This window comes from Athene noctua, chromosome 6 (genome assembly GCF_965140245.1).
Source record: "Athene noctua chromosome 6, bAthNoc1.hap1.1, whole genome shotgun sequence".
NCBI lineage: Eukaryota > Metazoa > Chordata > Aves > Strigiformes > Strigidae > Athene > Athene noctua.
Genome location: NC_134042.1, coordinates 14,284,416 through 14,427,892, shown reverse-complemented (window position 1 = coordinate 14,427,892; position 143,477 = coordinate 14,284,416). Strand labels below are relative to the sequence as shown.

The window sequence follows — 143,477 nt, the reverse complement described above, 5'->3', positions numbered from 1 at the left end:
CCATGCTAATTTTAAAGCACTCTTAATGCATATAATAAATATTTAGAAGCAAGTTTCTAAGTATTTTGTCCATGCCTGTCATCTCTTCATTCCCCATTCACTAGGAAAATGCTAAAAACACATCATACATTTATCAGGTGGCATCATACGTACACTAATATTGTCCCTAATCCCCAATCTCCTGCAAGACGTGCAACTGAGAAGCCCCATCCCAGGAGGTGGTGGTGTGGGTCATGTCAGAGGGACTGGGGCATTGGGAGAAGTGGGAGAGACTCAGGGGAGAGAAGTGGGAAGGTAATTCAGCTGAGATGCACAAAGGTGTTGCTAAGAGTTGGACTTTAACCTCAGGCCTCTGTCACCTGTCCTGGGTCACACTCCCAAACTTCAATGCCCTGGCCTGCCACAGGGGTCAGTCTCTGAAATCAGCAGCTTTGAGAGCTCTGCTGCTCATAAGCGTGTGGTCACCGTTTTGTGCTGTCAGCTGATGCGTTTGTGGTGGTGGCTCCTGTTCTCATGGGTACCTATCTACAGAGGACATCACCTAAGAATAATTTGAGTAAACTGTGTGACTTATGCGGAGCCCTTCACATTTAGTAACATAAGATATATATATATGAGGTGCTGTAGGAAGAACCCTTAAACACAAAGAAAAAAGAATAATCAATAAACTAAACCAAATACTAAATGGGTTAGCAAGTAAACAACACGAGGATAATTGCGACATACTCCAATACTCCCAGCAGACTGGCCCAATTCCCATCATTCCCAAAGCCTCCCAATACAAAATGAGTGATCTTGCTAATAAGGTCAAGCATAGCTTATTCTTCTAACTGCTCTGCATTTTTCAGTACTGGTATTTCTAAGCCTAGCACTGTGATGAGAACAGTCAAATGACTGTGCAACTCCATAAAGGAAGGCAGCAGCCCACTGAGAGATATTTCCAGACTGATCCTCATGAGCAAACCATCCTTAATTGAAAACCAATGGACTAAGAATCAAATGAAATCTGGATACTGGAGTCAGTGGGTAGTTGACAGGAGATGCAATCAGAGAAGCAAACAGAGGCATGGTCAATGAGTAATTTCATAAATCTATATTGATACAGATATTTTCACTTTAGAGGAAACACGTCCATTTTCTTTCTGTTCAGTCAGTGTAGATTTGGTTAGTATAAATTATGAGAATAATGAGGGCAAGAAAAGCCTGGTTTCACATTAAGTCTTCATATGCTGCACCTGATCTCGGCATGAGAACATCCTAGAGAGATGCTAAGTCTGTTATCCACTGCAGATTGGGCAGGTTTGCAGACAGGCTCTTGGAAAGTCTGTCCCATATGCCCACATACTTCACTGGTATATGCGCAGACCTCTGAATTTAAGCAACAGGGACTTTGCAAGTCCATCTTTTGTAGAAGGGATGTCTTACTGACTTTATCTGGACCAGATCAAGCCCCTACAACTTTTTATCCCTGTTCAGAAAATGAGTTTTCTCCTTAACCACGTTTCTCCACTGTGCCCATCTCATAAGTTTGGTTACTCATTTGGGAAGAGCATCTCCTTTATTTTATTTGTAGAGATCCACACCTTTGGAGTCTCGACTACAATCCACCTCTGGTACAATCTGGAAAACAATCAATGCATGTCACTTCACAGATTTGTCTGAAGAAAACAGTGAGTCAGGGCTCAGACAAATTCTGCTTGCTATTCCTGTCACAGGGATTACTAAAAAAAGGCTGGCCATTAAAAAAATTAATTTAGTATTAACTTTTCTTCTCCAGGAAACAGTTTTCTGGATAGCAAATGCTACCTGTAGGGTGATGACAGATAAAAGGGTTTTACACAGTTTGTCTGTTTTTGCTTCAACACAGATTTTTCACTAGCACCGACATTTAGCTTTGCTTCCTCACTCCTGTGCTGCTGTGGCTTCTGTGTGTCCCTGCTCTACAAATCCTGATTAGTACAGATGTTCCAGCCACCAGCTTATCTTTCAAGAAGCTTCACAAGCTCCATCTTCAGACATCCATTGCTTTCTCACTGAAGTGCAAAGATACTGGTTTTATTGTAGTGTTTTCCATTTTCTTCCTCATCCACAACATGCTTTTGGTTCATCTTTTTCTCTTTCAAATCTGTCTTTGTTCTCTCATATTTTTACTACCTCTGATTTCAAAGTTCCTGTTCATCTCCTTCTCTGGAGCACCCATCTGATGCTCTCTAGGCCACTGATTCTCCATTTTCAAATCTCCGATAGAAATATATTTTCCCCTTTTCCTAGCTAGTATTTATCTGCTATCTGCCTTGAAACCACGCAGTATTTTACAGAAACATTGGATTGGAATAAAAAATTACTTCCAGCTCCACATCCAACATTAATCAGGACTATATCTCTGCTTTTAGTAAATACTATATATTGTATATACTAAAGTTTTAAAATAAGACATTATGAAGCAGGAAACACATTACTGATGTATCAAGACAGAAAGCTCACAGCTGCCATCCAAGACAAAGGAATTTCCAGCTTTAGATGCTCAAAGCACCAATTTCCCATATTACTCTGACAACATGTGTTATATTTTTCAATGTTTCAGACTCTGATCCTCTAAGGCAAGTGCAGGGTAGGGAAAGAGGATCATGAATATAGCTTGCAATGGCTCTCGTTTTAAGAACTTTGGAAATACTGCATTGAAACTACCTTTTTTCAGCTGATGTATTCTGATGAAATGTATTTTATATTGCCCTAACAGTCATATACAAAGTATTTCAAACTTCGTATCATTTAACCTTATATTACCTGAGGGACACAACTTGTACAAGATACTTTCTTCAGACCAAAACTGACCTATGTCACAGCTTGTCCACATTTTAGATGGCCTAATTTAGAAATAGCCCAAATAGAGCTGCATGAGAGTAATGCTGAAAGTGATACTTTATAATGGCAACCGTTTATTTTAAGAATCAGTGCCTTTGGATTGTATTCCCATTGTTGCTGATTTAGCTAAGGACTCTTATTCCTGTGTGTATAAGTACACGTACACATACACGTATGCAGGACATGCATTTTTGCATTCACCAATTTCATCAAAAGCCTTCACATACTACCTGTCAGTGATATTTGGGAGCCAAGCCACGAGGCCAAGGAACATTTCACTGTCACACAAAATGCAGATGTGAATTAGGAAATCATAGAAAAGGCACAGGAAATGTCCAAGGCAGGTGGCAACAAGGAAAAAAAATCTCAAAACATTAGACAAAACCCAAATGCCAAGACAGCAGCCAAAATCTCCTCAACACCAGGAAGCCTTCCTTTCCTCAGCTGCCAGGACACTCCTGCTCAGGGCTAAGAAATTACTGCGACAGCTGTGCGCAGGCAAGTAGGGCCATAAAGACTGTTCTTTGGACTCAAGCTGTGCACAACAGCTTACGGCGAAAGAAATACCTTTTTAAAGAGTATAACAATGCGACAACAGTGTGTTGCAGGAACCACTAAATAAATTTTCTGCAGTGAAATCCTCTGTGAGCTTCGATCAAATAGAGATAGTGCTCATCTCTACATGTCCACACTTGGGACCTCACATTTGCAATATCACGTGGCCCCTCTAAATGAGTTTGAAAGGCTTTCATAGATCAAGGTCCATTAGAATTTCTTTTCTCTTTGCAGAATGAAGCAATGATGTTTCCTCACTTAAGGTTCACTTAAGCTCCCGGTATGCACAGTTATACTAATACCACACTGTACTGGCCACCTTCCATCACTGCAGTGTCCTGGGAGATGAGGTCTGGCCTGGAAAGCTGCCTAGATAGGGAACAGAACCATTTTTGCAACAAAAGAAGGAAGCCGAGAACCTCACATGTGAACTGCAGGCCTGATGCTACTAGGATCACTCATGGAAGGTAAGCCTGTGACCATGCTGCCTGGGGCTTTATGCTCACCAGACCTCACAAATTTGTTTCTAGCAAATCTGAGATTGCTTGTCCTCAGGAAAACTCCACATGTTGCAGGATGATGAATATGTGGGATGCAGCAAGCATTCCTTTCAGAGCTTTTTTCCCTTTTACTGCTTTCTTTGTGAACAGATCACCCATATATGTGGTAAATGACCTTAAAGATCTCCAGTTTCCACTGCAGCTTTCACTCAAGTGGTTTCACTCAAGCACTTCTTAAGATACAAGAATCTCTATCCTCAAAAATGGATCTGTCTCTTGGATGAAGTGAGCCATCTGCTTAGCTATGCACTGCAGCACCCTCAGCCTGTTAGGAGAGAGAGAAAAGCAAGCAGAATAACTATATCCAACTGGAAAAGCAAGTGCAAATGCATTTACACTGAAATTTGACCCAGGCCCTGCAGCTTACACTTCAAACTCAATAACAGCACAAGCGTATTAAAGGTCAGGAGCATAAAACACCTTCATCTCACCTCTCTTCCAAAGATAGCATTGCTAACTGAGCTGCAGGGCCTGTCAGTCTGCCGACAGAGTGGCTAAGTACTCTCTTAGGGGAGAGTACCATTTATTGCATCATCAGCCACACTTCCTGAAATAGCCTGTTTCTCCTTGGAGGCCACTCATCTCATCACCATCTACAACTTATGGGGACTTCTGAGACCAGACTTGAAAACAGTAGAAACTTACCCTTTGACATCAGCCTGGTCAAGTACGTCTGGCACAGCAAGAGCCTTCCCAGAGGCCAGGGTTTTGTACCCGTCTGGCACAACAAAGTTGACAGGCACCGAATCTTCACCTTAGCAAAGATTGACCCATGACATAAAACAATAAAAACAGATGCCACATGTGAGACAATTCATGTAAGCCTTGGTTTTCAAAGACCTCGCCAAACTAGGAACTTTCCAGCCAACTCTGCTTGTTGTGAGAAGTTAACTCATTCACACATCACTGGAACAGATATTAAAAAGGCAGCCGCTTCTCTAGCAGGTCTGCTTGCTCGGTAAAATTAGTGCTCACAGTTTTCCTCTTGCAGTTCAGCTGTAAGAAGGGTTGGGAATAGCTGTGCCTCACACTATCTGGCTGTCGCACAAAGCAAGCAATTAGAAGCACAAGCATTCCCATTTGCTCCCACGCTTCATTTTTAATCTCATAAACAGAGATTGAGCCTCAAAACTGAGAGACACCGTTTTTTCAAGCTGAGGGGTAGTTAGATACACATTTGATGTGTCTGTATGTCACCGTGCAAGCATTCAGCTGAATGACAGTTACAGCCATATGTGTGAGTTCAACCCGGGGGTGCTGGTGTTAATTATGTAGGTAATGGGCAAGTAATGATAAATATGCACTTATCCTGGAGTGCAGTTGCAGTCACTGCTTGATCCTGAAGGTGTAAGCATGACATAAAGACTAGGTAACAGTCCTAATGTGGACACAAAACCTGAGCAGGCTTTACTGCTGGTGGTCACTGGATGGCGTTTCTCTTCCGAGTGCCAGCAGTTCACGATATATGGGGAGTCAGTGCATTTTAGGATTATTTTTATGTTGTTCAGTAATTCAGTTTCCAGTTACACTTACGTACTGTCCGTTACACTGAATCCCAAGTGACTTAGTCCACACTCCGGTAGAGACCTGAACGCCAAGTGTCACCTGGTCCACCTCTTGGACTTAAATGATCTTTACTAACCATGAAGTACTTGCCCTTTACCTGGGCCGTAAGAGGATGCCAGACACAAGCAGCCCTGCAGTAGCTCCTTCTGTGCAGTCTTTCCCCACCAATGATGCGCAATATGAAGTCTTTCAGCGTTACAGGAATGAGTGTCTTCACCATCCTGAAGGATCAGAGCAGGCACCCTGCCAGTCGTGGTGAAGCAGCTGATGCACAGCAACTCGAGCCCATACTGCTATGGCATAGCATTAAGCAGTTCTGCAGGTCTCCCTGGGGCAGTAGTAACTAGGACGATGGAGCGAGGGTCTGCTTCCTCAGGGTCTCAGTAAAAGCATTGTTCTCAAGTCAGATCTAGGTCACTGCTAACTCAAAAACCTCACACCATGCTCCTTTGCCTGGCGTAGATCTGCCTTCAGAATTAGGACAGCCTTGGATGCTGGTAGATAAGATAGAGGAAAAACGAGGGCTGAAAGATACACGAGTGTCTACTTTGCCATTCTCAATATCCACCTGATAAAATAGATGTGAGTGGGATTTTTTTCCAAATCTACTCTTTTTGCACACAACAGGGGAATCAACCTCGCTGCTCATCAGTTCAGCCCGAGTAAAGTGCAAGAGCCTTCCCAGAACATGGGTTCACTTGAGAGATTATAGCTGCAGTTTGCAGACAGGCTGGCAACAACTGAATTTAAGAGATTAAAAGTGTTTCTCAAACTTTGTTGGCAGCATTCCCTTCCTGTGCAACCATTCCGCAAATCAGAGGACTGCTTCTACTTTATAATTAAAGTGCAAAAAGAAACACTGGGAAAGATGATGACGAATGGGTTTGATTTGCACCCATCCTGGGTCCTTTAGCCTCCATGGCTAAGCCTCTTAGTTAACAATTGGTTATCGTCTTTCAGAAAAAGATTCCAGTATGTTAAAACCAGAATTTGGAACAGTCATTTTACTTCTCAACAGCTCTTCTGATTAACCATCTACCTCTCAATATTCTTTATCAACAAACATTTCTGCAGCAAAGATGCTGCTCATATACATGCCCAAGGAATGGCTTGTCACAGAGAAACTCTTATTTGCCAGCAGATATTTCTATTGACTATTCTTCCTTGATTGTATACTATTCCTAGGAAATTCTTTGTAGTCCTGATATGAACCATTCTCAACCAGGCAATCAGCAGGCATCAAGCAGCCCCGCAGGATCACCTGACCGATCGCACAGCCCAGACCAAGGAAGAAAACACCTGCACAATGCTCTCTAAGTGAAGTGGGTTGCATTTGGTGAACACTTGTAAACACAGGATCTCTTGTGCAAAAAGGAACTGTTGACTGCAACAAATGATATGGAGAGATCAAAGGAATTTGTACCAAGGTGGAACCTTTTGTTGCATGTGACTTTATTTCTCTTCCTTGGATATAACTACATAAGACAATCTCCCGAGCAAAGGATTTCAGAGGCTTCTCTGCTTTTGTTTTCCTAGGTCTTTCAGAAGCTTCGTCTCTTCTTTTTCCTGTACATGGACGAAAGGCTATGATGCAGAGCTTTATGTATAATTTGGAAATAAATAATGGATGATTGTCTAAGCTGGTGACAGACTGTAGCAGCAGGAGCTGTGTGTGATGGAAGCTCACTGCAGCTTGGGAATTCTGCAGCTGAACGGAGGCACTGAGTGACCTCTTCTCCCGTTCACAAGGGCTTGACACCATTTTCATCACAATCTTGTTTTGGCCTGTTCAGATAGGGGTGAGGCTTGTGCTTTGCCCCTATAAGTGTTCATGAAGGACTTGATGAAACAATTCTAACACGGCTAACAGTGCCATCAATGCCAATGAATGCACAAGGAGAACTGGACTGAGGCATTACAGACTATGCTGTTTTCCAAATTGGTATCTGGTTTTGAATGTGTATAGACATGGGTCCTCATAGCAGCCCTTAAAGTTTCGATTTATAAAAATCTCACCAGTGCTACAGAGAATTCGCATCTGGCTAGAAAAATGCATCACCAGAGCCCAGGTGCCCAGCCTCCTTAGCTCTCCTCAGAAGCCTTTCCAGTTTCCTTCTAGCACTCTCCTGAAATGGGAGGAATCTGTCCCAGACCTGCCTGTCAATTAATGATCTTATTGGGCAGACAGAAACAATCGCAGCTAGAGGAGGGTCTCAAGATCTCACAGATACGCGTCCAGTATCTTTCCAATATTTACAGTTTCACCTAAGAACACATCTCCCATCCATGATCAGGACTCCACAAAGACAACTTTCTTCAGGTTAAGCTGTGAGCACGTAACTATGGTTTAGTGAGTCACAGATCCCAAAATATCCCTACGAAGCATGTGACCACTGCATAATAATAATAACAATAATAATTGAGCAATGCAAGTGTACGTTTTTAGAATGTACTAAGGAAATCTCAGCGTGGAGGAGGAAAGACAGGCACACCCAGGCAGTTTTAGATGCTCATGGCACCTAGGGGCATCCAGACAGACAGGCACACCCCGTCTATTACAGAATGAGACAGATAAGCACGTTCTGCTTCTACGGACAAAAAAACCTCACCCTTAGACAAAAGACAGGCGTGACAGCTAATACTGACCATGACCTCATCACACGGCATACAGATACTGACTGCAAACTGGCTTCATTTTATCTGAATGTATGCCTTATTTCACAGTCCAGTGTATCTATGTAATATATAAGCCTACCCTTTCTGGGGCTTTCAGTTTCCCATCAGGTTTTCAAGCTGGATATCATCAGAGGTGTTGATCATCTGCAAGGCTGTACAGGGTGTCTAATGGGCCCCAGGCAGCCAAAATCTACATCTGGACATCATGTCATATGTTAAATGTGAGCTATCTCTCAAGCAGAAATCTTGTCTGACTTGGATAAACAACAGCTTCTCATGTTTTCCAAGCACCACATTCCCCTTGAAAAAGAAACAAACAAAAGCGGTTCTTTACAGGAACGGTCAATGTGGTGACCCTGTGACTGACGTTTTGATGTTTCCTAAATATTTTAGCGCAGCCAACAGACTACTTAGCTCCTCTCTAGGAGGAAGGAGCTGATGGGCTAAACTGATCTTTGCCAGTCATCCTGCACAAATCTTATGGCAACTTTAAATTCTCTGGCTGAGAGATCCAGCTCTCAGTTGAGGGATACTGTTCAGTACCAACACAGAGGCTAAGCTGGCCAACAGCAGCAATCATTCAGACACTTCTGTTATCATCTGTTTTGGGATTTACACAGTTGTGACATTCCTTTTCATATTCACCAGCAATCTGTCAGGAAGAGAGCGTGGACATTTCTGGAAGAACTACAAGATGGAAAACTCATTTAGGCAACGTTTGGGACTAAGCCACAGTTTGGTACATTCAGTATAATTCATAATGCGAGGAGCACCCAGTTTTATCAATATTTAGTGACCTTTTCTGACCACATCTGCACCTGTATTGGCAGTGACCGCTGCCAGACTCTTCTGTAAGAAAACTTCAGCTTTGCATAGCTTGTTTCAGGCATCCACTGTTGACCAGTAACCAAAGGAAGAAATCTCAGAGATCACCTTAAGGCTAGTACATGGAGGAGAGAGAAGGAAAGTCCTCTCTGTCTCAGTGCCCTCTATACCACCTATGCCAATGGGCTCAAGCAAACCCCGAGAGAGGGAAGCAACATCAACTCCCAATGTCACTTTGTTGCACCACCCTCCAACAAAGCAGTCGCTTCCTCGATTGCTTCTGCAGCTGCTCAGATCTGAGGAATTAAACCCCCATGGCAACCTCCCTTCCCCTGGCAAAGTCAGCGTTCCAGCACAAGACACATACATTGTCCTTGTGAATTCTCCTGAACAGCAATCAATAATGGTACCGTGAAACCTCTGAAGTTACTTAAACTCACTTCCTGCGATATGACTAGCAGACAGATTAAAAAATGACCCAGCAGAAATTTTTCTTCCTTAGGTTCCGCACATCAGTTCCACTCTAGCTACCATGACTAATACCCCCCCACCCCCCCACCCCCAGGATTTCCTGATTCTAGATCACACATACTTTGAGCAAGATTTTTAAGTAACTTACCTTACTCTTGGCTTGAGGTACCTGAAAATGTTGAACATCCATTTTCATCAACTAAGGATTTGTGAAGATGTGTCTGGTAGGATGCCTGGAAATCAAAGCACTTGAAATCATGTCATCATTGCTGAATACCTCAGCTCTCATTTCTCTCATGCAAGTATTTTCAAAATTATACTTTTTCATAAGTATGATGCGATTTGCTTCTCCTTGAGGCTCTGGCTCTTGGATTCAAGTGGGTAGATGTATGTCTGTACCACGCTGTGGCCGCAACTTCAGCAAGGTCCAGAAACCTAGCAGCAGCGGGCTCACATTACCAGTGCGTAAGTCCAACTTATTAGCCCTGCTAACAAGGAGTTACCCGGGCACTAGTTCCAGACCTGCATTCGTACCTTGACACAGAGCTGTGCTGCACAGCTATCCCAGTTTGCCCAGCACTGCACCACCACATGCCATCACACTAGGCTGGACATACATCTCAAAGAGAAGCTCAGGTCTCTGTTTTAAAATGTCCTCCTGGTTGCAGAGGGAAGCTCGAACACATTGTACCACAGCTGCAGCTTTACCACCTAAAAGCTAGATGGGTAATGAAAAGACGTCTCCCGATATATTATTGAGAAAAAAAAAATCTCACTACACTTTCATCCATCCTCTCATTTTGAAGCACACAGTATGACCTACAAAATACCTTGGCACAACAATGCACCCAAAATACATCAAACTGCTCTGATACACAATGCAGGCAGGGTGTTTGGCCTAACAAAGCCAAGCCTGGTGCCAAGAGCGGTTCTTCCGCCGTTTGTCCGCACGAGGAGAGCCACTCCCCACTGACACCCCCAGCCCGGGCAGCGCTCCCGGCATCGGTGAGCGTCGGCCCATTTCTCAGGAGCACACGGGAAAAACGGATTCGGGAAAATCCAAGTCCCCGCGAGGCCGGTGCCAGGGCAGCGGCGGGCCCGCGCTGTGGCTGCCCCGATGCAGAGGCCGCAGCGGGCTCGTTCCCCGGGCGCTTCTTTGCCCGGCGGTCTGGAGCACGCACCCCAAAACACCGCGAGGGGCGGTGGGCGGGTGTAGGCGGTGGGGGGCCACTGGTGGGATCCGGGAGAGGCGAGGGAGGGGGGGAATCGGGGTGCGGAGCAGGTGGGATCCCGGGACACGAGACCCCGCGGCGCAGGAGGGCAAGGCCCGGGGCGGGGACGGGGCCGCCGGGGGGCGGCCGGAGGGAGCCCAGGCTGAGGGAGCGCGGCGGGGGCGGGCGGTCCGGGGGGGTGGCCGCTCTGGGGAGCAGCGGCGCCGGGCACGCACTCGCCCCTCGCCGGGGAGCGGGGAGCGGCGCCGGGGCTCCCCCCGGCCTCGGCCTCGGCGCCCCGCGCTGCGCGGCGGCGGGCGGGGGTCGCGGCGGTGCCCGCGGCGGGCGGCGGGGGCGGGCGGGGGCGGGCGGCCCGCGGGCTGCGGGGCGGGGGGAGGAGGAGCGGCGGCCGCCGGAGGATGGGAGCGGGCGGCGGAGCCGGGGAGCGGCGCGGGGGCAAGGCCGGCAGCGCGGCGGCGGGCGCCGCGGCATCGCCCGCGTAGGGCGGCGCGGGAGCCGGGCGGCGCCGCGGCCATGGAGAGGGCCAGCCCGGCGGCGGGGAAGCTGAACGCCGGCGGCCGCGGGGCGGGCGACGGGCACGGCCCGGCGGGGGGAGCCCAGCCGCGGGCGGCGGCGGCGGCGGCGGCGGGGGGCAGCGCGGAGCCGGGCGAGCTCATCGGGCGGGCGCTGGATTTCAAGAGCGAAGGGGCGCAGTGCTACAAGGACAAGAAATTCCGGGAGGCCATCGGCAAGTACCACCGCGCCTTGCTGGAGCTGAAGGCGCTGCTGCTGCTGCTGAGCCAGGAGCCGGCCGGGCAGCGCCCTCCCGCCGCCGCCGCCGCCGCCGGGCTCAGCGAGGAGCAGCGGCAGGCGGTGGAGGCCATCGAGGTTGACTGCTACAACAGCCTGGCAGGTCAGTGGGGCGGCGGGGTCCCCCACCTCGGCCGCGCGCACCTCCATTCCCCTCCGCAAAATAGCGCTGCCTCGCTTCTCGGCTCGTTTCATCTCCTTTCCTTCCGTCGGCTTCCATCTTTATTCCTGCCCGCACGTTTGGCAGCGGAGCGCGGCCGGTGCGGGGCTCGGGGCCCGGCTGCCGCGGGCAGCGCTGGGGAGGGGGCGCACGGCCCGGCCGCGGCCCCCCCCCGCCCCTCCCGGGGATGCTCCCGCCGCCGGGTCACCCCCGTGGCCTCTCCCCCCGCCAGGCAGGTGACACGGCAGCGGCGCGGCCGTGGGGCGCTCGGACTCGGGGAAACGGGGGCTCGTGAGCCGGCCGAGCTGGCGGGCTGGGCTTCGCCCTCAGCCCGGGGTGTCCTTCAGTCCAGCGCCGGCTCCGGTGCCTGTAATAACGGCACTACAGGGAGGCAGAGACTCCTTCTACCACATTTGGTGGAAGGAAGGGGAAGGCTTTGGGCGCCACTGCAGTAGCTCCGAGTAGTACTCGATATAAAAAGAATTTTTTGGCCTCCGGGCAATGAAAGTTGAAAGCAAATACAGTCCGGGCTCTTCACTGGCTGCCAGTCCTCGCTGTGGTCAGTAGACATTTGATCGTCACTCCCTCTGCTCCCTGCAATCTGCTCAGAAGTGCTGCAGGAAGATGGAGGGGGGGGGTGGGGGGGTTTAAATACTTTGTAGTCTGATTCTGAAGTCCTTATAGAGACAGAACTCCTGTTGACTTCAGCGAGCTTTACCCACGGAAGAACTGCAGGATCTGAGGTTATTTTTGGTCCTTAGCAGCATAGGGATTTTTTCTTGCCGAGCCTGGAAGCCGCTCTAAAACAAAAACTTGTGCCTAGGTACATACAGGGACGAGAGTGTTCATAACCTGGACGGGGTGCACGAAATGACAACATGAATGAAGCTCTGCTGTTTTCCAGAAAGATGAAGGGTCACTCACTACCCTTTATATCCTTGGGGGGAAAAATGGCAAAAATCGGGACATCAGTGTGTCAGCAGTCACCATCACTTGGCTTTTGGCTTTGTAGCCTGAGTTGGTTAGCTTTGTTTCCTGTTACCTAGTGCTAAAATAGACGCAGAATAAAACGAACGGTGTGAAACAGCAAGCCAGCATCTTCTCCAGTCTTAATCCATGCCAACCTGTTATACTTGACATGCCTTTTGGGATGTAATGGGGGGCACAACTTAGCACCCTTTTATCATGTTTTCAGATACTTTTCCTTCAAAACCAAAGGGAGAAGCAGGTGAGATTCCAGAGCCATACCATAATTGCACAGCTGTAATTGTGTTTCTCTCCAAATTTCCGTTCACAGGTTTGTTAAAATCCATTGTATTTGGCAAGGATCATTTAGATTGGCAGGGCTGTACAAAGAGCCCGTAATACTCTGAACAATATAGCTTGGCGAGTTCCTGGGCTTGAAAAAGTGCTCACAGGCAGTATCTGCTAGATACAAATGAGACGTGGTAGGTAGAAGGTAAATGAAGTGGGAGGGAGGGATGGGATTTGTTTCTGTGGCACTTTCTGCTGAGTACACGTTTCACTTGGTGGAAATGTGTCCGCTCCCGCTGATGGAGTTGTCCCGTTTAATGGTCATTGTCCAGCTCATTTATTTACCGTTTTGGGTTTGTGCGGGGAATTTTTTTCACCGTTGGTTGTGTTTAATCTTGTCAACAGTAGCAATCAGACACTGTGAGAAGCGTGCTCCATCTTTAACCTAGATTCGAACAGATTTTTTCCTAAATTTAACCAGTGTGAACACAGGAGGAGATGAGTATAATTAACCCTGGAGTTGCAAGCAGTGCTTTTCCTGGGATAACCTCACAGCAGGTCAAGCTGTCATTTTGCACAGACGGTTGTCACATGTTTTCAGTAGATGGCACGCACAGCGCAGAGAACAGCGTTTGTCTCGGAAATGCCTAGCTTCGTCTGTGTCTGCTGGGCTGTCTGCAAACAATTTTAAAGAAATGCCCTGCACGTTGGAGAGGGGAGTGTGCAGTTTAACTGGAATTGCAGTGTTGCTACTCCTAGCCCAGTCCCAGAGTTCCCATTCTAGCAAGGATCTCTGAATTCATGTCTGAGGGGAAGGGAAAAGGAGGGAGGGAGTTTCCCCAGAACTCTCATCATAATTAGTATACCCATCTCATAGCAACTTCAAGAGGTGCAGCAGTGGGACTTTATTTTCTAAGTGTGGTGCAGCAGAAACCATCAGTTTCTTTACACAGTGAGCTCTAGCAGAGGCACCAGCACGTACTGTTAAGAGTTGAAGTCAGTGTTACTTGACAGGGGGGGGAGATGCAAGGAGTTCTGCTTCTGAGCACTGAAGGGGTGCCTAGAGTTTTTAAAATAAATAAAACTCCATAGCGCAGGGAGCATAACAGCAGTACGTGCTAATTCTAGAGAAAGCTGTTTTTCACTTAGCTCTGCTGTATACCCAGTAGCATTAGCAGCTGTCATCTGAGTGTCCTTATTTTCAAGTTCTTTTAGCACCTCCGCTTACTCTCCAAGCTTAGCATTTAAGAAGCCCACCTTGCTTCTGCACTGTCATTTTTCATGTGGCCACCACACATCCACCTGTCAGAGATGTTTTGCATCACAAATATAGATGCACACATGCACAATTACTTGTTTAGATGCAGCATACCAGTCAGAGGAGAGGATCAGCACAGATATGCACTTAGCCAAATAAGTAAGTGAGAAATATACACCCAAAGGGGATTTGGGGCAATCTCATGGGTGAAGGATGGGGTTGGTTGGTTGGGGTTTTTTAATATGACTGATTACATGAGTAAGAACATGTAGGCAAACACTAAACTGTTGTCAGTGCCTGTATTGCCTTGCAGAATGTACATTTAGGCGCAAACGTGCACACAGATTTGTGTTTAGCTCCACTTCTTTTGTAGAGCACCTTCAGGCAATTCTCTGAGGTGGGGTGGCCAGCTCTTGTATTTAATCAGAGCCCCACAAAATTTGGTGTGTTTTCTACAGTCCCATTGTGGAGCCGTGTGGCACCCCTACAACCTAAACTATTTAGCCTGTTTCAAAGGATCCCAAATCTGGTTTATAATTTCATGTGATTTTTTTTTTTTTTTTTAAATATTCTAAATTGGCCTAGGATTTTCACCACTTGCCGTTGGCAGTGCTGCTGGCATTTCTTTCACTAAGCTACTATCTGGGCTTCAGTTCAAGCTCCAAGAGTTTTGACTTAAAGGGACTCCCCCTCACATCTGCAAAATCCAGTGCTGCCATGTTCTTTACACAGACCTGCCGATACCCCTTCATTTTACCACAGGTCTCTGATAAATGTCACCAGAGGCAAGAGCAGCAGCATGGTCAAGGCTCCCAGAAATTGCTAGGGTAGGCAAAGAAAAAGCCTACCAGCAGCATAGAGCCCTGCGGAATGAATGCAGGGCTGTAAGGCAAACAGTCCGTCCTTTATGACTCACAGACGGTCTCTGACCTTGAGGAAGTCACTTGACCTCTTTTTGCCTCTCTCAGCCCTACTGAAAAATAAAGGACATTGACCGCAATCTCATCCTGGTGGTGCATTCAAGTGAGTTTCCCCCAAGTCGGTGGTTTGTCTTCTTTTAAAAAAATAGGAATGCATGAAGAATGCCTGCGGAAAAGCAAACTGGCCAAATATCCCTCCGATCATGGTCTTCTTTCCACTCCTACAGCATCTTTGATCTAGAAGAAGCTTAAACACTTCATGTACTGCATGCAGGTAGGGATCATTTACCTACTACAAATGCAACCATTACCCTCATTAAGCACAATTATTATTTTATTCCAGCGTTACTGCCTAAAAGTTTACAGGATCAAAAGGACTTATGTCTGCTCTGCAGAAAGAAACAAGTCCTAGTTGTTCCAAAGTGCCAAAATGTTAAGAGTAAGCATAGTTTTAAGCTTTTCTGGTGAGGGAATGTTGCAGTGTGATAAGCAAACCTTTGCTGGTTTTCCTAAGCATGCAGAAATGCTAGAGCTAATCCTGGCAGGAGAAACAAAACCAGGGAGAGAACGGGGGACAAGGAGTGGTGCTGGGGGACCTGGGTTTCTAATTCTCACTCACTGTGCTAACCAGCTGTATTATCTTCACCAAATCTTTCCATTCTTTGAACCTCAGTTTATCCATCTGCATTTATGAGCTCTTGGGAGTACTGTAAATCCTTGTTAATTGCGTGAATGTAAATTAAATGTTGTGTGTTTATATCCCCATTCAGGTAGGTTTGCAGTGGGAGCCATGGCAGGAAGGCACACATACCTGCACAGAGTATTACAACACGTAGCCATCCAAGATAAATCTCAGCCTGCATAATGAGGTTTGGCCCCCTACACTGCCAGAAACATGCACTGGTACCATTCGTGACTATGCAAAGGTCATAGTGACAGTCCCACAAAACATGGCACTTCCAGTGGCATAGGAACCTCCTAGCACCTTCGGGCTCTAGGCCAGGGTGTAGGTTACTACTCCCAGCCATCACCAGTTGCACAGACTTTGGTAAGTAGTCCTACTGAGAAATCCAAGTAGAAAGACTTAATCCAAGTAAAAATATAACTAAACGTGAGAAAAGCTGGTAAAACTTGTCTCCACTGACCACCCACTAGGACTCCTCACAAGGAGTCTCTGCTAAAATCCCATCCCGGTATATAGCCGTTAACAAGTACAGACTCTACCAGGACACATGGTGCTGTGGGTGTTACAGCAGTCTTGGATTGTTGGTTGATGCAAAGTTTTTTTTAGTGTGCTGCATCAACAAAACCCACCCTCTGTAAGGATGCCATGAGCAGCAAACAGAGCAGGATGTCGTCTGCACTTTCACTGATTGAGGGGGGAGTTTCCCGACACACTTGGTTTAGATACATCTGCCCAGCCAGAGCGCAGGGGAATACCGCGTTTACAGGCCTGATGTAATTACTGCTTCAGGCAGGTGCAACTGCAGCAGAGAATAAATACACATGACTCTATGTGGGTTTTTTAGTGATAGGCCCAAACCCTGACATGTATCTAAGGAAGAAGTGGGATTTGAAGCCATTGTCATAAATTACTCTTTAGAACTACTCAGTATTTACCAATTCCCTTTTATTTCTGAAAATAAAATTCTCCCTGTTCAGGGAGTTTCTTGTGCATTGAGAAGATGGGATAGAAATATATCCAGATGCCAGTGGGGTGGGAGGGAGGAAGAGAAAGGATGGCAAGCTGCCACCAAACTTGGTTTAAGTGATACATGTCTGACAGCATCTCTTGCTGAGGCAGGAGATGCATTTTCCTCTATATATGTCACTATTCTTCCCAAGCCTTTTCAAAACTTGTGGCTCCGGTGGGTTTTTTTTTGCAGCCACTTCTACAACATGTTTAATTCCCCTTCCATGAGGAGAAACCTGTCCCAGCTGACCTTGTCACCATTTGCCTGAAACCAAGTACTGAGTACCAAGAAGGTAAGATCCCCTGGCCAGACTGCCCAGAGGAGCTGCAGTCTTGGTGAGCTGAGATTTGTCCAAGTCTAGCTACAGCTTACCATGGGAGATGAAGCAGGAGTTATCAAAAGTCACAAAGCTTCTTCAAGAGCAGAGCAGTGCTTAATTTCTTAGAGAGTACTGGTTGTTCTCCACCTTGAGAACACTGGTATGTTTTCTGAGAGTTCAGTAGTAGCACGTCCTGCCAGCGTTACTCCATCCTCTTCTGAAATGCTGTCCTAGAGTTTCCTTCAGCAAAAAGTCCCACAATGAGTCACAGCCTCTTACACCTCCACAGGTTTCCATCAGTGCTGTGCACTGAAGGTGGTTCAGCTGGTTCAGTAAAACTTCAGTCAAAATCAAAGCTGGTTCTCAGTTTATTCCTAAATACACCCAGGAGTTCCATGGTTAACTCATTTTCTGGGAGCTGGGCCACCGCTGCATGGTTCAGCATCCTTCTCCCTGTTCACTTGGGCTCAGATGCAGAAGTTTCTAACCCAACTCCAGACCTGTTTCTCCAGCCTTTGTCCTAGAACTGCTTAACAGTTCAGCAACACAACCCCGGTTCCTTATCAGTGTCCTCTGAGCAGTGTAACTGATGCTCCAAGAATCGAGGGTCATCAGAAGTTTTCACATCAGGTTTTAGGATGAGATCTAATGCACACCTGATAAAGGAGCTGCTGTGAGGAAAGAAGCAGTAAAAGTAAACAACATGAATAAAAGGGGAGGTGTAAACATTGCCAGATCCCACTTTCTCCTTGACATTGTGCCATCTCACAGAAAACAACATACAAAGGACTATGAAACTGAGGAAATGAAGAAAGAGAGAAAATACATAATGATGAGAAAGTTTACTGGCTATTTATTTTCTTTGTTCTCTCACTTAATGGATGAGAAATTGATACAGAAGACAACTGTTTCATAATCTTGTTTTCAGTTTACTCAGGCGACCATACCAGTGACTAATACTGAGGGTTAAAAATGCTTTGAAAGAGAGTCAATCTTAACTATCATTAACTAAAAAGTTGTTACTAATGACTACTAAGAAATCTGCTTCCTTTTGTTCGTTCCTGGACTGCATCTTGGATGGGAAACAGTAAGCTTAGGACATTGATGGATGAATGCAGGTAAATAATCTTGTGCTGGCATAGAGCATTACTATTCTGTTCTCTTTAACAAAGGTTGTAGAGTCAGTGCGGTTTCTGGAAGCTTTGCTGGAATTGGTGAAGGGAACTTCAGCTGGGGCACACTTACTTGTGTGAGGCTGGGAGGTGGTAGTAGGGTACTATAGCTTGCCCTGTTCTTACACACTTGCCTAGGCAGCTGTGAATGGCAACCGCTGAAGGTGGGGTTGGATGGACAGTCGTTTCAGTATAGCTGTTTGGAGCTTAGGACACTGCTAGAAATAATGTTAAGACAATTTGTGGAAATGAATTAGGCACAGTCACGTTTTCTCTGTGATAATCCATGGAGGAAGCAACAGCTGGAAGCAATGATCTTTAGCTGTCAGCTTGTCGTGCCAGAGCTCATCTGTTAATATCCATAGGCAATGGCTAATATGATCTTTACTTCAAAATCCACTCCATTCTCCCTGCTCTCCAAAACTGGTCACATGCCGTTGCCCTAAGGCTCATAGGCTGGATAGCACCGTCTGCTTCCCCTTTGCTTTGTCCTGCGTACCCAGTTCTCCCATCAAGTTTCTCAGCTCAGGAGTTGGGGCTGCTTACGCAGTCTGTGCCTTTACCCTTTGAATTCTTCTACTCTCTCCCAGTTACAATGCAGCAGTGTCAGACATTTTGACCTACCGGACAGTTTTGTGTCTTCCCAGGCTTTCTCTGTCTCTGTTCTGCCAGCGGGGTCATCTCATCCCCTTTGTTCTCATGCACTGTCCTACAGCACCTTGTTGCACCTGATCCCTTTGAGCTGATTTTGCCCGCAGTATATTAGTACAGGTTGTACCTTCTCTCCCTTTGTGGCTCTCCCCAAGGCCCATCTCTGCTGTGACACCTGCAGGAAGCCAGTCAGTTGTTGCTGGTAACCCATTGATGTACAACAAGGAGGAGCGCCTTTCTACAGCATGTGCAAGCATGTGACTGTATTCCACATCTTCACACCCTTTGTCATTCACCTTGATAGAAGTACCAGCTATTCCATTCAAACATGAATTTTAACACATGCTTGTCCTGCATAGCCACTATCACAACTTTGCCCATCACAACAGCACAAACTCATCTTGGAAAGCCTTAGGCTGTGTAAGACACCACTGTGAATGGTTCTGCCACGGCTTCCTAACAGGAGTCAGGGAAAAAAGCAATCTCGTGCTGTTTGCACCTCTAGCAGTTGTGGATCTGTTTGCCAAAGAACCCAGAACTTCCTGACAAATCCTGTGTCCCAAGCTCCTGACTGTCGTGACATCTCAGTCCTGTTCACTCATATGTACCATCAACAAGGCAGGAACTGCAGCTCTGTACGTGTCCCTGGGTGGAGAGAACAACCATCCTTACATTGCTGCATAGGCTTTTCAGGACACGGGACACTGATTGTTGGTTGCAAGGCTAAAGCATTTTTCCTTCTCCAACACATCCATGTTTGACAGGTCAGATCTCTGCTGGAGATTTAGAAACTATTCTACTAAAGTGAACACTTTTCTAGCCACTGCTCAGTATTCCCTTTCTTTCTTTAGTAGGAGCACTGCCCATTGCATTTACCATTGCTGCCAGTTTAGGGGGTTGTCATGTAGATTGTTCTGCATCGATGGCAACAGCAACTCCTTTAATATCAGAGTGGCAGGCAGCAAAACTCTGCTAATCTAGCCGTCAGTCTAGTTGCTTGGGAGCTGCTGAAAAGAAGCAGCTGGGTCAGCCAGCAAGGAGCCACCAAACTAGTGTTCCTCAAATTTTGATTCCAAAGTTCCTGTGATGCCCTGACTACAACTGTCAGTTTTCATGCCTCTGGTGTTTCTCCAGCTTGGCCACATCAGGGACACATAAACAGCTCATTTCCTACTTGAGGAAACTTAATTACCTTGCTATAAATCACCTTATTCTGTAAAGCAAGAGGGTTCGGGGCCCTCTTGGTAGACCCTAATCAGGCAGTGGTGGAAATTTGCTACTTGTCTGATGCGTCTGTAAGGCTTAGCCTAACATGCAAAGACTGATTTCAGATCAGCCCAGTTGGATGCTGCTTATCTTAGTTTTTTTCCAACTTGAAAGTCTTGACTCCAGGCAGCAGAGCTGTTTACTGCTACCTGAAGCAGATGGAGAGGAGAATGCAAAACAAGCAGTGGTGTATCTTTGCCCTGCACATCCCCCAGTGCAGTGTGTGGGAGAGGAAATTTACTTCTGGAAGCAAATTAAAAGCAGAGGAAGTGTCTGGGACTTGAAAATTTATGTCAGACCTTTAGTGCTTCCTTTGGCTATTCCTGGGCTGCTGTGACTAACAACTGTCTACCTCCGGTGTGCTGTGCTGTCCCTACAGTCACCATTCAATCCACAAATGCACCCTGATATGAAAAACATCTTTATGATACAAAGAATGATCTTTCAACCGACTGCACAGAAGAAGCTGTGAGAATTCACATTCCTTAGCCCCACTCCTGCTCCTGGAGAAGGAGAGGGCAGAAAGATTATGTTTTGTCCATACTTTCATAGAATAAATCCATGGAATGGCCATAGTCTCTCCCAAACAGGACCTGCCCAGGGAGTTTCATCATCCCACCCAGTTGCAGAAGCAGAACAGTGAGGGAAGGAGTCTTGTTATGATGCTCTGGAAAGCCATCATAAGTCAATCCTAGCCATTGTTCTGCAAAGGCACCTTTTTTCTTGTCTAGTGGTTCAGAAAGAATCACATCAAAATCTCTGCCCTGTGCCTGTAGCAATGATTCTCTCATCAAACAGTGTGGTGCAAAGTTAAGCCTCAACTCCTTTAGTCATTGTATTTTTTTTAATACTAGCGTAATTCAAATCCTAGATTACTATCCTCTTAAATGCTTTGCAGTGATTAATTGCTTAACACACAGTAGCGTGTTTATATTGCAGGGAAACCAGAGCAGCATAAGAGCCTCACCTATATTGGAAGTACAAAAAGAAGTATTCATTTTCTTTTATACATTCTCTAACTACTGTGATGGAGCTCAAACTGAGGCAGCTCAGGAGCTTTGCTCAGGGGGATGTGTCTGGGTAAATTAAATTAATAGATTAATACAAATAATTTGTAAAACCCAGGGCTGATTAATTTAGAGTACAGTGTGAGAAGATATCATAGAGTTAAAGAACCTAATAAGGTTATAAAAGAAGGCTTAGACACATAACTAATCAGAACATTCACTGCTGTATTACATAGAATGAGAACTGTAAAACAAAGATTACATTTTTATGCGTGAGAATAACTGCTAACTCGTTTGGATTTATGCGTAAACTTCTCTGAGATTTATTTCCGTGTCCACGGCCATGTCACATAAATGACTCAGTCATCCTGTGATCATCTAGCACATTCACATCCTTTTCCTCTTTGGTTGTTTCCAGCTCATGAGCTCACAAACTGTAGCAAAAATTCTTATTAGTCCCAAAGAGCATGGTCTTAAATTTAGTATTACCAACTTCCGCCCCAAATAAATTTACTGCTGTGTACCAGGTCATGTAGTTCTTTTTATATCACGTTGCGGTCCTCATCCCTTTTGACAGTATCTTCCAATTTCAGAGTCAGTATGGCACTCCTACTTTTACACAGGGTTATTAACAAAACACTAAACAAGCTCAATTCTGAAATTCCTGAGGTATTCTACTATAGTGTAAATACAGACCAATAAGCTTGTCAGCAGAACCTGTTTCAGCTTCTTTAGCCACCACATAATTCTTATACTATATCTTCACCTTCCCTAGCATAGTCAAGACAGAGAATTGTATTATTGGCTTGATTCAGTACAGTGATTCTGGTGTTCCTGGTGCCTGAAAACAAGCTCTTTTATTGGGATGAAAGTTACCCTCTACATACTCCAAACTAGACACGTACTTCTACCTCGTTCTTCCACTGCCAGCAGTGCATTGCACAGACATGGTTTATGAAGGGTTTGGGAAGATCCGAGATCTTTACCTGAAGCACTTTGCCACAGCTTACATTAAAGGGAAGACGTCTTATTAGAGGACTGGCTTATGCTCCTGCACAGTTCAAACCTGTCGATGCGGAAGTTCTGGACACAACTTATGCGATCAATGTGATCAAGTTAACACTGCTTTATTAAAAGATACACAGCAATTTATAAACTACCATAAAGCACACACGCAGCTCCTTGATTGCTAATAAGCTAAAACTACTTGTCCACGTGCCCTTTTTCCCTCTGTGATTGGTCCCGTTGTAGTGTCCATGCGCCGTTCTTCTGTTAGGCAAACATCTTGTTTTCCACAGTCTAACTTTCTTATCTTTTTGCAACGCACGCGGTTTCTCAGCCTCTTGGCCTTGCAGGTGTTCTTCACAACAGCTACAGCCTGTTGTTACAGTGGGGCTGCTCAGTCTGGATCGCTCATAACATGCCTGTTGTTTTCCAGCCATTCCACACAAACCCAGACTTTTTCAAGCAAATATACTGAATCATTGCTCTGGTCTTTCATTTATTCATTTTCAACCTGATTTCCAAAGGAAATGATTCATAAACACGTATGTTTTCAGTGGTCTGCCTGTCAGTCCCCTCTCAATAACTTTCAGAGCGGTTTGGCCAACTAGATCTCAGACGCCTCAGTGGTACTAAGTTTATATGGTATAAATGGAAGGCAGGGAAGAGGTGAGGACACTAGCAGCCCAACTATGCAAAAAGGTGATGCTTAAACTCACTTTATGTCATCTGTCAGCCAGGCGACACAGCCAGACATAGCCTGGGTTAGTTAGCTCTGTTGCTGAAAAAACACTTTTCTTTCTTTGGTGCATTTTAAGGAAGGTAAGTTTGGAAGCTTTGTTTTATACCACTCTCTCTTCAATTAGTTAGAAAACAGTTGACTTGGGCATCTTCTGCCTCTTTGATTCTGTCAGTTGTTGTCCTCTCTATCCCTCCCACAGAGGCCATAAAGGTTTCTCTCTGTTTCAAAACATTATTAAAATGGAAAGGCTTTGGGCTACACTGGACCCGGATAAAACACATGAATGGGTTATTATTTTAATGAAGGAAATGTTCCTCCCCATTTGACCTCTCCATCTTGCCAGATGAGTCTTTTCAGCTAGAGAGAGTTCAAGGAAAAACCAAAACCATTTCAGTCCCTATCAATTATACATGGTATGAATACACAAGGAGGTGGCCCCAGAGACAGCCTCCTCTCCACCCCTTAGCAGAGTCCACAATTGACAGCTCTTTCACATGTCCTAGGAGGTGAACTGTGAGCCACCACAGGGCACAGCACACAGATGTTACGCAGCCACATCATCCTGCCTTGTTTGTGGTACAGGATAAAGTGCTAGCTTTCATCCCAAATTGAACATCGCAGTAAGGCAGGCTTGAGGCCATTGTGGCATGCACAACTATCAGTGACTTCATTTGAGAGCCTTCAAGCTGTTTCAGCTGCATTTCACAGTACTGCTGTCAGTTGGCTGAACCACTGTGAGCAAAGTATGCTTTACACTTCAGTAGAGAAGGCAGCTTGAAATCCATCGCTTCCTCCAAAATGTCTCACTATTTACAGAAATCCCGTCCTTGTCTTAAATGAGTTTAAAAAAACCCCCATCATTCCATTAAGACCTTAATTTCACTGTGTAATATACTCTGGTAAGAATCATAAAATATTTCCTAACACTTGTTAGAGTTGGACTGCTGTTGAACTCCAAGCAATTATTATATGGTTGTCACCATCTGATGTTGCTGATCTCTGATACAATTCTATGTACTTTTCCCTTGTGAAAACAACTCAAGGGTCCGGATTCCTCCAGTAGGTGTCAATAGCAACAAGAGGCCAGAGGAGAAAGAGGCACGATGTAGAGCAGGTGCCACAGTGAAAGAGTAAAGCAACAAGGTGAACAAAAGCAAACAGAAGGAAAAGGCAGTGGAATAAATAGCAACTAAAACAGTAGATCTGAAGGCCAAACGTATCTAAAGTCATATTGACTGGACTCGATGAGTACTAATTTTAAAAGATAAAGACAGGTCACAGATTACTAGATGAATATAAAGTCACAGAGGAGGAAACCTCCAGGGGATTTAACCTGGCAGATCAACGAGGACAGCCTTGGCAAAAACAAACAGAAGGGACTTCCATCTCCTCTAACATGGCTGCAGGAGGAGCTAGTATTTATGGATAGTATAGAATCAAAGGGATCTAGTAGTTAAAAGCTGACTGAAACTCTTGATCTACCAGTGCTTTGCTAGGACTTTGCTCCTACCTCTCCTGACTGGGAAAATCAAAGGTGTGGAGATCAGAAGATGCAATATGAAGATCATCTCCACCTTAAGCTCTTTATTTTGGTAGAAGAAAGATTTGCTGATACACAGCTGGGGACAGATCTTGGCTTCAAAAAACAATTCTTGTTTGCTTGACATCTAGGTTTTAACTACCACTTTAATATTACCATATCTAAGAATTTTCAGTAAGCCTCTGGTTTTGATTTGAAGGACCAGTAACTACAGGAGCTAGTGGGCCAAAATACTCTTTCAGTACAGAAGTTATGAGGATCAAATGAAAAGGTTGCTGAGATTCCTTGCTTCTCAAAGTTTTGGCCCTTTGAAGGAAAACTCCAGTATCGTATAACTGGGTTTGTGACAGAAAAGCATCATAAATCACCACAAACCTGTCAAAGTAGCTTAAGAATCGTTTAGAAATAATGAACGCTTCTGAAGAACGTTCTTGAAAATTAGAAAAGTCTGAAATACGGGAACATAAACACACAGCAAAGGCAGAAATCATTCATGCCTGCTTTACTTCAGTGCTTACATATTCACGTCTGGCTAGGATGTTGCTCTGACATCCTCCAGCAGGACCTTCCGATAGGAATTAGCACTGAATGGCAACCATCATGGAGAACTGAAGACTGTTCATGCTCTGAGTGTTACAGGACAGTCAATACAGGACTGCAGAGCTGAACAGCAATTCGAGAGCCTTCTATCCATACCTATGTGTGGTACAAGGGTACAGATAAGACATATCCCAGGCAACATTTGCTTAAGTTGTTCTTACACACTTGCAAAGCTACAATCCTTCACAGCTTCACCAAGCAGTCTCTTTCAATGCTTTGCTTTCTTCACTGCTAGAAAGTTCTTTCTATCTGAGATGTAAGCCCTCTTCTTACTTCCCGAGTAAAAGATGACCAGATTGTATCCTGCTTATACTCTTCTTTGCATTACATGGTTTGTTGGGGGTTTTGGTTGGTTGGTTGGGTTGGTTTGTTGTTTTTTTTTTTTTTTTTTCTTTTTGCATGTACGAACACTGTTATCCTGTCTTCCCTCACTGTGAACCTGTCTTCCCTCACTGTTGTCTTGAGGGCTTATATTCTGTCTTCTCTGGACCACTTGTTATTGTCCGGGTCCTCCTGTGGATTATATCCACATTTTCTTTCAAGATTGGCATCCAGAATGAGACACAGTACTGTCACATGTCTTGCAAACTGCTTCTTCTTATACATGCTGGCGTGCGTGTCTTCATTAACAGTATAGCCCGTTGACTTTAGCTGGTGATCCACTCCACTTCCCAGATCCTCTACAGCAGAAGCTCTCCAGCTAACTGTTCCCCTGCTATACTCACACAGTGGGTATTTCTGCTGCGTAATTGTAGGACTTTTAACTTGCCCCTGTCAAATTGCACCCTGTTTTTATCAGGACACTACCAGTTTCTGGGCAGCCTTTGGAATTCTACCCCCGTCTTCCAATATAAGCCAGCTCCTCACATCTTGGTGTGATCTGCAAATTGATGAGGCAGTCTGCAGTCTGTCATTTAGGGCTTTATTGACAATACCAAATACCATGGGGCCTAGAACAGATCAGTGCAGAACCCTACTTCGTATTGTCTTTCACTTTGTTAACAGAGTTAAGTCTATTCATTTATACTGTGCTCCTTCAATTTGCTTAAGAAAACGTCACTAAAATTTGTCATTTAACGAGCGTAAAAGCCAAGATACATAACATCTACTGTTTCTCTCTTATCTTCAAGATTGATAACCCTGTTGCAGACTGAAGTTAAACTGATTTGTTCTGACAGCTCACATTAGCTGTTACTTATCTCCTTGTTACCAGCCCTGTGCACTCCAAGGGATGGCAATAGGGACAGTCCTAGGGTGGGCTGCCAGCCACAAAAAGCATGACATGCAGGCTCTGCAGCTCCTTTGAGAACTAGATACCTCTTAATATGCATGATGGTGGAAGCATCAACATACTTAAGTCACTACTTCTTTCTCCCTCCCTCCTGGAAAAACTATTTGAAACAGTGAAGTCAGGGTCTTTCTCCTAGAAGAGGTATGAAGGACTCAGGAGCAGCAGAGAACAGAAGGAGACCATGCTATGTATTGGAAGGAAAGCATGGCCAAAAAGGCAGGATAGGGAGGAACATTTGGTATATGTCTACAAATTGAGAGGCAGGCTGAGAAGAAAGGGAGAGTGGCTTGGAAGAGGTGGCTCTCTGGGCTCTCCAAACATTTGTGGATCCACACCTCATTTAGCATTAATCCCTCCCTATGGAGAGAGACAACCTGTCATACAGTTTGGATTTTAATTTTCCACACATTTCCCCGCAAGCAGAAACATACGGGCATGTTTAGGCCTTTTTGGTACCTGGAGAGGAATAAATAAGAGCCACTGGCTGGAAAGTTGTACTGTCATTCTGATATTCCCTTTTCATCCCATTAAGCTTGTCTGAGAACTAGGAGTCAGCTGATCAGATTATTGCCAGACATTATCAAGCTGTCTATAATTAGCTTTTTATTGGTGAAAAGCCAGAAAACCCTCTTTGTTAGCAAGCTTGGACTACAGAGAAAGAAGAGAAATATTTCATGGAAGAGATTGTTTGGAAACTGCAGATCCTAATTAGTGTCTCAGCCCAGTAGTGAAGGTCTTAATCAAATGTCTGAATAAAATCCTGAAGCAGTTATATCAAATCATCAATCATATGCTCTCCAAAGTAGAACCAGAGCAAGAATATGCACCATCTTCCTGAAATTTAAACAGATTTTAAACAAGCTGCTGGCTGCTGTGCTTAGGACAAGATAATATCATAAAGCAAAGTATTTTGCAGAATTTAATAGTGGTTATTTCTGGGAACGACACTGTCAGTTTGTGAAATATACGTTCAGTTTGTGTGGTTGGAGTACCTAGCACTTATTAAGGAGTAGTAATCCGCATAACCTGTTAAACTCCAGTGGTAGTCAAGAATAAGTACAGTAAAGAGGGAATGTCCACTTCAGGTTTAAGCAGTAATGGGTTTTATCTACTCCTCTCTGCTGTGCAACCAAACAGATCAATACAGGCCATTTTTTCCATCTAAGGGGTGGAAAACAAAGATCGTTTGGATTCAGATCCTTTTGCATGTGTATATGAGAGTGGCTCAGCCACATGACTTGCTATTAGCTCTTGCATAGGGCACCTGCTTCAGTCTCCAGGGAATATTTGCAAGGCCTAGCTTTCAACACTGCAGGTTGGTATCCCTTCGTGAGTATACCCAGCAGAGAAGATGATTCAGAGAGGAATGTGATTGTGGTTAAGTGATCTGCTACAGGAGCTGATACACACCTAGGGAGACTAGTTTCCTCTGCGTGGATTTCACTGCTATAAATGCTCCTCTGGGTCCCCAGGCTGGCTGCACAGTGTCTCTGTGTCCTTAGCACCTTGTCCTAACCCCTTCACTCCACTTCTGCCCTCAGACTTTGCCTCCTCAATAGACCTCAACTCCCTGCTCATACACCCTTTTCACCACCCCAGCAGTTCTGTGCCTCTGCCCCATGCAGTTCTCTGCCCCGGTCTCCTCCTCTTGCAAGCATCTGTCTCCCTGTCTTTCTGTCATAACTGAGACAACCCCTCTCAGCTCAGTTTCCACTTTCTGCTCTTGCCAGTAAGAGAATTTTTTTGCTAAGTTTAAAAATCCTGCTTTTTCCTAGATGGGATTGTGCCCTGGGTGGACTGAATATTCAATAGATTTGGGTACCACATTCTAAAGCATCTCTACAGAGCACTATATGCAGTACTATACTGGTTTTATTTTCAGAAGGTTATCAGTTGGGCAGCTATAGATTACCCCAGGCATAACAGAAGGCACCTGCTTGACACAGATGATATCTGCCAGATTTCAGTTTGCAAAGCCAAACAGTGAGGGCATGAGACAAATTCAAAGAGACACTCACCAGAAATCTTTAACAAGGGAAATATAAGAGATGGTTCCCTAGCCTGTTTTTCAAAAATACCTCAACAGTCTTGGCTGACATTTTCCAAAAGCAGACATCAAAGGCAGACATTGCACATGGAATATTATAGTCCAAAATCTTAAAAGACCAACGAAGTTATAAGCAGCTGACTCTCCAACAGTGGAAAGCACAAGTCAATCTTAAAAATAGGTAGTGCTACCATCTTACCTAGGATGATAGTGAACTGCAGACAAGACAGGAGTTTATGAAATAGGAACTTGCAGCCCAAGATATTCCTGTAGGGCAAGGGCATTTTCATCTCCCAGAACAACAGCAAAGGGAATTCCTCTTATGACTAACACAGTATGCTGAGCCCAAGGAACATGCCACGGGGTAGGGATATGCTAACATTGTTTGCACAGTAATTTGGCTCACTCTTAAGTGTTCTGTAACACAGATAGGTCTTGAGCCTTGCCTACAGTGGGAATTTAGCCACTGGTATAAACTGTGTCTGGAGGATTGTTCTGGCATGCAGATTTACCCTTTGGTGAAAATTGCCAGATAGGCAAGGCTCGTGATACTGTTGTTCAAAATCTCCACGTTAAAACCCGTACATCCTACTTCCAGATTTAGTTCTTAGTTTAGCCAAGATTAGAAGCCAAAAGTTTGGGCAAACTGAGCTATCTGCATAAGCTTCAGAGGTATTCACACAGAAGAGGTTTTTCTGGTAAGATGCTGGCAGCACTTTCAGTTGAACTTCATTTTGAGGGCTCAGAGGACAGCTATAAAAGTGAGAAAAGCTGAAAAATAGTGGGTTTTAGTAAGAGACTGCAGACATTCTTTTATGCAGGCTATTAAAGGGAAGATGGAGCGACTTGATCAGAGCCACAGAGTACCAATGCAACAAGGAAACACAAGCTTTTCAGGGTAGCAAAGGTGTGACTAGTGATTGCACCAGTGGCTAGTAATTGCAGCTAAACAAAAAAGTCAGCATAGAAACATAGTGACATTTTGTAAACAATGCAAGTAATTAACATTTGGGAGAAAAGGGCTGTCGTGGATCCTTTCTGACTGCCACCTGTAAACCCTAGTTATCTTACTAAAAAATACTCTGGAATTCAAAATTAATTCAGTGTGCAATAAAGTAGAATCCAAAACCCTCAACTGCCAGGATTTTAGTTACAACTTCCCACCATCACTAGCCACAGCTACTGGTAAAGGTGAAATGTGTAGGTGTATTTTGGCTCTACAGGTGCTTTAATCTTTGTTTTGCCTAACCTTGCGCTGAGCAGGGCCACACAAAACAGCTCTAACAGTACAGTTATCTAGTGGTACCAGATCTATACTGCACTTGAGGGAACTGGCTGGCATAGATTGAATCCACAAATTAAAACTTAGAAATCTAGGCTTAACACTCCTTTTATGAGGAAGAACACCAAAACATCCTTGTTTAAACATCAAGAGTCAGTTGGGAAGCATAATGGACAGGGCCCCTCCACTGGAACTAATAGCATTAACCTTTTCCCCCTTCCCTAAAGCACATTTCACCCAGTAGTTTCAATACGGCATATTTTACAGCAGACTCCCCTCAGACAGAGGACTCTTCATCACCATGTGACATACATGGTTTTAAAAATTAGGAGTTACTTATTGCTTAAACTGACACAGTAAATCAGCTGCCAGATTGAGAATGATAACCAAGTATGATGGATAGCCATCACACACGGCAGGGAAGCAGGACACCCTACATTCTGAGCTGGAGAGATGTAGCCACTGGATGCCGTATTACGACGACAACAAGACCTGGAAGGAATGGATGACTATAGGTTTGCATCTGCAAGTAAAGGGCATCCTTCTCATTGCCAGAGAGTTACTAGAGATAGTGCGGGATCAAGCCCATTCAGTTTCAAGAAAGCAGGAGGAGCTGGATAAACTTTTCAGTTCGGTCTCTTTGAGGGTGCTCTGTTCCTTGGAAGGATTCACTGGAGGCCTATTATGAACAGAAAAGGAGGGTGATGAGGTGTTTGATGTGGTAAACAAACATTCCCAGCCAGAGAAGCTTGTCTGTTTAGGAAAACAACACGTTTTCAAAACAATTCTCCCCTGACTGAATTAGGTAGGAAGTACACGGATTCCATGTCTCTTCCATTTCTGAAAACTGAATTACTAACAGCCTCAATATTTGCATTGAATCACAGTCCATTAAGATCATTTCAGTCCACCAAGAACTGAAAGCACGCACCTCTAAATATTTATAAGGGAGATATTCCCTCCAGGTTCATTTCCAACAGCCGCTTCCAACGCTGGCTCTCCAAATGGCCAACTCTTCCAGCAGAACTGTTTCCTGCACATCCATCTGCTCGCTTTGTTCAGATAAACACGCGTCTCTCCTGCTAGCCATGTGGTCCTGACTTCTCTCTGCCGCCTGCACAGTTAGTGGGGATGCCCTGCAGGGTCTTTGCTATGAGCGTGAGTCACAGAAAGAACCCAGCTGGGTATCTGGAAGCCCATTTGGGTTTATGAATTAGCAGGATGAGAGAGACAACTTCTTTTCTTTTAAACCAATCCATGAAGCAAGTCCAATATGGAATTACTGAGTTAATATACATGAATAGATCACCTGTCATTTTTCATAGAGTCATTTCTATGCCTCTAACTGGAAATACCAAGTAGTAAATGAACAGAGACTGAAATCCGTCCCCCCTGGTTGCTCCAAAAGGCAATTTCACAGAATGTGAAAGGCTGAATCAGATTGGCAGCATACAGAAAGCTACTGCCACTGCTGTACATGCTACTGGTCAGCAGATAAACAAAGCAATCCCGTATCAGGGTTGTGAAGCCAGCAGCAAATTTACACAGCCATCTTTTTAATAGCTTTGAAAAATAAAGGAAAACAAGGCACAGTCATTTTAATCTCCATTAGAAACAAAGTGAGAAAAATCAATGTTTGACAAATAGGAAGGGGCAAATTCTGGGTGAGGAAATGTTGTTAAGCTTTTAGAAACTTAGGTGGTTTTTAACTGGCAATCAAATAGTGAGTGACTGGATGCCTTTGAAATACCTATGCATTTTAATGGCAGGAGCTGTTAAAAAAGTCTATCGTTAAAGCAAATGGGGCAAAGCTCTCGTTAGTAATTATTACATCACTCAACCAAATGTACTGGCAGTGGGGCTAGTTCTGCAGTCCTTGCTCAACACATCTGTACCGTCGGTTCTCTACTGGTGAAAGTCTGTGATTGTTCCCAGTTAGCTATTTAAGCTTTAAACGTGTACTTGGGTTAGGAATGTATTCTGTCCATGTTAACTGGTCATAGATTTGGACTAATTTCAGCTGGAAAGAATATCTGCATGTCATCTAGCCAGCCTCCTTCTCATGAAATGTAAAGTGAGATACAGAGGGGGTGCAGGGCTTACTTTAGGGGTGCAGGGGAAGAGGATCAAGAATTCTGTCATATTCCTGACCCAGCATCGTATCATCTCAGCTGCAGGCTACAGTTACCATGCAAAAAATTAAGTCTGCCTCTTTACTGGTGACACCTGAACTGTGATGACTTGGATTTCCAGGAGCAGCGAGTCTCCTCCTTGCCAGAGACACACTGAGTAACACCACCTGCCATGGGAAATTTCTCTCCATGCCCTGGCACTTGACACTGCCAGCCTCTGAACTGATCCTTGCAGCAGCATCCTTCCTTCCTTCCCCCTTCCCCAGATAGTGTCATTCCAAAAGTTGCCTGGGATTGCAGTGCCAGGTGGGCTTGTGGACAGCATTTCCCCAAGACTGTGACTGCACCATGTCCTATTCTTGTCAGTGTTCTCCAACCCTTCTTAATGCCCAATACACCTCCTGAAGTTTAGCCCACCAGTACAAGCACTACAGTAAGCCATGGCCAGGGCTGTAAAGCGTGCCTCAAGGATCTCCCCTTTTCCTCTTTATTTCAGTCCTAGTTGTGGGAAACACTACGAGGATTTTCTTCAGCTCCTTCATGTTTATGCAACGATTGTCCTTCAGCACACAGAGTTCTCAGCATGCTGTTTCGTCATTGTGTTTACCTTTTCCTTTAGGAAGGCAGCAGAACTGACCTCTCAGGAGGAACTTGTGTTGCAATACAAGTAACACAGCATAGCACACTTGTTCCCTGTACTACAACTCCAGGTCCCTCTGGTTTGCCAGCAGCGCATTCCAACAGAGCAGAGCCCTTTCTTATTTCCTCTAGCAAAACACTATAAAGGATCTCCTAGATAAAAGGCAATTATGTATTATTTGTAAGTCTAACAGCCTCAGATTAAGCCAAATACAAAATTTGATCCAATTTAGCCCCTTTTTTTCAGATAACTGACTGCATTTTTGTACTTTCCTGGGTTCCAGCCCTCAGTCCGAGAAGCCATTTTACTACAAACGAAGCCAGGCGCTGCCATGAGACCCTATGGCATTCCTGCTCTGCAGAGAGATGTAGGGATGTTTATGTCCTTGGTCTCTTTCCCTGGCCCCCCACCCCCTGAGCAAACACAATCCTTCCACTTTGCAATGCCAAAAATAGAAATGTTGGTATTTAAATTGCGAACAATTGGGTTTGGCATACAATCCATATGACTGCACCCTTTCTGAATCATGGGTCTGAGTCATTTCCCTCACCTAAACTGCTCTCTCCCCCTGTGCAGATTGCAGGAGCAGCGAGAAATACAGCACTAATGTTCTCCTGTCTTGTCTGTCTCCCTGTCATGCCCATCCCCTGCAGCCTGCCTGCTCCAGGCCGAGCTGGTGAATTATGAGCGAGTCAAGGAGTACTGCCTCAAAGTGCTTCAGAAAGAAGGCGAGAACTTCAAGGCGCTCTATCGATCGGGAGTGGCGTTTTACCACCTGGGTGACTTCAACAAGGCCCTCTACTACCTGAAAGAGGCAAGATCTCGCCAGCCGACAGGTATCAGGGGAGCGGGGACACGGCTTTGCATTGAGTGCTCCTGCATTTCTTTTCACGAGACTTAGTGTGTCCCTGACTCGATTGTGTTGATTTCCACGGGGATGAGCATGACTCATTGTGCCCTTAGCTGTACTCCCCTTTGAGCACTGAGCACTCTCACGCAGTGCAGCAAGGTTGCAGTGCCCAAAGATTAACCACTGCTGAGGCTGCAGCACAACCTGGAAGATGAGACTATTGCTGGAATGCCATCTGTATGGAGAGGATCCTGCCTCTCTTTCCCTCCCTGGTTATTTTTGAAGAAGAAGGCAGGGTGGGGAAGAATGTATCCTAACCATTACATTTTCTGACTCTCTGAAAAAAAGCTTTTTCCCCTTAGCAAAACCAGGAGACTATTTGTAATCCTCAGTAGCCATGTCCTCCATCATCTCAATAACGGTAAAAAAAAATATTCTACTTTGATCAAAGAGACATTTACTCACAAAGCATTCATCAGGATGCTTCAACTTTTGCTGTGAAATCGCTACTTACCTGTTCAAGTATCTAGCAACCATGTGCCAAAACCCAACATTTCATTTTTATAACTTCAAACAACTTGGCCTCGCCAGAGCAACCACCTTTATGCTAACCTACCTAACCTCAGAACGTGGGTAAAATGCATCTCCATGATGCACAGATTGTGGCTTTATTTTTCAGATAGTAGTAGGGAGATGAAACCAAACCATGGTTGAAAACATTTCTGTTAAAAGAAAGGAATTTTGTAATATTCAATTCAAAATCAAAGGATCACAAGAAAGCAAAACCCCACAGAGCAGCTCTTCCACCTGAGCCTAAGATGGAAGTGTGAGAACTGGGTGTGAAACAGGAATGAGCATGGGTCCTGACAGAGCACGGTGGAGCTGATGTTCAGGGAACTAAGGGAGACAAGGGAGGCTGTCAGAGCTGGCATTGGCCCTGCAGGGCTTCTGCAGTGGCTTTGCCCTGAAGGAGCACCCAGGGTGTGTTGGGATCAAATTCCTCTTCCACCTCCTGTAAGGGTGCCTGGTCCCATCTGCCGCACTCGACCATGGGCTCTGGGCAGTCTGACAGCACAGCTGTGCACCCCACACTCCCTGAGCAAATGTGCTTAAAAGCTCAGTTTAGCCTATTTTAGTTACAGTGTGCCCTTCTGCTTTCAGCCCTTGCCAGAACCAGGAAATGGAGAAGCCTATGCAAGAGAAAAATTGTCAGTGGAAAATAAGAAGTTATCCTAACCTTGAGGTTCTGACTAAGCTCAGATGTGAAAAAGTCCTTTTAGCTAAACCACTTTACATCCATTTTTTAAATATGTATTTCTGTGCTCCACCACACCCCCCTCCCTGTGATACTATTTATTTGGTATCCCTCATTGCTTCTTGAAATAAATACTAATTTATTCAGCAGCAACAGCTTCAAATACCACAGCTTGCTGCAAAAACATACCAGAAAGTGTCCCCAAAGGCCCTTAATGTATACAAAAAACAGTTCTGGCCTTCAGCTCTGCATCAGAGGCTCTTCCCTGTTATTATGAGGCCATTCAAGGCCAGTGTTCCACTGTTTTATTTATGATTATGGAAAACTTCAAGGGTATTCAGGGGGAAAGAAGCTAATGCATACAGTAAGAAAGGATGTGGCTGTGAAAACACAACAGTAGGAATCAGGTAACACTATGAAGAATTATTGTGACCTGGAATAAGTCAGTGTCTCCTGAAAAATGCAGTTCTTTTCCTTAAGCTGAGGTTTCACTGGTAGAAGTACTTGGTTATTATTACAGTCATGTTCTGTGTGTTCTTGTTTTTCTAATAAGAAATGGTTTTGGCACAAATCACTGGCAGTTATTCTCTTTGGTGGGGGAGATTTTAAATGGTAAAGAGGAATTAGCTAGCAAAGGGTTTTACTGTTCTAAAGGGCTGTCAACACAGCAAATCCCTTATGGCTATTTACTGTCTGTCAACGGTGAAGGCTGGGTTTGGCCTGATTTCTTATGCTACCTCCAAACAAAAATCACAAACGCAGATGGAAATAACACAGGATAATTGTATAACCCTCGTTAGCAAGGAAGGGTGAAGCCACTGTTAAGTTGTGCAGAGCATACATGCAGCCCTCCATGAACGCTGTGTCCAGAGGCTGGTGCAGCCTGGGTAGCCAAACACACACCTGACCTTCCAGCCTCGTTCAGCCGTTTCCTACTGGTGGGGCCACATTGTCAAGGTGGGTACTGACTGGGATTGAGACCAGGCCATCACCTGGCCTCAAAAGTCCTGGGAACAAAACCCAGGCCATGGTGTCTGCACAGCACATAAGCAACTGGGCTCTGCGGCTACAGGGAGAAGCAGAAATTACCTTTAAAACAGCAGGAGGCTACTCTGCGCAAGGCCACAGGCATGGTCCCAAGAGCCAGGAGACACATTCCCTTTGCAGCTTTGCCAGTATCTTTTTGTATGGGTCTGATCCCTTATCTGAGGCGTCCTTACCTTTTGTTTCCACATCAGCACAAGGGGGTCACTTCTTCCTCACAGAGAGATGAGTCTTCTCTTCATTAACATTTACGTGGAGCTTTGAAATACTTCTGCAGGCAGAACTAGTATGGTGCAATACTATTTGATGGAAAAGACTTGGCAAAGACAGAGCTCGACTTCTGTAATCAGAGTACTGCTCTCATTATTTCTCTTTGGTGAAGTAGTGGCCCTCAAAAAGGAAGCAAAACATGCCAAAACCTGTCTAGGAGATTTATAACTAGCTTGCAATGGGAGTATCTCCCGCCCTCTAATAAGCCACACCTGATTTTGCCCCTGGCTTCCCAGGCATGTGGAAATCTCCCAGGTGAGTGAGGCTGTGCCATCAGCAGCCAGCTACCTTATCTGGGAGCTGACTGGAGCTGGCAACTTTTTGTTGCCTAATTGTGCACTGAGCCCCCTCCACCCCTCAGCCAGGCGTCAGGTCCCTGCAGGCCCAGGCAGGTAGTTACCACCTGCATCAGACAGACCTTCAAAGCGTGAAGCTCAGCAGCAGGGATGTGTACCCCGAGTGTGGCCCATCAAAGCCTGGAAGGGCACAGAGCAGAGATTGCAGGGAGGTGCCCGCAGCGCAGCAGGACTCTGCCCTGCCTTCACACTGCTGGGTGTTCAATAGTCACCTGCCTGCCATGTGCTGATTTAATTTTAGGCCTAAAATATAGGGCTACCCCCTTGAATGAATTTCTTCACTATGGCAGGCTGCACAACTAAAACCAATTCTGTTTAAAAAAGCTGTTTTAAAATTTGCTGGACTGGTGTGAAATGCTAATGCATGAACAGCCCAGGGTGCTCTTACACCTTGTCTAACACAAGCAGCAGTAGAACTTCTTGGCTCATTAAGAATGCCCCAAATGGGGCAAGTAACTTAATCACTGAATCCCACCCTTTGGACTGACTAGGGTGATGCATTTGAACCTGCAAAAGACTCAGCAGGGAGAACCCACCTCACCGAAGACAGCTTGAGAAGTCACAACTGCATTGCCACAGCCCACTGCTACCCCATGGCATGTTTGTGGAGAGCTCTGGGTGAAGGGAAACCCATCCATCCTCCACTGTTTCAGCTCAGGCTGAGGGCACACCAGAGATGTCCCCTTCTCAGGTTTAAAGGAAACTTTGCACCCATAACTGCTTTGGTGGTTGCAAAACTCACACTTCTTAGTTCTCTTTGAAAGCTCAAGCACTTCTCATTTCCCTAGCTGGTGTGGGGCACATAGCTGTTGCAATGAGGAGGAGACAAGATTGCCCTCTGTGGAGTGCAGTGCAGTTCAGATTGGTTTCTGAGGATCTAATAACTTAAATGGACTAAGCTGGTCCTCGTTGGCTGTCTGAGTAAGGCTGTGAGCAAAGAACCATTTTTCAATCAATACATAAGTGAAAGTGGCTATTTTTTTCTTGCTTGCTTCTGATACCATGTGGCTTTTGACACTGCGTGAGTGCCATGGGTGTGTGAAGTCACCCTCATGATAACATGATTTGAGGAGGGATTGATCATGACTGCAGAATCATGGGGTCTGTCTGGAGCCACATACTCATTTAGATCAACCCGTGCTTCAGGGTGAACAGGTTCCCTCATTACTGAGGCCAGGAGGTAAAACAAAATTCCCATGTTCCCTGTGCTGTGTTGATTCACTGAAATACTGGAAGGAAAAAGAGGACTCAGCTTACCACCTGCATAGTGCTGGGATCTCACAGCTCTCTACGTGGCTGAATCAGTGATTCTCTGCCCCTAGGAACTTCATTAGCCAGGATAGACAAGGCAGTATGCAGCATACAGCATAGGACAAAAATGCAGATAGAATGTCATAGTGGAAGGACTTCCAAATCTGAAATTTAAGGTAAGCAAGTGTACAAAGAGAATGTGAAGGATGCTATTCTCAATTCTACTCATTGTGGGAAAATGTGAGATGAGTGAAATAGGCTGTAAAAGGAATAGGAGGGTGAAAAGGCAGAGCATAACTGTACGCAAAATGCCTTTAGGGGCTTGCATGGAGGCACTGAGGGAAGGGAGGCCAGTGAAGGTGGTATTCCACAAGAGCAAGCAAGGATGACCTGGATGGTTTCAACTGTGCAAATTCACCAAGAATGGTGCTGACCAAGAGTAATCAGAGAGAAGGTTAAAACTAGCTGAGGCAAGATTGTGAGCAACACGAATGGTGAGGACAAATCAGATGAGGTTCACCAAAACCAAAGCTGCAGGGCTTGGTTTGGAACCCCTTCCAACTAACTGATGCTGTTCCTGCAGGCAGTGCTGGAGCCATTTTGCTCCCCAGGTGATGCACAAAGGATGAAGGTGCAATGCAGTGTGTTTGTTTTCCACAGGGAGTTGTAACCACCGTACATGTATGTGTGTGCTCTTTCCCTGCAGATACCAATGTCATACGATATATCCAGCTGACAGAGATGAAGCTCAGCAGATGTTCCCAGAGAGAGAAAGAAGCCTTGTGAAGATGAAGCTGCTTCAGCTGAAGTGCCCAAGGGGGAACATTTCCTTCCTAGAAGCTCATTTGGTGGATTTTCCTGTTTGCTCTGCCTCATCCTCATCTCATCCATCCACTCTCCCTTGCTCTTCATTGAATCCCAAGTTTTGAAAACAAAGAGACTTAGACGCTGGATATGGCTGCTTGCCAACCATGGTAATACCCCTTCCCTGTGACAGGAGAGCACAATGGCTACAGCCAGCCTTGTTCCAAGACAGTGTCACACACCTGGAGTAGGCAATGCTGGAGGACCTCTCTGGTCCTGAGCTGACTGTCTATTATCTGTTAGGGAAGCAACCCCTGGAACAACTTCCTGACCAAGCAAATTGGAGACAAACAGTTTCTGCTTTGAGAGATCACTAGAGCTTGTAACAGCTAAGAAACCAAGAGAGCCACTGGTCGTTTCACAGGGGATAGCAAATGCCTTCTTACCATCAGCTCCCTCTGCCTGCTTTTCCAGTGTGTGTTATTGGTCTCCAGTGAGAGCTCACATGCTCCCAGTCCAATGCCAGTGAAAACTGTTTCTAAACATCCTCTTAATGAAAGCACAGAGCACCCTATGAACCCCCCTGCAGAGCTGTCCCGGTGCCGGAGGAGAAGGCTGTGGGCTGCCACAGAATGCTGAACGGACTATGAAAGCGTGGTGTACAGTGTGAGGGAAAAACTGTGAAATAATTCATTAAAGGCAAATAAAAATTATTAATAGGCAACAAGTCCAGGCATTGCTTTTCAAAGGGACCTCTTGGATTCCCCGTGTTCAGACAACATTGTCTAGTGTGGGGCAGCATGGGGTGGGGGACAAGGGCCGTCTCTCCATTCTTATCTTGGCTCTGCCAATGCCTTGCTGTGTGATCTTGGGCAAGTCACTTAGCCTCTCTGTGCCTCGGTTTCCCCATCTGTACACTGGGGATAATAATACTTCCCTACCTCGCAGGGGTGTTGTGAGGATGTATTAGTTAATGTTTGTAAGTAACAGTACAGTGGTGTACAGTGCTAAGTATTATTAGTACATTGGATGGAGGTCTTGATTCTCCCACCTTGTGTTGGTGCTTCCTGTGTCCTGTTTTTTCTTTTGTAGGAGAACATGGTGCTGACAAACAGGGCAGGACCAACAGCTTTGGAGCCTATTTCAGCAGCCCATAGGGCCTGTTTAGACCTTCTCCAGCAGTCTGATTGCTTCTAAGAGCTCAGGCTCCTTGGCTCAAGTTTCCTTTTCTGAAACTGCCAGTTCAGTAAGTGCCACAAGCACATTTCCAGTGTGACTGCCCCATCAGTGGCCCACAGGAACCTGCTCCCAGTTGCAGGGATGTACATGGGTTGTTCTCATCCCATGGTGGTCAGTGTGAAGTGAGTGTACCCAGAGATACTTCATTTGCCCCTCAGCTGAAACATGGAAACTGAAACACAGACTTAAGTTCAGCCAAATTCTGCGTGCTTTTGTCCCAGTGGATGTGGTGTCTGCAGACAGTTGGCTATGGTATCCCATGTTCCAGCTGCAGTATCTCACAACTTTTTTCTCTAGCCAAAATTTGAAAGAGTTGATAGAGAAATATCAGGAGAAAAGGCAAATATCTCTCATTGTCTCTGAGAATCTGAAGTAATATTCTTTAGTTCAGGGACACATCCAGCCCACATTGGGGGTGGGGAAGAGATCATCTCAAAGTGGCATATAAGTCTCTGAAATAAGGTGGACCTACATCAGTTGTGTGAAACTTATATTACCTGGGATGGCACGAGAAATTCATATTCCTCAGGTGGGTGGTGGAAAGCAGCTTCTTCCCAAAACTGGGAACACTACGTGCAGCTACTGTGGAGGAAGGGGCTGCATCCTGGAGGCAGTCACCTTCTTCAGATGGCTCGTACATCTGTGCCAGAAGTAGCAAGCACCTCTGCCCACCACCACTCATGTCTAAGCAATAAATGAGGCTACAGCTGCTGCTAGAACAATGATTGAGATAAAGACAAAGGGGACAAATGAGGGAAATTCTGTAGGTGATTAACTAGACCAGAAAAAAAGGTTAGATGGAGGTGTGTGTGGGTGCATGTATGGTGTACCTGGTACTGTATAAAACACAGAGCTAATGAGATTCCGGTTCTGGGGCGCATGCAGTCCTCCATATCCTAAATAACTCACAGCACGTGGCAAATTCAAATAGAGGTGACTCCCTCCCCTACTTCATATTGCTCATGACAGTTCATCCCACAGCTGCATATGTCTCTTCACTAGGAGTGAAATGAGCATTCATCCCACAAGCCATGCAGGAGGAGAGGCCACCACCTACACAAACAGCCTCTGCCCTGGGAAAGCTCAGCCAAGGACAGGCAGCCTTGTTACTCATGACCTTAATGTAAAAGAAAGGGCATTTTCCAATCACTGGAGATGTAGGGCCATGGACTGTCACTTTGGAAACAATTTTACCCCTCGCAATGGCTTCACTGACATACTGTCATTGCATCAGTCCCATGTATACGTTAGTATGAAAAGGGCACAGCAGACTCCAAGGTACAGTCTCCTCAGTTCTCGGCCTCTTTCCCTCCAGCAGCACTGCAAAGTGTTGGGGGGAAGAGGAAAGTTTGTGACTGTGCACATAATAAAGATCTCAGGGAGCCTCCAGGTGCTATACAATAACCCACTTTCTGCAGAAAATGGTTGTCCTTACGGACCTTGATGCTCAGAGTACCTGCAAGCAGTACATACTTACGCCAGGAGCTGGAAGAAGGCAGTCACCAAAGAGAAATGAGAGTCAGGGGCTGTTTCGCCAGCTATGTAGCATCTGTATGTTTCCACAGTGACACAGATCTTGAGAGAAACATGGACAAAACTCCAGTCACGGAGAGAGGCAGCAGCAGTGCCACCAAAGCCAACAGAGCTCCTGTGAACTGTGCTCTCCCCATAGTAGCTAGCTCTGCCTTGCAGTATCAAACGCCCCTGTAGAGTTTGCAGTCTAATTGGAAAGATGTGTAGACACATCACCACTTCTACTGCGGGTGTTAAGGGAGTATGGAAGAGCCTTGGAGACTCCCTAAAAGGTTTTGTCTTCTGCAGAAAGAAATTGAAGGAATATTTGACATCCTGCACATCAAGGGGCTCTTTAGTTCTAGAGGAGCAAGGCCCTAAAAGACCACAGGCAAGTTTATCCCGTGGCACTGCTGAACTTAAGAATACCCAAGGCAGAACCTTGTGGTTTTGTCCAAGGACTGCCTTAACAGGAAACAGAAAAGTGAAATAAGGATTGGCCGTAAAGGGAAGAACCTAGTATCAAGCCCTCAAGAAAGAGGTCTATGTATACAGCAAGATCCTCCAGAGTCCCCAGTTAAATAGTTACACACCTTCTCCAGTGAGTGGTCCTTAGCCAGATGTGGAGGTATGCGCAGAGGCCACCCAATCCCACCCAACTTACCCAGCCTGTAGGCTGCTGTAGGGAGTTGGGGAGACAGAGAAGGACACTCCGTTGGAGGTGGTCACGTCCACTACAAGTTGATGATATTTTTCTGTGGAGCAATCAAGTGGCAGTGTGAGAATACACATCCTGGAAGACAAAACAATTAGCCAGGTGATATATGCATATGTCCTCAACATGCAGTACACAGAGGAATGAACAGAGGCCCCTCCACATACCCAGAAGGGCTAAAATGTCTCCAGTGCCATGGCAAGTGAACCCATTCACCCACCACATGTGAAACAGCAGCAACAAAATGGCAGATGCCAGGCAGAGCAGTAGGACAGCAAACAGGAGCTGAGGCTGAAATGAGAGAGGCATGAGCTAAATATGGGATGCAAAATACAAGCCAAACCCAAGTTCATGAGCAGAATGAAAATTGAAATAGAAAAAACCTGACCAAAGGCTTAGCCACATTATTTGAAGTTCATAACTAGACCCAGTTTTAATTGGCAGGATACACAGCAGGAAAAAAGGCAGTAAGATTAGAAGTGATTTTCCAGCTGGAAGGGGCAAACGAGGGGGAGGCTTCCTTCCTCCAGCACAATCATTTTTGAAAGTGTGAGGAGAAGACAAACACATGCTGACTGCAGAATTTTTCCAAATATGTGTTAACCGTTGCAGTTGGTAGAAGTGACCTGGACAGGGTGAGGAAGTCTTTGTTTAAATTAAGAACAGAATATGACTGGTTTCTAAAACTGTCAGGAAGGCAAAGATGTGGCTATTCTTGCTTGCTGGTGAACCCAGGAGCCTGTGAGGTGAAGAGGAGGCTCTTGAGTGCAGAGCAACCCCTTTAGCCATGCATCTCCATTTTGCTTTCCCAGAATTTATCTGCAAGTTTCATCTGTGTAAATGTTCTTCCCAGACTACAGTCCAGCAGGCCCAGGAGCAGCTGTGTTCTTGTGATACTTCGCATGAGATCTCCAGAGGTTTTGTCTGCACTGTTTTTTTTATGCTCAGTCCCTTGATGAGATCCTTTCTCTTTTCTTTTTCCAACGGGCAGGAGAAGGGAAGAGGGAGGGTATGAACTGGGAAAAGGGGAAATCAAACCAAATCTACACAGGACCTGCTGATACCCCTCTTCTCTGCTCGTTTATTCACCTTCCCTTCTGCACCCTGAAGGACACTGATGTTCCTCCCAAGTTTCTACTGCAAAACTCCTTGCTCTACGCAACAGTTTAGAGGCTTGGGCAGGGGTTGCTTAAATAAGGAGGAACACTGGTGGGCCAATATGCCACCCAGATGGGATGCCTGGGAGGATGCAGTAAATTATCAGGTTCCTTAATACTATCCATGGGTTTGCATAACCAGTTAGTAGGACTTTGCTGCAGCTGGTATGAGATGTTTTCCAGAGATTGTTCAGAGTTGATCTACTTACGAGTTCCTTGGTTATTAAGTGCTGCAGGCTATACTACCACACCAACAGCCTCGATGTTGCCTCAGTGAAGGTGATGAAAAGGCAAGATACCCTCCTGGCTCCTCTGACAGCTACAACTGAAGGAAGGAAAATTCATGGATATTTGATAAGAACATGAGAGGAAACCTGTGGCAATATGTGACTTTGAGGAAGTTAGCAGCCTGTGAGGTGGAAGTCCTGATAAGTGGTTCCACAGATGTAGGGAGGGGAAAAAACCCCTCTGTTTTGCTTCCCAGGGACAGATGCTCCCTCTGTCACAGCAAGGGGCCAGCTTAAACTCTGTTCAGCCCAGAGACCTGTGCCTACAGCAACTGTTTCCATTAGTGGTTGTGGTGGGGAATCAGGAAATAAGTAGACAGTGTAATGTCCAGGAAATTACCTTGATACCCTACCTTCATGCTCACCCCTTATCTTATGGAAAGCATCTGTTGTGTAGACAGATAAGAGGGCATGTATGGCAGTGCTGAATGAAGCCGCTCTCCAAGAGAGGCTGACTTCACAGGCCCTACCCACAGCCCTTCTCCTTCCTTTATGGCCAGCCAAGTTTTATAAATAGCAGCAGCTCTGCAAAATGAACTTTCACAACTTTTGTTTCCTTCCAGAGGGCTCCCCTTCACTCCGTTTTGCTGCCAGGAGTGTGAACCTGTGCCAGCAAATAGCTACCTCTGGCAACTCCCCATGACTGGTGAGGAAACAACCTATAACGCAGCCAGGTGGAACTGGCAAGGGCATTAGGGAATAAGAAGAGGAATTTGGCTGGGGCTCTGGGGCGAACACAGATTCTCATGCAAGTAGTGCCACCAGCTCTGCAGTGCTTACACGTGCCCAGGCTCCTGTTATATACGGCGCTCAGGAGAGCTTACTGTTGCCCACCACAGCCTACAGAGGCGATGGGAGATTAGCTCAGAGGAAGGGTGAATCACCAGTGTACTGTCTTCGTTACACTATTTTCTGCCCAGAGCTAAGCTAACAGAAGCATATGAGCATATGTTCTCTTGTCTATTGTCAGAGCTACAAATCAAAACTGTGACTAATCTGAAACTGTACATTTTATGTATTAGACCCCAACTTACCTCAGTACTGTAAAGGTTTGGTGTTAACTACTGTGAAATACTGACATCCAAAATGCAAAACAGGAGCACTGAAGATGACAGAAAATCTTTCTACAAAGAACTCTGCCAAGAAGAAAAAAATCACTTTGAAAGGAAGAAGACCTGGTTACTAGTAGCAGAAGGTAGGTTTAATATTAAATCATTCTGACCGGCAATTTTGTTTCCAGCATTTATGGAGACATTCCTCAGTCTATGCATATGTGAGTGTGCGTGGGTGTGGGTGCCCAAGGGGGATGTGGGGTGCAGCCCCGAGGGCAGAAACATACAAGGCAGAGCTGGACCAGTCCTGGTCCTGCTGTCCAGTCCATCCCACAGCAGGACCTGCTCTAGCTCAACCAGTCCTGACACATTTTTACGGACTACGTGACTCTCTTGAAATGAGAGCAGAGCAAATGTTTGGTTACCTATTACTGCTTTTATGAGTTCCTAGTTCTGCAGGCTTTCATCTGGCCATGAATCTGCACTGAACATAACTGCTTACACAGGTTCCTTGTGGAGAGAGAGGAGGGAGACGATACTCAAAGGGAATCGAGAGCTTCGTTAAATGTGAAAACCAGCCTGAGTGAAAAGTCTCATGACAGATCAATCAAAGCAGATCCAATTCACAGCCTGGAATCCTGTCTGGGTGAGAAATGAGAATGAGAGTATCTAAAAGGACAGTTCAGGTGAAAGAAGGAACAGAGCAGAAAGAGACAGAGATACCAGTAGCTGAAAGTCTGAAGGGCCTGGCAGGAGCTCTGACTCCAGGGCAGAGGAAGAGTTTTTGGAATGGGAGACAGAACAAGGAGTGAAACACAAGAGAAAGTAGAGAAATGGAATATGGTAGAAAAATTAAAAGGTGGAGCTGGTAGCAAGCCTTCCCATCCATGACGCAAGTAGGACTTGGGCATCAGGGTGACCAGACACTCCCATAGCTCTGACCCTGGAGACGGAGGTAGGAAGAGTGAGACCAATACCCTTCTGAGGGCACAAGGAGGAGACCTCAGGCAGTGACTGCCTGCTGGACCTTTACATGCCGATCCCTTTCATTTGCCTTTGTATTGCTTTCCATATGGTGAACCAAGAGACAGACCAACTGCCTTGCCTTAATATATTTTTCAACACATGACAGCTGCACTGGGGCAGGAGGGATGGGGACAACATGCAGAGGGTCATCATTTTAAGATCTATATTAGCTAGAAGTGGTAACCCACCTTCATGATGTGTTTTGGAGACAGAGTTGTTCTGAGACCTGGAACAAAACAAATGAGACCTTTTTTCCAAGGCTGATAAGGATGTTTGATTTTCTCTATCACTTCAGATTCCAGCCCTTCTGCTGAAGATGTCCATAAAGCAGGCTGATGTTCCAGTTTGGTGGGGGGAGCTTTTGCTGTCAATGCCTCTGCTTCAGCAGTGAGTCAAACTCAAATACAGTTGCAACTTGTTCTTCCTGCAGCAGCATCTTTAACTCTTGTTCTAGACGGAAACTGTTGCTGAGCATGTGATACTACAATTAAAATGTATTTTCATGGCCAGTAGGAAAAAAAAAGTACATATTCAGATCACCCAGAATGAAACAGATGGACTAAGCATTTCTGGTTTTGCTTAGCAAAGACAGCTGGGAGGATTTACAGTTGGAAACAGAAGGATTTTCACTTTCTTAACCAATGATAGATGGTTTGCAGCCAGTCTGGCTGCCAGCATTATTCTCATTTTATGAGGGCAGCCCAAAGAAAGCAGCTTAGTATGGCCTGGAACAGCCTCAGGGGAAAGTCACATGCTGGATGGACTGTGGTTATCAGCTACCTGAAAAGAGCTGGTGATAGAGCTACAGATTCTGCAGACTTCCTCCACTTCACACAGCAGCAGTACTGGGTTACAGCAAATCTTTTGGCATCACATAAAACCCAGCTGTTTCATATTACCTCCTACAAACTGCTGGTTAGAAAAATGGCCACATGCAAATGGCATATGCCTTCACTCAGAGGTGGTCTCCTGCATCTTGCTGGGGCTGAATTAGATCCAATCAACAGCTTGCTGAATTCAGTAGGTTACCTTTGAGGCTCGGCTGCCTGTTGGCAAGCTCTGAGCATTGGCTCAGGGAGAGCACATAAGTCCATTCCCCGAAATAAGCTTAGCAAGCCAAGGTGCAAGCTCTTTCACGGGGTCCTTTAGATGGCCTCTGGCTGAGTGAGATGTGAGGACTAACCCAGGGTGCTCACAAAAAGCCAGCTCTCGGCATCAGCTGGGCAGAGCAGATGTGTGACCCATCTGTGGTCCAGAGGCCAGGTTCTCACATCAGCTCCACAAGCTGCAGGGGCAGCTCATGAAGCCAGGGCTGACCTCTGACTGGCATCTCCCCACTGCTAACGACTCTCATGGTTTTTGACTCTACCAGTCTTTGGTGTGAGGACTGCACTGTGATCCTGAGGTAGAGGTAGGTCCCTGTTTCTAAAAGCCCTTTAAAACCTGAGTAGTAAGGACTCTAAACATCAACAGGCAAACTGTAAAAATCTGTGAGATTTTTCGAGCTCTCAGTTCAGAAGGGCTCAGTTCATCACTTCGTAATATTTGTAGCAGGCAATGCTGCCTGCTGATTTATCACACAGACCTGAGCTTTCAGATAGGCACAGAAAAGTAGTTATCTAGTCAGTGGCCCAGCAAAATGGAAGAGCTGAGCAAGAGAAAAGCCTGCCTTGAACATCACCAAACCAACATGTTGCAGCAGCTACCCAAACATAAGTTTTCACCTCAACCTGGCAAGCTCAAGCTGCTGTTTAGCGGACAAGTCTGTCAGTCTGGGAGATTTGATTGACTTCTGGAAAATTATTTCCATATGAGAGAAGAAGAAGAAAAGCTGTACACTGGATAGGGTATGAATCTGCAGATTACAGGTAACTGCACAGCTTAACTCTCAGATCAGTGGCTGGGAATACAACACTGCCACTTAGGAAAATCCTGTCATTTAGAGCCTACACAGTCAGAATTCAAATCAACAGAAAAATGAGGCACCCCACAGTGTCATTAGTACAGGTTCCCTTTATAAAATGAGCTTTATTTTTCTTCTTCTAAGACATATGCTGTTGTTGAGAGTCATCTCTCTTAGTTTCAAGTGTTCAGGGACAGCTATTTCCCACTGTCCTGGTTTTGGCTGGGATACAGTTAATTTTCTTCCTAGTAGCTGGTACAGTGCTGTGTTTTGGATTCAGTGTGAGAATGACCTTTGATAAGACACTGATGTTTTAGTGGTTGCTAAGTAGTACCTGTCCTACCTTAAGGATTTTTCAGTTTCCTGTGCTCTGCCAGCGAGCAGGTGCACAAGCAGCTGGGAGTGAGCACGGCCAGGAGAGCTGACCTGAACCAGGCAAAGGGATATCCCATACCATAGAACGTCACAGCCAGTGTAGAAACTGGGGGGACTTGGCTGGGGCATGGCTTGCTGCTCCAGCATCGGTCAGTGGATGGTGAGCAATTGCATTGTGCATCACTTGTCTTTTCTTGGGTTTTATTTCTCTCCTTTTAAAATGATATTCCTTTTCATTGCAATTATTATTATATTTTTTATTGTTGTCATTAGTTTAGTTTAGTTATGAAACCATTCTTACCTCAACTCATGAGTTCGGGGTTTGGGTTTTTTTTTTGATTCCTCCCCATCTCACTGGGAGGAGGGAGGTGGGAATGAGCAGCTGCATGGTGCTTAGTTGCTGGCTGGGTTTAAACCACAACACCTGCTCCACCTGTTATTAGTCTAAAGACTGATGTGGAGCTCTAGGGATCCCAGATATTTACGTCTCTGTGATTCAATGTTAGATGAACTCAGTTAACTAATGAAAGATGGCTGTCTAATAAAAGATGGGATCTCTCCTTTTCACTCATCACCAGTATACATACAATTTCCCTGCAGGGACTTCACAGCTCTGTTCATGATGAGCAAGCCAAGCCATGTCATCTCATACCATAAATCTGAGGAAGTACCAACTCTGAAAATAGGACTGGAAAAGATCCTTAAGAGAACATCTGCATCACCCCATTGCCTTAAGGAAATTAATCTGCTCCTGTGAGGTGTTTATCTAACCTGTTCTTAAAAGCCTCCTATGACAGAATACCACTGCTTTCATAGGTGGAAGACTTTTTACTAAAGCTTAAACTAAGACTCCTTTGCAGTGTTTTAAACCAATTACTTCTTGTTTCAGCTACAGCAGGTATGACCAAAAAAATTTCTCTTGCTTTGCATCAATTCCTAATCTTTGTGAAAGGCTCTTCTCTAAGACTCTGATCTTCCAGCTTCCATCAACATTTCTGCAACTCAGCATGTTTTCTGGCACGTTTGCTCGTTCTCCTGGCTCTCCTCTGGATTTCATCCAGGTGGTTTACATCTTTATTGGAATGCAGCGCTGAAAGCAGGACAATTCTCCAGGTGTGGCCTTCCAGCAAAAGATAGAGGGAGACGTATTACTTCACAAGTCCTGTATACGAGAGGTCTACTTATATATTCTTTGCACTAGCAAGATATCACTGACTCAGGTTCAAGTCTTGCCCCAGACTGCTTTGACCCATCCCGGTTTTTCTTCTACTGTGTTGCCAACAAATCCTTTTGCATCCATGCAGCCCACACACCCTACTGACTTGCATCCTATTTGATAGAGAGACAGCTAGATCCCAGGAAATCAGGCATCACAATTCTTTTTCCACAGAAAGAACAGATCTGCATCTCTCTGCTTCTTAAAAGATAAATGTGGCCAAATTTTAACACAAAGCAAAAGTAAGATTTAGCATAAAGTACCAGCTTTTGTGTGGTATATATACCTGTTCCACTTTTGTAGTATTGCTAACGAGTTCTACAGCTGCACAAGCTCTGCAGTGCTTTAGCAGCTAAGAAAAACACTACTTGACAGTTGAGAGTCACAGTCTGTTAGGAGCATCACTCACAGTTGTCTTTCATCAGGCAAAGCAACTCCTTCTGCTCTTTTAGATTACCTTGTAGTTAGGCACATTCAGATCATCCAAACCGAGTAGGATTAATAATGCCTGAGAAAGATGGGAACACTGAAGACCAATGGCAAAAAAATCAAGATCTAATGTGTTGTCCACCATACTCTGCAAGTTCTTCCCCCAGCATCACCCAGTCAGACAGAAGATACATATTTCTTTCAAAACCACCTAAGCAGATGTCATAGGCAGTGCAGCCCATAGATTTGAATTCCCAGCTCTCCTGGGTGTCTTGGTTTCTTAGCAGCTCATGCACCTGACCGTGAACAGAAAAACAGAAAATGCTCAGCAGAAATACATATTAAGGATGAGAGATGAGGGGAGGAAAGAGGGAGGGAAAATGTTAATCAATGTTTGTCCAGATGCCAGTGAAGATTATGGTTTGGATTCTCTTCTTAAATTTCTATCTTGTACTCACAGGTAATGAGTAGCTCAGTGTCATCCAGAAAGACATTCTGGATGTTTGGCTTTCTGTTTGTTCTTTCCCAGCAGGAGAAAGTGTGTGCAACAGAGGACGTGGTTTGATAGGCCATGGGATTTGAATGCACGCGTTCCAGTGTTTTCTTCTTTAACAAACATTGGAGAAACATGCCCCCCAAAAGTCACAAGCAGTGTAAGGTTTCTAAAAACCCTGAAGTGGTGATAGTGATCTCTTAACATCACTGAATATCTAATTCCAGGGCAAATCCAGCTTTGATTAAGATCTGATACTCTGTGGGTGACCTGTGGCAAGAGTAGAGTCAAATCCGTAGCTGCCTGGTTACATTGAACACTGCTAGAACTCCCTACTACACGGTGGGACACTGCTAGAACTCCCTACCCATTGCAGGTTCCATGCCCATGTTCATGTTAAAAGGTGTTACGTGCTGAGACCAGATCATTGTTTGCAGGGCAGGTAAGTCCCTGACTCGCCAACACTGTTGGTGATGGCAAAAATGTGTGCTGCTATGTGAGATCTTCTCTGTCCAGAGAGGAAATAATCCAAACACTCACCACTCTTGATGGCAGCCGTGAGCAAAATGCATCTAAAAAAATGTTAAGTATCGACGGGAAGTCCATGGGAATTTAGCCTGAGAATGTGAGCTGGATCCAGACAAATGCCGGCATCTCCCCAAGGCATTGAAGGAAATAATGTTGATTAAAGTAGCGGAGGATCTGGCACATGGCTGCATCACTGAGAAGTAACTCAGAGGGGAAGAAAAGTTGTGTAGAGCTGTAGAAGCTGGACTTCTCTCCTACTTCTGTAGCTCTCACTTGTCACATGTCAGAGAGCTGTGCTGAGCCTCATTTCTCACTTCATTGAACTAGCCCCATCTTCTATTGCTGAGTATGGAAGAATTCAGCAAATAATGTTTCCAGCACACTTTTGAAGGGACTATATGAGCATGGAGTATTGTTGCTGCTGTTGTTAGAAACAAGAACACAGTCTGCTGCTGAATAATTCATTTTATGTGGAAAACAGCCAGCGAGTTGTTGAACAAAAATGCTGTACAATGAGACATAATTACCAAGTGGTTACAGGGAGCAGGATGGAGCTCTCAGGTTGGCTGATGGTGACGTCAGGCCACAGAAAAGCACAGATGTGTTGGGTTGCATACTTCATTTTCTGAATTATTGTAACACTTTGACTTTAACCTTTGGGATATCTAAGGACTACCTGATTTGGAGGGACCATCTCTGGTGGATAAAGGGGATTTGGTGTCCCCAGTTTTGGTATTTGACTTTTCTGGTAAGACTGTAGAAGCAGTAACTAGTGCTGGCTGGGAGGTACTAGCCTGTCACATCAATACTGTTTTTCTTGACAGGATGAATGGGCAGAGCTGCTCATTCCCCACAGATGTGCCATGTTGAGGATACCAAAACTTCCTGTAATGGTTTTTAAAAACAGGGAAGAGATTCCGTACCTCAGAGAGCTGCTTGAAAAAAAGATACCGGCATTCACAGAGCTCAGCCTGCAGTGTGGGAGCTCTAGAGGCAAGACTCTGTTCTTCATCAAATCACACACGAAAACCTCCCTCTGCTTTGGCTTGGGAAGAAAACCCATTCCTGTCCCTAAGGCTATATCCTTTGCTCACACATGGTCAATCATTGGCTAGAAAAAGGATACAAGATCTCAAAATCTTCTGCAAAACTGTATTCTCATTTATGTGTTGCGGTGCCTTGATTCTTGTTCAGGGACTGTGAAAGCTTTCAGTGTACTAGGAAAAAAAAATAGACACTAAAGCAAAAACTAAACCAGAAACTGAGACTTACTTCAGCTCACTTGTCATCAGAGTTAAACAAAACCCAGAACTTCCAGATACTACTTACAGATTCAAGCCTGATTTAAGAGACTGAAAGACAGAAGTCCCTCCTGCATCCCAGGTCTCTGGCTAATTCTGGCCTGTGAGCCAGATTCAAGGGATGGGGAGCCTGGAAGATATGGGTGGCTTGGAGCCAAGGAGAGAAAGTGGAACATGAGAAGAGGCTTTATCATGCATTTTCTTTATATCAGCCAAAATACCCTTCTGTTCTTTCTCATATATCCTAGAGAGAGCACAACTGAAGTGTGAAGAACTGTTTAATGGATTTAGTAATAGTATTGATCTTCTGTCATTTAAAAAGGGACTCAGAGCTTAATCAGATCTGTAGAAGCGTCTCATCATTTACTTTGCCAAAGGAAAGGATTAGATATCAGAGGAAGAAAAGGCCCTTCATCAGGCATAGGTTTGCTCTGCAGGATGAAAATCCGTCCATTTACTCTTACCCACATATGTATTTAAATAGGAAAGAATCCAAACAACTCTCCATGAGATTCTGCCTGGAGGAATTAATACAGCAGCAATAAACAGCTGTAGACTCAGCAATGCAGCAAACTGGCTCTTAGCTTTTCAGCACCTTGATTTAGCTCCATAGTCTGGTCACCTAAGCATTAATGGTAGAAATTATATTGCTGGTAACAGAGACAGGCTGAACAAGTTTTCACCTTCTGAGGTGCCTTCCTGCTACTGTGTTACAAAGCAAGGTTTACTTGCAGGCTGAACACATCTGACTAGGAAGCAGCGTTGAGAAAGAGTAAACCACAAACTCTCTGATGCCATTTTTACAGTCACCTGAGACAACAGAAAATCGTCTCGTCGCACCATTCATTGCCTGTAATACCCCCTCAAGAAACACTGCGATAGTTTCATTTCCTTGACACTTGAAGCCTGTCCCTGACCTGTCTTTCAGGGTGCCTGCAGATGAGACAGGTCTGTTTTATATCTGTGTGGTGGCACTACTGAAGCCATGCTGACACGGTGTAGAGGCTGGAAAACTGGCTACTCAACATGAGTTGGCTCTACTAGTGAGCAAAATATTTCAGGTTGAACATAAACAATGACTTTGCAGTGAGAATGTGTTTGTTAACATCTCAGAAGTTCTCAGTATATTCCAGGATAGGCACACACACCTATATATACTTGCAGGATAACTACGATGAATAGTCTGGTTTGACTTGGCTTGCAGCAGATAAATAGCTAATCCAATTCCATGCAAATTCTACACCAGTTTCTATCACTGAATCCCACAAACAATAGAGGGAATTCAAGAACCTCTGTATTTCCCATCACTGGAAAGATTTCTTAATAGTTTTATGTCTTGTACTTCTTTTTGGAGACTTTTACTTTAAACACCTCACTATTTAATATAGGAAGCTTGCAGGTGGATTGCTTTCTTGGATTAATATTGATCTACCTTGATCAACACTGCATCCACACTTGCACTGAGTTGTGAGTTTGCCATTGCCCTGGCAATTTGCAAAAGGTTTGCAGAGAAGATGATGGAACATTATTTGGGATCTGGAGGTTTTGGACATGCCCTGTCTCTCAAACATATATGTGAGGGAAGGAAGGTGCATAAAACCAAATAACCAAGAAGGGGTTAATCCTTTCATTTTTCTAACTGTAAGGAACCTTCTTCCAAGGCAGAGGTAGGTTAGCAGGTGAGCAGGGTGTCTGCTTGGAGCAGCACAGGCAGGCAGTCCCAGCGTTGCCTTCAAAGCACAGGAACATCGCTCTCTGAATCAGAGACAACTTCAGCGTGGCAGGAGGAGACGCTGCCAAATTTTAAGAGGGCGAACGGGCAAGCTGGCAGTGACTGCCAGGGAGGCGGAGGGCGAGGAGGAAGGGACGGTGGGAGTGTAAATTCTCACTCCTTGTATAACCAATGGATTTCACCCGGCAGTCACTGCCGGATGATAAATTTAGCAGAAAAAGAACACCATTTTTTTAGTGTTCCTATTAAGAAGGCGACAGAATTGGAAAGGCGCTATTTATTATTTACCTACACTGCAGTATGTTACATACCTCAGTCTGACATTAGAGTCCAGTATCTCAGAGATATTTTAAGAAGTGTGTACCTTTGAAATTCTGATGTAGATCCAAAAAGCTCACAGAGGCAGGAGTATCAATCAGCTACAAATACATTTTCTGATTACAGGAGACCCAAGTGAAGTAGCTTTATCTAAAAAGAGAACTTTCTCCTTATGCTCAGCCATCTATTTCATGCAATAATTGAATGTCTGCTGAAAAACTGTCTTGTCATCTGTTGCAATAAAAAGAATATGCTCGATTATAGCTTGGCTGTGCTTACTGAAATGCTGCAGCCCACAGCCTCGAGGGCAGAAAGCCTGACAACTTCCTTCTGAGAGTACCCCTCATTCATACAGAAATGTTTTGGTCCCCTTGCACATTTTGCCTATAATGCCAGAGCCCTTCTCTTCCTAAAGCAAAAGCCTTCAAGCTCTCCTTCCACTGTTGGAGTATTTCTTACAGTGGTACCTTGGGCTTATCAGGTCAGTAACCTCCTCCCCATATTTCATGCTCTGTATTGTATCCACAATAGATTAAAAAAATAGATGGCATTTTAGACTTCCGGATTTCAATCTGAACCCTAGTGATTTAGCAGGAGCGGGGGGGATGTGGTGAATTCATCTTAGTCTGTATCGTCTCTGCACTGCACCTTGGTAGCTGTAGGAGGACCCGCCATTTTATGAACACAAACTACTGCAGCATGATCCAGAAAGCAGCTAAATGCTTTACTTCTGTTTTTTCATTTGTCATCACATTTAATCTAAATCAATTCTTACAGCCTGAAAAAAGATATACCCAAGAAGTGTAGAAATATCAGCAAAAGTAAACTGCCTTTTTTAGAATTGTATTCTATAGCAAGCAAGTGTTACTAGGAGTGCTAATGTCATTAGGAGTGAGGAGAGAATTTTGTTTTAGTTTTAATTTATGATTTCACGGTGCTGAGAAGTGTACCACAGTTGTTCTGGGTTGTTCTCTAGAGGCTGCTGCGACACCATCTATAACTCCCTCTTGGAAACTAAAAAGAATGGACATGCTGTTCTGAGCTGTGTGTGGATGCCTCTCCCAACACACACAGTGCTTGGGTGCAATGTGGGAAAGGACATAAATGCACAGGCGCATACACACTTTAGAGGTAATTTATATTTCTCTCAACCTTATCCCATCTGCAAAAGGAGAGTGTTGAATCCTGGCCTTTGAAGCTCAGGGTGTAGCTATTCCAGACTTCCCTTGGCTATTTGCTCCCTCACTTAAACTGATTTTAATTCTACATCAGACTTTCCCTCATGCAGATTTAAGTTCATCAGTTTTTGTTTTGACCTGGGAGGCCCAACACCACCAATAGATCCCTGGTGTCTTGCATGCCCTCTGCTCTCCGTCTCAGAGAAGCACATCTCTCCTCGGCTATTTTTCACCAGCTCAGCTATGCCCATTCTGCCCTCAGTGTTACCCCTAGGCACTATGACTGCAGTGCCAAACCTTTTACACTTTGTTGTTCTTTGGTACAAAGAGGTTGTTAATCAGAGTGACGTCCAGAATATCATCTGTGTTTGCTGAATACACATAGGTAAGAGAGGGCAAGGGCGTAGGGAGAGAAGGACATGCCCAGGAAAATGGGGGATCTCTTCATCCCATTGCCATTCAAGGTGAGATAATTCTTCACCTTTAATTTAAAGTTTTGTCAGGGTCTTGACTTGCCACTCTCTTTCTTATCTATATAGGAAAGTATGTTATCTAGCACACCAACCATCTATCCGATAGGGGAGGTCAGAAATTATTTTCCTCTCCTTGTCCCCCGCTGGGGCTAGAACAGCAAAAAGACTGGGTATGAGAAGGATGTATCCACCCCATAATGCCAATCAGAGGAGCATTAAATTGGATCAAGACTTAGAAATCAGCACCAAATGGCTCTTAGAAGCTCTTAGAATTAGTGAAAACCAACATGCATAAGAGCATCAAAGACAAGATTCCAGGGTAAGGGCAGTTCCAGGATATACCATGCGCAAAGGCAAAAGCACCTTCAGTTCCCCGGGCTCCTGCCCCCTCACTCATTTCCCCATCAGTGGAGGACACATTAACTTACAATGACAGCTTGCAACTTAGGTCTATGTCTCCTGTGTCATTCACCTCCTTTAGCTGCTCTGCTGGGTCCTAAGCGGTGTAGCGCAGAGTGGGACTTTTCTTGCCCAGGTTATGAGAAGAGCCCTGTCCCTTTCTCCACCAAAAGGTATTTTGCTATTTTCCCTTTTATGTTGGCATTTGATGTTAATCCACAGGCAACTATTTCCAGCCTCAGATCCTTTTCTGAGGTTCTGCTTCTCAACCAGCATTTCCCTGCTCTTTTCATGTCTGTAAAGCTTATTCCTTTCCTTTGAATCAATACAGCTTTATTTAGGATGGCATCTTTCACAGAAACCATATCCTCAAATGCCTGTGAATAACTCCAGATCATGGTCTGTATCTGGGACAAATTATTGCAAGCAGTAAATATTGTATGGAGTGAAAATGTTCAATCACACCATATTTGTTTTACTAAATCTCATGTTATTGATTCCTTACCTTTTCTGCAGTTCATAGATTTCATATCAGCCTCTCCCCTCAAATGCTTGTGTTATCCAGCTTTGTCCTTTATGCAGGTCTGATTACAGCTGCATGAAATCCTGAGGAAGGAAGATGCTCTGAATTTAAATATGTGCCAGGCCTATATTTGCAATAGGCATGTGAGATGCCCAGCTAGATAGCTCTCTACCTCCTGGTATATCCAATCTCATTAGTTCCACTGAATTTATCTGAAGTATTGTTTATTCAGAAGAGGTTCTGAGCATCGACCCCAGGATATCAGCACTGGTGTGTAACATGCTACTGTAAGAAGTACCGGTATCGTACACTGAAGGACTAGTACCTGCCCCCAAAAGGACACTTTAAGTTCAGACTTGTCTAGTCTTCCCAGGTCAGTAACATCAGGCAAATGGCCAAATTGTAGCAGGAGGATGAAAGGCATATAGGTGGCCTCCTGGAGGGTGCTAAAAGGAAAACTGATGGTTCTTCCCCAGAAAAGCTTCAGACCCATCTATATCCTCTCCCTACACATCCTATGGCAACCTCCCAGCCCCTGCTTCCCTGCCTCCACACATACTAATGCAGAGGTATCAATACTGACTTTTCCAGAGGCAACTTCTGTATGCTGAGGATTGTTGGAATGTGAGTAAAATAGAGGGCAAAATGGGAAGAAGAGCCTCTGGCTTTGGTTGTTTTTATATGACCAGAGTGTGTGAGAACAAGTATTAAAAAATATTAGCGCTGGCAGTGAAAACTAGAAGCACAGGATACTCTGATCCCAAAATAATTTGGGTCTCCTCAGGATGCACTGATGTTAAGGTCGCTCGAGATTGTGTGGCAGACAACCACCATCTGCCACAGATTCCAAGCACCCGACTGAATCCCCAGGTCTGGCGGGCTCAGGAAGGCCACCCCCAACACGGCACGGGAAAGTGAACACTGCACAGGGATCATCTCCAGAGGCGCACATAAGGGAAGGCACAGCTTGGATTATGTGGGCTCAGCGCTCTGGTTCAGAGATGCTACCTGTAATGTGCAGCACTGCTGAGGGATGCTGACACTTGCTGGATATTTAAAGCTTTGACCAAGAGAAATAAATGTTTTATCATTCTGCACTCACACACCTGTCAGTCACTTCCCTTTTATTAGCTAAAGCCCACAACACTCACAGCAAAACATTTGACTGATCCTCTGGGTAGAATGCAACGTTTTCTTAGGAAACAATTATCAAAACCCAAAAATAGCCTCAACTTCTGTGTGTCATTTTTCTTCTTAATGGAATGGGCCATTAAAAGGCTCGTTCTTGTGCTACATTACTCAGGACCTAGCTATAGCATTCATCACTTTCCTGGTAGCTCTGCTCTTATTGGAGCATCCTGTGCTTCCCCTGTAGACCTCTAGAGATATCCAGCCATTTTGTTTTAATATCACTATCCTTGCTAACAATGGAATGTAATTGTCCAAGAGAGCAAGCTAATGTATACCTCAAGTGAAAAACACTTGTAAAAAATTGAAGAAAAGAGCTGTAGCCAGAGAAGGGAATTAAGAGGCAGGACTTCCAGGCTCTGCTTTCAGTTCTTCTTAGAGCTTGCACATTGGCAAAGTTTTTTTAACCTCCTTTTGCCTCAGTTTCTGAACTGTGGAATGACCCATGGAAGATGCTTATTTGGAATATTAGTGTTTGCAAAGATCCTGGATTTAAGAAGCTAAGTACACACACAAAAAAGTCAGTCTTCACTTCCTATGCCCCTTAATTACAACACTTTCATCCCCAAATGACAATTCTTCTCACTCCTCCCACCCTCCATCCTCAATTTTTTCTTAAGAGTTTTGCCTCCTTTTTGGTTATTATGTTCACTCATTTAAATGGCAGCCAGAGACTTTTCTAGTAGATGTTAGGAAAACAATTCTAACAGGAAAGATAGCGAGGTGATGATCATTTTCCCTATCATGTATTCAAAGGAAAAGAAACAAGCCCGTAGAAATGCCTGCCCCACAATTACTCTGTGTCGTTGCCAAGTGTTCCTGATCCTCAGGACACATGGCTGGAAAGGAGGTCACGGCAGTACACTGCCATGGTTTCATGTCCTTACTGCCAGAGCCACTTCGCTGCCGTCTCTCAGCCTTCCTGCCTGCATCACATGCCAGTTATCTCTCGTCCTTCATCACACAGCTTTGCTTTGCCTCCACCAGCTCCTGCACCCGAGGCCAGGAACAACACGCTGCATGGCCTTGCCAAGTCAGAGTCTCCATCCTCACGCAGATGTGTGCATGCAGCTGCCATCCTCAGAAGAATGCAACTTGTCTCAGCAATCTGCGCTGATCTGGCTCCCTCCTTGAATCTAGAGAAATCAAAAGTTGCTGGTTTTGAGATGTGTTATGTCTTTAACCACCTCAAAGATGTGTAAGGGTAGCCAAAACACAACTTACAGCTCACTGAGGTGATTTAGCCAGTGAACAACTTACAGATAACAGAAGGGCCAGGAAGACATTTTGGGGAGCTGGAAGCACATAATCTGCACATAATTTTGCATTTGAATCATGATGTTCACTGCCAGACAAAATCAGCACAAGCCTTAGCCTGTGCCTGGGACAAAACCGACAAAAGGCTGTGCCTTGATAGAGAGAAACAGAAGAAAAAAATCTGAAAAGCCATTACAGAATCAAATGTAAGCAGCTGCAAGAGCAAAGCCCAGTTTGGTGATGGTCGTATGCTCACCTTGGTTATTATTTTGTACCCAGTTACCAGTCTGTGATTGGTGCCTATAAATACAGAAAGTCAGCTCAGCTGGAAATAGATATGATCTACACCAATTAGTATTTCATCCGCTTGAAAATACAGAAAAAAGCACAGCTACATAAGCTGCAAAACTGAGTACTAGCAGATGAGGCTCTGGAAACACATCCAAGAAGGTCGGGTGGGAATTGTGAAAATGAATGGGTAGACAGGGAAGCAAGAGGAGGAAAGGAAGGGTATTTAGGGAGCATGTGGGGAGCTCATCACTCCTGGAGTTATCAACGGGACGTAGGGTTTCATGGTGCTCAGCACCCAGGCTGGGACATGCCAGGCATCCTTCTGTCTGACCACTCACTCTTGACCTATGTCAAGGCTGCTGTACAGGGAACACCAAAAGCCCAGCAGCACCTGAGAAAGCTGTCATTTTTGCATCTTTTGAAGGCACCAGTGTGCCTTCATGCTGGCAAATCACTGAATGCCTGCTGTAAAATTCAAGCCCCTGGTGAAATGCAATTTCCACACAAGCCTCACGCTGGAGGACAAGAGAGCAGCAAGGTGAAGGGACTGAGCACACACCCGCTCCTGGCTGACCTGCAGCTTCCCACCCTGCCCAGGCAACACAGGCTGGAGCCCAGCTGATTTCTCCCACAGATCCTTCATAGCATCATCTCTTCTCTGTAGAGCCCTGCTCTGGTGCAGTTCAGGCTGCAGACCCAGATGGGAGCTCTGGATGTTTTCCTTTGTATCCACAGAAGCCCTTTTATCTTTCAGCTGCCAAAGAGGCATGTGGATCCTGACAGGAAAACAATCAGCAAGTCTCTCTATCAGCCAGAGACATCAGGGACACAGGCATGTTTAAGCCTCACTCCTGTTCCCAGCCCTTATCTGCCCATATGCAGCTGTGTGACCCTTTGAAGAGTGGGAGCTGCTCCCTCACCCTGTGCTGTGCCCAGGGTCAGGATCCCCGCTGTGAGACCACTGCCTGGTGTAACACCCTGGGAACAGCCTGCCCCTTCGCCAACCATCTCAGACGGGTGTTGAACAGAAAGGGAGCTGTGACAGCCGTGAGGCCCCTTGTGACTTGTCACCTGCTAGTGCAGTTCTTCCCCCTTCCCCTTCATCTGCATTGAACTGGCACCAAGTGAGCCACATCAAAGACTGCTTCCTGGCTAATAATAATGCAAGAAACCCTTAATCTATTTTTAAACAAAGGCTGAGTACTCTGAAAGATGAGGGACTGGGGCAAGGAATATGACTAAACACATAAAACGGGAAAGAAAATACACACATGTTCCCAGGATCTTCCAATACAAGTTCCAGAAAGGTTATGCAAGATGGGCACTGCGGTATTCACATCCACTTTCTGCTGCTGTTGAGAGCTGCTGCATAGTCCTGGAGATAAGGAGCTTTCAGCCCTGGGATAGATGCCTTCAACTTGTCTGGGCAGTGTCCTTCAGTTCTGCCCAGGAGCGAGGCAACTAGCAGTAAAAAGAACATGTAATCAGATGTAATTAAAACCCAACACCACCACCACACCTACCAGCAAAGGGAAAGGCTTCAGACAAGATGTGCCCTGCTCCCACAGAGAAGTCTCTGTCCTCCTCAGGGAAGGGAAGCCCCAGGAAAGGGAACAGGAGCCCTTTCCTTGCAGGGAGGAAAACTGAGTCATGCACGTTAACAAAGGGTTACCAAGCAATTGGGTGGCTGGGCTGGGAGCAGGCCTGTGCAATGCCCACATAAAACATCCTTCAGGTACACAATAGGTCTTGAAGGGGGTAGTGGCTTCTGTGTTGTGACTGACTAGGGGAACAGAAATCTATGCAGCACAGAGCACCCAGTGCTTGGTGCCTAAGAGTGGCTGCTGGTTACCCCATGACCCGAAGCAGCTTCAACCCAATGACCTGACTGCGCAAGGCTTCTTTGCCACGTTGTCTAATGCTTGTGCAGTAGAAGAAACTGTTTTATTTTTGGCCTGTCACTGACACAGCATAGCACTGAGATGCAGATGTGGTAAATTTTCTTGGGCATTAAAGTGCTGAAATGAAACAGTCATTGCAGCAAATTTTGTCCTTCAGGTTCCTAAGCGGGAGACGGATGATCGCCACCTGAGTCATCCAGCCTCACAGCAGCACAAACTTGCTGTCTATGCCCTGGGTTGCCTTTTTACAGTAAATCCACCTCCTTATCAGCCCATGATGGCACAAAACATTTAGCAATTAATAATATTTCTGCACCGGTAGGAACATCCCCTACAGTTTGAGGATGCAAACAGTTTCTTCCTGGCAATCCACAGTGCAGCTGCCAGAGGCTACCAATCTGAGCTGGAGCCTCAGTGTTATTTTAAGCACTGTTCCCAGCTGCAGCAGCATTGTGTTTGCCAAAATCTTTCCTTCTAGAAAAGAGGAAAACTATCCAGACTGTTTGGTGACTTTCAGGGAGATCAAGTGTTGACTCTTTCCCAGGGTATCATGAGGATAAAACTAATCCATGCTTTAGCACAGCCAGTGAGGAATCCTATACACCTTGCATGTTCAAATCCATTTATTTTGCCTGTCCCTTTAATTCTAAATTTAATACACATTCCTTAAACTCCAACCTGTTGTCAGGACCTAGATGAATACCTTGCTTGTTCCTATTGCAGAAAAAATACATGGCACAGTCACTGGGCTGTACTGAAAGCCAAAGGGACCTACCTGTTGAGGATGAATGAGGTCTTCGAGGGATAGGAGGTTGGTGTCAGACTGACAAAGAGCAGGATGCCAAGAAGAATTTGTGCATTGCTGGTTCACCTGTGGCTAGGTCCCCAGCCCCCCTGCACAGGCCCAGGTGTGGGCTTCAGAGTGATTTCCCAGTGTATTGTTTTCCTGATTAGAATTGCGTTTGGGGTAGAGAGCTCCAGGCACACAGAGGGAACACTGATGGTATGGGGTGAAAACTCCGGCTAGCAGTGACATCCCGGGAGTTTAGCTGATGCAGTAAGACATCGGCTTAAATGATACACATGCATGTGCTATTCAAAACATCGGCAAGAGCAAGCAAAGGAAATACACAGGTGTGCTGCACTTACCGAGGGCTCTGTACTGCTTGCAAGCCTGGGGATGTGCACACATACCTGAGAAGAGAGATTAAGCCAAGGGCTCTGCTTCAGGGTCACCAAGTGCCTCTGGCCAAGTCCTGCTGCTTTTCTGCTCCCCTGCCTGCACTGAGAAGCTCCAGGTACCAGGGTGTAATGGTAGCGGGTGCCAGGCAAATGCCCTTGAGCGACAAGAAGAGCTACGCCCTCCCTGAGGATGGGGGGGCAGAGACTGTGAGCACAGTCAGTACTAGCAAACTGAGGCAGACCCACTGGCAAAGAAAATGGCTGTACACGAGTTATAGGCCTAGGTCTGTGGCACTTAAAGTGATGGCTTGCACAGTGCTTTTGTCACAAAAGAGAGGCTGATGGGGATGTTGCTGACCAGCATGCCTTGCTCTTGGCTGGTTTTGTTTAGAATATATACAGGCAGCAGCCCGATGCACACCAAAACCTTCAGAGAAGAGTAAGCTTACAAAGGGTCTGCCACAGAGTTAAGATTGCCAGTCTGAGATGGAGCCCAAAGTGGCATGAACTGCATCAAAATGAGGTGGTTTGGATGTGCCATACAGCCCCAAGGGGAATCGCTTGTTGGGTGAGACAAAACAGGAGTTGCACAGAGTGGGTCAGACCCTCAGATTTCCTTAGCCAGGTGGTCCCACAGGTCTGCTCTTATTCCAGAAAGCTTGTGTGAAAGCTTGCCAGCTGCTACCCACCCACTATATGGTTTAGATGAGGAAAGGAAAACCCTTTCCAACAGCCATACTAGCTGCTTGTGCAACACAACGTTACTGGTGCTTAAGAGCTCTCATGGCAGGTTCTGCCTTGGCCCTCCCCAGTCCCAAAAGCCCTGTTCTGGAGAGATAGTAGATAGCACTTACATCCTGAAGACCATGTAGGTACAAGTCCAGAGAGGCTTGCATAAGTAGCAGGTTACTACAGCAAATTCCTAGGCTCTCCCGACACTTTTGGTTTTACACTATCCAACACTTTTTAAAAAGTCCATCCCATGTTTAGTTGCATGGGAGAGAATTTGTGATCGAGAGGTTGGCAGCAGTTTTTGTGATGGCTGTTTAAGTTGAAGAACACTGAAGACTAAGTTGCTGTGATGCTATTTCAGAATTAAGAAGGGATAATGTTGATCCCTCATCCATGTCTCTAGGCAGGATAGTGATGGACATGGCTTGAAATAGCACTGCTTGAAGGTATGTGTATAATCAGGGAGAAAAAAAGTGGCTGCCCTACCTTGCATGTAATTTGTGAAGGGAAAAATACTTCAGGCTAACCCAGAAGAGCTGACATGTGGCTTCAAGAACAGCGTGGTCCTAATGTCAGAATTGCATGCAGCTGAGAAATCAGTTGGCAAACAGTTATGACAGACTGCTCCAGAGAAAGCTATCTGATTGCAGAAAAGGAGCTTGGATTATAAAGATGGAAACTTGCACGGAGGAGGATAAAGCCAGCAGAGAATGGTTTTTAATCTCTGCTCTTTGTACTGGAGACACTAGGTACGGAGGCTGCAGGAGCTGCTTCTTCCACCAGACTCAGCCAAAGCTGAGGTCTGAAACCCCCAGGAGCAGTGAAAGCTCTGTGTTCTGGCCCTCCTCTCTCCCTCTAACTGCACTCAATTACAACTAATGATGAACTACAGAACTCAATACAAACTACGATCATTATGAACTATAATAGATTTGTCATGGAATAGGTGTCAGTCCCCTGAGTACCCAACAGCCTCTGTGACTTCTTTTCCCCCCTTCTACAGGTTTGGCTGCTTGGGCTCAAGGCCAGCTCAGAGAGACACAGCTGTGTGGCCTTGGACAACACTGCTGGGACCAGAGCTGTGAGAAACCTCATCACAGACTCCCCCACTTCACTGGGTAGCCACATTTTCTTGTCGATGGTCCTTGCCTTGCCTTGCTAAATTCTGACCATAGCTATGCCTGCCCAGGTACCTTGCTGACCCAGGCCCACTCCCCCTTTCCTGGCTTGACCTTAGACCCACCTAATTCCTACAGACTTGCCTGGCAGTCACTGGACTGTGACCGGCCCTGGTTATTGTCACTGGACCTGCTCTACTCACCTTGCTCAGGGACCCTGGGACTGCATAGGTGAGGCCACTGCCCTGCCATCATCCTTTGCTCCAGCTCATCTTCCCTTACAGAGCAGCACCCGACAGTGCTGCTCCCTGACACAAAAGCTTAATTAAGGAAACCAAAGCATTACAGGTATAACCTTGATACCACCAAAGATAACTGCCACCAGCAACAACAGCAGAGGAAGGCTCTTCAGAAAACCTTCACTTGCTGTGGGACTACATGGATGGTTTTACTATATGAGTAGAATAAATTTTCAGATTAATAAAGCTACATACATACACCTGGAAGTCAGCAACATTACTAGTGCAATACCTCCTACATTGGGAATTTGTTTGTTTTTGCCTTGGGCAGGTCTGAATTTAAAATCCTTTCAGTGCTGACTTGAGATAGTCCTGAAACCACCCCAGAAATAACAAATGTAGAAGTGACAAAGTACAGGCTGTGCTACAGAGCCTGCCTGAAAGGCTCTTCCTGCCCAGAGACACCACTGATATTTACCTATTTGGAAAAAGATGTAGTGAGATAATTGGGCCTAAAGAGACAAGATTCTCACTCAGTTTGTCAGGGGCTGAGGCCTGAAGATGATGATGGGGCGTCTCTGCTGCCATACTCACTTGTTTCTCTAGTCATTTACCCTGCTCTTTCTACTCTCAAAACCAGAGAGATGCAAATTCTACTTCTCTCTTTCACACCAGAGAGGGTGTGAAAACCCCAAGTTTGGTCTTCCTTGCAAACCTCCTTTCCCTGTCTCCAAAATCACCCCAAGCAGATCAGTATTTCGGGGTTGGCTTGCTTTCCTACTCCAGAAGAGCGGGAAGTGGACTCTCTTCCACAGATGCTGCAACATGTTACCATCAGAGCAGTTACCAGTCACCCATGAGGAGAGGATGGCACTGCAACAGCAGCAAGTAGAGACATTAAGGCGAGGGAACTAGAAGGCTCATTTAGGAGGGCTCTGGGAACAGAAGTTTTGGACAGGGTAAAAGATAGGGAATTTCAAGTGGGTGAGGGTAGTCCCAGAGAAGCAGCCCCTATGAAGGGTGAGAGGTCTGCCTTAGCGTAAGGAGTGATTGGAAGTTATGACCTCAAGTTCTTTTTGCTGGTGGAAACGCGTTGCATGATCAGGTATAAGCCAGGGTGTTTCCTCTTCTGTAGCAACTCTGCTGGTTTCTCCTTATTTCTTGTAGCATCCCAGGAAAGCTCTAACCCACATTCTCATCAGTACTGGTTCCTGTTCCACCCCTCCCTTCCCTTCTGCAGGCAGACAAGAATAAATAAACCTCCTGCCTTACACCTCCTTCCTTCCCCCCCCCCCCCCCCCCCATCTGAGACCACTTTCTTTGCCACAGCTTCTCCAGTCACAAATCATGAGACTTTTCCAGAACAATTCTCCTTTAGAACACAAACCACCTTATAAGATCCTCTTACCTTTGACTGAGTCCTGCAAGATCTGGGGGTATCTGTAGAAAAAACTAAAGAGCCAGATACAACTGAGATCACCAAAATCAAAAATGCCAGACTGCTGGCCAGTTCTCTGACCACTGGCTCAGGATCCCATTGGGGAACATGACGGCCTAAGACGTTCACATCCATAAGAGCTGGTTCTTTTAATACTAACTGCAATCTGTGACAGGTAACCCCATCCACTTTTTAAAAAAAAAATATTCAAACCCCTGTTTTATTATAATATTAAAGTTAAGGTGTTAGAGCATGGTTTTGGGAGAAAGGAATAAATTTCAGAGCAAATTCTGCAGGCATGAAGTGTATGGGCTTTGGCTATATTTAGTAAAGCGATTATGGTTTTGTTCTACTTTATGCTGGAGTGCTATCAGTTGATCCTGCCTCTTTTCATTCCATTTCAATTTGTTCTTTGTTAAATTAATGAGGACTTAACAGAAAATAAATCACATGCCATTAATAAGATTTTAGATTAAGTAGTAAAGAGCCACAAAGCATGTTGAAGTCTACTTGAAAGCCCCAGAGCTTTGCTCATCCTGTCACAATTGTTTCCTTTTTCCCTGCCAGAGCAAACTGTAGTGTCAGTTGTGCATAAGCATGGAGATAAAGCTTGTTAACCCTTGTTAAGATACTCCAGATGTTTGTTGTTACCATGTTCCCTCCAGCATTTTTTCTAAAGCCTAGCCTGCTTGAGTGCAATACCAATATGCCTGAAAACTTTTCATGTTACAATTGATGTGGTTATTGTTAAACCTAGCTTTAGGACAGCCTCTTCCTTTTCTTCCATGTAAGAAGGGCCAAGCATGTCAAAATTCCACTAGAAACAGCAGATTAATTTATCATATGAGCTGCAACTGCGTAGCCCTGCCTACCTTCCCCTTAATCTGCTTAGCCTCAGAAGGGTACTGAGAGGTTTCAGCAAGGTATGCAATGGGCTTTCAGAGCACCACTTACATGTACTATTCCAGCATTTACCATCTGCAGAACATAATGTTATGTTAACATTACAAGTTCCTCACTTGAGTGTATTTACAGCTGAAGGCCTACATAAGATTTGCACTGTAGAATTTGTATGTGCACCCCTTGCCTACACATCAACAAAAGAAAAACTGAAATTACTCAGCTTAAAGCATCTGCTCGTGTGTTCATTCTGCATCCATGCTAACCCTGGCAGCTTTCATTTAGGATCCTCCCTCTCTGCTAGAAGTGATTAGATTTCCCCGCTTAGAACACTGCTAGTTTTATTTCTATGTTCTGCCCCAGTGCTATGTGTTCCTGCCATTTTCTGTAGAAGCTGCATTTGCTGGCAGAAATTTATCTGCCATGATGCATCTAAATTTTTGTTCCTGAGGAGTCCAGCTTGAAAATTATGGTAACCTTGTGGTTGTGACAGGTGAGTAAATTCAGCTAGAAAATCCGATTCTTTTAGGACAGAATCCTATTCTGAAAAACATTACAGAAGACAGAAATATTTGGGTTAATTTGAGGAGTCAGGATTTGGGGAGAAGGGGAAAGATAGTTTCAAAGATAAAACATTGCAAGACACCTTTTGTTAAAACAAGTGAAAAGGCAATTAATTTTCCATGCTATTTTTCTAACTAAATGTAATTGACTGCCTCTCCTCCCAGTTTATCACAAAAACCATCACTACAGCAGTTTGAATGGAATATATGACTAAAGGTAGCCTACCCATGCACTGTTCAGTCTCCATATCTGCTGGAAGGGTGTAGGATTTCTTGCACATACCCATGTTAGTGAAAAAATTCTTCAACAGGAAATGATGAAACTTAAGGTCTTGGAGTGCACAGTCCTTCATCAGTGCAGCCGCGTTTCTTAAAGCACGGAAATGTGAAATGATGGCTTGGTGGCAGAGAAGAGCAAAGGCACAACTTAGAAACCAAACATACAACCTAGGAATCAAACCCACATTGTTCTGGCTTTCACACCAACAGCAAATGAAGGACAGCTTGGAAAGAGCCTTGTTCAAGCAACTGTGTCTCACTGAATGATGTGGCAGGGACAAAGGCACAGCATCAGAAGTGAATCTAAACCATCTGTTAAATGTCATCATGCACAAAATGTGTTACTGCATTAGCTTCAGATCCAGATTCACATTCTGGCTGGGATAATAAATAAAGAGTAGAAAAAACAGAACAGCAATACTAATCTTAATAAAAAATAGTATGCAATTAATCACCCTGTGCAGAAAAAGCCAAAAAGGGGTGAGCAGGCAGGTACTGTGCCTACTGTCCTGGGTTTTGCAAAAACAGATTTCAAAAACCCTATGGAGGGCCCAGAGCTGGAAGAGATGATCAGGACCAAGTTACCTTGCAAAGAAAAATAAACTTCTTGTGGCACTAGGAAAAATTCTGAACTCCTCAGATCAAGGTAATGCCACTGCTATTTGAAGCACAAAATCAAGAACTCAAGGCCTAAAGACGATCACTTTTATAACAGTTTTATTCAAGTCTGTGTGCTCTAGTGTTGAGACAAGGCCTAGATCAGCATTACACTGTAATACAATAATTTTAGCCATTGAACCAAGCCTGCTTGGCATCCTTGGTTTACAATTTACAGTACATCCAAAAAAAGAGCAAAGAGAAAAGAAATCCCAAAACGCCAACAACTTTCATTAGCTCTTTGCTTCATTTAAATATTGTTCTATAACATAAAATAATTTAAATACAAAAAAAGAACTGTAATCCAAATACACATAATACATTGACACAGAACAGAGGAAAGATACAGTAGATTATGCACAAGAGTATTCAGTTGATGTGTTACCTACAGTGAAACAAACTGGACATTAATATAATTTAACTATTTAAGCCCAAGAGGGTCAGAGGCAACAAGTCCCGGTCACAAATAAAGCTTTTTAAAAAATAATGCAATCTTCTTTTCCTCTAAGCTTACTGCTGTACAGAAGTTAAAGGAAGGCTCCAACAAATCACTTAATTTGACAACATTTTATCACACAAACAAGAAAAACTTGGTGGCCTCCGTTATTTTACTCAACTCTGGGGTACATTACCACTTGCTAATGTAACTGCTTTCATTGCAGGTTCTTCAGGTAAAATATACCTTCAGGTACTTTTGAACACCATGAACAGAAGAGAAGACATACAGAGGTCTCCAAAACCAGACTGAAATACTTAGGTTGCAAAATGAATTCCAGTTCTGCAGAGTTTGGAGTTCCTTATGAAGTACCCAATACCCTCCACACAGTGATTTCAACGCAAGCAGGAACTATCCCATATCTCAAAAGAACAGACATGGGGCCATGATCTTACACTAGAATAATCTACTCACCTGGTTCTTCAGATTTACAGCATTGTACCTAGGAAAGTCAGGTCACTGATTTTTGCATCTGGATTTAAATAGAAGCAGGAGCAGATCCACAATTAATAAGGCAAAAGAAAGGAGTAGCTTATAAAAAGAGGGAGGAAATACATTCTCTGGCTGAGAAATTCTTGGACTTTCAAAGCCACAGAAGAGACACTGTTAAAAGCACAGGTATTTTCCCTGATTTTTGCACAACTGTTGCCCTGCCCACTCCATATAAGCCTCTCAACTTAAGTCAGGCAAAATATATCAGATATTTCCAGCTTATCCTGAATTTATGACACAGAAATCACATATACCAGCACGAAGTGCTGCGCCAACAGCCGACAAACAAGAACCCTAGAACTCTAGTAACAGTGGTGGATGTTGATCACTGCTGAACTTGTCCGGTCTGTCCACCAGCCTGGAGGGATGCGTTTTTAAAATGAGAAAAAACACCTGAGAGGTGGTCTCAGGTTAAACTGACAGTTGCACATACAACCTCCGTGCACCGCTTACTGCCCCTTTACAGCTAGTAGCCTGCTAATGCAGAAGCCATTGCTCTTTCTTCCTGTAGTAGCCTGCTAATGCAGAAGCCATTGCTCTTTCTTCCTGTAGTAGCCTGCTAATGCAGAAGCCATCGCTCTTTCTTCCTGTAGTAGCCTGCTAATGCAGAAGCCATCGCTCTTTCTTCCTGTATCAGAAAACATTCCAAAGCTTACCCTGTTTATGGCAAGACTTAGCAGTCAAATAGGCATGGCATGTGCAGTCATGGAAAGGCCACAAGAGTCAGCAATCAAACGAGCATTTACCCAGAGGCTTGTGAAGGAACTCTTTCCTCAGGTAAACTGACTCTTTCCTCTGACAATCCAAGTATGGAGCCTGATCCTTCACCATTAATTTCTACACGACAATCCCCTCATTTAGATTAAAGGAGCTTAGCTGAATTGGGGTCTTGTGCATTTTGACCCACAGATACATTCCGCTGACTTCAATGATGCTTAAGTATGTGATGAAGAGCTTTCTTAAACTGAGGCCTCTTCCCTTCTAACTTAAAAGTTAATTGCCCTAAATACAAACTTTTACTACTAGATCTTCTTGGCTCTATGTGGTTTCTTACTGTAATTGCCAAATATAATGGGCACTGGTGCCTACCGAGTTTAAGTGGATCTAGGTATATTCTCCACTTTGAATTTAGTCATGTCCCAAAGAGACCTATGTTGCACAAGAATGGATTTTACTCTGCAAAGAACACTGGCCAAACTCAACCATTCAACTGGCAAACACTTGTGTACTTTCTTTTTTTTTTTTTTCCCTGGGGCTTTATTCTTTACAGTCTAGGGCTACTGGATGTTATGTTTGTCAAGATAACCTCAACAACAGAGCAATGGCAGAACTGATGCAGTAACATCTGCTTGAGATGCAGTGTGAAAAGTCAGCTCAGAGGTATTAGCTGCCCTATTCAGATACACATGCTAATCCTGTTGACATTGTAAGAGCCACTCACTAAAGCATGCAAGACAGAACAACCACCCTACTATGACTATCTGGGCAACAAGGTGATGGTTCGTAGGGTGACAAGTCATTTTGTAACACAGACTGGGCCTGCGAGAAAACACATTACCCAAGTTAAGAAGTGGCCACATCTAAGTAACCCAAGTTGAGAAGTGACCACACCCATAAATTCCAGAAGAACCTGAGGTAGAAGCTCAGTTCTCCTCTAGATGTAGCTAAAACTGAAGCAGCTCAGTGTGCAACCGAGCTATGCCAAACAGTAATCAGAGGCCAGGTTTGTTCTGAAACTCAGTGACGAGAAAACCAAGTACAACGGTTCCTAAAAAAAGCATTCATGTACATACTGAAATCTTCCATTAGCAGCATTCTTATCAATGAAGCTTGGAGAAACACCAGCATGTCTTCCTGCTCAATTATAACCTCTACTGCTAAAAGAGTGGGACACAAAAGCATCAGGACATGGCTAGAACAATGTTTCTTTTTTCTCAGACCCATATGTCTCTCCAAGACTAGGAGGTTAGCTTTATCCAACCTCAACATCTGCTCTTGAAAAAAGGCTAAACTGGAACAATCAAGGTAGAACAGGGAGACAGTGTCAATCACTCACACAGCATATATAAAATGCAATATTCTGGTCTTAGGCTGAGGTTACAGCCAACAACTTTTGAACACAATATAGGTTCTCACTAGCTATCCTAGAAGCTAAAATTTGAGCATGGACAAGATCCTAGTAAAGTACTTCTGAATAATGAAGGGCCTTTTTTCCCCACAACATGATTATTTTTCAAATAATTTATTTTAAGCAAATAAAACTTTGGCATTCCTCCTGCAGATTTGTTCTAAGCCCCATTTTGCTAGCTGTGCATCCATCTGATCCATCAGCTACAAACCTAACAGTAGCACACTTCAAGCTGAGCTTATAAATCCAGGATACTAACCACTAAAAATGTGTCATGGTTTCTTAATATTAGCTATATTGGGCTGTCTGAACATTATTAGCATTCAGATACAATAAGGACTGTATTAGGATCTGATGTCAGGAAAACAACACTGCAAATACAGGGAAATGATCAAGATTGTGTGTAGGTCCACTTTAAAAGCACGTGAGATTATTTAAAACAACCCACCTTGTTTCCAAAAAACAGACCTTCACTTTTAAAAGCAATAGTGGCCAACATGAAATCACCATCTTCTGGTCTATTGACAATCCGCTCTTCCACAGTTCAGAAACCATCAAGAAAAATGACCCACCTTGTCATTTAATTTTGAGACATACATAGTAAAATGAAGTATAAACTTAATTTAGGAAACTGAATTGCTGGTTTTATTTTTTGATTAGGAATTAGCATGTTAAAAAGCCAAATACAAGTGTTTGCCTCTGTCCTCCCATCGTTCCAGCCTCAACTGCCTACCTAGAGCAGTTCTTACCAAAATTTATGCCTTCTTCCCTTTACATCTCTACAAATGAGATATCTCAGGGTAAAATAAAAGAAACCAGCGAGAGATTAAGTAACTACACATTCCCCTCAACTGCTTCTTTAGGACCCAACTTGCCTACAATGCCATGAAATTACTAAGCAGCTAGTATCCCTCTGTACTCTAACTGCTTATTAAGAAGGATAATTTTATTCTTTTATTTGCTATTTCCTGCAAAGCTTCATTTTCACTTCTCCTGGTTGTGTCTTATGCTTTTGACTTGGAAAACATTTTAGGTCAAACCACACCTAAAACATGTATTTGTTTCTGTCTTAGGCCCCCAAGTACTATGGCAACAATAATTAATAACCCAAAAAGATGAGATAGGGGCAGTATACTAATCGAGAGATAAGGAGAGCCAGGGATAGTGCACTTCTTTCCACAGGGGTGTATGAACATCAGTAAATGGGAGGACATGAAATATTTACTGTGCTGGTATTTGGCCTGATGTGCAATGAAGAACACTACAGTACTGAAAGCTACAACCAGGAGTTCCCTCCAAAAAACAACCTCAGGCCCTAGCAAGGAGGCATGTGAGATAGAAGGCACCTAGGAATACAGGATACACCTAACACATATCTCACAGGTTTAAAAAAAAACCAAAAAAACCAAAACACAAAACACAACAAAAAAACCCAAAAACCAAACAGTCCAAGAAGCCATTCTCGGTAGCAAAATTGTGTTCCTGGTCCACTTAGTACCAAAATAAAAAATATTTTTGACACATGTAGAAAAGGAAATAAAATGTGTTTCTTGTACAAACATTGATGAAGTGCTGCAGACTTTCTAGTTGCAAAAAAAGGGAGATCCTTGTTAGAGAGGAACAACAGTAATTCTGGTAGCTACATCAGACCCACCACTCTGTCACCAGTGGCAAATTATCTTTTAACCAAGCACACACACCTATTCGGTGGGAAAGAGTATTTTTAACATACAAAAATAAAGCTGATGTAGGTCATTTCAGAAGCTGTATTAATCTTTCACCAATAGCAAAGCTGCACAAAAAATCTGAGCATGAGAAAAAACTAAAGCAAACGCACCTTTTAACAGCAGCATGTGACTTTATACCAGCGTGTTCAACAGAGGGAGCAGCAGAATAAGCCATGAAGGCATTTCCATACTGCCTCATGAAACAGTGAAAGTAGGGCTGAGGAAACAACAAACAAGTGCTTCTTAAGACTCTTTTGTTTGTTAACCACAGAAAAAGGGAAAATGTAAACCACAAACTGGATTGGAAATAAAGAAGAAAAAGATTAAAATTTGGTTAAAAATCGCTTCTGTTCAGCTAGATACAATACCACTGGTTGTGCAAACCACCATATTCTAATCTTACACAAAAAAAACTTAACAGAAAAACATAGAAAGGCATTCTTGCCCTAAGATATCTTAGCTATATGATCAAGAAAAGGTTTATGAAGTCTGAAAGTTATCCTCTGTGACAGCATGAGTGTGTTTTGGTTCTTTGCACATACATGCTGTATTTATTGCTTGTTTGCAAATATGTTTTAACACACGTCTATCCCCTCACTCTTAATGTCCAGTTTCACCTAAATTATAGCTTTAAGGGAGTTATAAATATGGAATTTAAGCAGCTGTTCTGCAGCAACAGGATAAGGATCAGAAATCTTCATTTCCAAATATAAACATCTTTGTTTCATACTGAAAAACGTAAAGTCAAAAGGAGGACCTGTATCACTGTACAAGACATAAGCCTCCTTATTTGCCACAGAGCTGGCAAGAGTTCTTGAGAATACTTCCAAAACGCATAGAAAAGGTTAGAAAGCAATAAGCATGTCTTCCAAAAAGAAAGGTTTCAAAAAAAACCCAAAGAAACAAAACCATTAATATTAGCTTAAAATTACTTACAAAAGTTAACAGTCTATCATGGAATTTTGGGATACAGTATTAGGTTTGGTTCCATACATCTAATGGGACTCCAGCTCCCATATTCATCCCACAGAGATGAATTAAGTTTCAAATAAAAGTTAAGCTCTAGATAGAAAGGTGACTCAAGATGGGAGGTTTCCTGTCATTTTCTATTTAACAGAACACTCCAGATGGCAAAGACCTTTCTTTACTTACTTGACCATTACTGCCTCACCTTCAACGGAATGAGGTATCTGGTTTCATGACAAATCAAAGTAACACCTTTATGCAGTGTTATCCATAAAGTCTTAAGATAACAGCGTGCTATGAAGAGCAAGGCAACTACTCCCATTCCTAGAGGTACAGAAAACTACTTCATCATAAAAGCATGCCAAACCAGAACAGGTGTTTCCACATCAATAATGTAAACTTCACTTTGAAAACACACATTTTGTTAGAAAACAATTACGAAAAGAATTAGTTTCACTGAGGTTCCCTGCGCCATACTGAATATCAACCCATTGCAGTAATATTTTGAAGGAAAAAATAACACCTATAAAAAGTTACATTTGCAGCTCTGAAAAGGATTGGAAGGAGATAAAAGACCTACTTGCTGGCAAAACAGAGCATTGTGCAGTCCATAGGAAGCAACAGTATTAGAAAAAAAATCCATAACTATTATCACTTTAGTTTCGACACAAAAGCCTTCTTCTCTCTACCTGTCCCACACAAGTTCTGTGAGACCAGTAGAAATTTATCAAAAATTTTTTTGCACTAATTGCTATATTTGTGTTTTCCCTCCAATTTTACGGGAAAAACAAATAGGCTACAAGGATAGCACATTTTGAAGGGCTGGCAAACTTTTTTCTATTTCTTAAATTAGCACATCAATTACATAAATTAGTGATACATACTGACTATTTAAAAAAAGTTTCCTGACTAGGAAAATTTCTCTCAGCAAACAACATTACTACTATTACTATTAGTTTAAAAATTTGTCACTTCCTCTTTGTGAGCCCGGCAATTACTTTAACAAATTTTACCCCATTCTTTTATCATTAATCTTGACTGCTCAGTGATTTTGTGTTCTCATGGTTGGGTTTTTTTTCTGAGAAAATGAGAAAAAGATAAGTGCAACTTATTCAGATACTGAGGAAACAGTACATTTATTACAATTTTTTATAGCAAGATTTTCATCATCTTCCTTGAACACTGCTAGAAAGGTATGTCAATCAACAGTATTCTGAAACTTTTGTCTCCCTGACAAATGGGAATACTAGTAACTAGTAGAAAAAAAGATTTGTGAGCGGACAGTCTCATATCTTCTCAGTATCTAGAGGACTACACTGAAGCACTCCTTTGGAGATTTGGAGCACCTCAGCTTCCACAGCTGGCAAGGAAAAAACCCAACAGAATAAGAATGGTGAGAAATCAAGCCAGGATGAGATAGATGAATACAGGGAGAGATTACCAGCTAGCTTAAATATGCACACAGCCTCTGGGCCTCAGGACACCAGTTGCAACAGCTTTTGGGATGAATAGGGTGAAACACCTGACAACTCTGCCTTGAGAGCTCCCTCTGCCCATCAGAGAATATCCCACCACCTCCTAAAACCAACAGCTTTATTTCTACAACAGACTCCTCTTGCCCAGTATCTCAGATTAGCCACAGGCTCCCACCTGGAAGACAGTTATGGGTCGATGTTCAAAGACTACCTCATTTTATTTCACATGCTAGATTCAGTGAAGATAACTGCATCCAAGGAGTGTTCAAAGAAGAAATAAAAAACAAACATTATGCTTCTACCTAGTCTTTCCGGCAGCTTTGTAATAGAGTATATCTAGGTTGGAAACCCTGACCTGGATCCTTGACTCATTGTCATCTGTTCTACCCAGTTCCCTCGATGTAGCAATGTCCATTTGATGTTAGAGAAGATGCTCTTCAGAGCAAAATACTTCTAATAGAGCTACGCACCACTTTCACCAAGTGATTATCTAAAACAGAGAAAGGGGGAAGGGGTTTTGACACTCCATCCTCAACTTTCCTAAGCAAAAGAGGTGACTGAACAACTTGGCTTTACAGCTGTCTTGCCTGTTGGGGACTTGACAGAAACCTTACAGTTCACTTGGTGAAAGCAACTGGCCAACTATCAGAAAACTTAGTAGGCTGAGTTAAAACAATGTGACCTAGAAAAGCAATCTCCCATTCCACACAAGTAAATGGATTTTAAAGACTCCTATTTGAATTGAACTATTCCAGGTGATGACTTTGTAGAGCATATGATGCTTCCTATGACATTTGTAATGATACTTCTTGGATAGAATACATTACATTTCAGAACAACTGATCCAGTTTTGTTTCAAACTTCTTAAAATTGTAAGGGAGACTATAAAAAATGGATAGTTTTAATCTCCTGCTTTGAAGTCCCTCTGACAGCCTCTGACTGGGCTTTCCTTGAGATTGTTCTGATAGCACAATCAAAATCAACCATCTGTTTGAGTAGGTTTTGCCTTTGTTATTTAATTCCCTGGATCACAAACTGAGTTTTCAGAAATGGAAAGCAAAAGGATGAATGCTTAAGAAATCAATAATGCTAAAGGTCTACATTTAACAAAAGTGTCAAAAACATTTTCTTTTTAAAGTATCTTAACCCCACCATCAGAATACCTTGCCTACACAGTCAATAATCTATCCAGCTTCAGCAGCTAGTATAGCACCATTAAGGCTACCTCCACAGCATTCAATGGGGAAGGCAGCAAAAAGTAATTCTGCCATTAAACACATTTCATGGAATGTGATAAACAGAAATGTGTGACCTTCCTACACAAAAACATATTGTCATTGCTTGGAAAAAAGGGTGCACCTGACTAATGGCAACACGCTGGTTTCAGCCCTCAAACAGAATTAAAAAAACTTAAGTACAGTACTTCCCCACACACGCTGGCTTTTAACATCAGGTTATAAACATCTAAACACACAGGTTCTGTGTGCTGACAGCTGTGAGAAAGTATTCTGCTACACTGCCTTCGCAACAGGACTGGACTGCCCTAACAGGTTGAGCACTGCGTTGGCAGCACTGTCAAATCAGTTATTTGTAACCAAATGGTCAGTAGATTAGCAAAATGAGCACAGATCTGTACAAAAAGAGTGAACAGATGTGCTGTACCCTGCAAAAAAGCAGACTACCTTATCACACTTGTATAAAGGCCACATCCCTTATTAATAACGCCAAAACTGGGGAAGAGAAGCTCTCATTAAAGCTGGTAAGATATACCTGCAGAGGCACAGACACAGTCTCTGCACAGAAAACTGTGAGCACAGGCACACCCTATTTGTGTGACTTCCTCCAAGACAGGGGTCTGTTCTTGCTCCAGAGTTAGGAGTTTTTATTTATTTGAACGGTAGTAAGGTTTTACATGTCTATAGTGTCTTTCACTCCAAGATCTCAAAGGACTTTATATCTATTACATGTGTCCCAACCCCTCTCCCTGTGAGGTAGGTATTATTCCTATTATTTACAGATGGGGAAATTCAGGCACAGAGGTTACATTATTTGCCCAAGGTCACACAGTGAGTCTGTGACAAAATAAAACAGAATCCAGATGTTCTGATTCCTGTTTGCACAATCCAACTACTAACAAGCCTCAGTTTCAAAAGAGCCTTAAACAACTATCAGTGTGCATAAGAACAGTCTTGGGTTTCAAGGGCCACTCCTAAAAAGTGCAACAAAGGAGGAAAAACAGGAAGGGAAAAAAAAAAAAAAAAAAAAAAAGAAGAGGGAACACATAACTTCTGCATGCCAACACAGCTTTGAAGAAAGAGTTCCTGCTAATTCCCTTACCAAAGCTGAGGCAGCTTGACTATGAGCCTGGGATACAGGGGGTGGGAAAAGGAGGCTGATGGAACCGAAGTTTTAAACAAAAAAGCAAGCTAAACAGCCATACCACAAGCCTTCATCTTTCTGAAAGCACAGGGTCATAGAAAAATAGGGCTGAGAAGGACCTCAAGAGGTCACTGAAGTCCAGCCAACCTGCCTTGAAGCCGAGATCAACTACACCTACTCGTTCCCAAAAGTCTAGTCAGTCTGTTCTCAAAGACCTCCATCAGTGGAGATGCCATGCCCTTCCTCTGCAATCTGTTCCACCTTGCACTATCACATGAGCAAAGGAGGACAAGCGAGTCTAAGATAGCTACTTCTGCTCCTTCAGTGGGGGGTACCATAATTCCCAGACCTATCTAATGATCTGAATACATTTCAGAGAAGGTAGTCTCCAGATGTTTACTTTATTCTATCCTGGATTTCCTGGGAAAACATCAAACACTGGTGTCTGCTGTAGTGTAACATTTGAGCTTTGAAAATACTGATTAATACCAGGATAGATACCAATATACTTACTGCAAGTGCCAAATCCTACAAGGTCAGTAACAAAGACTTTGATATGATAATTTTAGCTCATTGCAGATTCAAACCGCAATTAGAGGGCAGGGAAGACTACAGAAAAACCCCACAGCAAAAGTCAGCAGCTCAGAGTTGCCAAGTTTCATCCAACTGCAGACAAAAATCAGGCAGTCGAACAACACATCTTCAGCAGAGGCAGCACCTCTGTAGCATCCCTCCATCTCATCTGTCTTCAAAGTGCATTCTCAGTGCAAAAAGTAGGATTGAATTTAGAGGGGCTCACTATCCCCAGTGGATTTCATACTAAGACCAGAATTCTTGCTTGAGTTCATATGCTGCAGCTTTGTGTGTGTTAAGTTCACTTCTGCATAGCGGAATGGTGCTGTCCTGACTCTGCCCCTCAGCATCTATGTCCAACAGTGTCCGCTCCTCTACAGGAAGACCCACCTGGAGAGGAAGCAGTGCAGGCAGCCCAGGTCTCTCTTCTACAGTGCTGCTGCTACTAGCAAAACAAGAGTCCAGATTGCTTGGAGTATCAGTACTTGAACTGTTGGCAGAAGATTCACCCTTGGCATTGCTGGGTGACACAAACCACCAGGGATCAAGCCGCTGCCGACTGGCTGCAGGACGTGGCCGGGGCAGGAACTCCAATGTCTTGGGTCTTTCCAGTGTGGGGTCCTGCTGTGCATTCCATCGTCTCGGGGTTGGAGGAAAAACAAGGTTGGGGTCTGGCAGGCGAGGGACCTCATTGGGATCTCTACTTGGACTAGGTGTTTTTAACACACCTATCCAAAACAGAGAATGTGAGAGAAAGGGAAACATGTTAGATGTCACTGCTAAATGGTTCCAACAGATCTTAGTTTATTGTATGTACACTGTGAAAATATTTTCAAAGCAGAAAGACTCCATTCAGAATCTACAAACTCCGTATCTTCAAGATTACACCAATCTGAAGTAACTGGCTTCTTCATCCCCACACTGTTCTCAACACATTGCAAGACACCTGCTTCACTGACCTAGTACAAGCAGCAAGTTTTGTTCATTCTCTCATTTGCTTGCTTCAATTTTCAGACTGGAGAGCACGGATTTGACCTCCTATCAGAGGTGAGGACTCTCCAAATCCTTCAGAGGGCACAATAGCCATTAACAGCTTGAATGGATCAGGGAGACACTTGCACAGCAGGATACGTGACACTCATCTGCAGCGAGCAGGACCAACTTCCTGGAAGAGCCATTTAACACTACCTACTGTGGATGTTTCCTGGTTTGTTTTCGTTTAAGGGTGGGGGATGGTGATTGGTTTTTTTGTTTTGCCTTTTTTATAAACACAACATAACTTTTAAATTTTCATGAATACCATTTCAGTGAGTATTCTCAGCTGCATTAACCCACATTTTACTGCAGACTGCCATTCAACAGACAACCTCACATTTTGTTTTACCATTGGGAAAAGTCTGATTGAATCACATTTTAATTTATTATTCTAGTCCTTTTTTTTCCCCCCTCTGAATTACTAGGGCAAGAAAGCAGTAAAGCATTTAAGTTATCAAGTCACAGCCACTCCTAAAGACTGCAACAACGAGAACACTTCCTATCCAGGAGGATCCCTCTTGCTTGCAAAGGAATAACAGCAACAGTGGCACAGCCTCAAACTGTTTAGAGATCCAGTTTTCACTTCCTTAAGATTAGAATTTACTTTGAAATTTAACAACAATAAACAAGTCTATAAAAGCAGTGGAAGCCCCAAGGAACCACTAAAAATGCGAAATACTTGTACTTTGGTACCATCTTTGTCTAAGAAGCAATACTATGGTCTGCCTCACAGCACAGGGGAGCAGAGAGAGTTCCCCAGCGCAGATATTCTGGAACAGAGACCGTTACTGCATTATTCTGTTCATTATTTGTGTCAAGATAGATCTTCTTGTGGGCTGGCCATCACAATGGATGCTGTATAAGCAACATATTTACTTCCTAACAGGTAATTGTATTGTTTGGGTCTTTATTCTGAAGAGAAAAAGGAAGATGGCTGAAAACCTACCTGCTCCCAGTGCTCCAGTTAAACAGCTACTGGAAGGGCATCCACTGGTTGGGCACCCATTCACAACTAGTCCACTCCCTTTGATGGCCCCATCAGAAGGTGTGCGCCTGTGCCCGCTTTGCTGGGTGTGGGAAGAGAGCGTCACGTGTGTGGGAGTCAGGGACTGGTTGGGGTCTTGTTTGAACCTCTCGATCTGGACATTGACTAGTGGGTTGGTAATGGCTGGCAAGGGAGCCTTGACTGTCACTGGGCTGACAGGCATTTCATACACCACAATCTCATCACTGTCTGAGCGCAGCAGGGACCGGGTGGAATTACATTCGGAAATGGAAGACAGGGAAAGAAGGGTGAGGGATGTGGATGGCTCGCCTAGCAACAACATGGGATCATCTTTCTTGAAGATCTTTCGGGAAGGTGGACTAGTGCTCCTGCGTGGGCGTCCAGCTCTCTGGAAAATGCTGTCACGCTTCTTCTTCTCTTCCTTGGGTGCCTCTGGCTCCTCCTCAATCAGCAGCTGACACTTCCCTGCTTCTAACAGATCAAAACCCAGGCCTGCAGCAGCCAGAACTGCTCCACAGCCAAGCAATGCAACCTCACATCGCTTGTGGTGGGAGCCACTACGTTTGAGGCTGTTGGTGGGTGTCAGCTGCGGGGTACTAGTAGCAGAGTTCACAGGGGTGGACTCGTCATTGGCATCACTAGAAGGGCCATCCCAGTCCTCGTTCTTCTGAAATGGGATGCAGAGGTATGACTGATTGTGCCCAGGTGAAGGGTTCACTTTGCCCTCTCCATTAAGACATTCACTGTCTTCATCATCTGGAAAGCAAATTAAAACAGACTTTGCATGGATGTAACATTGTCACTGGCAAATTTCACTGTCTTACAAACACACATAAAAATAAGCTTCTCCTCAGATGCTGCAACTGTCCATATGGCAAGCATCATTCACCAATTGCCAAATACTCACAAGCTATTGTCTCCAAAAGCAGATAGGCTGACACAAGTGACTGGAAACACTATCAAAGTGGAAAAAATTAGTGACACAGTCTATTTGGGATCAATTGCAGAACAGCATTTCAGAACCAGTCTACACTTCAGTTACTTCTAGAGTAAATTTATATGTTTGGGAGCGAGAAGCAAAAGGTAGGAATATTATATGCATCTCTCCTTGCAAGTACAGGTGTAACCATCATTAACAGGAAAGGAGCTGAGAGGTAGCATGGAGCTAGAGGGGAATTAAGAGAAGCTTGTTAGCTTGACAGATAAGCACAAGCATAGAGGTGAACAAAAAGAAAATCCAGGAGAAAGTAGTTCCTTCACCACAAATAATAAAAGAAAAATGGATACCACCAAAATGAAAACATTGCTGTAAGGTACCAGGTGAAGGTCAGGTAAGAAGAGGTTCATTCAAATGTGAGTAGCAGTGGAGTTAAGAATATTAATTTCCAGGGAATTCCTTTACCCATCTCTGCTAAGCTGGTGAATCCTGGAAAAGCAGGTGCAGTTCTCTGGATCTTCCCAAGGTTTGGTGCACTGGATGACCACTGTTTGTATCCTTCTACCAGAGCTTTCAGACTGAAATAGTAGAAAAATGGGAGAAAATGTACCATGTTCACAACTAATTTTTATTCCCCCCTTCCATATTCTCTATCGTTTTACTTAGGGTACGCATGTATGCATCTTAACTACACAGATTGGAAGTCCTCCCAAAGCAAGACATTTTGCAATATCCTCACAGCACCTTAAAATACAAAAAAGGTCAAAAACTCACTCCCTCATTTGTTACACCATGGTAGTTAAAAGACCTCGGCTGATAACCAACAGCTGTGATTCTAGAATAATAGAAAACACCACTAAAAAAATCAGATGAAACATTTTCTTTTTAAACCAAAGCAAATGTACCATGGCAGGTAAAAAACAGGGTGCTCAGCAGGAGGAAGGGAAAAATATCTCCAAAAACATTTCCATGTGAAATACAAACAAACAACGAAGGTCAAAGATCACTCACTGGGACAATAATATGCTAAAGACATTCTAAGAGCAAAATTATGCCTCTATATTCTAAACCCCAATATTTCTCCTCTAAAGAAAACACTGCAGTTAAAAGCGTAAGTTTTACATTATGAAAAAGAGGTAACTAAAACCATAAATGTCATTGTTTCTTTTACTGACAGACAAAAACCCCCAAACCCCACAAAACCAAACAAGTGAGAAACCTCAAACCAAATCTCTACTTTGACATCGCCTGCATTTAAAAGTGTCACCAAGGCACATGAGCTTATTAGTAGCTCCTGTTCATAGATGTTCACTACCATCATCCTATTTATTCCCTGCGGTGCTTTTATAACATCAGAAACAACTTTAGTAAGCAGCACAACTTTCTGACGTATCAATACTCAGTAATGTTTTATTGTTCAGTTATCAGTGAAGTCTGAACTGGAAGATTTCCGGTGCCTTTCTCCAAATTCCAGCATGAAACACATCCTAGTGCTGGTGAAAAGCTAAAAATCACATAGGATAGACAGGGATTGAATGAAAGGAGTCAAAAGATCTGTGGATTCTCTGAATGATCTCAACTGGACACAGAAAAGCATTGACTTGTTACAAAAAGAACGGAAAACTTAGGAGACCTCTTCCAGCAACCTTACTAACTTGCATTGTTCTTTGATAAGATGCATAATTAATTACAATCCTTCCCTTACAGAGAAAGGTGGATATGAGTATATAGAAGTTATCTCTCATAATTCTTATTTTCCAGCAGAATCACTCTGCATTTCTAAGATGGCTTTCATTGCAGGATTTCAATATCGTATCAGGTTTTTTCACTGTGGTATGTATTTTTCCTCTCTTTTCAACCTAACAGGGATGCCCTACTTGTCACCAAACTATATTGCTATAGCAAGGTCACAAGGTCTAAACTTGATTCAGCACATGTTCAGTTGGTTGATGACTGTGCTATAGGCATTACACTAAGAGTGTAATGTGCAGTTCTCAACTTTCTCAGAAGTCCATCATTTCCCCCCCATTAACCACTCAGGCACATGCAGTACCCTGCTATGAATGTGAATCCAGACAGCACAGTGCTGAATCCTACTTGTCAAAAGAGACAACCACATGGTTTTATGACAGAGATGCAATTCAGTGTGTGGGTCTGTTCTGATTTACTCCATACTATAATCAGCTATGTAACACAACCCACCAAATAACGTATATTTTATCTAAATTATCCATGTGTCCAACAAGCATACTTAGGATAAATACTATAAATAGAGCAGCATATTAAAGGAAAGGTGGTGAGTGAAAACAACCCGTGTTAGCAGTGTGATCACATTCAAAAGTAAATATCAAAGCTCTTACAATATGGGTAGACAAAGAAGGGGTGATTTCCAGGGAGCTGGGAGAACACACACTCTGTTCTCTATATGCAGAGCCAGCAAAGTGATAAGTGATAGGCAGCAGTAATCTTCAGTTTAGCTTTCACTTTACAGTCACAGTTACCTAAAGGGTCTTGGGAATTGCCCGTTATTGTACAGCAGGACACATCACCTTAGTTTGCTGCCTTATGACTTCTTAAAGCAAGCTTCCCTTGCAAAAAACAGACTGAAGATTTGCCATTACTGACAAAGTACAGCTCAATCTGAACAGAAAGATTAATAGCTACTAGAATAATTTAAAGGCCTGCTACATTTGCCTCAAGGTTATAAAATCTTCATCCTTCCCTTTTACTTTTTGCTCCCCCAAATTGCAAGCAGATCCCAAAGACCTGTGCAGAGGATAGCTGCACATCCTCTCTATTAGCCAGTAGCATGCATTTGAAAATAATTCAAAACATGCTGATTTAGAGTACGTTCCTATTACAGTAGTATTATCTGTTACTGCTCCAAGGAACTAGAATAGTTTGAAAGCCCTAGCAGCAAAACTGTCTCTATTTCAGTCACCATCATGACAATTCAGGAACCTGAAGACCTCTTACTTGTAATCTATTTAGATCAAATAACAGGAAGGCTATTACTCTGTTTGTTGTATTATGGTTGAGTTACTTCTCTGTTGCCTTTTTCTTTTGGGAAGTCAAAAGCACCTGTCTTTAGAAGTGATAAGGTGACGTGGCTTATTTGCTCAGCAAACTGTAAAAAACTTCCCTGCAACTGTAAGACCGCATCTCTGGTGTCAATACCATTCTGTAACACCATGTTGAGGCATTAATACAATACTGTCATGAACAAGAAATATCTGTTCCCAGGCTCACCCCTATTTAGCTTGCAAGGTTTTAAGAGATAACTACTGAAGAACTGTGACTACCCCCCATCCAGCATCACCTTCTATAAAATCATTAACACCACCAGTGTGAAAACTTAAGACAGGGTAAAGATCGCCCATGCTATATAGTAACAGTCTGAGACTAATCAATGACAAGTTTAAAGACAACTAAGACTTCACCATATGTCCTTGAGAATATCACAACTGAACTGTCACACCACTAGTCCAACATAAAACTTCATCCAGTCTCTGCAATTCAGCACAGCAACCTTCTGCTGCTGTGCATAGTCCTTATGCTCAGAGATAAATGCAGAAGGGTGAATAATCGCTGTATAATTTTTTCATGACTGCCTTTACTTGATGTTAATTATAGGTCAGTTTACTCATGCTAGAGAATTTCACTGCTATTCCCACAATGTAATTCTTGCACAAATTCGGAATTACCTCCTGTGTAGAACACATGGAAACTGATTAAAAAAGATGAAGATTCAAGTTCCCTCGATCACAGAGTTGTGCAAGCAGCTGGAATAGCAACATTGCTGCTACCAGAACAGTGTCAAGGAGAAGACTTGAACTGGACTTTTCTATCCCAAGTTTAGCTCTTCACTTTACCCCAATTTTTATCATCCTACCCTCTAAAATTAGAATTAAAACAATACTAAAACCAGCAAGCACTCTTATCTTTTGAGTCATTAACATTTAGTGCAACTCTGCTCCCTTTAAATTCAAGTCTGCATCCTGGCATGATCTCAACAAGAAGCAGTAGTTCATTGTACGTTAACCATACAGCCCTCTCAGCAAAACTATCATGTTTCAGATACTCTGCAAAATGCCATAGCTGTATTGCATCTCCCTGGAAAAGGTGATGAATACTATAGCACATCTCATTTGTAGAAAGAGCAGGATAGTTTTGAGAACAATCATGGTTAGCAAGCAACTCCTTTCTGGCTGTCTGTGCCCAAAAGCAATTCAGTGCTTCAGACTGTACAGCAATGAACAGAAAACCAAAGAGCTTTATTCCCAGAATTCTAAGCACTTTCAAGGTAAAAGTGTTTTTCTACCAGCTTCAGTTATCTCCTGACCTTTAATATAATTAACAATTGTAAAGTACGACATCTGTTTTAGTTCTGTAGAATGTTCTACATCATCTATAGAATAGATAAAGCACAGGCAGCAGTCGAAGAAGCTTCCTCTACATTGCCCTGTTAACATGTCAAGAGTACCTTCGAGGGAGAACATATTATAACATCATTAGAACACTTAGATCCAGGCCCTCTTCTAGAGGACTGCAATAGCGATGCATTATGTCAACTTCTATCTTCCAGGAATTTCACACCTGAGCACAGAGTATTAAAAATAAAATATAACCAGTTATTTTCCCAGCTAAAAAATATGGCAAGTCAAACTGTCAGTTTAGCACGGGAAAAAGCTTCAAACGCCACTAAAAATTGCAAGGCATTCAAACCGCTCAGAAGGCCAAAATACTCCTATGTTTAAAGCAGCATTTTGGCAATGATCCATTAGTGTCTTGGTATAAATAATTCACACACACACACAAAAAGAAGACACAGAACAAGAATCTATAGATATAGAGGTACAACCTGTATCCGCAAAAATTGCTTTCAGGATGTACTCAAGGTATGTGCCCCTTTCAAAAGCCTAAAGAGAAGATATTCGCCTGGCCCTCGTAGATGTTTTTTAAATAAAACCATTTAAGACAAGAAATAGCACAGCTGAGAAGCAGTTCTAGCTGTGATATGACACTACAGAAAGCTGAGCCTGAAAATATAGAAAAGCTACTAGAGAAACAGTTCTGCACAGCTAAGAAGTTCTACTGCATACAGATACACATAAGGTAATAGCAGACAGTGAAAGCATCAGTCAGTGCTGGACCTCTAGCAAGGGGCTGAATGCATTGCAGTTTTGTAAGCTGCTCTGAATCTCTAACATCTCTGGTACAGCAAATAAGTTTGGAAGCAGAAATGTGTTTGCAAAAGGACAGGCAAATCTCCTGTGAGCCAGCTCATAACCAGCTTTAGAACCTGGAAACCAGACTGGTTCCAGGCACCCTCTTACCCATCTTCTCCTGCACCTAGCTCCTTGTGACAAAGTGAGCTCGGTCCCCAAGTGCGTCCCTTTTTCTTCTGGCCTCGCTTCTCTTCTTCCTCTCCTTCCTCCTTGGGAAGGACTGAGCTCCGTCCCCATGTTTTGCTGCTTTCAGCAGGAGTCACTTCACAAGTGGGAAGAAAAATGGAAAATGGGAAAAAAAACCAAACAGATACACAAATTAAAGAACTGATTACACAGAAACAGAAAGAATAAAACATAGGCCAGAACAGGAATAGTAATGAAAACATCCATTCAGGCTTCCTTCCCATAATTCTGAATGTTTATCGACAGATCTAACCACCAGGTCCCTTCAAAATCAGTACAGATAGGCTTTACAGCTTTATTCCATCACTGGTTTCCCTTTTAGAACCACCAGTTTGATACCAGACACACAAGTATCATGATATCCAATAAAACACTACACATTAACATCCCTTTCATACTTCTAATACATGCTTGCCTGACTAACTCTGTTTTATTATGGAAATGCTATTTTCATTACTGGAGCACTCATTTTTCTTTCCTTCCAACAGTAATTTAATCCATTTCAGTAACACTTCACAGATCTATTCCACAAATTAGTATTTTTGGAAGTTAACCTGTACACCTAAGGAATGTATTTTCTATACAACGAAACAGCAACATTTCAAGTAACTTGGTAAGTAAGGTTTGGACTCCAAAGAAGGTGATTTTGTCCCCCCATCATCCACACTCTCCCTTTTTCTCTCTAAATGTGTACATGCAGGGCACAAGGCAATCATCTTAGGAACTTTTTTTTTTTTTTTACAGTCCTGTCCTAGATATGGAATCTTGGCATCTTACCGCGCTGACAGACTGCACATTTCCCAAATTCAATACTACATTGAGCTCCTTACACTGTATGGCCCTGAGTCTGGGAATAATGGTAGGACTTGCAGGAGGGCTGGAGCAGCTACTGATCAAGCTTTTTCTTTTATCCATTGTTGGAGAAGCCTGCACAGTGAATTTATGCTGGAAATCTGTTAACCAAAAGAAAAAAAATCAAAACAAAAGCATAAAGACACAGTTAAAAGTCTTTTTTCAATATAAGAAAAAAGAAATAATAATTTATGGTTAAGTTTCAAAGAGCGTAATTTACAGGATCTGTGTAAATATGGAAGTTTTACAGCTAATTGCTATCCCCCCAATGTACAAGTAGTTACTTCAAAGACATGTGCTTGCTCATACAAACATTTATCTTCTTAGTGTATGCATGAGATACATACATATATAGATCCCCATGTGCTGACTGACATTTATGCCAAAGGATATCCCTGTATAAATTCCTTGCACCTTAACTCTCAGTTTCTTAAGCTAAGCAAAACCACCAGCAATAGGTGTTTACAGACCTAAAGAAAGGCATAGTTAACATGCACTTTATCATCATTGCTCTTCTGAACGGCCAATCTCTCTCAGAAAACAAAGAATATAGTGTAAACCATCATCCTTGAGGCAATGATGAGCCTTAAGTGATATACAAAACCCACACTTTTATTCTTTTACAAATTTGAATCTCCATACAGAATCTACAGCAGAAATGTTAATGATTCAATATTTCTGAAAATCACTATCTTCACTCTTCAGTAGCTCTCCCGACATGTCACCAGTATTTAACATTTCTTCCAGAGGGGTGGTATTAAGATCACTTGTGTGTTAATATGAGTTCACATCTGAACTAGCAATGTAGGGCTGTAGTCTCACAGTTATCAACAAATTTCTGATAATTTTTAGATTCTCGCACCAAGAAATCCAGTAGATTATGGTTTCTGCTGCAGCATTATGTAAAATATTCCTAGAGCAAGAACTGCCATCATTTTTTATGTATATCCTTCGTTAAACTGATCATTTTGAGTATGAACACGTTAAACTGCAACACCAACATTTTTACCATGAAGTCACTGATGTAACAACTCAGATTTACTTCTGGCCTTCACACCTGGAAGTTTGGGAAATGCTAGCCACAAGAACATCAAATTTAGTTTCTTGATCCCAAAGACGCATGTTTTTCCCAAAGTACACCCAATACTTTCTAATCCCTACCAGTAGAAAGAAGCTACCAAAGTGGTGGATTCACCTCTTCCTCCCATTTCACCTGACACAGCCTAACATGTCACCAACCTGAAGGCAGGCTGATATGATTGCCATCTTTTAACTTCAGCCTGTTCCTCTTGAACTTCCCCATGCGTTTCTTCACCCGAGGCTTCTCCTGACACAGCTGGTGGATGATGATGTTGAGCTCCCTTTCCAGGATATCAATCTCACGTTCTGCCAGCTCCTGTTCCCGCCTTCGTAGCAGCTCCTCGTGATTCTTCTGTTCAACAGCAGCACGAGTCAGCTCTTCTTCCCATGTGCGCAGCTCCTGCAGAGAGTTAAGAAAGGAGAAATTAAAATCTACCTTGTGACCTGTGGGTTAAGACGAATGTCACCTATTCTGAAGGTACAGCAGAAATGGCTTGTGCTCACAGCACTGCTAGTGCCACTGTTTAAAGGCCCAGCTGAGAGCCAAAAACCTAGAACAATCCTCAAGAACTTCTATGCTTGCCGTTCAAGGTCCTTCATATAAGCATTAAAATTTGGACATCAGCACTTGTGAGGCCACACCTGGAATCCTATGTCCAGTTCCACGCTCTCCAGTACAAGAAAGACATGGACATACCGGAGAGAGTCCAACAAAGGGCCATGAAGATGACTAAAGAGACTAGAGCACCTCTCCTGTGAAGCAGGGCTGAGAGAGATGGGACTCTATCCAAGCAAAGAAGGCTTGGGTTGTGGGAAAGAGGGATTTTATCAGTGTATATAAAAACCTGAAGGAAGGGTACAAAGAGGCTGGAGCAGTCTCTGTTCAGTGACTCCTACTGACAGGACAAGAGGCAGCGGGCACACGCAAACACAAGAGATTCCCTCTGAGCACTTTTTGTACTGAGTGTTACTGAGCACTGACACAAGTTGCCCACGGAGGTTGTGGAGTCTCTCCCTGAAGATCTGCAAAAGCTGCCTGGACACAGTCCTGGGCAACTGCCTCTAGGGGTCCCTGGTTGAGCAGGGGGGTTGTTGGATCAGATGATTCCAGAGGCCCCTCCGACTTCAACCATTCTGTGAAAAAGCACTGCATCCTAATTCAGTGTCCTAAGAAAATATGCTGAATATTTGACATGAACATGTTACAAGAGCCACTGGAGAGCACCATGCATATGGGAACCCATTTTGGAAGATTTATTCATAACACTGGAAAGAATTAATCCTTGGTTTTCTATTCAGTAAGTACTTATGTTAACTTAGTGACTTAAACTGTTTAAAAATCACCTTGCCATCTCATGCATCATAAAATAGCAAAAAACCCAGTTCGAACGTAAAAATGAAGAGAACATCACCAGGAGGTCATTCCCATCATTTTCCACCAAGCATGGCTGCTCCTTAGGCATAAAGATGTATAAGGCAAACTTTTCAATCTTTCCCTTGTTGACAAAATGAATCAACTGAAATTGTCCTTGAGATCTGAAAATGTCTTCTCACTGCATCCCTCTCCTCTCACCACAAGGACGAAATAATTCAGCACTCAGAATAATTATCTCCAGCTGGCTAATTCCACTGCAGCAGGTAAAAACTGAAGAATTCAAGTTAAACTTCAAATTATCAGAGAGATTTTAGTTTAGTTTTTAAAATATTTTTTAACATCATTGTTACCTGTCCCATCACCACAGAGGTTTGGTACAATTTCAATCATGAGGTGAATAGGATATAAAATTCTCTTTCAACATTGCTACAGAGCAATACAGTACTCAAAACCTGGGGGCAGTCTAGCTACTACTGCTTTGTCTTCTGTTTGTCTGTTGAAGTTTCTGGTTTTCAAACACTGTTCCAACACAGTTATGCCAGAGGACAACAGCAGCAGGGAAATGCCTATTAGCTATTTTATTTTTCCCTAAAGCCACTCTAATATGTGAATAAAAATGTTTTAAGTATTGTTGCAGGACTTCTCTCCCTTACCCTAGGTCTTCCTTTCTCTCTGCCTAATAAACTCAACTTCTGAGCCCAAATTGACTGCTTATTACAAATTTATTTTTAGGCAAGAGACCATGAAATTAGAAAAATATTATTGCTTTAGTGATTTCACTGCAGTATTTCGTACCAACTGTAAAGACAGTCTCTACAGTCTCTATAAGGACCTTAACATGGATGCAGCAAGCTGTGCTTTTTGCAAGCATGCTTGAAGAAAACTTCAGCTTTTTCACTTCTACTGCTTTAGGCTGATGGTCACAATTCCTTTTATTCCTGCTAGCATTTTTGTTTCCTGCTCTCTACCTGGATGGACTTAATTTGTAACAGTTATTGGACCATTTCCCTCAGAGCATTCATGTTTATTATATTCTATCCAATTTGGCTGTGCTCACAACCTGGAAAACAAAAACCTCACAGAACCAAAGCTGCAACATTTGCTAGAGCATATGTGCTGAAACTACCCCTCCTACTTTTACTGTTAACAGTTATAAATGGGCTTCTCAATTAAGATGCTAGTTATCAGGTGCATTAAACAATGAAGATAACTCATCACAGCAGTTTGCAGAGTATAATGCAAGGTCACTACAGTATTAGAAGGAGCAGCAGCTCAGGATGCAGATATTTATTTTACACACGATTCTGCCCTTGTGTACATCATAACCTGCCTTTGGTTAAGGACTTATTACAAGCTAAAGTAAAGCACATACAAAATTAACTCTGGTATGCACTAAACGATGATCCCTGTTTGAATAATGAAATGGGAAAATTATAATCCAGAGAACACAAGAATGGAGCGTTTTTCTCTATTTACCTTTTCTTTGGCTCTGAGCTGATCAAACATCTCTTGAATCTCTTGTTTCCAGTCTTCCTGCAGGGAGTGGAAGGAATCTTTGGGCATTTCAAAGAAACCAGACTCTTCTATGGCAGTGAGATGGTCTAGGATACTGGTAAAGGAAGGTCGTGAGTGTGGGTCAGGGTTCCAACAATCTAGAACAGGACAAAGACAAGCAACTGTTAAGCATCTTTTAGTAGGGAGGTTTGAGAGGATGAGTAGTACTTTACTGATCCCCAGTGGCTAAGAGTGGCATGCACACTATCTGTATTACCCCATCTTTCCCATTTCCCACTTGCATTTCACTACTGTCTGATCGTAAGTATGGAATTCACGTTTTCATGCTTATACAATATCCAACATCACTTAAGATCTTGAACTACCTGGTCTCTAAGGTTCTGTTGCAGTAATATGCCATGTAAAATAGAGGTTTACTTATTTTACAGAAAGTTACATTTTCAAGAATATATTAAAAATCGTAAATAATTTCCTTAAATATTTGTTGTATGTGCTCAGAGTGGAGATACTATGCAAGACACTTGTAAACAGTTTCTTTTCTCACACTTACACTGCAGAGTTAACAGCCATACTGCAGAAAGATATCTATCAGAGTTCTTTCTAATGCCAAACTCCAATACTAAGCTGAGTCATTATGAATCTACCACAGAACTGAAAATCTCTCATGCAAAGCAGACTGAGCATAGCTTGAGTGAAAATAGGAGATTCAAGTAAATGACATCAAATAGCGCTTTTGGAGTTTTCTTATTATTATGGGTTCTTTTTTATTATTAGGGAGAAAATCGTTTGATTGGGCTTGTTTCTTTTGCCTTTATGAGAAACCACAGATAAACAAGCTTTTTCATTTACAATCTAATGCAATGACGTATCCAATTACAGAGCTCTAAAAAAGCAGAATTTAACGTACCCATCTTACCACGAGGCAACTCAACTAGCAGGAGTACAGACATGTACTGCTTTTACAGTGATGGGAATTGAACATTGGAAAGAGAAACGGAAATAGAAAATGGTATGCAGTACCATCTCAAGCTACAAAATCATTAAGAACATGTTTTTAAAAAGCCATTAAGTAAAAATGTTTGACTTAACAACACTTCTGAATAGGAAATTCTTACTGTTTCAGTCCTCCCTTTTACTTCACCCTTATTTCTACTCCTGCAAAAATCATCACTTTCTCATTCTATATTGTCCCATACCAGCTTGTTTATACAGGTTCCGTTCAACAAGTATCCTTATCCTCTTCAGTACTGCTAGACTCCTCCATACCAAAATTTGAGAAGACCCAAGCAGAAAAACTTAGCTTTCAAGTATATTTCTAGAGAATACAGCTTTTGGGCATGAGTGGAAAAGACTGACACACAGGTCTCTCTCAATATGCTCATACTATCACTGTTCTAAACGGTCACTAGATTCAAGACCTGTTACTGCAGTATGGGGCAACAGTTATGAAAATGTTCTGGTTTCCTAGACCTTACAGTTGGAAAAAAGAAAACATTCTTTAAAAATGTTGGTTAAGTCCTAAATTCATTCATTAGTTTTGTGGATTGAAATACACCAAGGAGCAGCTGTAATTAAAAATAACACTTCACAAAAACCTGTGCAACTGCTGAGGCTTGGTTTTGCGGGTCTTTTCTTTGATTTTAGTGTTACTGAGATTTTGCATTTGGGAGCTTTGGTTTCAAAACTGCTGGTATCAAGACGCTGGTATTTAAACATCTGATCAGGTTCCAGGGGGGATAAGCTGGAACACATTTGTGTTTATGGATTTCAAATCGCTTCTTTTATCGAAATAGAGTGCTGAAGATGTTAAAGAGGGCTCTGAAGGTCCCCTGCTGCTGACCAATTAGTAGCAATGGGTGATACAACTGGACTGTCAGGGCCATAATCCCTGCCTCTTTACCCCAGGTTTTAAGCATGGCAAAGCAAACATGACCCGAAGTAAAACAAAACGCTGCAGCCTGCCAAATGCTTGAATGAGTGAACAGGATAACTATGCAGGTGGCCCGTGGCTTTTATTTTCCCAGGCTCGGATCTGCCATTATTTGCACTAATGAGGACAGTTGTAACATACAGTCTTTTCTGTGAAGAGGGAAAGTTCAGCTTTGTTGTCTCGGTGAAGACCACCAGGGCAGTAATTCAAAAGTAAAAGCAGCAACATTAGGGGAACAAGAATTCACCCGAGGTGGGAAAGAGCCTGTTTGAAAAAAAGTTTTGATGAAGGGGCAGAAAGTAATTGTTTTCTTGTTTTCTTTCTTCTCCCTGCACATGGCAAAGCCAAGTGTTACAACGCCATGTGGGTGCTCACCCCTGCACCCCTGAGTTCAAGCGCAGGCCATACACCTCTACCTGACTTTCCCTATAGAGGGCTTTATTTTTAACCCCAGCAGCAGATGCCTCACATTTAAGAAATCCAGGGTCCTTGTTTTAGGGAACCACGTTAAAATAAACTGCCCTGACACAACACTGAACTGGCAGTTCCATTAAATGTTTCAGATGCAGTTTCTTGCTTTACATTGCTTCCAAGATACTATACTTGCAACTCTGTTGCTTACTATCCAGTAGGATACTTCTTTTTTAGCACAACAGTACATGAAATTTTCTACCTTAACTTAACTGAAGCTTGTAACCTACAGAAAAGACCAGAGAAATGCAAAACTGTTCTAAAAGCAGAGAAATCCATCAGAAATTTGCTTGCATTAATCAAATTCCTTTCCTGGGGCTAAAAGCACCACCAGAGCCACAGAGTATCAGTTCTATGTTCAGACACACTCTTTGCTCACCAGGAGTATAAAACATGTTTGATTTCTCTTTACCTCAGTTTTTCTTTCTGACAGATAGGTATAAAAATGTTTAGCAAATATAAACACTTGGAAATCCTTAGGAAGAGGGGCACTGGAAAAAACACTAAAGGTGCTACTGTGAGAGGGAGGAAAGAACAACTGAAGCTCAGAAGATATGTAAGCAGTTGCAATAGTCAGCAGAGCAGGTCACACAGGTACACCCCAAAAGCTACCTCACAGAATCCCTTTTAATAACTACAGCAGCTCTGATGACAAAGTCCTTTATTTCTTTCATCTATATGTAACCCACCTTGGGCATGAACACACACAAAGCAGAAAAATCACATCATTCTGACTGAAAATTTGGATTGTTTTGAAATGTCAAAGCCACATTTAAACCCACTCTCTTGAAGTGTCAGTAGGATAAGGTTTCATTCCAAATCAATCTGATGCTGCCTAGCAAGACGTTCAAGCTACGAATTTCAAAACAAGTCGAAGACTTCAAACTACACCAAAATGTGAAGTCTTTGGTGTTGGCGAGTTTTCACTACTAGAAAACAAGCTAAATGACGACAACAATAGGCCCCACTTTCCTGTAAAACCAGTAGATAAAAAAATGGCAGGGAAATTTCTTTCACGTACTACTCTTGTAAGAGTAACTATCACAGCACATCGACAGCCAAGCCTAGCTCCCGTAACAACTTGCACCACTGAATAAAACCATTTGAGAAATCTGTGCTCCTAGGTATTAAAACCAACACAAGGAGGCTATGCTCAACAGCACTCGAGAAACAGCACAGACCATGCTTGCACCACAGCTGGCTTACCTTCCATGAGTTTGGCAAAAGGCTCTGGACACGTGGAAGGGATTGGAAGGGCAAGTTTATTCATGGCAACGCCATATGCTACTGCAAGACCATCAATTCCTCGGAATGGTACTTCTCCTGTTAGCAGTTCCCAAAGCAGCACACCATAACTACCAGGAAGAATACAGAAAAGAGAATAGGTGTTTGATTTTAACACATTCTTTGTTAAGCGACAAAAAAGTACCTGAACCTATCAGGGTCAGTCTGGTACACTGAAGAAACTGCAGTTTTCTGGACAAGTTCATCATGGCTGCCAAGCTGGTAAAGTGCCTTATTTTAACTCCTTTTGTTAATAAGACTGAAATAAGATGCCATTTTTGCCTTTTAGGCAAAAATCATTTTCACTCTGGAAACTGGGAACAGTCCAAAAAACATTAACATAAATCTTCTAACTAATTTAGCAAATTTTAAACCAGAATCACAGAAATGTGAAGGAGTGCTGTTTGGTGGGCTGTGGTATTTTTAAAAATAAGTGAAAAATACTTCCTCAGAATTAAGTTGTTCTTAAGGTGTTATATGAAATATTAACTAAAGTTATGGAAGTAATTCCATGGCTGTTCTCCACCAGGTATATGAGAAACAACATATCCTCAGAATATTCTCTCTGCTTCTAGGAAACCTGAGCCAGAGACGGCTTCTTCATACTTAGTGACCTGACAGTTTTTTCTTCCACTGATTTGTCTTATTCTCTTCTGAATCCATTTACTGTCCCACTATGTTCTGTGGTAGTGAGTTCCATAAATTTAATGATGCATTGCCAAAAAATACTTCCATGTATTTGTTTTGAGCTTGTCACTTGGTAATTTCATTTGCTTCCCTGTAGTTCTTTCAATACAAGGAAGAACGAACATATGTTCCCTATTAGCTCCTTCTATGCCATCCATGATTTCACAGGCTCCCACTACATCCTGCCTAAATCATCTTCTTTCCAGCCCCCAAAATCCTAATCTAGCTAAATCCTGATCTAGTTATTCTCCTGAACAGAAACCATTTCATATGTTTCATTGACCTTGACAGCTTCTGTACCACCTCATTCCATTTAAACCTTTCATGTTGGAATAACCAAAATCACAAAAGTTTTAAAGATCTGAGAAGCACAGCTTTCCCTGTTTTCTTTGTTATTTCTTTCCTACTAAATCATAATTTGTCACTTGCCTTTCTGACTTCTTACAAAATGAACTCAGTTACCCACAGTAACTCCAGTATCTTTTAACTGAATCATAATAGTAAAATTTACAGCCCAGCATCGTACATGTTAAATTCCCCCATGGGTACTACGTTGTATTTATTACCATTTCACCTGCTTTATGATTCAGTGTAGTAAAGCTTTTCTGCAACAGATTCATTTTTCTTATCCTGAATAACTTGGTATCATAACAAATGTTACCTAACCATTTATGGCTTTTTTCAAACCACTTATGATTACATTGAACATAGAATTCCCCACCAAGAAAACTGATTTATTCCTTTAGTAATTAAGAATTGACTAAATGATGGGCAAACAGACTTGCCCTCTTTTCCCACATCAATTTATTTTCTTTAAAAGCTTTTGACATAAAATTTTTTTCATAAGTTTTTATAAATCCAAATACGGTATAAGCAATCTTACACCTTGTCCACATATTCAGTAATTCCTTCAAGAATCTTTATTTATTTTTCAGAAGGTATTATTTCCTTCTACAAAAGCTGACACTTCCCCAGATATACTCATACGTCTACCAGCTCCCCCCTCTTTAGTGCTGTTTCTACATTTAGTAGAACTGAAAATCAGACTTGCTGATCCTTAGGAAGCTCTTAAGACCTGTCATCATGTTTGCTGCCTTCCGTTTCTCTGGTATTAAGGCAGCTTTAAGCAACATATTACAGCACAGCTATTAACTCAGCTGGCTCTCTCTCATGTTCCTGTAGCAATGTTGGGTGTTACTGTAAATCCCAGTAATTTGTTACACCTCTCTGGACAGTACTTCAGCACAGGATGCCTGCCAGCTCAACTCCCTTAAAGAGAAATTGTCATCTTAAAAAGCCTCTCTGTCACATTCTAGCAGACACAAGTTACTAAATTTTTTCTGCTATAGCTTTATCTTCTTTGCACTCTTACATCTTAGTCACCTCTGGGCCATAAGTTATCCTGCAGGCTTCACACCTGTGCGGCATCTGAAAGCAATTTATTTGTTTTTATGCTTTTTGCAAGACTCTCCTCAAAATCCTTTTCATTTTCTTGACTGTTTTACGTTCAACTGTGTAGTGCTTAAGTCCATGCCTAGTCTTCCTCATGTGATACAGGTTCAACTTTTTAAAGGATGTCTTCCAGCAGTCTCTTCAACGTCCTCTTCTTCCTTCATCTAAAGTCCTTCCTGTGCATTTGCTCTGAGCTTTAACATAGTGTCCTTAAAAAATACCCATGTTGTGTGTTCCCTTTTTGCTGTTTCTACACTAAATTCCTCAAGGTTGTCATTAATCTCCCTGAGACTGAACACTACTATAATGGACTAATTTTTCTTAAATGCTCTTGCAAAGATCGGGAACCTAAGTATACATATATTTTGACCATGGTCATATCGTGCAATTTTGAAGGCCTCCTAAGCACACCTGAAGACCAGATAAAAAACTGCTTCTCCTCCTAAAAGCTCCCTGAATAACTGCTTCATGAAACAGTCATTTCTGAAGCTAAAAGATTAATCTCTTCTTGTTTCAAAGCAAGAATTGACCTATTCATTTGGGAGTAATCATAATTTTCATTATCACAACCTGTGGTCTTGCAATCTCTCCTCACCCTGCGAAATCTTTAACATTCATTGTAACTGCTGATGTCTTAGTTGAACAGTCTTAATACTACTTTTCCCTAGTGAGATACAGAATTTCAGTCACTAGAGATCCCACCTTTGCCTGTCAGAGCTAGTTTATTAAGCAAAATATCATATTTTCTCATCTATACAATCTTATTAATTTCTCTTAGATAATGCATATGCTTGATATTATAATGGTAATTATAACATTATTTTTTCCACCAAGGTTCTCAATTTTTACTGTCTCAAGAGCCTCATTGGAAAAAAAAAACCAAACAAACACGAGTTTAAGGACTTCCCATTTTCTTTTTGGCCTCCTAGGATTCATAAAGCACTCAAAGAAAATTGATACTGAAAATATATATTTGGCCTCTCTCAATTGGATTGATCATTCATGTTACTCTTCAGTTTGGACACAAGTGTTGATATCAAAAGGTAGGGAAAACTACCAAAGAGTTGTGTTATTACTTTACCATTAGTGCTGGATAAGGCATGTATTATGTATTTCTCTTAATGGAATGGTTAGGAAAGCACTATTGATGTGCTCAAAGCATTTCTTCTGCAGGACAGTTTTTAAAAGTCAAAGGAGTGGACAGATTGGTGTTTCTTCTAGCATGACACTAGAAGTATATATTACAGGAAAGGTCACTTTGTTTCTGACAAAACTAAATGCCACCTCTTCCTCATGTACTTATGGTTCATTGCTGAGAATACTGCTTCCACAGAGCGCCAGCAACACTGCTTTGTGGCATTTGAACAACAATCATCCCAAGTGATTAAACAGCAAGAGAGATGCTGAACGGAGTTTTTCATTAACTCTCAAGATTTATACAAAAAAAAAAAGCATAGAAAAAAAAAAAATCAAGGGCCACTCCTCATTCTCAACAGGGAGGAAGAAAAACCGGTCAAGCTCATTTATTTTTCCAGCACCTAGTAGTAATTTTTGGACTTTAATTACAAAACGAACCATGTGATACAGACCATGTGTCCAAGTCAACTGACACTTGTATAAATAATTAACCATCTCCCAGTGATCCAGTAATCCCTTAAGCCATTTAACATCAGGTTCAACTCTACACACTGGATTTTCAGGGAGAGGGAGGCTGGAGGTCTGCAGGATTTCACATGTGATTTTGCCACCTCCCTTGTAAGTCTATGAACTATAAGTAAAAAATCCAGTATTTCTTCTCACTGTTATTGGCATTTGTACCATACGTTCCTCTTATCCATCTCCCGAGGTTCAACACTTCCCATGAGAAAGAAACTACCAGCCCAACAAGGTGATCCCAGCAACAATATAAACTAGAATATTACTTTTGTTAAGGAAAATACTTCATTATGTTTTAAGGGCTGTGAACAGTTAGCATTTTGTATGTTCTCCAACTGGTATTTCCAGAGATGACATTTCCTGCTTATTTCACAACAGTCAGTTGCACACACTTCTCCCATGGGAGCTTCTCCTAGTACTGCTAGTCAACACTTATTTGCCAGGTACCGAAGTCTTGCTAGTGCTTCATTACACACGGAAGGCTGCAGAGCCTGCAAGCAGTCAGTTATGGATGGAATTGCTTGCCATCACTTGATTCAAATGAGATATTCTAATGACTGAAGTTCCTACACCCATCACTGAATGCCTGAAACAACCTTATCTGCTAATCAGATGGTTTTAGGTAATCCTAGTAATTCCATTTCTAAATGAAAACTGAATTCCTAACTATTTCACTTGTCTCAGAGTAGATACATCTTAAAAGCATCTAAATTAAGGAACACAGGGAACTCAGATGACGGTTGTATACTGGCTTTATATTCTGCATATCAATCATATTGACAACATGATTGTCTTTCAAGCAGCACAAATAAAAAATGAAGTGTGCAGCAAACAAGAAATATACTTAAGAAGTTAAAATGACAGAAATTTGAATTATATGCCTACTGACATTAGCTTACTGTACAGTACTGGATAAACTGCAGTATCTGTTCTTCAACTTCACCCCTGTAAATCCAAAGCAAATACTAACTCTCCTCTCAAACACATAAATAGATTTACAGGAATGGACATATTTAAATAAAACCATAGTTTCTTTGTCCTCTGTGCAATATAAGCACAAGGTTTCTGCCGTGTATCTAAAAGTTGTGGGTGCAGCACAGCAAAATTCATAGCAACAAATTTTTACTAGCAGGATGTACTGTTACTATCAACAAGCTTTAACAGTCGCCCAGACCCTGGTGATAGACAGCAGTGTTGGAGCATTCCTCAGCCTTGTAAGTTCAATGTCAACCCTCCTTTAGCGTGGGACAAAAAACCCCTTATTTTTTTAAACAGAGCTTGATAAATGTTTTGAAAGCAATTGCATGAAGCAGTTACTTATGATAAGACTGACTCAGGAAATTTCAGTCCTTGCAAGCATCTTCTTCAGCAGCATCTTCACCTGTTTGTGCAGCAAGAACACAAGCAGAACAAGATTCTTGTTAAAAGGCTGGGCAACACTTCAGCCAGCAGTACTATTCTAATAAGCTTTAAAGAAAAGGTGTTGAAATATAAGGGTTTGTGAATGTTAGAGATGGAGACAGCCAATTTTGTTGATGTCACACAGACTAACTGGAAGGTTGTTAGGCAAAAAACTCCCTCAACTCCAATGATTAACCAACAGGTTGAAGTGGACAAGAGGAGGGGCAAGTCTAATAGGGTAAGAAAGTTCATCCTGTTAAGAATTTCAAGTTGCATCCTTGGGTGGGGACTGAATTTATTACACATCCATGACTGCTTTTGTAAAATCCAGTGCTTACAATCATTGACACACTAGTAGTAGTCACACTAGCAATGTATGTCCTCTGCATACATGCCCCAAACATCATGTTCTTTCAGCTTTTTCTGAACTGTTTTTAACTATGATTCAAGTTTTGGCCACCAGAGAGAGAAGGCTTATTCAGATACAGTATAACAGCTCTCTTAACGGTGATGACCCTCTGTTTAAGGACGAGCACTGAGAGGAACTCAACCTGTTTTCAAGGAAAGACTGGTAACTATAGAAAGAGGAAAGTGATGAAGGAATCTTAAAAATAGAAATACTGTATTCTGAAAAACTAACAAATAATTTCATCACACTCCTTAAGTCCTGAAGTGATTCACAGTCCTTAAGTCAATGACCAAACTGGTATTTTTGCACTGGTAGAAAGGCATTTGAGCTACCTTCATGAAAATCACCAACTGACCTATTCTTACCTTTTTTAAAATGAGGTCATACTGGTACAGAACATCTACTGATCTGTTCACAGTGTAAAGTTACAATCACAGGAAAACTGTTACTCCCTTCCCTTCTCCCTCTCTCCCAGGTTACCCTGAAAGGCCATTCCTGGCACTCTTTCAGGAAAGAGCAAATTAAAGTTTGAGCTTGACAAGCTTTGTACAAACCAGTACTGTCATCATGTGCACAAAAAAGGTATACAGCCTTGAGGTTTTAATTTCTGTCAGACTTCACTCAGAGTAAAAGCCTGGTTCTTGCTCATTTCATCTCAGATTAACTACAGAAGCTACCACATTCAATTACAGAGTCAGAATTTTATCCACACTATTAGTGTGCAAAATACAATTTCACAGACTTATCACAAAGCAATAAATTATCTATTCAGCAAAACTGGATAAGGAAAATGAAAGTCCCCACACCAAATCTCTGCCATAACAGCCAGACAATTCTGCCAGCTGGGATGTTTCTTTATCCTGACAGATTTCACAGCATGCACACACTTGTGTGGGAGTGTTACCGGCCAGCGACAGAATCTTACTGCACTGAAGACGAAGTCACCCTGACATTTCAATAACTCTCTCCCCACACAAAAAACAAAATTCCATCTACTTCATCTGTTTCAGATGTTCAGTACTAATTCTATGTCACACAGCATCCAGAAAAGTCATTGTCCTAGAGCTATTTACTGAATTCAGTATCTACCAATTCACTTAATGGTCATATTCAAACTCAATTTCTGGAAGTCTATGGGCTGACCCTTACACTCTTCCCCACTAAAGTAGGTCCTATTCTCAAAAATCTCATTGCATGCATGGAAAAGATAATACATACATGCAAATTATTATTTATGGATTACATACTCAACTGGACCTAGAGAACAGATTTATTATTTTATGTAAAAGTCTAGAAGGGTGGAAAGAATTCATAAGATTATTATGAAAGTGAAAAACATTGTATTCAAGCTGAAACTGCATGGGGAATTCAGTTAGGTACAGTGACAGATTACTCCCAAAACGTAAAATGATCTTACTGTTGGTAAAACACTAAGAAGTAGTAATTTTAAGTACTTCACAGATAGTTTTATGGCCTTTGATTATGTCAGCCAATAGCCAAATAAGCACAAAAAATTTGTTTTATATAAAGCAGAGAGAATTGGGATTATGAATCCTAGGATAATCTGAATGTAATTTTACATAGAACAAATATATAGAAATTCAGAGGCATGCAGGAGCTGGTCCACCACTTTCTACAGTAAAGAATGTTTACAATTAACACAAAGTAGTCTGAGAGCCTGACAGATGGAAAGCTGGTGGATAAAGTTTTCTTAAGACCTTAATTCTAATATTCGGTTCACCATTACTCATTCTTAAACATAAAAGAGGTTTCCTGGCAAGTCTAGTTACTCTAGAGTAACCAATCACTCAATGCCAAATCAATACCTCCACACATCGCTGCCTTTGGAGAACATGGAGGAGCGGATGACCTCAGGAGCCATCCAGGCATATGTCCCAGCTGCGCTCATTTTGGTAGTTTTATGCCATTCCCTGGCCAAGCCGAAATCCGTGATCTTCAATATCTTGTTGCTCAGATCTCCATTTTCCACCTTTTCGAGTATCAGTACTGGAGAAAAGGGGGGGGGGGGGAATAAAAGGTATGCAGAGTAAAGCTAGTATTTACGCAAAAAAAGATCCTCCTCTTGGAGATCTCCCAAATTTCAAGGTTCTCCCTGGCTTTTAGTTATTCAAACATACCACACTCCATTACAAGTTATTTCAAGCTGATCCCTTCATCTGACAAGTGAAGAGCTGTCTAGTAAATAACTTCAAATTTAGCCAAAATACCAACCCCCAGAGAACAAACAGATAATGACATAATTATTTAATACAGTGCCTAGAGCCATTCTGTATAATAATTCTCTGCTAAGAGGAAGTGAACCACTGTAACTTCTAGAAATCCAGATAAGGGAAGACATTTCCTAATTAATCCTCTCTCAGCAAGCCAGTAATAGCATCTTTTTCTTGAACTGCTTAGAGGACTTTTTTTTTTTTAAAATCCAGATACACACACAGGCTGGATATACCCTTCATGTAAATGTGTTAGGAGTGGAAGCTCAATGTACACAGATTGTTTTTTTTTAAAGACACAATTAAAAACAAGAGATTGATGATCAATAACAACACGCCCAATTCAAGACTTCATATTTACCACCATGTTATAGGTACCCACCCCCATCATTATAAAGCTTTTTTGTAGTTAAGCTGCCAAAGTTTATACCATGTTTCAGTGGTAAAGGAGTCTATACCCAAGACCTTTAAAAAAATCCTTGAGGCAGAACTTAAGAACACTTTGGTAAAAGGCACATATTCCTCTTTACCCAGAAAGCTGTACTGTCACACCAGTGTAAAGTGAGTGTAAACCAGAGGCCAGAAATACCCACTCTGCTTTAGGAGCCCATCATTATCCTCTTTATCTTAAAAAGTCACCACACAAGTTGCATCAGTAATGTAATACCAGGCAACAGAATATAACAGGCCACTAAACTTCCATAACTAACATAGCTAGGCCTGTGAAGGGGCCACAAAGAAAAAAATATTTATGTTACCATTAATCTAACAACTTCACAGCAAAAGGCATCGAGCCGCTAACACACCACCATTATGCAGCTACTCTGTTGTTCATGTCATTATAGACACAGGTGCTTAGAAAACAAGAGGGCTTTTTTTTCTTTTTCACCTCTCTACATATGTGTGTGAATTGCAAAAAACCCCAAACACAAACGCACAACCAAACAATTATGGGTCACAGCAAAACCTATAAAAGGCAAAAGCATTGTAAAAATTACAATACATATAAAAATCATCTTCAGGACCAATTTTAGCAGTCCATGAAAAAACTTACATATCAGTCTCAAGCTAATACAGCTTTTTTGGAGAAAAAAAAAAATAATCTTACATTCATGCTTCCCTCCAATAATGAGATTTCCCATGCAATAAAAGCCGAAAGTGCTATTAGAACCCTTCTGCATAATAAGAAATATACATACAAATGTTAAAATACTGCACTTTTCCTGAACTTAAACAAACTGTTATCTGAAAATTAAGAAAAAGTCACCCTTTCTACAAGGCTTCAAAATTCACAAAATACTACTTCATGAAAGATTTTTGTGGGCCAACTCAAATTGAGAACGCACTAGACTTATGGTTAAGCTCTTGGTTCTTGCTTATTGGGCCAAATTACTTTCTAATGTTACTGAATGCTCCATTTTCCTAATTGCAGGGGGAGGTGTGAGGCCTAGAGTTACTATTCTCTTCATTTGGGCAAAAACATATGTATTTTTAGAGCCACACTTCAGCGTAGAACAGAACCACCACAAGAAATAAAGGTACAAAAGGCTTCCTTTGTGCCTGCTTTCCTAGTAAGCTTTTTTCCTTCTTCCTAGCAGATGAAGAACTGCTAAGAGAAATTGCTAACAAGTTCCTCATTGACTGCAAGAGTAAAAAGCTTCCTAGAATATACATCTTAAGTTTCTTCTAGCATGTACCCACTCTGCCTAAAGATCTGGCAGAACAATAAATTTTATATTTAAACGCAATAATATAGATATACAGTGAAGTTATAAAGGTCAAGTAAAACTTTGAAACAAGAAAGCATGGGTTTGGGTTTTTTTTAGCTTCCCTCCATAAGCACAACAAGCAACAGTCAAATTTGTGGTTCACAAGGCAGATCAGATTCTGTCTAGATGAGCTCAATAGCAGGACATGGAGCCAGATATCACAGTTGGGTTGCCTCTTCCTGGCAAGAGGTTATTTAAATCTAATTACCTTGATTTGTATTAAGTTCTAACAAAATAATTAGTACTTACACAGATCTTTTGTATCCATGAACTTGCTCTTTTGTCAGATGTAGGCTAAGTAAGATAAATTATCATGACAAAAGACCACAGGAGAAGGACAATGAAAGAGCCGGATTTACTGCAAGCCCTTGATTCCTTAGTTACATCCTTGGCTCCCCTCCCATTTCCTTGTAACAACTGCTTGGAATAATAATCCTGCAACCCAAAATTGTAAAAATTAATTTTAAGATTCATATATCTCCCCAGTATCTGTTTCAGTTCTCTTTACCTTGGTCAGTATCAACAGGCTCACTTGTAATGGCTAGGAGTCTCCCTAACCCATCTGCCATTTTCAAAACAAAAACCTTGACTCCCCCTCTTGCGTTTGCTTGGATTTCAGTGAAGAATCTTGTAAATACATGAAATATTCTTTTCATTCTCCTCCTTAAAAGTCTTGTTTATGGAGAACATAAGCCAGGTTGCTAGGACACTGCAAATGCATTTTACTCCTGCTAATCAACATGGTCTTGTTTGTGAGCTTTATCTACAACCAGTTATTGGATCTTGTTAAATACTTTGAGTGCAAGTTCTCTTCTGCAAGTGCTAGTCCTTTTGCACTCGTATTAGCCTACCACAATATGAAATACAAATAAGCAGCATACTTCCTACACTTAGAGTTAGCATACCGTTCCATCTCTGAATAGATTTGCTCACTCTGGATAGAGCTAAGAGGCCAGATGATCAGCCTCAAAAAAACCCCCCCCAAACCTACAACACCAAAAAAACCCAAACCCAGACACAAATATAGAGCACCTACACTAAAAATGCAACTTATCTACCAAAGCAATAAAACTTCTCACTCTGGTCTGCTGATTTAAAAGATCTGCATAAGATAAAGAGGGTTTTTTTAAAAAAAAGGTAGAAAATGGAATTGAAAATCTTTCACATTCCCAGCCTTAAAAAGACAAATTGTTTGGCAGCGAAGACACTGGGCCTAGTTTTCAAGCAACTGGGGAAGAGAGAGAGCCGAATCAGCAGGAACATGCAGAATGTGTGTCAGCTTGTTCAGTGGTAGTCACTACTACCCCGTTCCACAGGGCCCATGCAAGAAGGTTCTTCCTGTGTACATACACAGGCCAGCCAAGTTGTAGATGGCGTGCCATGTATTACTGCTCCTAACAACTCAAAAACATCTTCTTCCTCTGTCACACAGGCTAAAAACTGATCTTAAGAAGCATGGGTAGGAACCAACTGGCAGTGTGTAAAAGGGACTGGTGAGGCAAACTGGCTATTGCAAGTACATTCAGACAGCTTTGAGGATCCAGCTCAGCAAAAACAACTTAATACAGCAAATCACCACTACCATGTTCTTTGCACTCTGCAAGTGCAAAGCAAAGTATGGTGGCTTAAACTAGCATTAAAAATTGTTAGCAACCTTAGGTGAAGGGTATCAGGAGCATGGGTGCTTGCAGGAGTAATGAAATGCTCACATACATTTTCATATATTCCTGAAAGACTTGGAACTTGTCCTCCAGAAAATAAGCATTTGACAATGAGAAATTAATTACAGCTCAGACAAATTCTGCCCAGCAAGACAGCTCTTCCATATCTCAAGGTATCCCAGCTGAGACAAGAAGAAAGAAGTACAATTCAAATAGGCCTTGGTATCTCCCAGCAAAACTTTCCCTGTACCAGGCAGACATCCAGATACAGGTACCTATGATTTAAAAGTGTAATTTCAACTACTAAGAATTTATTAGGAGCTTTATTACCACAAGGACTCTCAAGAATCATTACTAGTATTCAACCCCACTGTCTAGTTTCTTGAGAGGCAGGCAGAATACACATGCTAAAAGACAACAGTCAATAGAGACATGTTAGATCTGAACTTAGAGATACAAAGGTAGAAATTAAACACTGGGCCTCCTCTTATCTAGGTTATGATGAAGACCAGTCTATTTTCTTTGAAATAAAATATCTATTGAGACTCCTCCATATTCTTTGAGATCGTTAGTGCCTTACAAGAAGCATCAAATTCATATCAGACTCTTGCGAGAAAGTTACCCGAAGCACAGAGAAAGAAGTAGGCACCACATAAACAAAGGGGTGGGTTAGGTAACCAAAAGCAGTAAGTCAACACTTACTGGTTTGATGACAAGACAGATTAACTAGTAGAACAGTATAAAGTCAGAATTCAAAAATCATTTGACAAGACTCAGCCTGGTGCAGTCCTTCGTTATACTGTCTGACATTACAGCAAGGAAATGAACAACTGTGCATTGCTAGAGATGAGAAAACTTGTCATCATTATATTTTCAGTACTTTTTAACACAGGTTGCTTTGGTTTCTGCTCAGAACGAGACAAGCTGCAGTAACAAAGAAAAAAGACAATGCTGTGTAGCTTGCTTTCATTGCTAACTTTACAGCATTTTCAGTCATCTCTGAGTAGATCAGAGCTAGAGGTGGCATGATTGGTAGCCTACTCTCGATTCTGCATATCACTGAGTGCTGGCCATTAACCAGATCTTTGACCAGGTCTAATACTCTTCAGTTAGTAGGCAACACCAGATGCTGAAACAGAAGAGGTATCAGAGACTTCCCTGATACACCTGGAGTTCCTCATTCCACTCTCAATCTGCACAAAGAGTGATGAGGAGTTAATTCAGTCAATCCTGGTATCATTTAAAGATGGTTTCTTAGGAATTGGGCGGGGGTGGGGTGTAGAGAATAACAGATGATGTGCCCAAGATTCTCTTATCCTTGTTTGTAATTTGAACTAGCAGCTTCTCTACCAGTTAGAAGTAATGGAAATCAACTCTGAGGTCAGGTGAAGCCAGTTTACTTTCACTAGTTTAAGTATCATTCTGTATGTGTATGAATAGCTAGCAGGCTTTTGATAGAATCCAGCGTCAGTCTTACTGAAAGTAATCCAGTCTTTAGAAGTACACAGATCCCAGTGATAACAGACCCCAAAGGGGATGATTCTGTTTCATGAATCACAGTTGTATACCAGTGACATCAAGAAGAATGAAGGTTTTTTCTAGAGCCAGGCCCAACTCAGATGCTTTTGTTTAAACAAAGATTTGTACAGAAAATAGTCATACACTTCAGTAAGCCTGTTTCTGTGAGGTCTGACGCAATAGTATCTGACAGAGTAGGCTCTTCCTCCTGCTTCACCCCTTTCCACATTATTATGCTTTACTAGAAAGACAAAAACATCTGCCTTAGTATTCAAAGCAAGACAAAAAGCAACTTAATTAAGATTTCCAAGATACCATTATAACCTTCAACCTTCATATAGTTGCTACTACTGGATCTTCAGTTCTGTCTTGTCATCAAGTCATTACAAAGATGCCTGCTCTGTGGGGCACTACAGCACAGGATTATTTAATAGAAAGACAGAATTAACGCTGCTATTGGTCTAATGAGACCTTTAAGAATGGTTCCAAAGATGGAGCTTCATGTTAGAACATTAAACTTTCACAAGCAACTCATGAACTTGCACTAGCATGTTTAGGATTGGGACTATATGTATCTAGGATTATCCTATACCCTTCAGAAGGAGAAATCACTGCAGTGAAAACACTGAAAACTGCAGCTATAAGATTTTGTTACGGCGGACATCCTGTGACTAGTACCCAAAACCACTGGTTAGTTCCAAGTAGGCAAAACAGAGAATCAAATGAATTCCAACAGAATACAGACTGAAGTTTAAAAAATTAACAGATTAAATGCTAGCCAAGTTTCAATTCTGCCATAAACTATAAGATAAAACTACAGAAGGGCTGCCCTGGAGGCAAGTGCTACACATTTCTATAGAGATGAAATTCCATCCTGCATGCATGAAGTAGACTGCACACCTACCACAGTCTCACATGTTCAAAAGATGAATTTCTTCCCCCTGCTCTATCCTCATGGATCATTAAAAGCTGGCTTGGCTGAAACAAATTCACAGCATCTCAGAAGGCAGTCTTCCTAGGCTCCAAACACAGGCAGAAAAGACAAAGCCTCTCCAGGCCTAAGTCAAATATACATGGTCTGAATTATGCTCTACAGGAGTCTGTCTTGACTAGAGTCACATCTGTGCTAAGTGTCCATACTCAAACCACATAATCTCTGTGGTATAAGTAAGCAATTTTAATCAGAGAAGTTCCCCAACACACCAGATGTTAGAGAGCCATCTGGTGAAAGCCAGTTTACTCATAGTTGCAAGATTATCCAAGTGTTCTGAATTTTTTAATTTAAGTTTTCAGAAATAGATTGTTCTATTAGTAGGACAGCTAATGCAAGTCAGACTGGTACTACTGTTAAATCAGTATTAAATAAAACTGTCCCTTGAACCACAAAGGCAGCTGGAGGTCATAATTCATTGCATCTTGCACCACTTACCTTAATGAAAAGTCAGTGGCAAACATTCTGTACAAGACACAAAGCCTTACTACAAGAAGGACCTCATTTCCAGATATTAAACAGCTGTATTTGCTACTCATGCGTGTACCAGAAAGACATGAGATACACAAATATACCATGGCAAGGTAAAGACAGGGGGTATAAAGCTGTATATATATCTCCTTTGATCTCCTTGTACCTACATTTTAATAAACCCTAAGAGGGCTGGGTAAGTCACATCTAATATGCTCTTCACTCCTGCTTCTTAGCCGTTGCAGCATGAAGTTTAAAACTGCTGAGCAAACTTTATTTTTGGAATATTCTCAACTTATTATGGTGTTTCAATGCAAATAACTGCATTGTTTATGTATTTTTCATTTTGCTTAACCCAACTTATTTCTAATACAAGCTGGTTTTTCCTCTTTCCAATTATGACAGAGGCACTAATTGGTCTGGATCTCTTTCCTTCTGCCAGAATATACATATTTCTATCTCTCTTCTTTAGTTTTCTTCTTCTCAATCCCATTCACTGTTCTTCCAAACACACTCCACTACCCTACAAATGGATAAACCATCTGCACTGAATCTTTCAATCCAATCACTAAAACAAACATGATAATCCTTTACCTAGGTTTTAAGTTGGTCACTTTATGAAACCTCAGTAATGCATCTCCTATTTTTCATCCAGCACCATACTACCTCCAGTGTGTGTGAAAAGATAGTTTAAAGGAGGTAGATTACTTTCATACAAGGGAAGTTTTCACAAGGGTAACAAAGAAAAATTTTTTTTTGCAACAAAATTAACAGCTGCTGTTTTAATCCTGTGTTCTGATCACACCAACAGCACCAGAAAACATGTTCTAACCTCCTCCCATAAACACAAACTTCCCCTGAAGGCAGTAACACTGTCAGATTTTTTTTTTTTTGCTTATTTCTTTGGAAGGGTTATTTTAGTTTTCAGCTACACTTTTGGACAGTTAGGACAACGTTCTTAGTCTCCAGCGGGAAAGAGCAAGTAGGGAAAAATAAACATTTCAAATCCGTGCTGATCCAGTTGCTAGTGACAAAGAATGGTAGGAAGTAGTTCCACATTTCAACTCACTGTCAAGTGACAAGGCAGCAAAATACAGCCATATAGTTGCCGCCTGCTGGTTTCCCAGCCTAGAGAAAGGATTAGGTTTATCTGCATAGTGTAGTGCTGAACAGAAAACTCCTTTGCTTTGCTTGTGCTAAAAGCTGACTCATCACTTCAGAAGTAGAAACATTCAGGGAAGAACTACTACAGTGTGATCACCCACAGCAAAAATAGCCCATTTTCATATATGAAGATAGAGGAAAGGGGATGCTGTCTACTGCACACAATAGTATGAACAGCCAGGCATACCAAATTTTTTTTACTATACTGGTTTCAGCTTCAACTACTCTTCTGCTGTACTCCCAATTTGTTTAGCACACAGCACACCAAGAAACTAAAGAACTTCCTGACTTAAGTGGCAAAATTGGTAGCAACAGAATACCAAGGAAAGCAAGATTACCTTGCAATACCACCACAATAGTTAACCACCAAACTGTCTATCACAGCCATATTTCATGATAACAGCTGCATCAGCAACTTCACACTCCCTTTCCCAGTCCAGAGTGTATGTATATTAAGAAACATGAAAGAAATAGCAAAAAAATCCAAGACAGTCTCTTGCATGGTCCAGTTTACAGTTCATGCCAAGCCATTTACCTGTACATGATGCTACTCAGTAAGCCCGGCACAAGAAGAGAAATCTTAGCTAATGAACAGTAAGCCTGATGGAAATGGTTACAGTCATTAAGTGAAGGGAGAAATAAAAAAGAATTAAGACAGGGATGGAGTGCAATGAAAGAACTGAAAGAATACACTAAAGAATACAGAAAGGAACAAGCTAGAAGACAAGGATCTCTACTGTAGGGTAAAACACTGGGTTTGTTGACCGTGGTACACTGGGATATATCTCTTACTTGATGGAGGATTGCTAGCTTCACATTTAACCTCCATATAACCTTTCTCCAACTGAGACAATAGTCAGTATTTTAGTGCCAGAATACCTGCCATTCTTTTATTTACAGACCATGAAACAACAGGGCTACTACCTAGCGATAAAGCAACATTAACTCATGAGTCCTATTGTTATGTTTTGAGGCTTTGTCAAGTCTTCACAGAGATGCCTACCATTAACAGTGTTTCTAGTGTGGTAGGGTGGATAGTGGTACTTCAAAAGAGGTTGGGAGAACAATCTGAAGAAAGTATCAGAAGCTTGTTTGCCAGAAATGTAAGAAAATCTAATTATGAAGGTACTTCAACTTAGCTGAGCTTAAAGGGAGCTCCCAGACCTAGAGACAGAGGGGGTGGTGGAGGTCCCAGGTGAGGCCCTGACTGCAAACTACCAGACACCGCAACTTGATGATGTAGAGTTGAGAAGGCCTGAAAAACCCAAAGGCGGTGGAAAAATCTGAATACCTGTAAGTGTCAGTGCACTCAGTAGTTCTGTTTCAGCCTTCACCAACGTTAGCACCGCTGCGGGTTGAATGCTTTGCCAACCAAGAGTCCAGGAATGAGGAAAGCAGTAGTAAGACATGAAGAAAAACTCCAGCCTGTAAGCACATCCCACTCACACCCATTCCCAAGAGCCTCTACTCAGTCTGTTGAACTCTGTCTCCTTAGAGCCACATCAGCTGCTTATACAGTTCAAGACCTAGATGGTAGCAAGAGCGATGGGTGGGTGCCAGTGACAAGAGGAAGACTATAAATAGGATAAATACATCATCTTTGTTATTTTACTTGGTGTAGAAATGTTTAATTCTAATATTTAAATCATTAAGTAGCCATCCTCCTATCTGCACAGACTTAGTGAAGTTTCTTTCTGCCTCCCACATTTTTATCTGGACTCTCAACTAGATTTCTCCTCTAGTCCCAATGCTTCACCATATATATTCTTATTTTGTGAGACTGAAAAGAAGTGAGACTGCGACTTAAGACCTCAAAGGCTGAAAAATGGCAAAGGAACTCAAACTTGTGTGGAACGACACTACTCTACCTACCTTATCTTTTCTTTTCCATAATAATACCGCCCATTTTTGCTGCAGTTGGGTGTTTTTGCAGATCACTCCAGAGCAACTCAACCATCTATAGATACAACAGCCTAGTACCACACATTTTCTTGCATAGACATTTGCTCACCTGTTACTGTACGATCACTGTTTTCAACAGCAGTGAAGTCAACAGGCAGCTACAAAGAGGGGAACTAATGCTTACCCTGTCATAGCTGGAGTGTGCAAGACCATGCTGCAGCTGAGTACTCATTGTGGGTGGGAATATTGGACACATTGTATTTCTTCCTCCATCCTGCAAACAGAACAGCTTACTGTGGCTTCACTTCCCAAAACGCAAAGTGGCAAAAGTTTTGTCAGACAGCGGATAAGCATCAGCCCATCCGCTTCCTCCATACAGATAATTCAAGTAATGTAAGGAGATGTATCAGATATCAAGTCCATCAAATCCCAGGTGCAAGTGTTTTAAAGAAAAGAACAGAGTAAAACCTTTACAGAAACCAATGCTTTTTCACTCTGAGACCCTTAAACGCAAAACATGAGCAAGGTTTCAGTTCTAAAAGCTGCAAGTCTTTTCCATGGTAGGATTTAAGAGCAAACCAGACCTGTATGAGGAGGTGCTACTATTAAACTTCTCCCTGCCAGCAATACAGCAGAAGTCTCAAGTGCAAGAGTTGAAGGAAACAGAATATTTCTATTTCCAAACAACTCCAAATTTATCAAAAAATTGCTTTACACAAGTTTCAGAAGTCTGTTAAAGGCTTACTGAAGCTGAAGGTGTGCCAGAGAGGAAAAAAATCTGATTAATATCACAGGATCCAGACTCTCCCACCCACCCATGGCAGAACATGTCCAAAACCAAACCAATCTGTTACAGTAAACCTTGTCTTGAAGAAAGAATCTCCTCACTCAAGCCCGTATGTTTTATAAGGGTTTGTTTTTCAGACCACAGAATAAAGTTATCTGAGCTAGGACAGCTCTGAAGGCACTTTCTGAGAACTTCCATTCTTAACCAGAGGGTCCATGAACACTAAAATGTTAATACTACACTTCAATTTTAATTTCTTCCCTGACACACACACCCTGAAGTTTCACAATTGGGACAGCAAATTTCAGTTTACACTATTTTTTGTACTCATCTCCCCACAATCCAGGTATAATCTTCACTTTGTCCAAATCCCTTTGACTGTCTTCTAGATTTATTTCCAGCCCAAACACCTGCAACACCTAGGAGGCTGTGAAATTCATGCAAATGTGGATTTTTATTTTTTTTTAAAATGGAGATTAATTCAGAAGAATGAGATAAGCATCTTTCTTCTCTCGCATGGGCCAATTGCTACTTTTTATACTTGCTTGTATCTGAAAAATGAATAAAAACTTCCACTGTACTCTGAAGAAACACAATACATTCCAAAGTCTTCAGGGTTCTTATTTAGAAGATACTATAGTAATAGCAAATATTAATCATAGTCCTGTAGTTTTTGAACAGTCCTTATCTGAAGCACAAAAGTATCCTCAGATTGAGGAAAAATGCTCTTCCATAGAAGATGGCTTCACTGAACTTACTACAATAGTATCAATCCCATTCTCCCCTGCCAGGAAAAAGCAAACCTTCCCAAGATACATTTCAGCTTGGATGGTGGTGGTGGTAAATAACGGATGTTAGATAAAAAGATAGCCTTAATATATTGCTTCATGCTGCTGCCTTGTCTGAGAGTCATGATCTCAGAGAGCCAGAAGCTTGCTAGTAAGTCTGCAGTTTGCCTAACAAGACAAAAAGCCTTATTTATTGCAAAGGGGACAAAGGGACTGAACTTGCCAGGTGTTCCTTTTTTTTTTAGTTATTAAGTCCTATTGTCAGTACACTGGCATACTGCCTTGAGGACAGAACTAAGCTTTTGGGAAAGGATTTTAAAAACTCGCTCCAAAATGAGACCTGATATTGAAGCAGTTTGCCAAAATGTAATTTGCAATTTTAGTTCTACCTTCCATAGTCAGCTTGCACAGCTTTGCCTCACAAGTATCCAGATAACGAGCAATCTGCTCTTGATCCTGCATTCAAAGTACTTAGAGTGATTAACAGATCTGCACATGGACTGAGCCCGGGCTTTCCGCATGCAGCCTTTACCTACCTTCTGTCGGGTACTCTGGCGTTGATTTCAGTAGGACTGCATCTTTATTCTAATATTTGTTTGTGGTGCAGAAGGCTAAGTGTTGCATAAGATCCTGTAGAGCACAGAATTTAAGACTCATTCAAAATTTCACATCTTAGAAGGAAAAACAAATACAAACACTGTGTCTAGTAATGAGCAAATATTTTCTTTCTTTTATTACTAACTATTCAGCAACAACACATTTAAAAAAATATATGCCTTGGAAGCAAAAGCTTTTTAATTACTGGGTACGCGTGAGGGTTCAGCAAATCCATAAAGCTGGCTGACTGTCCTCTTCGATCAACCTAGAGGAGGTGATGGATGTGACAGCACAGCAGTTCTTGGATTTTAAGCCATGCAGCACAGTAACTCTAAAGAGCTAATGCATAATGGGGGAGGTGATAGGAAAGGCCTCCAGAGCCATGATATATTTAGAATCGATCCTTTCACCTAGCCAAGATGAAAAAAGCCTGATTGCTTTAGTGATCTGGTACAAAACACTCTGAATGCTCCTGGAGAACATTCAGGTGAATTTCCTGGACAAATGAAGCTGTTCAGTCCTACCGTACTACTTATATCAGACCAACCTTCTAGCTCAGGCACGGATTACTGTAGTCTTCAGAATCAGTTAAATGCTCCAAGGAAAAAAAAAAATTTTATCTGTACCCAACACAGTGCTTTGCCAAATCGTATCAGTTTGAAAGCTTGCAACAAATCAAGAACTGTAGTAGGCAACAACAGAAAAGGAAAGGGAAGAGTAGAATCACATTCATTAACTGTCGTTCAAGAGACTGTTTGAGAAGAGATTTAATAATAATGCTGGTTCAGTGGGAGCCACTTCTAGGCAAACAGAAACATTACATTCATGATGAAAAAAGTAGTGCAGAGCTGGTTTGCTTTGGCTTCAATTAAGACATCTCTATGAAACAGTCAGTAACATCAACTACTCTTCATTCCTGTAATAGGCTGGTATGCCACAATTTAGAAGGTAAGGAAGACAAAAATTTCACAGGCAGTAACACAAACCACACCAGAAGCTGGGGTTTTTTTGGTGGTCTGTTTGTAGGTTGTTTTTTTTAAAATCAGATTTAATTAAAAAACCTTAAGGAAAGTAAGAGGGGTGTTATTTACATCAGAACAAATGTTAAAAGGCTCTGAGATGCACAATCAACACCAAGTTACAGCTGACAACAGTGAAATTCAGACTTTCCTGAATACTGCAGTTTTACCTTAAGTTGAGCAGAACAAACTGCCAGCTGCTAAGAGGTAGTGCTGCACTGTTGCACATGAAAGTCCATGCGAGGTAACAGCTCATGCAGTAAAGCTATCAGAAAACTGTTCAATTTTTGATGTGTTCGATTCCTGTTAGTTTTCTGACCCAGCTTACTCTGTGATCAAAGAGTCCAAGTGACTACACAGAACCGTGATGAAGCATTAGGAATATCCCCCAGTTACCAGACGACCATAATCATATCAAAGCCACACACTGACTGATTACATCAAACAAGAAAAAACAAATCAGTTAAGTCCAAGGGCAAGATTGACAACACTTGAACAAGCAGAATTAGGCATATCGAAGTTCAATTAATCAAAGTTAGGGGATTGTTTTTATTTTCAGGATCCTTGAATAATGCAAAGTCAAAAGCAACTAAAGACTATTTGAACATCTCTTCCTAGGTCCGTAGTCTAATAGGAGAAACAGTAGGAAATCCTGTAATACTTTAGTGGCAGGTAGACCACATGGCCTGGTTCACCTACATCCCACTGCCCTTACACATACCATCTTTACAGCAATTATCCATACTAGCACTTCTTTACAGTACCCCAAGAACCTCACGGGAATCCCCAGTTGAAGCACAGCAATTGTTACGATAAGCAACGTCTTAAAGTGGCAGAAATATTCATCTGTTACTAGTAAATGGAGCTATTGGCATACCGACTATTATTTGCTACGCATCTAAACAGTAAGTCTATAAATCAGCAAGGTTGAAGCCATGAAGGCTTCTAGTTCCAATACAAAGAGCAAAACTTAACATTTCTCAGCAGCTAAAGCCAATTCCAGAAGCCTGTTTGATGAAGCATCAGAGGAAGATGTTGTACAGCTAGCTAGGAGCTTGTTGCTCTGAAAATCATCAAGGACTTAAGTAGTACAGTATTCAAAGCACATACAGGATTTCAGAGATGATTTGGAATCTGTATGTGCATTAGATAAAGTTTGGTGTTTTGGGAGGGTATTTTTGTTTTAAATAAAAAATGGTGTTATAATAAATGCTTGAGTAATGTAACGGCGCTTTTAGAAAGCATAATGGAAGGGCTGTGGGTGGTAGCAACACAAACAGCTCATAGGAGGGCTGTCTCCTCTAGTTACTTTCTTTTGAAGAGAACCCTAAACAATGCTGCACCATGCTGCCATTACCACCACCACAACTCTTCTACAGGCTGGGACCCAAAGATTTACTGTTACTCAAGTGAGTCGTTTTCTCCCTGATCTTAAGAAACACTGATGAAACCAAACTACATAAATTATAAATTCTTCCAAATTGTGATAGTTTCTCCTCTTAGTGCATAAGGTTCTGTATTTCTTTTTCATATATGGAAAAAGTTCAGGCCTGAGGAAGGCTGAATTTACCTTTCCATTAGCATTTGGACAATTAAGAAGCAATTATCAGATATTCCAGTCAAGTCTGGCAACATTTTGAAAATCAAAGTCACACCAATTTAACTGAAACTATCCTAGAACCAGAAAGCAGACATATAGCAAAAAGCATCTACTTAAAATCAAGTGCTATATCCTGTACTCTTTCCAACAGTTTAAAGCTTTCCTTGCTTGTCATAAGGGAATATGCACCATCTTACAAAATGAGATATTACTTAAAACTAAGGAATCATCTTGTGTGATGAATCATCACTTCAAAAAGCAAGACTGTGCTTAACTTCTGATGCTTCAAGAGTGAATTTTCTTCGGATATGCTGAAATTCTGAATAGAATTGTTTAATGAGAAAATCAAAAGTGAAGCTGCTGACTAAAATCTCTCAAAATTCAAATTAAGTTTATTGATGTGGGAACAACACCAAAAAAAGTGGAGCTGAAAAAGTTATTCTAGATTCCTGGAAATGCCACAAGGCTGTTCTCAGTCTTGACTTGCTACTTAGAAATTTCTGAAAAACACAGATTTATCCCAGCTCTGTCACAGCTGGTCAGACAGTGAATTCATGGGAGCAGCACACAGATGCCTAGGCACACCTCATGCATGATGGTGCTCAGGTCTGCTCGGATCTTTCTATGGTTCCATATGCACAGTGTGGAGAAAGTACTTAGTTTCATAACTCTTGGTCATTTTTTGCTTAGGAGCAGAAAGAATCCTGCAGAAAAATATATGCAGTGACACAAAGACAAAAAAGGATATTAGCTAGGTTTCTAAAAGTAATACACACAATTTCACATCTTAAAAATGAGAAGAACAAAGTCTTTCCCTTCTTCTTTACAAAGATAAGGGATTCCATTTGTGAAATTGCCTTTCGGTACTTGGTGCGGACAGGAGAATATCAAAGTGTTCTTGTAGACACCAAACTTATTCCATGAAGTCTCTCCATTTTTGACTTGCAATTAACAGTGAAGACATCAATTCATATTCAACTAAAACAAATAGTTTACAAGAGATGTATTTTCATTTTGGCACTCTCAGAAATCTACTAAAACATACCAGAAATAAGACTGCAACATAAAGGCATCTGTTAAACCTCTCAGAGAGGAAAGCAGTTGCACCAATTTAGACAAGCTAAGGAAAAAAAACAAAAACACCCGAAGTAAACTGTCACCCTACTTCCATGAATTCCTGGTGTTTCAACAGCTTAAAAGTTAACATCACTTTCAGGTATAATTTACATCTTCTGAACTAATAACACATGCAATTGAAAGATTTTTTTCATTCTGTTCAACAAAAAGTTGTAATATCACTGGCATGAATTTCATCATCATATTACCACATGCAAAAAATTATAGTTATTTGGAAATTTTTTTTAACCACAAACAAGTGACCAGGATATCAGCACAAAGTCTGATATTCTGGGGAGACAGAGAAATAAGCAGAGTAACCAGAGCTAGGATTTATGCACCATTAGCAATACTGTATAGCATGTCCACAGAACCAAATAATTGCTTAAGGGCAGAACCTGAAAAGTCATCTTTAATCACCCTTAAGACCATATTCAGGCATTTGAAAGGCTTGATTTGTACTGTACGCTCTATTTAAACCTAAAAAACCCAATGATGTTTACTGAATTGTGCTCTGTGAACTAAATCAGAGAACATCTGCATAAAACTAATCTCCCAGCTGTTGCTGTCCTGTGTCCCATCCCACCCCCCCATCTGACATTTTTATCACTTTCCTCTTACAGGGCAAGGGACTGCCAAACTAAGGCCAGATCAATTATTCACTCAGTGTAAAGCATTCAGATGCCAGTGAAATAGTTTCACTCTACTTTACATGAAGCATTACTCACACTCATTTAATTGCACTGACAAAGGAAATCCATTCTGATAGAAGGTACAACATTGGAGAGTTAGTCAGCAAATTACACTGAAGTACCAGAAGCAGCAATAATTGTGCAGACTTCCAAACTGCTCTGCTAACATACTTTAAGCAGACCCTGGAAGAGCTCTCCTCTACGACACCACCAGACAGAGGAAGAGGTTTACATTAAGTACTTGCCCTTCTCTGAGAAAAACCAACAGAAGAGTGGCAATTATGAATGCATTGGGATGTGAATACTCTAACAAAGCATGAGATAATAAACCACGTTATAAAGACTGATAATGTAACATTCAAGTCCTGTTGTCCTTAGGTTGGGTTTGAACTAGTCACAAGGAATCCCTGCTTCTAAATTCTGCCTGTACTTTTTAAAAAAATGAACAAGGAACATTGTCAATCCTAGGAACAACTGTTCAGAGACCATGTGTAAGTCAGCTCTACTAGCTTCTTTATGAACAGAAAAAGGCTTAAACAACTGCATAAAATAAATAAGCAAAGCTACAGCAGAGTTTGGAATTCTTAAGGAAGCCAGAGCTTTGAATCTCGGGATACCACAACCTTACCATGGTGGTCCAAAAAGTGGGAGAGGTGAACACCTTCAAAGAACTAGAAAAGCACTACTGACTTGACCAAATCAGAATTGTTGGTGTTTATTCTGAGCTCTGTCCTTACCTCTTTCTTTGACCTTGGCCATGTCACTTTGCTGCTAATCTTCTGTGCCACTTTGTGGAACACAGACATGGCGACTTTTATAAAGCACTTTGCAAACTGGCATGAACACCCTCAGCAAAATCTTTCAGTGTAGTGCAAATAACAAATGTATTTTGCTGAGCCAGACAAAAAAAGGAGCAAATATGCTTTTGCTAGTTCTCTGCAGCATTAGTTAACTGGCATTATTCCTATAGCAATCCTGGCATATCTAACATTGACAGACAAATAGAAACAAACAGGACCAGCCTCATTATTTACAATACTTCACTAAAACCAACAGGACTGCCCTTTTTGATCCTAAGCATTATATGCCAAGCCCCTTCCTCTGGCCAGAAATGTGACTCAAGTCACAGATAATAGAAACTAAGAGCTCCGCACAACACAGCAATGTTGACTTCAGTAGGCATTCCTAGTTGCTTTTTTTTTCCTATAGCTCAGCTTTTAGGTTATTTAGGAGCCTTCACATTGGGAGGGGCCTACTACCCATTCTGTAACATAGAATTGAGCAATTCTGCTCAGTGGAGCACCAACATGCAGGTGAAGAGGGAAAGGTTAGCAATATTGCCAGACTAAGAGAAGAAAAAGAAGCCAGAGAGGATTCTGTCAGATTAAGGTGATTAATTTTCACATGAAATAAATCGATTCTCTTGAATCAAATGCCAAAAAAGAGAAATCCCCTCACACAGAAGAACAAAATAGATTTCCTGGGTTATCTCCGTTCCCTTGCACAGTTAGATGACTGACACGTGAGTTGGTAATGCCAGTGGGAACACTCACCTACCAGACTCACTGCCAACTGAACTTACACTCAGTAAAAGAATTTCAGGGTCTCTAAAAATAAATCACAGGTGTGCAATTTGTTCTGTAACGATCTTTACATACTCATTTCCTGACAGCATCCTCAAAGCAATGAAACAGGCAGTCCTCAGAACCTCCAAGTTTTACAATAAAAATCTGCCTCACACAAACACAGTACTTAAAATGAACAGGGCACTTCTACACTTTAAATATATTAGCATTAAACCTAAAGTTATGATAACGAAAAGGAGAAAAGAAGTGAAGAAAAATGATGGAACAGGAAAAAAAGTCCACCTTTTTGGTTAAAAGAAGGAACACAATTGGTTTGCAGAATGCTTTTTGACAAGGAGAATATCAAAACCAGACACCTCCTGGAATCTTCAGATAATCCCCTGAAGCTCAGTCCCTATACAAGATGAAGTTACATCCCAAAGCAATCAAAACTATTTTATTTACTACGCCATCAGAAACACAGAGAACTATTCTGAGCATTGTTTTGGTACCTACCACTCAAGTCCACAAAGCTGAAAGAGTTTAGGTTAAAAGATTTTTTTTTCCCAAACCCTTATATAATGGACTAATTTCTCAGACTTGTATCAAGATGCCTACTTGACTTATTTTAATGTTCAAACACGACCTTCTTAAAAGGTTCATAATGAAGTACTGTCCTCATGCATTCTGTATCTTCCTAAATATAGGCAGACATCTGGAAGCAAGGCATTCTCTGAATGTCTTCTGTTCTAGTAGAAAATCTGATTTTAAATAAGGCAACTCTGTTCATTCCCACTCCTCCATCTTGTTCCCTAACTCCCAAATTAACTCAACCTGCAGCTTCAGATGGATAATGCAGGTCCCAGATGGTGCTTGAAGGCGAGAGATATATGAGAATCACTACCTATTACTAAATGTAGGCAGTACCAATCAGTAGATCAATACAGCTGATGCTCCCATGATAGCTCTGCAGTACTTGTAGATGTTCAGTACATGAAAGAAATGTGTCTGCAAGAACCTTTTCCAAGTTCTTGCAAGCAGAAGCTGTTCCTTCTCCGGAGACATGTTACTGCCTATTAGTTGGTGGGTGGTAACTTGTGCAAAGAAAGTACGACAAGCTTGTAATTCTGTAGGCACAAAGCTACCAATGTAACCTGTTCTCCATTATCCACAGTAATTGAGAAAACTAAGTATATCAGAAAAACACAGAAAAAACAAGCCCTATATAAATCAGGATGCAATAACATATCTAGTCCACTAATCTTTACAAAACTCGTAAAAAACATTTCATAGAAAACAGAGTGGAGAAATATCCAAGATGCTTATTACATATAATGGAAAAGGTATTTCAGCAATGCAGTGTCAGCATATTCAGGAAAGACACAACTTAGGCAGTCCAAAGTTGTTTATCCTACAGATAACCATGAGTTAAGTCTACCTGCATGTATAGATACGATACTTTTTTTTTTTTTTTTGGGGGGGGGGGGAAACCCATAGCAAAAAAATCCAGGAAAGACCAAAACTCCCTTTCCCCCAAAAAAACTCGACTGTTGTCATAATCTAGTATTTATGGTACTTGCTTTATAGATACACTCAGAAAAGAACATATATCTTCAAATGTTTAAAATAGGATACATTTAAAAAAATTTCTCTTCCACTACACAGCACAGCATGGAGAAGTCTATACTGCCAAACTAAACAGCTATTGTAATATGTCAAGCCCATACCTGAGGTTACTAATTCATCTTAAGTGAAAGGTTACCAAAAAAAATGAATTTTCATTAAAATATCTCAAGTTCTTCCGTCCAGTACCAGCTCCTACATTTATTTAGTTTCCCAAATGTGATACTGCTTTCTGCAGACTTAGCTGGGCTAGAATTTTCCTATATCCATCATTTCTGTACTACATCTGATGGTACCTTTGGTTAGAACCAACATGTAAATTCTCCAGCTTCCCCCTCCAAACATAGGATCTTTGAATCCTTCCACAGGCATTCCCACTCATTCTTCCTCTTCCTTTACTATTGTTTCCTCCCAAATGAGGAAAATTCTAGTAATACATGTAGCAAAACCCTCAACTTCTCACTGACAATTTACAGCGCAGCACAATTATGTACTGCTGAAGCACTGTGACAAGAGACATTTATTCTTGCTGCTGACAGTACTGATGTTTTCTAGCATCCATATCTGTGTGTGGTTGGTGACATCATGCACTGGTGTCCCTCTAGTTGGGTTAGTTCTCTGGTTGATACATATCCTTTTTCAACTAGCAGTCTCTAGCCTGAATAAAACCATGAAACATCAAGAGCTAACAGCTTTTTATCTTAGAAATATCTTCCATTCTAAACATCAAAAGTGTTCAGATAGCATTAAGCAATAAAGTCTTAATAACCTGTTAGCAAAAGAAGTAAATATTTTCTTAGGTGTGGAGTAAAGGCCCAACAATCAAAGGCAACTATTTCTTATTCACAGATGCAGCCAATCATCCATTAACCAAGCAAATCAATCCTTCATTTTACAGCATTTATCAATATGCCTATATATACTGCCATCTGTAAGGGTTTAGATATCAGAAAATATTTATATTAGAAAATTATTAGGATATTAGGAAAACATTAAGATTGCTTTACCCTAACAAAAATGATAACTTCAATAGTACAATTTATAGAAACTAATTTGAAAGTTCTCATAGTTCCTATTTTTGAACTCACTAACAAGTTAGTATTTTTTTTCCTTCACAACAAACAATATAAATTCACTGCCACAAGATACGAGGTCAAAAAAGAAAGGAAGATTGCAAGGCTTGGAAGTTTACAGCATTGTAATTGTTAACACTAGCTCTACGAGTGAATCTATTTAAGATATTAAAATTTTAAACTGTCAGACCTCTTTGCCAGACATTACTGCCCTCCAAGCAGAAGAGAACATTTGCCTGCATCCCAGTCACCCAGTTCACTGCGCTTATTAACTCAAGCCATAAATGAAAATGAGTTCATACTAACACACCTACCTAAACCATGGCAGCCAACATGCAGGTATGTGTTTGCTCTTGCCATCTAGACATCAACAAGCGGGGAGAAAGGCTGAACAGCTGCATGCAGGTATCAGGAAAGGAGAGGATGATCTTTAAACCACTGAAGCAGTTTGCTCCCACACTCGTAAGTAACATTCTATGCATGCATTTGACTTCGAGGCAATTTTAAGTTTGGGAAAACAGACACACTACAAAACCAATACCCAAGTGGCAGACAATAATGCTATTAGTATTACAGGGTAGCTATTCACCATGATTTCCAAAATCTTAACTATCAAAGTTCAGTCCCCATGCTCTAATGGGTCAGCTGCATCCCATGTGAAGCACCACAAACATCAGATGAAGTCCTGGGTGGACAAGGGCACCCACTGGGACATTTCATTTACCTGAGTTAATGTTTCTGTCAACACCAGCTCTATGAGGGACAGAGAGAAGATTCAATTCAGCAGGGATGGGTTAAATCTCCCATAAGGAAAACAGGCTTGCAGCTCATCTATACAGCAAAATCTAGCAAGTAAAATGAAAGCTTAGGAGCATTTATCTTTCCAAAGGAGCCTTTATCCTTCCAAAAAAGTGGAAGGAAAAATACATATTTTAAGTTCCACAAGACTTTCCAACACTGAGAAGTCTGCTGAAATGCCAATAAAACTGAGACACTGTGTGTATATATATGTATGCATATATGAACTACGGGAGAGGCATGCTCCAGTTACAGTTGCTTTTACATCCAACCTTTTAAGTTGCTTTTACAAAGTGAAAGCATTTACATGTTTCCTGTGGTCTGTAGCACAATAAACCCCTCTGGGATTGAATTAGAGGATACAGTGGTTCACAAGAAAGGATCACTAAGTTAACATTACTCCTCACTTTTCTGTGTGCCATTTATTTCCAAAACCATACCCCAGCACCCTGGCTGTTCGCTGTGTAGCACTTACTGTTGCTGGACTTCAGGTCACGGTGAATTATGGGAACAATCGCTTCCTCGTGCAGGTAGTTCATTCCCCTCGCAATCTGCACTGCCCAGTTCACTAGTATGTCAGGAGGTATCCTTTTACCAGACAACACCCTATTCAGCGATCCTCCACGGGCAAACTCCATGATCAAGCAAAGATTAGGTTCCTTCAAACACACGCCCCTGAGGGCAATGATGTTGGGATGCTTTAACATTGCAAAGAGCTTGGCCTCTTGGCGAACATTCTCAATGGTCTGGCTGATGTCCTCATCAGGGTCATAGCGAGCTGCCTTGACAGCAACCTCATCTCCTATCCACACAGCTCGATACACTTTTCCGAAGCCCCCTATGCCAATGATTTCTTCCAGAACAAGCTCTGAGAAGTCGATCTCCAAGACTAGGGAAAGAAGAAAAGAAGATGTCAACATTTAGCAGCTACACAGCCTGTACACCAGCTGAAGGTCCTTGTTGCCCAACCTCGCCCTTATCCTTGGAGGAAGGACCAATTTTCACTCCAAAACAATACAAATGAAAGCAGTAGTCCCTTATGACAATCTTTCACTGCCAAATAGCATGGGGTAAAACAGATCTTGCAGTATGATAAAACCTGTATGAAGTACTCACTGTGAAAGGTGATGAATTTGAACAAACGGTGGTGAATGACACACTGAAAATAGCATCCTCTTAACACACTTAAACCCTTATAACACTGATGCTCCCTTAAGGCTAAACCTTAATTTCCTACCCTTAATGACAGTACAAGATTCCAGAAGAGAAAACCCACAGTCTAATCTTCACCGACTTCACTACACAGTACTTCATGTGACATAGCTAAAGTTCAACACAAAATGCATCTGCTCCCTTATTTGAACGTTTCTTATTCAACTGTCACTACCAATCTTTTAGTCCTGCCCAAATCACGCTTATTCTTCCACACCTCTACAAGCTTTGTAGATTCGTTCAACACAAGAGATCTGTTAACCAATTCTGACACTACTGACAATAGTGTGAATAACAGATGGGTAAAACCACATACTGAGTATGCAGAGCTAGCAACAAGAAAAACGTTTTTTGATTAATGCATACTGCATTTGTATTACAGAAACTGTATGAAATAACAGAATCATCATTTTCCATTCCTATGCACTCACAGCTATACTAAACAGGCTGCCACAGTAACTGGTGGCTACTTGGCGTTGTACAGTAAAATCTACAGATGCAGATGTCTTAATTCAGCATATAAATTGCATCTGGAGCAAAAGTGGTGAGAAAAGCATACCCTGTACAACTGCACACTAAACACAGTTTATGCTCACAGATGGCCAAAAGAACCCATCCAATACTGACTAATGTAGCACAGAAAACCCACATACTGACACAGCCGAATTGACAGCAGTGGTAGGCCACTGGCTGAGTTACCACTGATGCTACTCTGATGTTTTGGTCATTACCAATTACAGTCAAAGAAATTTTTAAGTTTTAGAGGACAAATACAAGGATTTAAGCAGAAAGTCACTGAAACTTAATACTTTCCTGCATTTGAAATGCCAAATCTGACATGGTTCCCCTACTTAATCTAGCAGAAAGGACGTTAGGTCTGTAATGGACTTACTTGATGTAGGTATTAATTCAGAGTACTGTATTATATTACCGGGTTTTGTAGTTATCGATTGTATACATAAAGCTGTCCACTGTTTTTAAAGGAAATTACGTAGTCATACAAGTGAAGGGAACAGATTAGATTCCACTTAAGTAAAATATTTATTCAAATCAAATGTCTTTCCTAAGTATAAGCCTATAGCACAAGACCTTGTCACAAAACTGTTAATACGAACTCTGCTGCTCGCAGCTGAAGACTTTTTTTTTTTTGACTGAGCTCTATCTTTTTTGACATGATTTTTAAGTCTGTCTTACTTCTGTAAGTCAATCAAACCTATGAGCAAGGAGTTGACTACATATAGGGATTATATCGTCAAATGCCCTATGCAGTACAGTCAATAGATCTGAATCCTCAGACAGTGTAATAACAATGCCTGTACTCTTTTTACCAGCATTCCATAAACAAAAGATTAATGAAGATTAATGAAAAATAAGATAGAAAATTGACCAGGAAAATATTCCAAAAGGAGAAAAGGCCCTTTCCAGTCCAGAACACAAAAAGAACTTATTTGTCTGTTACTGTAGAGTACATCTTCTGGGCAGCTCTGAACTTCAAGGATTTACACAACAAATAAGGTTTCACACCTACAGTACCCGCTTTGGTGTTCAACTGCTCATGAGATACAGATTACTAGAAAAGATGGAGTAGATTCTGACCTGAAACACTGAAATTTTAGAACAAGGCTGTAGTGACAATAACTCCAGTTATGAGACTACCCTGTCTCTGGGAATGCACAAAAGCAGCTGCTCTGGTATTATTTTTCACTGATAAAAGAGCTAAAGAAATCAGATGCTGAGTCCTATCACCTGCAGTCAGCAGAATTCCAGCACTGACTGAATGCTCACTTCACCTGCTCCTACAGCCAAAGTCAATAAAAAGACTGAAAATGAATGACCATGTAAGCCAGCGGTTCTCAAGCTTTCCTTCACCACAAACCCCCTTTAAATACCTTTTGTGGCCACAGGCCACCAAGAATTTAATTCAAGATTTAAAGCACTAGACTGCATCAAATATTTATTTAGATTTTTCTCTTGAAGGGTCTTCAAATTTGGAGAAGGGAAATAAATTAATCTATTAATGCACACACTCCTATTTATTGCAATACTTCCATATGAATTTAAAATGATAGCATCAACACTCTTCTTGCTCAAATGGCCCATTTCATGGTATTTTAACATGCTAATTCTGAATTTGATGCCCATTTTTACATTAAAATTAGATGCAAAGTTTTTACAATTTTCCTCACCTCCCCCGTTGTTTGTCTGTGTTCAGTCACGACATATTTTTGTTTATGGGTCCAGGGCCACCACTTGAAGGAACAGACTTCAGTCCTGTCATGGCCCTAAAGAGGGCCGTTGGGTTAAGAAAGAGTCTTTAAGAGAAAAACCGCCTAGTTAAAGCGGGCCCCAACCATACTAGCACCAAATATACTAGCGTGCCAGGGCAGGTGGAGGAGGGGAGGGGCTTGAGTACGAGAAGGGCATCGAAGGGGGGGGGGCTGTGTGAAAAGGAGGCGCGGTGCTTGCCATGGGTTGGCCGTTCCCCACCCCTGCTTTAAGCCTTTGTGACCCCCCCGGGGGTGGGCGGACCACAGGTTGAGAAGCACTGATGTAAACGACAAGGCAAGGCCGAGAGCCCGCCGCCCCCCGCCAATGCGGGGGGGCTCAGAGGCGAGCAGGCCCGGCCGAGGCGGCGGGTCCCGGGGCGGGGGTGCTGAAGGGACAGCTCCCGCGGGCGGCCCCGCCCCCCGGCAGGCCCCGCCCCCCGGCGGCGCGCGGGAGGAGTGCGGCGGGACGCGGGAGGGAAGGGAAGGCACCGAGAGCAGCGCTCCCGCGGCGTGCTGCCACCCAGCCCCCCTCCTCGGGAAACACGCACACCCCTGCTGGGCGCACAAAGGCACCGGAACAGGCCTGGGACGGAAAACCGCGCGATTTATGCTTCCAGAGCGAACTGAACGTGTTACGCTGCAAGGTATTTTGCAAAGAAAGTTTTACTTGCAGTTACGGTCTTTGCTTTACTTTGACAATGCATCTTCAAGGCAGACTGACTAGCCCACCCTCATGGGTAGCTTAAGCAGAAAAAAAAAAAACCAACTCCAACTTTAGTTAAGTTTTGTTTTTTTTCTTTAAAGGTATGTTGTACTGAATTAGCTTGTTCATTTTCACAGACTTAGTTATGCATTAATGCACAACCTACTTACTTTTCTTCACCTTTCTAAACACACTAACCCCTTTTCTAAACTCCAGTTTAATTTGGCAGATGTGCTGTACTGGACTGTAAGGGCAACGGGAATGTTTAACATGCATTTTTCACCTTAGAATTTAAGAACTGAAGTGCTATCATTCCTCTGGGGACTGATAAGGAATTACTGAGCCTGTACACCATGAACCAGTGCCATGTTGAAAACTGCAAAGTAGTTGCTGTTTAATCAGCATTTATTATACCGCACAATTAAGCTATTTAATTCAGCCTGGAGCATGTAAGAGCCCATAGCACGAGGGGTCCTTCAAGTTGGCCCACTGCTGACAGTCTCAATAAGCTCCTTCTGACATTCGTGGTACCCCCACTGAGGTAAGAGTCAAGCACACTACGTGGATGGCTGAAAGACAGCATGCAATTACTAGTTATATTACTACAGCTCCCAGTGGAAGCAGAATTTTTAGGACTCATGCTCCAAAACCTTCATCAAATATGAAAATAAACGTTAGGAAAGCAACTAAAAATAGCTATTGTGCAAAGGTGCACATCTGGAATGACACCTTGCATTACTCCCGCAAAACTTTAGTATTTCCTAGTCCAGTAAGTTAGCAGTAGACTGTTATTCCAATCAGCTATCAAACATCACCAGCCCTCAAAGTATCATTCCTTGCAAGGGGATTTCTAACACTAAACCTGAAAACCCAAATCAACAGCAACTAATTTTACCCCCTGTCCAAATTGCATTGTTTCTTTAAAAAAAAAAAAAAAGAAGCATACCCCTTTAGCATACCAAAAACTTACTGAAGGTCAATAAATTCTACTCTGTCATGAACATATGGTTGATGACTTGAGAGAACAGAAGTAGTATAGTCCTGTTGTGGCACCAGAAGGATAAGACAAAGATAAAGGGGGAAGGTGCAACTCCACAACTGTTACTGAACTGTCAAACCACAGAAAGTGCAATAAGGCAGGAGAATCCAGAGTTACTAAGCCTGCCCTCAAACAGTCAAAATGGTAGGGGATTGAGGCTTTGAGAAGTTATGTAGAAATGGTTCTCCTAACTACCTTAAAGACAAAAACTAAGAAGCATTCACAGTGTTTTCTACATGTGAGGAAAAAAAATAATTATCTATACTGTTCCAGCATAGAAGCAAGCACCACTATTGCCCAACCTAGTCCCTTCACAATCCCAAGGGCAATACTACAAATTACTGAGTTTTTACCTAAATGCTTTCGAGCAGAACACAGAATAAGAAAAAGGCTATTAGTTGTATTCCTTGGAGATATGTCCTAGATAGGACAAAGCATATTTTCATTTGTTTTACTTTCTAGAAAAGCCTACTAGTCTGAAGATTTTTCCTGTCCCTCCAAAAAAAGCTTTACTCTTGCCTGAATTGTCAATAGTGACAGATAAAACAGGATCTAGAAACAGTCATTCCACCCCATTTGTCTTTCCACAATTGTACATAGAGGCTACAAAAAACGTAGGGGCGAAATGGCCCTATTATCTGGCTCCAACAAAGGCCTCAGAAGGGCACTGAAGTTCACAGAAACAAGCCGATCCCTTCGTGCCTTCAGCATCACAACTTAGCCAAACAACCTTCAGGTAGGCCCAGGTATCCAAACTTGGATAAAACTCATTTTAGGTTAGAATTTGTAAGAAGACAAAGGGCTAAGGAGGAACCTGGTAACACAAGTCAGCTTAGGAATTTCTAAGTCAGAAATAATAAGCTTTTGGTTCGAATAAAGGAAGATATTGCGAAAGTATTAGCAGGGAATCAACACTGCAGAAAGCAACTGCTTCCTAACCAGCAACCTCTCCCTAAGGATAGTCTTAAAGGCAGAGTCACCACAGCCCCCGGTGACTCCACCACCGCCTGGGCACCAAGCCTCAGCCCTCCGGTGAAAATTTATCAGCCCCTGGAAACACAGGGCTTAACAATGGGCAACTGCTCCCGGCGGCACTGAAGCGCTAACACGCTGAGCTGGCTTCGGCCTCTCGGAGAGGAGCGAGGCGCCGGCCTGGAGGGCAGAGGGGCACCGGAGCAGCAGGAATGCGGCTGCGGGGAGGAAGGGGCACGGAGCGGACAGCAGGGCCGAGCGGGGCCGCCGGCCTGGGGCACCCCCGGCCGCGAGGGGCCGGGCCGCCGCAGCCCCCCCGCTCCCGCGCCAAGGGCCACCGCGGGGCCCACTCGCCCCTGCCCCCTCCGCCACCGGCCGGGCCCCGCGGCCTCCCCGCACCGGGCTGGGCCTTCCCCCGCCGTGGCGGTCCCGGCTCCCGTCAGGGCCAGCGGAAGGGCCGGGCCTCCCTCCGCGCTGGCGGCGGTCCCGCCTCCCCTCGGGGACCTCGGGAGGGCTGGGCCAGGCCGGGCCGGGAACCCCCCCACCCCACCCCGCGACTCCTGGCCTCCACCGGTCCGGTCCCCCCGCCCCTCTGCTCCCCCAGCTCCCTTCCGCCGGGGGGCGGCGAGGGACCGCACCGAGACCCCCCCGGGCCCGGGCCGCCTTACGCTGTATGGCGGGGGGCGGCGGGTAGCGGGCCCGCAGCTCCGGGCCGCCCCCCTGCACGCCGCTGCTCACGTAGTTGCTGGGGAAGATGCCGACGCGCTGGTCGATCTTGCCCGTCCACCAGCCCTCGTCGCCGGACACGTGCGAGTCCCGGGACAGCACCTGCACCACGTCCCCCGGCCGCAGGCTCAGCTCGTCCTCGCCGCACGCCTCGTACTCGAAGACGGCGGTCCAGAGCGGCCCGCCGCCCGGCGGCTCCCCGCCGCCCGCGCCCTCCTGGCTGAGCTCTGTGAGGGGCTCCATGGCGAGGCTGCTCCATAGGGGGAGGCGCCCGCGGCAGCCGGGCGCTGCGGGGGACGGCGGGGCCGGTACCGCCGCCTATTGTTCATGCGGCCCGGCGCCCGCCGGCAGCAGGTGCCGCCGCCGCCGGGGGGGGGGGGGGGAGGGGGAGGTGTGGTGGTTTGGGGGGGGGCGTCCCGGCGCGGGGCCGCCTCAGCCCAGAGCGGGAAGAGGCGAGGGCAGGCAGCGCGTGCCGCCGAGCGGCCGCCGCCGCATCCCCCCCCGCCTCCTCCTCGCCCGCCTCCGCCTGCCGCCGCGGCCGCGCATCCCGGAGCCACCTGACTCTCTGGCAGCTTCGGCGGCGGGAGGGGAGGGGAGGCCCCGCCTCCTCGCCGCCACTGGCCGCCGCTGCCGCCCGTCAACGCCGCCCTCACCTGATTGAGGGCCTTCGCCGCCTCGGCCACGCCCCCCCCGCCCAGCCGCTGGCCTCGGAGTCTCGCACTCACCGGTGTCCCCCCAATTGGCCCCCGCCTCGTCAGCTCTCGCTCCCCATTGGGCCTCGCGGCGCCTGTCAATAAGCGCCCCCAGCTCCGCCTCCCCCGCCGCTTCTCATTGGCTGGGGAAAGAGGCATGACACGGAGAGGGCCGGGGGTGGGGCCGCCGGCGGGGCGGGGCGACCTCCGCCTGACGGGGCGGGGCGCTGCGGGCCAGCGGCGGGGCCGGCACCGGCACCGCCTGCCGCCGTCAGGGGGCGGCACCTGCGGGCGCCCGGGCCCGGCCCTCGGCGCGGGCGCTCACCGGTGGCGAGGGCCGCTCCGCCGCCTGTGGGCGCTCTGCCCCGCTCCCGGCGTCCCGCCCGGGCCTCCCGAGAGGTGCCGGCCATGGGGTTCGGGGCGATGGCCGCGCGTGGGCAGGCCCTGTCGCCAGCCGCCCCGCGGTCCCTCCTGCGCCCCCAGGCACCGCCATAGCTCTGGTGCAGCCGCCTAGAGCAGGGGTTTAGGCCAGGAACCAAACAGAATCAGGCTCCAGGGAAGTCTTTGTTGCCAGTTTCTCCACATTTTGTCTATGCTGAAGCACAGGTGTTACATGTTTTTTGTACAAGGTTAATACGGGTGCATTCCTGCCGAACGCCTTCCTTAAAAATTAAACAACAGAATTTTATTTTTCACTCTTGCCATCAGTTTATAGCTCCTTCCTCCTGAAAGTATAAATTCCTTCACCCAGCTACCAATATTTTTACTGCCTGTGAAGATACCAGATCTTGTCAACAGAATCTGTTTGTACTTAGTGACATAAAAGGGACATTTTCTTTCCATTTCAACCCACTCTTCTTTAAAATCTTAATTTGATTTTCAGTGGGAACTGGAAATGAGAAGTCTCTGTTCATGCTTAACCATAACAAAGCCCACCAACACTGAATGAGAATCCCAGGTACCCTGACCACATGTGATGTCTTCCCACTTAGATAAATCTTGGGCTTAGTTCTTCTTTAGTGTTTCATAAATGGAGTTAGTTACCCGATTCTTCTCTGCAAGAAGATTTTTCTTTTTAATTCTCCATTCCCTAGTGAGGCATTTGTTTTGTTTTATGTACAGACTACTAATAGTTCTTAAATTTCATGCTGTGGGCTTTGTCTATTTATCCACCATTGTGTTAGCACTATGTGGCTGCACTTGGGAAGCACCAGGGTTTAGGCTTTAAAAAGAATGATGAAGATCTTAGTGTGCTCTGAGTTAAAGAGGTCATTCAAAATCCTTATTGTTGTTTGTAAAATATTTGAATTTGCTTGTCTATTTTCTGGGAAAAACCTCCACTGTACGGAAACTTAGTAACAAGTATTGCAGAGAACCCTGCAGGGAACTGAAATTTTTCTAGTTCCTTTCTCTTTTTCCCAAACTTCATAGCTTTTACTTCTGATAGACACCAAAAATACCTTGCCTAGAAAGAGCTGGTATATTAATATCCTTATTTTACAAATAAAGAGCAAAATATAGCTGAGGTCAGAACATTTCAATGTGACACACACAAGATTGATGCGTGCTGCAGCACTAGTTTTCAGCTGAACTTGTCTAAGAAATGAGCTTTAGATTTTTCTCCCGTACCTCCATCTCCTCTTGCCAGTGATGGTGGAGCTGAGGATGTATCCTCTCCACTGTTCTTGTTACTTAAGGGAGTGTTTTCACAATTAGCCTAAGCTTATCCAATATTACGCTGTTGCTGAAAGGGACCTTCCTGCCCCTTGTCACATGCTTGACCCGCTATCCTGATTGCAGCAGTAGTGACTGCATGGCTGTAGAGTCATTTCAGCTCATTTATCCAACTGAAAGCTAAGTCACCAAGTAAAAGCAGCTAGTTTTCAAACACCTTTTTAGGGTGTTCTGACTTTCGTTACGACTGTACACATAATCATTCAAGGCAGCACAACGTAAGGAAACAGGACAGGACAGGTGAAAGGGACAGCAGACCCGGCTCTTTCAGGCACAGCCTACACTTACCTTGTCTTGATCATGAAGCCGAGGGGTAACAAAACAAATAGCTGCATTCATGGTTTTCGGAGTTCAAATAATAGATGACCAAGATGAAACCTGAAGGACTGATGTTAATGTTAAAACAGCCTCAGTTGTATGCAATACTTTTCTGTCCAGTTATGTTCAGGAAGAAAAATATTTCTTTAATTCACACAGCGGGGAATTACTATGCTTTATGTGAATGTTGTGCTTTAAAAGTTGTAATAGAAAATTTGAGCGAGACATAAGAAAATAGAGGTCTCCTGTCTTTCAGCTGTTTGGCACTTATTTTGAACATTGCTGTAGAGCACTGGTAGGTTTAAAGTAGAGACTTTATTACCGGTGGTGAAAACAATGACTCCTGTAGAGACTCGGGTTGCCTGCTGTAGTAACCTGCCGAGACAGTACCCTGCCATCTTGTGGAACGCCTGGATATTGAACTACAGAGTCAGCTTTGCTTCTCAAAGACATCTTGCCTTTTTTTTTCCTCCTTCCCCTTTTTTTCCCACCGTGATGCGTTTGTTTCTCCAGAGACGATGTGAGTGGCTCAGGAAGCCCAGAGCAGCCAGTGCCTGGAGCTGGGAGAGTGCTGAAACAGAGAGATAGACTCAATAATAAAGTTTGTTACTGTTAAGCAGGTATTCTTTATTAGCAGCACTGGGGTCCCTGGGGATTCTCCACCATAAGGGCTCCCCCGAGTTAGTAAGGGACATCGGTTTACATCCATAAAAATCACACATATTCGTTAGATTTCCTGGGAAGGGATGTCTTATGATAAGGAGTTCTCAGAATCCATTTACATAAGTTGACACCCCTTTGAGCATGTGTCCTAAGTTCTGTTGGGAGTCTTCCATGGTCGAGGGAAGAAGTAAGCAGTGTTCCTCACGGCGTTTGCTAGTTGATCTTTCCAGAGCATGCGCTGTGAAGTAAAGTCCAGGTGTCTTCCTCCTCAATCAGCAAAAAGCATCCTCCTCATTACAGGGTCTCTGTATCCTTTTGTTTGAGTCCCTCCTATCTTAAGTTTGCACATTCCAGGAACTGTCCAAGTGTCCACTGAAGGTCTTGAGTCTGTTATGATTTACGTAGGAAGCCTAATGAGCATCTTAATCTTACCTAAACAGACAAAGAGGCCTAGGGAAACATTTAGGGAAACAAAGATACAAATGAAGCAAAACACAAGCAAAGTTTTCATATATCACAGTTTAGTCCTAATCAAGGACTGTCATGAGTTCATTCGACCTCTTCCAGTGTCCAGGGAAATGCTCTGAAGAGCCATGGTAGGATTTTCCCATTCTCACAGACTTCTTTTGGCATCTTTTACCAGCCATGTTAGAGACTGGTTTCTGAATAAAATGATTTGGCCAGATTGGGAAGGCTGTTCTTAAGATCAAGGTAAATAGAAGAGTCACTAAATGTTAAGTTCATATTTCAGTAACTGGCAAAGGCAGACAAAAAGATCATTAAAGACTGTCTGCATGCAGTATGTGAGAGACGACATTTCAGCATTTGCAAGATTTTTTAAAAGGTGCAGGCCTTTCTGGTGAACATAACCTAAATGCTACCCTGGAGGTTTTTTCATTATGTGTTTTCTAATAAGACTGTATATGTTCCCATTATTATTCAGCAGATCTGAATAATGGGAATTAGATTCTAGTTATAACAGATTCAGTTCTCAAAGTCTGTGTCTGAATACAGACTCAGTGCTTCCCAAAGTGTGGATATAGATTTTGTTACAGTATGTTTAGAAAGGAAAGTCTAATCCGCAAAATGCAGATGCTACTCAGAATGTAGTTCAAACTTCCTCCAAACTGAGAACTTGCGACCAAGGATTTTAAATCAGGCTCATTTTTGTATTTACATTTTAAAATACCCTACAAATCATCAGACAATAAACAAAAAGGCAAGTCTATGCCCAGCCCTTGTTTTAAGAACCTATGAAAGTACTCTGCTTATTGAATTTAATTATTCATATAAATTTAGGATTATCATCTCAGTTTTTGCCCTGTCTTTTCAAGATGTTTGTGCAGACGACTAGACCAGTACTCTCTCTTTCAATGGACACCTTTCCTGTCTCTGCACTGGACTTAGCAGCTCTATAACAACATGTTACCGCTCCATAGTTGTAAACCTACACTGGATATCGAAATGTTGGCACTCAGGGCTCCAAGTCTCTGTGAGAGAAAAAACCAGAATGCTAAAAAAACCTGGAATGTCCAGAAAGAAGACAAAGTACCAGCACAGTCCAACTACACCACAGTACTAGAAAGGCACTGTATTTCCAACTATAGCTATAACAAAAGCACATCTCTACCAGCACAGTAAGAAAGTATAAAAGATTAAGGAGATGCTCCTCGGCACATCTGCTTAGTGCAGCTCATTCCTTATACATCCCATGGTAATTTATATTGCATCTTAAATTAACCCAGCACTAATGCTCTCATTTGGCTTTTATACATTCCAGAGGATATATCTCAGCTGGGTTCCATGGTTATATCTGTGGATATAACCATATACACCACTCTGGAGATGTATCTCGTGCCAGTAGACAGATTTGTTTGATCAATTGCTGATAATCTCTCCTCAAACAATGTAAGCTTCACTGACAAATGGGTTCTTCTGTCATTATAAACTGCCTCTTCGCATGGTGGTAAAGCCGGACTGTGTTTTTTTTCCCCACTTTAGAACAGTACTGCTTTGCCAGCATCACTTTAGTGTAGGCTTCGTGCAGGGGAGAGAGGTAAGCCACTGGCAACAGAAGCTTTATGAACTGTGCTGTGCTAGCTAGGAGGCAGGCTGTGAATCTGGGACTTTAGCATCTAAGTCAGTAAAAGAGAGCTCTACTCTACTTCATAAAATATATATGCTAATCTCCCAGATGGCTATATCTTCTTTCTTCATAGAACAGATGACCTGGAAAATAAAAGAAGACTAAAAAACACTGGAGAGTGGAAGTTCTGGGCCAAAATCTCAGAGCTTCCAGTAGATTTTACAGACAGACTTGGCTTCTAAATTCAGTTTGAATTTGTTTTGATAATATAGCAATGATTACATGACTTATTATTACAGGTCACAGTATAATTTGACATGTAACACAAAGCATTTATACATTTATCAGCATCCCTGTAAGAAAAATAAAACAAAGGAAGACTTTCAAATGAGATTTCTGCCTACACTAAAAGATATACAGCTAACAGAAATAACGTTAAACTTTGGCTTAGTAATGACTACCATTTGCATACTGTATATTCCAAGCCACATTTATAGCTCTTGTTCAATTTGTCGTTGGTTGAGCTTCTGTAGAGGAACACCAGAATGGTACTGCCACACTGGCAACACTGTGCCACAGTTTTGCAAGTGTGTGGAACCAAAATTTAACTTATCTGAACAAAGGAACTGAGATTAGTGCAATGCAAATGCTTCCACCAGAGTTCAGCTAAGACACTGCAGCAAACTTTCCAGGTTCCTGAAATCTTGATAAGTGCTGGTAGCCTTAACCTTCCTCTTTATGTTTCAGGTGAAAAATGAAACAGGAGCTCAGTAACATCCAATGCCACAGCCAGCATAGAGTGCAGCACTTGTTCTGAGAGTTCCACACTGCCTGTGGCACCTCAGCTCCCATTTGAGGCCTTCTGCCCCAGGAATGACCAAGTCTCCCTAGTTTGTGAGGGCAATGAGGTTTTGTTCGGAAATAATAAAAACAAGATGGAGAAGAAGTTATTAGCTAGTCTGTGATTTTGTTTAGGTTTTCAGTTTGTCCAATAAAGCCTTTGGGCCAGTTTTCAGGTCACTAAAGCCACCCTTGAATAGCTTCAGAAACACAACACAAAAATGAAGAAACCTGCATCTGAACTCAAACCATAAGAGACAGATGCAGACTTTTTTCCTACAACATATGGAGACATACAACATCCATTAGATACCAGCACTCATATCCAAATCATAGCTATATACCCAAATCATAACTCTGCTAAATCTTTCATTACAAAGTTACAGACATAAAGTAGATAGCCTTTTTATTTAGAGTAAAATAATGCTTTTGTTGATTGATGCTGATGTCTTTTTTCTCTAATCCATATTTAGTAAGTTCACTTACTATTTAGAATAATAAACCTCAATCTAAAATACAGCCAACTAGGTCGGTGCAGTAGTAATTTTTTTCTTCCACATTGTCTTGAGGGAATAGGCAACATTTGCCTGCTGTCTCCTTCTATTTGCAACCACAGTTTAAATCCTTAATAGAATTAGATAAGCCTCTTTCAAAAAATGTATAACTCTCTATACTAAATTTTAATAAGTTGTACTAAGTTGTAGCAGCCAAAATAATTCATGCGTCACAGTGTTCTTTCCACAGGACAGGGGCTATTTATTTTCTTTAAACTCTCTTCTCCTTACAATAACACATACTCATACAATAATACATACTTACACTCTCATTTAAGCTCTTACTGCATAATAAGCAAATCAGCAACTAGACAGTCATCAACCCTCTCTCCCACAAACAGTGCCATCCACCTTAGCACAGCCCGGCAGTTACTTATCTCTCTTCCAAGGCCTGTTTCTCCAGGCCTGTGCAGACCAGAGCTGGCACTTCTCTGAGCCAGCACAGAACTGACCGGCACTTCTCCAAGCCTGCACAAAACAGAACTCACTGAGCAGAGATGACCAGCCAATGTCGATTTGGCTCTTAAGTATTGAATCTCCCACAGCTGCATAGGGCTGACAGGCCAATGCCGACTTGCCTCTTAATCATTTACCAGTAACACTTTGAATCTCCCACAGCTGCACAGAGCTGACACTCCCACAACTCTCTACTGGAAAATCTGTCTTGATTTTCCCATATAGCGTCTACCCTGTGCCTGGTGACTAAGCTCAGATATGATACTGTATTCATTTGATATTTCATAAGGCAACTGGAAGGGTATTTCCTTGTACTTACATGGAAATGGACATAACTCTGTTTTGATCTTTTAGTTAGGTGTGGGCAGAGAGATATATCATGTTTTTATCGTGATGCTATCTCTCAGTACTGGCAGCACTGGGTCCATAGGCAGCCAGAGACATCACCCTATTGAGGAGGGATTTCATGTTACGCTGATGCAACCACCTCAAGGAGTCTGCCTTACACTCCAGAATTAATTTGCATTATCTGTTTACTTTTTGTTTTTCCTTTCCCTAATTGGCGGTCTTAATTGGTGGGCTCTGGTCCTGCACACCGTCAAGGCACTGCACGGTTCACTGTACAGCTGAAGCTTTTGTGGAATGAGGGAAGCGTGATTCACGGAATCAGCCTACACAGATCAGTCCCAGACTACAGACTGTTGTGTGTCTTCGACTCTAATTGGTACCTGAGTCGTTTTCAAAAGATAACATTAAACATAATTAACTTCTGAATGATACACACCTCCTTCTTTCTCAGAAGAATGAGTGTGAAATTTTCCCTCCACATTACGCCTCTGAAGGGGCCTGTAAGAGTAAGATTTGTTAGTGTATGAATGACAGACTTCCTGCACGTATATATTACTTAAGCATAAGTCTTCCTGCTCCACCACTGGTAGAATCTGAAGTTTTGTATCACTGGGAAGCAGAGAGTCTCAGCTTCAATCCCCAAAGGTCTCAGGTAAGACTCTACCTACAATGTTTACGGACAGACAAGCAATAATCCAATCTTTCTTGAAGTCAGCTTTGACCCTTGTACTCAAAGCAAGTAAGACACTTGGCTTTACAGGAAGAGGGAATTCGAAAAAGAGTCACAATAAAAGGTTTTGCAGTTCACAGATTTTTTCGGTATCTATTTTTCTGTAACTTTGTACAGCTAATGGGGAACAGGGTAACGATGAACCAGCACTCGAAAGAATGAGCCACATAATTCACTGACAGCATTAATGCTCATTAAGCGTTCAACTCAAATTCAGGCCAGCAGAGCCCTTCCCTCACTCCACAACAGTACCTGCTCCCGTTAGACTCCACGGTGCTCCTGGGGGAGTCTGCAAGGGCTGAGCCTGTAAGGCCAGCAAGCACCTCCCTGGGGCTGCAGACGGGTGCCCAGTGGAACTGAAACACTGCACAGAGCCCACCGTTTTCTGATCAGCTTCAGGAACACCTAGCATGCTATTTGCCCATATTATTTTGAATATGTAAAATGTTATGGTGAGACTGTTCATTTCCCCATTTTCACACAATTATCCCTTCTAGTACAGCGGGGCACCACCGCGCTTCACCACCACCAAGGAAATACGCTTCCTTTCTATCCGATTTTGATGTATGAGTTGTTTTGCCTACTTAACCCTTGTAGAAGGGATCCATCCTTAAACTGTCGACACTGCGCCGGCATTTCTCTACGTGGATAATAAAAAGGAAAGGTTGAGGAAGCCCGGAGCTGTCTGGGGCGGAGGATCCCTGAGCAGGCAGGTCTCCCAGCATGGGGGAGCCCGGGGAATGTCGCCCCGGCAGAGGAGGAGCCGCGGTGCCGGCCCCTGGGCAGTCTCCCCCCTCCCTCTCCCCTCCCTCTCCCCCGCCAGCCGTGGGGTGACATTTCCAGGAACCTCCCCGCACTTATACTGGGCCATCCCAAGCGCTGCAGGAGCGGTGACCCGGCTGGCCGCTCTCGGTACACGGTACACGTCCCGCCTCCCTCCGGCGGGTGGCGGGGAAGCCCCGGGGGGAGGCGGCGGCGGGCGGGGCCCCGGAGGAGCGCGGGGTCCCGCCGCGGGGTCCAGCCGCTCGCCCCGGCCCGGCCCGGCCGCGGGGAGCCCGTCGCTCCGTGCTGCCGGCAACAATGGAGGCATTCTCGCCCGGGCTATTTCTGGTCCCGGCGGAGCCGCACGCCGCTCCCTCAGGGCTCCCAGCTCATTGTTTTTGTTCGCTCCGGTGAAACAATCGCGGCCTAAGCCCGACGCGTTTGTTTGGCCGTTCCTCCTGCCGTTATCACCTTTTCCTGTTCCCCTGGAGAAAATGGACCTTTGATACCCTGCCACGCTGCATTGCCGAATTCCCTGCTCGTTCAGGGTGCAGTCACGACAAAGGCAGGCGCTTTTACAGAAGGGGAAAAAAAAAAAAAAAAAAAAAAAAAGAATGTGGAAGAAAACCTTACTCTGGAAAAAAAGCAAGTTGCGTAATAGTGAAGGAATGAGGTAGGGTGAGTCATCCCGCTGCCGAGCACGGCATCTGGTCGAGTTCTCACCCACCCAGGAGGGAGTTTGCCAGGCCCCGCTTACATCCCACAGCCAGTCAGCCCAGCCAGGGTATAGCCCCGAAAATAGAACTCTTATCTAGTCACCTCCGAGCACACACAAGAAGCGAACGCACGGTTGCCCTCAGCAGAAGCATAAACTCTCTTTACCTGCATTTTATTACGAACGACACCACCGATCCCAGCCTCATCTAGGGCTGCAAGGAGGTTTGGAAGACCTAGGTCCAGAGGCTCCCCTGAACACGCAGTTCCTCCGTGGAAGACCCCTTCTCATGGTCTGCACTTCATACTACTCTTACCATACTTTTCCTCCAGCTTCCCCCTCAGAACAACTGCTTTTATCCTCTGATACTGAAGCTGATTTCAGTTCTTTCCTGTTTGCTCTCCACTTTTTAATCTTCTATGGGACTTCTGTGTGCCCTTACAAATCCTGAGGGTGCTGTAAGAGTGGGAAAAAAGAAACACATGCTTTTTGGATGTAATCTTTCTTTTTCTTAAAAACTGTGCAGTAGGGTGAGGCAGGTTAATTAATTTTCACTTAAAGTTTGAATTAGTCTTAATTCAAGTGTAGCTGTACAAGCACATCTAGGACTTCTGGCTTTTTCCTCAGCTCTGCTACTGACTGATTCAGAAAACACGGCAGTTTCCACGTTTGTATTCACCGAGACCAACTAACTCTCAGCACACTTCTACCCTTATTTTGGATAGAGAGTCTTAGAAAGAAAGACGGATCACAAAGACAATAGTTGTTGCTATCTTATCAGTGGGAAGAAGACAAGGTGTTATTATAAAGGATAAGCTTTCAGTAATGAAATCTCTCTTTTCCCTGTAGACTACACAAGGCCACGCACACTGCCTGTGCAGCCACCTCCTACTGAATTTCCTTGAAGGTCACTCTAGCTAGCTGAATTTGGTGGTTTTTCTGGAGCCATCAGTCCCATTCCTACTAAACACTTTTAGCCTGGAGCTGATGTTCTTCCATCACTCCGTTAAACTCAGTCCCTCGTAATTTCTCTGTTGTATTTATGAGCAAATCTGACAGTTTAAGAACCTATCTCAAAGTTATGAGATGATGATGTTCACAAAACCAGGAGATGCAATTAGCTGGTGAGAACAGCATCCGACAGAAGCTCCTACCAGGCCTGCCAATCACACAGCAGTCTTTTTGAAAGGTATATGTTGTTTAGATCTGTTGCAAGGAGTAAGGCAGAAGGGAGGCTAGTGAAAAGTTGGATTGTTATAAGCTCTGAACTGTTTGCTTGTAAGACTCAGATCCTACAGACTTTCTGTGTTAAAAAAAAAAATAATCAAGTTGTGTGCAGTTTTCCTCATGTCATAGAAGTAATAGTTGTGAATAAAGACACTTTTCAATATATATAGCTTGCAAAAATATGCCGGAAACTTTGACTTACGTCTCTTTTTAAAAATTTAAAATGTTTTGCTTGTTTTCCATCATATGCCATTTAAAGATTTACGAGAAAGCATTGCATTGCTACCAATGTAACTGTGAAGCAGCAGTATGTACCAGAAATTCAAATTTTAGTCCAAGAGTCAAAATACTTTGGCCACCTGTGCTTAATTCTGCTGTTACCACAACAAGACTGTTTTTCATATGATTTGTGTAACACTCCGTATTGAATTAAATCTTGGAAGTACATTTTCTACTGCAAAATAGCTTTTTGTGGTTAAAATACTGTTTGCAACAAAACCTCCACTTTTCGTGACATGTCACATGCTGAAACAATGGCAAAAAGATAAATCACTTCAAATCTAATTTTAAATGCTGCAAATTTTGTAATAGGTTCACTAATTTTTGTAATGTTTAGAACACTGTATATGACAGCTGTAGGCATATAGCTTACAGATTTCTGGTGCAACCTTCACTGGCATTTCTGGGTGCAATAAGCAGCATGAAGCAGAGTATAAATCTCCCCCAAAGGGTTGCTTACTCCACCCTTCCTTTGTTTCAAAGTAATTTCTGATTTTTTGCCTTTAGGGTTATTTTTAATGTTAGATCATTTCCATTGTTTATCTTCAGAAAAGTGTTTCCAGGACATTTTGCAGTCATAGCTGTTCTGGGAAGGCCTATGAAAAGGTGAAGGTTATACGTTTTTCTGGCAGATGTGGTCAGAAATATATGACTGTCATCAGCATCATACACCTATATCCAATTCCTTGGCTAACAGTTTTCTCTCTGTTCATTTTCATTGCTTAATCCATCAAAGATTTCCCAAGGGGTTGAATATATCTTTCCATGCTGCAGGCTGATGAAGAATGCACCAATGTACTAAATAGACTAATGCTATTAATATGGACAGTGCTCTGGAGACAAACCTGGGGCCAAGAACCTAGCAGCTGCACAAGGCATCCATGCAAGTGGCCTTGGGAAACACAGATGCCTCTTGGTGCCTGAAGATCCCTAAGAATCTGCCATGAGGGATTTACAGGCTGGTCCATGAGGGGCAAAATCCCTCATTCCTGAGCAAAAGATCAGGAAGAAACTCTGCAAAGGGTTGCTCATGAATCCACCCTCTCAGAGGGTCTCCTGTGGGTTTTTCACAGAAGGCATGGACCAACAAGCAGTGTTTATA

The 143,477-nt window shown here is 42.9% G+C and overlaps 2 protein-coding genes across 3 annotated transcripts; one reads left to right on the top strand and one right to left on the bottom strand.

Annotated features, from left to right (window-relative positions):
- Positions 1-5,897: 5,897 nt before the first annotated feature.
- On the top strand, positions 5,898-39,376 carry TTC9 (tetratricopeptide repeat domain 9). Of its 2 annotated transcripts, XM_074909665.1 has the most exons (4): positions 5,898-5,929; positions 11,386-11,642; positions 33,170-33,352; positions 38,249-39,376. In XM_074909665.1, the coding sequence occupies exons 1-4, from the start codon at positions 5,898-5,900 to the stop codon at positions 38,326-38,328; spliced, it is 552 nt and encodes a 183-aa protein (XP_074765766.1). In that variant the 3' UTR covers positions 38,329-39,376. The 2 variants fall into 2 exon arrangements, with proteins under 2 accessions (XP_074765766.1, XP_074765765.1); XM_074909664.1 differs by lacking the exon at positions 5,898-5,929 and having other exon boundaries at positions 11,183-11,642.
- A 28,622-nt stretch (positions 39,377-67,998) lies between these two features.
- MAP3K9 (mitogen-activated protein kinase kinase kinase 9) lies at positions 67,999-131,290 on the bottom strand. The gene is made up of 12 exons (XM_074909164.1): positions 130,914-131,290; positions 124,528-124,941; positions 102,514-102,694; positions 95,005-95,153; positions 91,359-91,534; positions 88,667-88,907; positions 87,353-87,528; positions 87,033-87,096; positions 86,498-86,651; positions 81,627-81,739; positions 80,165-80,980; positions 67,999-78,911 (listed from the first exon to the last, which is right to left on the bottom strand). Exons 1-12 carry the CDS (start codon positions 131,212-131,214, stop codon positions 78,430-78,432), a joined length of 3,267 nt encoding a protein of 1,088 aa, XP_074765265.1. The 5' UTR covers positions 131,215-131,290; the 3' UTR covers positions 67,999-78,429.
- Positions 131,291-143,477: the final 12,187 nt, after the last annotated feature.

Excerpts from the sequence above, each read along its gene's own strand:
- TTC9 (XM_074909664.1), top strand. The coding sequence starts at position 11,264 with ATGGAGAGGGCCAGCCCGGCGGCGGGGAAGCTGAACGCCGGCGGCCGC. Across the intron at positions 11,643-33,169 it reads CTGCTACAACAGCCTGGCAG|CCTGCCTGCTCCAGGCCGAG; the intron begins GTCAGTGGGGCG and ends CATCCCCTGCAG. Across the intron at positions 33,353-38,248 it reads AAGATCTCGCCAGCCGACAG|ATACCAATGTCATACGATAT; the intron begins GTATCAGGGGAG and ends CTTTCCCTGCAG.
- MAP3K9 (XM_074909164.1), bottom strand. The coding sequence starts at position 131,214 with ATGGAGCCCCTCACAGAGCTCAGCCAGGAGGGCGCGGGCGGCGGGGAG. Across the intron at positions 91,535-95,004 it reads TTTTGCCAAACTCATGGAAG|ATTGTTGGAACCCTGACCCA; the intron begins GTAAGCCAGCTG and ends GTCCTGTTCTAG. Across the intron at positions 88,908-91,358 it reads AGCTCAGAGCCAAAGAAAAG|GAGCTGCGCACATGGGAAGA; the intron begins GTAAATAGAGAA and ends AACTCTCTGCAG.